A 121896-nucleotide genomic window follows, 5' to 3' on the forward strand; every position below is an offset into this window, starting at 1 on the left:
CTTGGAGCCAGTTGACATCATCTCCCAATGAATCGCAATCGGAGCCGTTGGTGACATGACCTATGACGTCTCCTCAGTCCCCGAAAAATCAGGACCTCTTATTCTAGAAAGCGTCTCGTCCGCCGATAAGATAGAAGAGCTCACTCAGTTCTTTCCTCTCGTGGAGGGCACGGCCTTCGCGTTCTTTTGACCCGAATAGGGCCCGACCACCATAACATGGACTCCAACGGCCTCACTCGCTTCCGCCACCGCCAATCTCCATCCTCCGAGCGCTTTCTTGGCGCCTTCACACACGCGCCGCCTTCTGAATATCCCTCCACCTCCAATACAATCAGCCACGACTTCAACGAGCTCAGCGAGGACGACATATTCTTCAGCCCGGACTTCTCGGTCTCCTCCCACGCCGAGCATCGTAACCACCGTACCCCTGTCTCTTCGCCTTCCCCTTTCCGCCGCCACCATAGCAAGAACTTTCCCCAGCCTGAATCTTTCGGTATTCTTGCTGCCCTAGCGGAACATGAACCGTCCCTGAAGCTCAAGACCTTCCAAAAAGCCTCCATTTCCTCCTCTGTCTCTGCCTCCGCCTCTACCTCCACCTCCGTTTCCTCCTCCTCGACCTCCTCCTCGCGTTTTATTCCTTCCATCCCTAGACCGCCTCAGGACCGCCTTCCTGTCCTCTCTTCTTCGGCGAAATTCCACCAACACCTGTCAGCCCCGTCGAGCGTGCCGGTGCTTGCTCAGGTGATGAGGAAGCAGAAGGAATTTGATGATATTGACGATGTGGAAGAGGAGGAGGAAGGAGAAATGCTGCCGCCACACGAAATTGTAGCGATGGGGTCTGCGCGGTCGCCATTGCTGGCCTGCTCTGTGCTAGAAGGAGCTGGGAGGACATTGAAAGGAAGAGATCTCAGGCAGGTAAGAAATGCAATATGGCGGCAAACGGGTTTTCTTGATTGAATGTGGGGGGTTTTTGTGCTTTTAATTCTTTTGTTATTTCATCTCTTCTTGATGTTGTTGACTATGTATGACATTGTTGAAATATCAAGCTCTTTATCTTTGATGACCAAATTGTGCATATGCTGATTGAAACGAGCCAATTCTCTTTTATGTGATTTGGTCAGTTTGGTTGATGAGAGAATGAAGGGGAAAAAAGGGATAAAATTTTTCGAGAAATTAAAGTATGAAGTTATGTTATCTGGTGATCATGGTTTGTGCGACGAAAGATGTGAATACCACTAATTAATTTTCCACCAGAATTGAGACAACACTGGCATTATGATTTTTGCGATTGTATATTGTCTGGAACATGCTGCAGTAATTGGGGATTTTTCTGGGGAATTAGGACGAATGAGGACTGCTTAACTTTTGTTGATGCTTCTAAATTGCTGCCTTGGGTTATGTAGGTTCAGAACTTTCTCTTAGCTTTTCTTAATAGCATTCCTAGCATGTAAACTTATTATATGATTATCCAAGCTTTTGTCAAGGTAGTTATGTGTTGGTTCTAGGAAAGATGGTGAGTTTTGTAGTTGCTAGTTTTTGTTTGTATTATAACCTACGAGAATTTTTTTCATAAATGATGCAATTGTTCTGAGGAGAGCAATTCTGTTAGATAATGAGCCTAATACAAGATGGTGAGAACTGATCTGAATTAGACTAGTGGAGATTCTGGCAGTCTTCCAGTAATTTGGAGATATGTTTGATTTTGCCCATGTTTGTTGTGAAGAGGACGACAGAGAGGATCTCTGTCATCTGTTTCAACATTGATGTTGATATCTGACTCTTGTAGATGGTGCAACCATAGGCTGCTTTAGAACATTTGGTAACATTTTTCTTGAATATATTGCTGGATCTGCAATTTCTACCGTGTAGTAACTAGAAGCTTGGAGTTGTAGTGTTGTACTCGGAAGTCGTCATGATTGGCATGAATTGAAAAAAGTTGTATTAATACTGTGAAAGGTATTGTGATTGATTGAAAACTTGAATATGCTACATCACTTCATTGTTGATTTGCTATTGAGAATTAGGGGGTCTAAATTTGAAATTATGGAGGAGGGTTCGATGTTTCTGGTTTGATTACTGTATGTACTGGCTGTGATTGAGCTTTGAGGGGCGTGTTCTTGTTGCCGAACAGTGACATTCGAGCGTGATTTGGGATGGGCATGACAAGCTTGTTCGAAACCTATTCTGGGATTTAGAATACAGTTGCATTATATATGTGGAGAGAAGAAGAGCTTAGTTGGGACCTGGAAAGGGATTATTGCACGAAGGTTGTGAACTTGGGATGCGCTTAATGGATTCGACTATTCGTTGCAGACAGGCATTCACGGGGCCAGCGACAATATCGTGCCCAGGATGGATAGGCCCAAAAAGCCCTCTTTTTTTTCTGGGTGGTAATGATTATTGGTTAATGAAGGAGTAAATGGTGGGCCAGAGCAGCCCACCAGTTAGTTAAAAGTGTGGTTGAAACCCAAACTTTTTCTGGGCCGTAGATCTAATCTAAGCCCAACTATATATCTCCAGGTCTCGAGGGCATGATGTGGTTCATCTTATCAGGTCAAACTGGCCCACAACCCTCCTCGTGGTAGCGTAGAATGATAGTCGGGTCTGGCCTTGTTTGTGTTGGTGTATCAGAGACGAAAAAGATGTCATGTCTGTTGGGAGATAAGTGGAGCTTCTTTTAACAAGTAGGGACTATGAAAATGGATGTATGGGATCAACAGCCTTTTTAGCTCCTGACCCACTCCACCGTTTAAATCTCCAACCTTTTTTCTTCTCTATCTCTATCGAACGGTCCAGCACAGTATTTAGCTGGAAACTTTAATACGCACCTCACAAGGCTCACACTCTTTGGTTGTCCTCAAGAAAAAGACAAATTTTGTCTTTGAATTCTTTCTTCATGGGGTCCACGATCGAGCACCACTACTAAGAAGAGTGTGCTGCTCTTAAATTCCTTCCTCTGAATAATCGGTGCCATTTATTAATCCATTTTTGCTGATCTCTTAATACCCAAGGAGCTAGTATTAATCTTTTACGCGAATTGGCGCTAGCTGTATCTCTCTGAATAAATGAATCATCGTTTTTTATTTTTGATTTTCATTTTAATTTTAAAGTAATTTTTCTGGAGGATGGATAAGATCATGACGATCTTCTTTTGAATAGATGATAGTTAATTATAGGCAACAAGGACAAAGGCATTGATGATATGCCGGTGATGTTGCAGGTGCTCTTAAAGCTAGTCTACACAAAAAAATTCAGATTTCATAGCAATAGCATACGTTTGCTTCATCTGCCCATTTAATAACTCTGATTCTTGACTTTCTATGTGACAGGTGGATCCTACAAATCTCCTAAGTTGATTATTGTTTTGTAAAAGTTTCCAAAATTAAGATTTGATATTAAAAAACAAATCTCACTTTTTGCAATTAACTTAATTAAGGTTTATTGGGAAATTCAAATTCATCTAGTTGCATATTACCCAATTACTCCTCACTAATTATATATGGAAATCATTTAATCTTCAACATATGTTTACTGGGAAGCACAATCACAACAATTTCTTGAAAAAAGTTAATATTCCAACATCTGGACTGCCCTATACCTACTCGTAAAGTTAATATCTTCATCAATTCCAACTACCATGGTCAGGCTAAGGGTCCCTTTATTAAATGTAGAATAGCTACTCTGAATAAATTATTACTTGTTTATAAGTTATAACACTCTCATGTTCTTCTCTTCAAACTTTGTTCAGCATCTTCTATGGCTATTCGTATGCTTAACCTTGCAGCACTTCTCTTGGTCCTGATTTCATCAAGGATCCAACTCTCTGCATGTCAAGCTCTCAAGGGCAAGGTGTCTTGCCTTGACTGCAAGAACCATTACGACTTCTCAGGTAATTTGAACTCAAAATCCATATCAACTTTTCCTAAAATATTAATTTGTGATCATAATTGTGTATGGTTTCGCAATGTTACAGGAATCAAGATTTTGGTGAAGTGTGATAAGGTGAAGAAGCTATCTATGGCGAACACGAAGGAAGACGGTTCCTTCGCGGTTGATCTTCCCTCGGAATCCACCAAGACGCCTCTGAATTGCCTTGCGAAGCTTGTTGGAGGCCCTAGTGCCCTTTATGCTTCAAAGAAGGGCGTAGTGTCCCAGATTGTTAGGGCTGATGGTGAGAATAGTGGCTTCTACGCCATCTCTACCCCTCTTGCCTTCTCCACCAAGTGCCCTTCAAAGGTCATGAAATGTGGTGTTGGGTCATCTAAGACCGTCGATCTGCCTCTGCCACCCGAATGGGGACTCGCTCCGTCTAGCTACTATATTCCCTTCGTCCCCATCATAGGTATTCCTTGAATACCAGCAATCTGCATGGCTGGCTATATATAGTTGTATATGTGTGGTTTTCTGTAAGAAAATATGTGCTTCATTATTATGTTTTTGCTGTAATTCTATCAGTGTATTAATTCACAGCTTATGAATTATATATGTTGTATTTCCTGTGACTACTCTCTAAAGTTGTAATATACATTAATGCATCGAATTAATATCTTACTTATCCTGTTTAATCCCCTTAAAGTTGAGGTCTCCAAAGTTCAAACATGCAGTACATGTTTGTATGGGCCCCCAACAATCAATATGGGCAATTTCCTCATGAACCTCTTGGGTCCCAACATCTGTTCTATATCAGGATATATGGTGCCTTGAGTTGGGCTTTTGAATTGATGGGCTATAACAGGGTCAATGCGTGTTTGCTCTATAAGCAAAACAACGCTAATTGATTATCATTTCAAACTTAGGACGAACGGTATTTGAGATCGAGAGTTCGAACCAATCAACTAAGATATTTTCTTGTGAAATCCTAATTCCCGTTGGTTTGTCCAACTTTCGAGTCCCTGACCGCGTGGACTTCAACTAAGTCTTAACTATCCCCATCATGGTACAAGTTGTCCTAAATGTCCAAAATTTACATCTACTCAATTTTTCGAATGATAAATTGGGCTAATTTTCATTTGCCAAGTTAAAAAAGTTGAAGACCAACCCATGGAAAACTAACTCCATGCATACCCCTTGGCCCATAACATAGATTAATATCATTCATCCATATTAACTTAAAAACAAGTAAAAGATAGAAACATGATCATACAAACTAAAAAAAAAGGATAAGAAAATTAACCTCATCACATTTATATACAAACACATTGAAATAGATGTTGAAGATCATAATAGGATAGGAAGCAAAATTGGTTTGGCCAAATAATATCTGATTTCTTTACTCGATAGAACAAGTTTAAGTTAAATAATAGATTTGTCTTATCACAAATTCAACTTGTTAATTATATAAGCCAAACAAAATCGGACTAACACAGAGATGCTGATCATGATCATAGATAGCTAATGAGCTTTTTAAAAGGAAAGTTTCAAGTCGGTTTGTGGATAAGTTTAAATTAACTTGATTAATTACTGTTAAATTAACGCGTACCAGTGCGATAAATACCGCGGTTCTTGCTTGGTCAAAATCAAATCTCGCACTTTCTGCTCGCAATATTGAACCATGCTCGACGGCAGGAACTGGCCGGCCACGGCCGATTCCTCGCCGTGGTCTCGGCTCGAGGACAAGCTCTTCGAGAGGGCACTCGCGGTGTTCTCTGAGAACACGCCGGATCGGTGGGAGAAGATCGCTAGTCAAGTCCCGGGAAAGACATGGACGGAAGTGAGAAGACATTACGAGGATTTGGTTCACGATGTGAGTGAGATCGATTCGGGACGAGTTCAGCTGCCGAATTATTGTGACGACGACGACGACGAAGATTTGGTTGATTTGGTCGGGATGAGCAATTGCGATGGCGATCAGTCCGGGACGAGCGATCAATTGTTGTTTGCCTCGAAAGGCAGCAGAGAGAAGGAGACAGAGAGGAGAAGAGGAGTGCCTTGGACTCAGGAAGAGCACAGGTGAGCACTCATACTCCTCTTTTCGCATCAATTGATTTTCAAGGCTAGGAATTTTTGGAACAATCACCAATCGCATCAATTCAGAATTGTCTATCTTCATCGTTCTTTGTCGTTCAATAAGACGCAATTTGTTTTGCAATTGAGGCTGATTTATGAATTAAATTGTTGAAATTGTATACAAATCGTCAAGAGAATCTCATCGACTGATGCATTAATTTGAATTTATCGTATTCCAGGCTGTTTCTAATTGGACTGGAAAGATATGGAAAGGGAGATTGGAGGAGTATTGCAAGGAATGCAGTTGTCTCCAGAACTCCGGCTCAAGTGGCTAGCCATGCCCAGAAGTACTTTCTTCGTCTTAACTTCCATTAACAAATACAGAAAGAGATCTACCATACATGACATTACAACTACTACTGATCATGGAGCCAATTCATTTCCTCAAAATTGCAACCATTGATGCAGTTTTCGTGGTCTATGGCTGATTGAAATATAGGGAGGATGTAAATATACCACCTTCATGTATGTATGGAATGTAATAACTCATATTCGCACCAATAATGTATATGCGGCTAAGTGTAACATTTTTAAGGCCTTTTACATACAAAACAATGGAACTCAAGACATATTCAATTTCGTAATTTCACACAACACTTGATGGGCCCATTAGAGCGTCCACGGCTTCAAGAGAGGCCTTGAATTGGGTTTAGATTGAATCAATGGGCCTAAAAACTTAATCGGCCCATTAGAGCATCCCTGGCTTCGAGTTGGGTTTATATTGAACGCTGCGGATTTGAATGGGCCCCGCCCAAGTGAACGCTAAGAATCTTCAAATAAAAAAAAAAGAAAAATCTTCGCCCTTGGACAGTTGGACCATGGCAGGTAGCAGTGTAGCACGAGCCTCGCTGAGTCCTCTCGGTCAGCAATATAAAACACTGTACGCTCAAACTACCGTGGACTGGACTCGCCGGTGACATCGCTGGCGGGCTCTCGACTCTCCGTCTCAAATAATAGGAAATCGCCCAATTAAACCCCCACCCCTGAAGAAAGAAATCTCTATGCCACACTCGTCATCCGATCTAAATTATTGTCGACAACGATCAATATATTCTTGTATAGAGAGGGATTTAGGGTTGAGATTTTGGCATGGCTATACTTTACGCTGTGGTGGCTCGGGGAACGGTGGTGCTGGCGGAGTTCAGCGCGGTGACAGGAAACATTGGGGCGGTGGTGCGACGGATCTTGGAGAAGCTCCCGGATGAGGAGGAGTCAAGGCTCTGCTTCTCTCAGGAACGATATATCTTTCATATACTCAGATCCGACGGCCTCACCTTCCTATGCATGGCCAACGACACCTTTGGCAGTGCGTTTCTCTAGTTATCCGTTTCTTTCTTATTGAATTTTTTATCATTGCATATAAATTGATATTTCGTAATTCTAGCTTAGTTTTGTATGAATATTTTCTGTATCGAATAGCAGAAGTTACTGGATAGAAGGAAGAAGGAAGAGTTGAGAACTAAGCTTCAAGAGCAATACACGAACAATACAATAGAGTTGATGATTAGATACCGTCCAAGAATGGAAGGAAGAGAAAAAGGAGGACTTAAAAAATCTGCTATAGATGCTTCTCATGAAATACTTAAGAACCATCCTAACTTCTACTTCTTTGCGATAGTGTTGAGTGGACTAGTGTATTCATTAATCATTACTTGGTTTTCTGCATGATTTTGACCTCCCTAGTCCCTGCTGGCTGTTGATTTTCACTTATTCTTGTTCATGTTCTTTGAGTTATCATATCATTTTTGCCTTGATCCAGGGAGAATTCCATTTTCATACTTGGAGGATATACACATGAGATTCATGAAAAACTATGCCAGAGTGGCCCATTATGTTCCAGCTTATGCAATGAATGACGAGTTCTCTAGAGTCTTGCATCAGCAAATGGAATTTTTCTCGAGTAATCCTAGTGCAGATACTCTAAATCGTGTGAGAGGTGAAGTTGGTGAGGCAAGTGTAATATTTATGCATATGATTATTTAAGTTTCTCTCTTATTCATTTGCCCATTGCCCTAGTGTTTTTTTTTCCCTTCCATTTGGCTGCATGCTGAGGATGTCCTTTTTCCTTACATGGCAAATATAGTGTTTCAGCAAACCTGTAAAAAATTAAGCTTTAATCGTTCAAGAGTTAAGTACCTTCATTTACCATCCAGCCAGTGCCCACTCTTATTGCTGTTAGTGCCTTATGGTTTTCGTTTTGAAGGAAAATGTAGGGGGAGAAGCATATAAATTCCTAGGGATATTTTTACCCTCTTGTGAGAAAATGAATAATTGTTGTCCAAGTCTTATTCTCAAACATTTTGATGGGGTTTCTATCTGAATCCATAATAAAACTTGGTTGAAATCAGCTGTATGGTTTTCCCCTTCAATTATTCTGGTTTAAAGTTTGCAGTTGTGACTGTCTTTCTTTTATCAATTCCATCCATGTCTTTGTTTGCTCGCCCTTTTATTCTTATTATATTGTTAAATTCTCTTGCCTTTCATGCTAGACAATCATTGTTCACGTTGTATACATGCCCAAACCATGTAAAACTATTTTCACAAGCCACTCTTATCTGAAATTAAAAAAAAAATCTCTTTGCATATATCATTCGCTAATTTGTCACACATCTAGCCCAAATTCTCACTTTGGATAAATTAAATTTTGGAGGGTGTTGTTTGTTGGGAAATTAAGAAGATGAAAAAATCGTTTTGACTGCATATATTATCATTCAACATAGACGAATAATGATTTGTCGTGGTGCATATTTTACTTGAGGACGGGTAACAATTTCAAGTGAGGGCTTGTTTACTGGAAACAGTTTTGAGTGATGGCTTGTGGCCCTTGTGGGTTAGAAAGTAGAAGTTTCCTATCATTTGGCCATCTACGTTTATTCATGAGAATGGGTGTGGTTCAGAATTGGGAATGATGTTGTCTCTTTTGTTACAAGGGTTTTTTGCGTGCTTCTATATGTGTGTGTATTTGATCATGTGATCTTTTTTCTTTTTGTTTGGTGCTTACAAGCTGTGTAATCTTAATTCAGATACGCACAATCATGGTGGAAAACATTGAGAAAATATTGGAAAGGGGTGATCGAATTGAGCTTCTTGTCGACAAAACTGCGACAATGCAAGACGGTGCATTTCATTTCAGAAAACAATCTAAGAGGCTTCGTCGAGCTCTTTGGATGAAAAATGCCAAACTCTTGTAAGTGCTGTTTTTTATGCCAAATTTTTTTTTTTAATTTAAGTTGCAAGCTACCATGGTTTGTCTTTTTTACATTAGAAAGCACCAGTTATTCTAATCAGAACTGGTGTAGATGTTCGAGGTTGTGATGCATAACCTTACAAATCAGTTTAGCTAACTAAAATTTGAGACTGGCGAAAAAAGAAAAAGAAATTGATTCTGTGCTAGTTATAACAAGTCTCTTTAAACCCCATATGGGGCTACATTATATTTTACCGTGATTATTTCTTGTTGTCTATTATTCTAAGAAGGTCCAGTCTACTGGAATTTCAAAATCCACTTGTGAACGCTAATGTTATTGTTTGGCAGGGCCATGTTAACATGCTTGATTGTTCTGTTGCTGTACATAATAATTGCTGCCTGCTGTGGCGGCATTACTCTTCCTTCATGTAGATCTTGACTCTCACTCTCGTTTCTAAGGTACGTTGTTATTGGCCATGTCAGGAGGCTTCAGTGAATTCAACCTTTGAATTCATGGTTTGTGTGGAAATTTAGTATCTGAAACTTCTACATGGTTCCAAATAGTACAGTATTACTGGATGTGGGTGGTCTCGCATTGAAATGTGAGTCTGATGAGTTGCTGTCACTTTGTTATTGTTCAATTTTGTATCGTGTAAAAATGTGTGGATTATTATAATTGTTCTCTCAAGATAAATTATTGAGGTTCAAATTTCCTTTATGTGATGTCATAACGTCTTGTGTTTCGTATGTAATTGCCTGGTTGAATGGTTTCACTTTGTGAGCTTTGAAAATTTCTCATGTCTCGTTTGTTTATGGGTTGCATTGTTTGCTGCGTGTTCCTTTCCCCCCTCCCCAAGTTCCTATCTTTAATTTGCAGATTTTTACAGTGCTGAGAGTTAAAACGACATTAGAATTATTTGGCTGGATGGTACGAATCAATGCCAAAAAGGAGAGAGCAGGGTCACTTCAACTTTTGACTGGTGGCGCACAACGGCACAAGTATCCCCAGCTATTAATAATCTGATACGTTACCTAAACGTTTTAGATGATTAGATCTGCGAGACAAACTTCTCCCTTGCTTAGACGAGGCCTTAAAAGTTGAGTTGATGTTTGCGTGCAATAATCTTGGTTTAAAAGACTTATCATCAACCGTGTAGAATTGAATCAGATTTGATGAACAACATGTTACCTGTGGATGCTAGCGTATTTGAATTCATTAAGGGGAAAAGAAAAATTAGAAAGCCATAAGTGAAATAGAATGTTTGCTTTGTCAGCCTCGCGACGAAGTGACTGGCTAACGCCTTCTGAATAGAAAAGCGACCGAAAGCAGCGTGCGGTGCCGGCCCAAAAACAAGTAGACAACGCAGTGGCTAGGTCCCACTTGCCAAACCCATGTTTAAAAAAAATTCATCAAAGCCCAAAGGAGATTGAAGCCGCTACCTTTTGATACCCAACCCAGGCAGTGGGAATATGTCTGCTTGGTGGGTAGTTTAGAGAATTCGTAACTTTTCCTTGCACATTGCCACAGAAATACTTTCAGAAAACAAGTGGTGTCACAGAGATTAGGACTAATAATAATTTTTTATTTGGGTAATTTCCTTATTAACGATGGACTCCGAAAACAGGCGGTAGGCCACAACGAGAATCAATTTCCTGGCATTACTTTGGATTCCTCATTCCTCTGTTCATACCTCCATATGTTTCTCCATTATTATTCCCATTTTCGTCTTAACTTACCTAGATTTTTAATCATCTGTTCCTCTTCTCTCCTTTTCAAGTCTCGCATACATGAGCACTCTTATCAGGCAATTCTCACCATCGCCTCCGATTAGGACTTCTCATTCACACCATTTGCCAACCCCTGTCTTCTCTTCTCCAACCTCCCGTAGTGTACCTTCAAGAAAGGCTCATCGTAGAATCCAGATTTGCAAGTTGGGTAATTTCCTCGACTTGAAACCCGAATCAAAACCCGAGCCTCTACACTTTGATCTCCCATGGATTGATCCTGCTGCACGGTCGCGCTTGGATGTAATCATCATTGGTACTGGCCCGGCTGGCCTGCGTCTTGCAGAGCAAATTTCAAGTTATGGGATAAAGGTATGTTGTGTTGATCCTTCTCCGCTTTCGATGTGGCCTAACAATTATGGAGTATGGGTTGATGAGTTTGAAAGCATGGGGCTTGAGGATTCTTTGGACTATACATGGCCAATGACCAGTGTCCACATAGATGATCACAAGACCAAGTACTTGGACCGTTCTTATGGTCGTGTTAGTAGGAAGAAGCTGAAGACAAAATTGATGGAGAATTGTGTCTCCAATGGAGTTAAATTTCATAAAGCCACTGTTTGGAAAGTAGAACATGAGGAATTTGAGTCTTCAGTTACTTGTAATGATGGGAACAAGCTGAAGGCAAGTCTAGTTGTAGATGCAAGTGGTTTTGCTAGCCCTTTTATCGATTATGATAAGCCAAGAAACCATGGTTATCAGATTGCACATGGTATTTTAGCTGAAGTTGATAATCACCCTTTTGACTTGGATAAAATGCTTCTCATGGATTGGAGAGATTCCCATTTAGGGAATGAACCGTATATGCGAGTAAGCAATTCGAGATTCCCAACCTTTCTGTATGCAATGCCATTTGATTCAAACTTAATATTTTTAGAAGAAACTTCTCTGGTTAGCAGGCCTGTGTTATCTTATCTGGAGATAAAGAGAAGGATGGTTGCAAGGCTAAGGCATCTGGGAATCAGAGTGAAGAGCGTATTGGAAGAGGAGAAGTGTTTGATTCCAATGGGAGGCCCTCTGCCCCAGATTCCTCAGAGTGTTATGGCTATAGGTGGGACTTCTGGTGTGGTGCATCCATCAACCGGGTACATGGTTGCTCGGACAATGGCGTTAGCCCCCATTCTAGCCAAGGCCATAGCAGAGTGTCTTGGCTCAACCAGAATGATTAGAGGAAGGCCACTGCATCATAAGGTTTGGAATGGCTTGTGGCCAATCGAGAAGAGGTGTACAAGGGAATTCTACTCTTTTGGGATGGAGACTTTGTTAAAGCTTGATTTGAGTGGGACTACGAGGTTCTTTGATGCTTTTTTTGATTTGGATCCTTATTATTGGAAAGGCTTTCTCTCCTCAAGGTTATCACTTAGAGAGCTTGCATTGTTGAGCTTGTCTCTGTTTGGACGTGCTTCAAATCCATCCAAATTTGATATAGTCACCAAATGCCCTGCACCCTTGGTTAGAATGATGGGTAATTTAGCTCTTGAAGCCATTTAAACCATTGAATGTTGAAGGGCATGTAGACTCTGATTTATATAGACATGTGAATTTCTTGTTAGTTGGTTAAATCTCCTAATAAAAGGATCCATCATTTGAGTGCTTTGCATTCACTTGTTTATCTTTCTCTTTCAGTACTGCCTTTAGAGGCACATAGTCTGCAGCTTTACGCCAGTCATGTATGCCAGGTAAGAACTTTGCACAAGGATGACAATAAGGCATATATTTGATGACTTTGGTCTCTGGCTACTTGGTGAACACACTCCATATATCTGATCATCCCAATTTCCAAGATAGATATGATAGTGACAAGCAGCACAAACTTAAGATAGACACAAAACATGATTGAAAAAACAAGTTTTAGCAGCTGGCAGTTGATGTGGATTATCGCTGTTGTGGAGGAAACCTTAGTTCTTCATGCATGATGTGGCGGAGGAAATCCATATTTGGGAGGAGGGCTTGCTGGAGGCAATGAAGGCTGTTGGGCTGGAATAGTACATGGCGGACATGGAGGTTTTGACTTTTGAGTATGTAGAAGGTTTGTGCTTCGGTGGAAATGGACGTTGGTGAGGAAGAGGTGATGGTGGTGGAGAAACATTAGGGTCTGCTGGAGGCTGGCTGTGGTAAGGCGATGGTAATGGTGTAACCAACGGGGAAGTATGGAGGAGGACTCAACGGTGGTGATGAATATACCGGAGGTGCTTGAGCCATGGGGACTTGTGGCAGCAGCAAAGGAATATGGCCGTGGCCCATCCAATGGTGGTGGAACCAAAACCAGTTGGTGTCATAGCCCTCGTTGTCATCTGGGTTGGTGATACCGTTGATGTTAATAGTTAAAATGTTGCAGAAAACAAGTATGAGGAACTTTGAGCATGCCTTGGATGTTGAAGTATGCACTGCCATGATTTTCTAGAATCAGAATTCAGAAGATCTTGATCTGGGCCTAATTTATGGTGGAGTCTGGGGGTTGATTTGGGCACGACAGTTACAATGGTAGCATTTCAAACTTAGGTGCCGTTGAATCATAATAAGTACCAGTGACTACAAACAGAAATTACCCTGAGAACACACATCATTACACTTGTAAGAAAGTCAACGGCACGGTTACAAAATCTGTTAGCAACTAATAAATCCTCGGACATCAATGAGTCAAGCCAAATGTTATATAATCAATGGATGAGAACTATTTGCATCCCATATTTGCATCCCAATTTCAGTTTTTTCCAAATTTTACTGTCTGCACCTCATGATGAACAGTAGAACCAGAACAGAAAATCTCTAAAAACAGAGCATACATTTGCAATACATGAAATCAAATCGGAACCATGAACATATATATATAATCATGAGGAATCAACAGAGTCAGGTATATACTAATATGGAGAAAAAAAATAGAATATTTTACTTTAATTCGTCATTGTTGAGTTAACTCAGGACTTGAAATCAACAAGTGCTCAAATACCATGTCAAAAGCACACAAACTTAACTCAATGCATCCTCATAAAGGACAATCCAGTCGAATAACCATTATTAGACTCTAAAACCATATGTACAAGCATATTACCAGCTCTTCATTCAGTTATCACAGGGTTCATCGGGATCATTGGAAGCAACGATCGCATAACCAACCTGCAACACGCAGATTTTTTACTGCAATTTGATCAGCACTCCATCAGTGAGAACAATCTCCAAGAGAAGAAAAACAATTCTGAAAGCATGGTGAAGAATGAAAAATAAAATGGGTTTTGCTTTTAGGGGTTTATCTTGACTGAAACTTTTAGGGTTCACCTTGATTGAAGCTGCTTAAGTAGGCAAAGGGTCAGGCGCACGATTATCCTTCCCCAAAACCATGCCGAGAGCATCGCGGAGGGGCACCGTAACAAAGGGCAAGCGCTGGCCACTAGCAGTACAATCTCCAAAGTCTCTTCCGGCGAGATCATCGCCGCCCATGTGGTACTAGGCTGTAGAACTATGTTGATTTACATGGCGTAAGAAGAAAATGTTGTTTGGACGCCGTTGAACTCTTCGTCTTCCACAGGAGAGTGATGGGTCTGATTTTGTAAGGAGATGGAGAGTGAAGTGAAGAAGGAGAAAGACGGGATGGAGAGAAATGATATGTGTGGTAGGGTCAGTTGGGGTGTTATTAGATTGAGTGTTTTTTGTGATTTTGGGGTGTATTTAATCATCTCTGGGGTGCAAATAGTCATCATCTAATCAATGCTTGTTGATTCGTTCTTTAACAAGCTTCGTAATACTTGGGCCGAAAAGTTGGCCCAATGATAGCTTTGGGCTGTAAAACCAGATGCATTCCCAAATCCCAACAAGGCCCTTACTTAGATCCAATAGTACTTGGCTAGTGGCCACTATCCGGGCCCACAACTTTTCGTTGACAGCTGTGAAGAACTAACAAGATTTTGTTGTGTTAATTTGATGTTTAACTCACGTATGCTTTTCTAACTTGCAACTGAAGTAGTATGAGTATGACCCCAAACGTGTGAAAAGACACGTGCGAATTAGCCACTCGGCGACGAGCCGTCAATATGTGGGTGGAGTACACGTCGGATTGCCGTCTCTCAGCCCCCACTCACCGCTAAAAAGCCACCCACTCCTCAAATCTCTCTTCCCCTATATATCTCTCTAGAGTCTCTTTTGGAAGTTTCTGTTTGTTCTCTCCTGCGAAAACACTCTCATTCGCGACCAAGTTATCTTCTTTTTCTGGTTTCTTCTCTTCATCATATAACCAAAACCCTACAAACAATCCACAGGCATTCGCAGATCTCAACTCCTCTTCTCTATATCTTTCTATCAGGTACGACTTCAAAAACTCAAGCCTACTTAGGGTTTGCATTCTTCTTTCGTTATCGTTCTTTTGATCTTCGATCGATAGTCTTTATACACGTTGATTTGATTATTTCGTATCTTGATCGTCGTCTTGCTTAGTTGTTGAGAGAAGAAAGGAGAATAATGGAAAAGAGAAGTTTGCCACACAAGATCAATCAATCAAATTAGGTTAATTTTTAAGTGAGCTTCTTTTGTTTTACATAAAGAAAATAGTTCTAAAGAAGATAGATTTTCCTAGTTTATAGATAATTGAATGGAGTGATTACGGGATTGACACGGAAAGTGTGTTTTTCTTCTTCTTCTTCATTTTTTCTTTTTTGTTTGATTATTTGTGGAAATGGATGGTGTTGTCTGCAGCTCGGTGCTTGTAAAGGTGAATCTTTGAGGAAAACTTTTTTCGGGTAAAAAACTCGACCACTTAGAGAAGGCTATTATTGTTTAAAAGTAGACGGTCTGGGTCTCATGAGAATTGTTAGGGGAATGCAGAAATTGTTTCGCGAGGAGCAAATCACACTGGGCTTGAAGAAATCCTTCAGCCAAGGGATTGGCATCAACACTCCTAGGGCAAGAACGCGCGACAAACCCATGACTCTCGTCTTATTGTGTCTCTAATTTGTGGGGTCCTTTACCGTTCGTCATCCAGAGTATAATATTATACACCATCGGATTCCAATGACTCGAATTTTAGTTCAGCGAGGTTCTACCGGGAGTAGTTCTTCTTCCTCTTCTTCTTTGAACTCAGCCCGTTCTCCTTCCTTGTCGGGGTCCCCTTCTGGCCGGCCTGAGCAGCAAAGTCTTTCAGCTCCGAAAGATGAGGAAATTGGAGAAGAGCTGCAAGTTGTGAACGAGCTTTTGGATAATTCTGGAAGCACAGAAAATAGGGCAGCAAAAGGTGATGATCTTTTGATTGAAGGTCCTTGTGGTGATAGAATTGAGAGTTCAATTGAGGAGAATGACGGTGGTGAGAAATTAATCATTGATGATATCTTGGATGCTGGGGAGTTGGTGAGAGGACCGGGTGGGTTGAGAACATCAGAGAGAATTATTGTTGAAAATGAAGGCGCCAGTGTCATTTCTTCACAGTCTGGTAGTGGAAGTTCGCATCCACCTCCTCCTCCTGTCCCACCTCCAAAACCGTCAGCCTCAAATCCAAATTCAAGGAGGTTGGTTTCAGGAAGTCCTAATTCTGTGAGAAGAGCAAGTGTCTGGCCTCTTGTGTCTACCAGGTCTTCACCGACTGGGTCTCGACCTTCATCTCCCAGGTCACATGCTGAAAGTGAGGGCTACAATAGTGCTGATGAGCAGAGTCCTTGCTTTGCTTCCTCCTACAATGATTTGGTAAGTTTCTTGTGATGCATTTTACTTGCAGCATGTATATGTTGTATTGATGTATGGAAATTTTTCCTTAAATGGTTGATTTGGTGAGGGATTTTTGTTAACTCACTTGTAATTTTGACGACTCTGATTCAGATTGCTCAAAATCATTCCAGTTGTACCACCAATGCGTTTTTCTCTGCCTTGAGAACATATGCATCCGAGTACCACTTGATAAAGTCATTACAGACATGTTCTCTTCTCTAGTTATCTTCTCATGTGTAATGTACTGGATTTAGATTTTGTTTGGAAGTTGTGACCTAGCCTTCATAATTGATATGGAACCACATTGTTCACATTAGATATTTCACACAAAGCAGCATTTGGTATATGTTGCAGGAAAGAGAGCGCCAGTTTGAAATTGATATTCGGCGGGCGAAAGGGTTGGAAGTCAAGCGTATGTTGGAAGATGGGAACTGTCTCTTCCGTGCTGTTGCAGATCAAGTCTATGGAGATTCTGAGTTGTATGATTTGACCAGGCAAATGTGCATAGACTATATGGTAAGTTTATTTTTATATATAATTTGTTCTTCTTTATGTTTGTTCTTAAGGGATTTTTTGTAGGTGTCTTGTCGTCCTTCTATTGTCAAGAGAGGGTTAAGCGAGAATATCAAAAGAAAGAAAAAGTGAAACTATTTGTAGTATTTTTTATTATATTCATTGCTCTTCTGCAACAATTATTGCACCGAAAAAGATAATTTAAAGATGGAGCTGTCAAATTATTTTTTCAACATTCTGTATACCGTTTATATACTTTTTACTTGGATGAACCGTATGGCAGTGCTCATCAGTTATTGCTTGTTCAGGAACGAGAAAGGGATCACTTTTCACAATTTATAACAGAAGGTTTTACATTGTACTGTAGGAGGAAGAGAAGAGACAAGGTACTAAATGCTCTAATCTGTGTTTTCTGTGCTTCTATCTGCCGATTTGGTACAAATGCATGATATACTTAAGCCATACAATCTTTGCAGTGCTCTTACCTCAATTTGGCTAATTTGGTAGGAATGTGAAGAAATGTATTGTTCTATTAGTAAACCTTGAACCACGTATTCATACCTCTGTGTGTGTGTGTGTGTTTTTTTTTTGTTTCTGCATGTTGATTCATATGTTAATATATACACGTGAGCATGCAAGAATCATAACCTGGATAGGCTGGTGGTTGCCACATAAGAAGATGAAATAAGTCTCTCACTTTCCAAAACTGGTCTTTGTTTGTCTTTAGCTGAAAGTACCTTGTTTATTAGCTGTTTTATCATGTAAAGTCTCCTTTGTATTTTTGAACTATTGAATTGTGGTTGTTTTCTTTCCATTCGAGGAGAAAATTGATTGAGTTGTGATGTTATTGTCGATGACTCGATTCTGATCAGTTACAGGGTCTTCCTGTTTAATTAACTTATTTATCTTTTCTCTGGGTGGCAGGTCTATGGAAACAATGTGGAGATTCAAGCCTTATCTGAAATGTATAATAGGCCTATCCATATCTATGCATATAGCACAGGTGCTGTCCTATTGAGATAATAATGATGGTTTACACATTTATCATATGATTATACCTTTGTATTTGGTCTTAATGAAAATAGTTATCTATACAGAACCTATCAATATTTTCCATGGAAGCTACAATACTGATACCCCACCAATACGGCTAAGTTACCATCATGGGAATCATTACAACTCTCTTGTCGACCCACGTCGATTGGCAATTGGTGCAGGGCTTGGATTCAGCTCTCTTCGGGGGGTATGTTTATGCACCCAGTTTTAGCTTGCATCAAAATCTAAGAATATAATAGTTTATGTTCTATATTTGTGAGATGCTACTGACGTGGACTCAAATCAAATTTAGTTTTTGAGGCATGAATTTAAATGAGATGGACGAGAAGAACTATTAGATTGTTTGAGCAGGCATTAAACTTCCCCTGCGTTCTTAATAAAGACATGGCTTCCAATGAGGAGAATGACAAACAATATTTAGTTAACATTACTTTTCATTATGGTCTATTTTGCAGGTGAGTGTTGATAGGGATCAAGTCAAGGCTGCTATGAAGGCCCAGCAGGATCAACAAATAGACAATGCATGTATCTTATTTTATTAAATGTTGTAATTTTAGTCCATCTTTTATTGTATTGACATTATTCTGTTTTCTTGTTGACAAAATCTTACTCTGCAGGCGCTTTTGGCTGAGGGGCGATTTTACTCTGATCTTGAGGTTACTGAAAAAGAGATTGAACGTATGGTGATGGAAGCTTCTCGTGCTGAGTATCTTGCTGATGACAACTTCAAGGGTCATAAAGAATCATCTACTTCCAGTGCTGAACCATCATCCTCTGGAGCAAGTATGCCTTCTGTTTCCTCTTCCAATTTTTTTAATTGAAAATGTGGCTCTTTGATTAAAGTAGTGTGATAAGATCTTTTAGTGTTTGTAAGTGAACCCAATTTTTTACTTCCCTCCGTTGGTTCTTTGGTTCAAGTCATCATGCTCTTACTCAGGAAGTGTGGGATTTATCTATTAGAGAGAGAGGCTGAGAAAGTAATTTGTTTCTCAAAATGTAATATTCATTTGTAGATGGGAATTTCAGACCATGACACTAACAATACATTAAAATCCATGAGCAGGATCGTCTGGCAGTGAGACCAAGCTGGGAAGTGGGAGAAAACAGGGTTCACAGGACACAGTCCTCAGCAGTAGCATGCAAATGCTATTGTCAATGGGATTCACCTATCTGCAGGCAATAGAGGCTTACCGCATATTTGGAGATGATGTAGATTCTATGGTTTGTTACCTGCTGGAGACCAGTAATAGCAGCCGACGGAAAGGCAAAGCAACTGAATGAGGAACTGGTTGCCATTTGGAAAGAGACCACTGGTCTGGAAATGGTTGCCATTTGGAAAGAGACCAGTATGGTTGAGGAGTAATATTGGCTTGCTCTACTGATAATGAAGCTTTGGTGAAATAAATGAACCGTCCGTGTCAGAGACCTCTTAGATTTGTTACATTACTACGTCTAATTAATAAATGGATCTACTGGGGATGTAATTCATATAGCCGAGCCTGTGGTCAGGTTTTTATATTAGCTCTAGTGAGTTTCGTTTCCTGGCTCCCACTCACACAGTACATTCGTCTCTCATCTGTTCTAGGCAAAATGTTACCATCTCTAGTAAAAGAGGTGCAGCTGGATGCGAATGGTTCAAGGTGCATGTTTGAGGAACGAAGCAGCTTTTAACTTTTAATTTGCTTTGAACTCTCTTTCAAGTTTTAAAATGCTATCAAAATCAAAATGTGGGGATCTTGTTTAGCACCTGAGAATAAAAAAAATAAAACCTCGCGTAGCAATGAGAGATGGCTCATGGCCTGTGAGGGGAGTTGGGATCCTACTATCAGGTCTTGTTGGGCCAAGCCCGGTGTACTTCTCAGATCGTGCATTCACGGTTCATGATTCGGATAATCGCACGCGTGGGTTAGAAAGTTGTCTCGCACTTTTCTGTCCCATGAAAGTCCAAGGCTGGAGGATGATTGCGTAGGGCTTCAAACGGCAGCGTTTTCTTGATTGCTTGACAATCACGCCCGTTAGTTGAGATAGGCTATTTTCAGTGTTTTAGTCCCTTCCCTAAACGGAAATTTTGCCAAACTAACAAAGCTGAGTGGATCTCTCATTCTCTCTGAATCCTCAAAACCCAGTCTTCTAGGGTTTGTGCTTGAGCAACTAACTGATCAAAATCCCTAATTCATGAAAAATAAAATTTTGATGACAGAATGTTGCAGAACGGAAAATTGATGCCGAATCTGGACCAACAGAGCACAAAGCTGCTCAATCTCACAGTTCTTCAACGAATCGATCCTTTCATTGAGGAGATTCTCATTACCGCGGCTCATGTTACCTTCTACGAGTTCAATATCGAGCTCAGCCAATGGGTTTGCCCCTCCCTCCCCCCCCCCCTTCTCTCTCTCCCTCCTTTGCTCTCTCTGATGGGTTTTGGCTCCTCCTCTGCAGAGTCGCAAGGATGTCGAAGGATCCCTTTTCGTCGTTAAGAGGTGAGTTCGTTGACATGTATGTACTTCTGTTTAGTGTATTTCCTCTTTGTAGATTTTTTAGTCGATTGATTTTGATTGAATGACGCATAATGGATTGCATATATACCATTGCATTTTTTATGATGAATCCATGGGGCAATCTCAGGAATGCACAACCTCGGTTTCAGTTTATTGTGATGAACCGGCGTAATACAGGTTCGTCGTTTACCCCACTCATGTCTTTGTTTTGAATTGTGTGATATATTTTCAGGTCCATCATTACCTTTGATTTTCATTGTATTTGTTAGCCTTTTGGTGCTAACTGAGAAAATTAAGCAATACATTGACTTTACCAAGGATTCTGGAATCTCTGGTAGTTAATATTGATCTGGGACGATGCAAACAAAGTAATATGGCTATAGTATTGCCATATGGAGAAATATTTTCAACTAGTTTTTTTGTGTATTCCCTACATATCGAAGGATACTCACAATCTAAATTTTTTTCTCCTTTCTAATTCACTTAATTGATTTTCATCTTAAATGAGGGAGAAGTTCTCAATTTGAACCATGTACTACCTTCAACTTTCCTACCTGTGGACAATGAGATACCTGTTTAAGCCTTTAAGGGATAGGCTCCTGATTCGATAATCCTATTCCTAGTTATGAGTTCAATATCAAGCTTAGCAGTACTCTGTCCTTTAATGCCATTTGCAACTTTCTATTGGATGCGATAGTCACTTGGGTTGCATATGCTTTATTGTTTTTATATGAGGAAATTCTCTTGGCGTCTTAATTTCTTTTGATAAACTTCATTTATCATTCCGAGGAGAAAAAATTTAGAAAAGTTGACGTTTCTAGTTTGGATTATTGTTTGTTGGTGCAGTGTATACGATCCATGGTTTTTGACTTTTGTACTAAGGGACTTTCTTATGTTTGTGAAATCAGATAATTTGGTGGAAAATCTGTTGGGAGATTTTGAATATGAGATCCAGGTTCCATATCTTTTATACCGTAACGCATCTCAAGAAGTTAACGGCATTTGGTTCTACAATGCTCAAGAGTGTGAAGTGGTTGCAAATCTTTTTAGCAGGTACCATATAAACATTATGATAAACAAATAAACAATTAATAAATGTTTCTGGCAAATATCCTTGTAATTTAGAGAAATAACCATACATCGGTCGGTGTTATAAACACAAGGAATTTTCGGTCAAGGTTTCTCTAGGGATTATTCCTTCAAATAAGGTGTTTCGTTGGGTGAGAAATTTCACTAGTAGTGATGTTTTGCCGTGGCTTTATATCAGCACCATTTCTTTTCATGTTTTATGTGCTACATATCGTTTGTTTATATTTTGGCCTTTACATCTATATTGCACAATTCAAAGTACAGTGGTAGAGGTTAATTTGACCTTCATTCCACTTGTTTTCTGTGGTTGCTACTTCCACCTTTGTTGAATCAATGCTTAGCTAGTGGTTCCAAGTGTTTCATGTCTAGCATGTCAATTTATGCACAACTTGCATATATGAATCCTTTATATGTTATACTTGATTTTATTTTTTGTTCGTATGCTAAAGGAAATTATGTTTTTTTTTTTGTGGTAAATACAGCTTCTTAAATGATAAATAACATGAAGCCATTGATATGTTTACATGAATTAACAAAAAGGAATAATGCGGGTCTAGTTTGCATATATTAGTATGACTTATATAGTTATATGACATGATTTTCTAGGATCCATAGCTTGGAGCAGGAATGGAAACAGATTAATTTTTCATTTTTTCTAAACATGTCACTTTTGCTTTTCCATGTGTAGAAGGGTTACATGGAGTAGGTGATTTACCATGCTCCATATTTTGTCCTTATTATGAAGCTGCAGTATAAATCTGATTTGTTCTGTTGAATCTTAGAATAAGGCTTTCGTATTTTGAATGACACTTATTTTCCTTATCAAGATCAAACTAGCTCTGTTTCTTTTCCCCTTATATTGCACTATGAATTCACCAGTTGAATTCCTGTAAACTATGATTGATAATCTTTTCATCATCATTTATTAAATTTCTTTTGTCTTATCTCTCCAGGATATTGAATGCATACTCCAAGGTGCCTCAGAAGTCAAAAGTGTCAACAAATAAAAGGTAATAATCTGCTCGCTGCATTTTTAATTTCTGATGAAATGCGTGGATGAAAACACATTTTCTTTTATTAATTACACTCATCTCTCAATTCTCTGCATTGATAAACTGTTTCTGTTTAGTTGCTTTTCATCTTCTTTCTTTAATCTCAGCTCACCTGTCTAGTGATTGGGGATTTCTTTGCTACTGGTTTTTGGTTGTTGATTTTATGTTTAACCTTTTTTGTGGCCCTGAATGAAGATTCTTTTGTATTCATATTTCAGAAAGAAAATTTCCTGACATTATATTTTTGGCTAATAATCTTTGTCGTTTATAGTATAGGTGAATTACATAAAGAAAATAGTATTCCTAGTACTGGCAAAAAAAATTTGGTGGTAATGGCAATGCTATAGTCCATTTTGAGGATGTTATCCTCGCTGCACACCTGAAGTAATGAATATTTCTTAACACTTAATAATAAAAAGGGACGAAAAACAGGAAAGGAGGACTCTTGTGGACATTGATTCAGGAGAAATTTATAAATTCTATTCCAAGGTGCTTTCATTGATTTAAGGTCCAGAAAGTTGATGGATTTTGGGTTTGAATTTTCATGAAGAAATTTCTTGTTTGGAAATGCAAGCAAGATAATCTGGTTTTCTGTGAGGATTCAAGCTTCAAAGAATAACTGCCGCCGCATCATTAAATCTTAGATATTGCTTTCCAGTATGATTCATGAATGTTAAATTATCAAAATTTTGTGAAATGATATTATAGCTAATTAGCCATACTTCACTGCAGTGAATTTGAGGAACTTGAAGCTGTCCCAGGTATGGCAGTCATGGAAGGTCCTCTGGAGCCACCATCTTCGACTGCCTCCAATGTCACTGATGCCCCTGATGATCCTGCCTTTGTGAACTTCTTTAGCGTAAGTCTCTTCCATACTGAAGATATTTTTGTACGTCCTTGTCAACCACTCAGTGAACTGCAATTTGTTGAATTTTCTGTTTAAACTTTAAACATACCTAAGTATATGCTCTGATGATTTCATATAAAAGATTTCAGAAAAATTATTGAGTTCGTCAGCTAGTTGGTGCAAAATGGTAGATATAAATTTATTTGTAAATTGTAATATATCCAGTCTAAAAACATTGACCACAAACTATTACTTTGTTTATCTGTTGCGTTCGGTGTCTATGCATCGTGTATGATAAACAAACATTTACTGTGGATAAATTTTCAGTTGAACATAAAGAACATTTCTTATGGCTTATCTATCTGTTCAAATAATTTTTGGCAAACATTCTAGCTCCACTCAAAGCCCATTTAAAAGAAATCTTTGTTTTAATTGTAGCCCAACAACACAAAGGAGAAAAGGAGAAAAATTAAGGTAAGAGTAACCCCCAAGGATATCATTTGCTCTCAATCAGGGTTAGCTGTTACCCTGGATTAACAGTTACCTCCATTTGTCAAACACCGTTAAAAGGGTACGAATTATTTCTGAGTAACTTTTCATCCCTTCTATAATTGAAACAAGTGCACCCTAAAAGACCGGAAACATGAATCACTAAACTGAAAATTTAAAGGAATTAAATAACGTAGGTTCATCAGTTCATGTATACATTGTCTTGTCTAATGTAGCGAGTTATATGCCAAAAGAATGTCCTGAGAGGAATGTATTATAAAAGTATAATCACCTATCCCTTTGGTCAGCACCCACTTGGTCCTCTGCAATATTTTTACACACAATTTCAAAGTTTCCTGTCTTTCCCTTTGCAAGTTGAACATGCACTTGTATATCTGTGGTTTAGATTTTAGAATTGACAATAACCAGTTTCCCTTCACTTAAAATAGTAACTTTTGTTTGGACTTCTTCTTTTGAATTAATTATTGCAGGCAGCTATGAATATTGGTAATCCTCCACATGCATCAGTTGCCGGTCAACCTTACCGATCTTCTGCAAAAGTCCGTTCACCTTCCCTTCCTGTTAGTGTGCCCCCTGCCACTGTTCCATCCTTGCAAATGTCATCTCCTTCTCTGCCTCCATCTACTGCTTTAATTCCACTTCTTGATACCATTGAATCCAACAACAACAGCAACCGGACCACTAATCTTGTAAAACCCTCTTCATTTTTTGTTCCTCCTCCTTCTTTGGCTGCCAGGACAATGCCACATGTATCTCCATTACTGCCCACTGCTCCTCCACTCAACCCACCTGCGAATCTGCGGCGTCCATATGGTGCTCCACTGCTTCAGCCTTTTCCACCGCCAACGCCACCTCCATCTCTTACTCCTACATCTTCTGTGCCTACTGCCAACTATGGTCAAGTCCTCAACAGAGACAAAGTTCGAGATGCCCTTTTGGTGCTTGTTCAGGTAAGTCTCTCTAGTTCTTTATTTGCAGAGGTAGATTTACTAATGCGGCATGGTTGGATTTCCAGTAGCTGATACTCAAAACAATCTTTGCGAATAGGTTTTAGCCAATTTGAAATCTACTACGGTCTGTAATGTATGGTTTTAATGGTCCTTATGCACATGTGAGAAATCATGATTGAAACCTCTATGAGCAACATCATACCTGTTTCCTTGTATAACTTTGAATGGTAACTGTTCCGATTATTTATTAATTGGATGTTTGGATACTTTGTTATAGGATGATCAATTCATCGACCTGGTTTACCGAGCGCTGCTAAATGCACATAACTCGTGATTTGTTGGAGGAGGCACCACCACCATGGTGCTGGAGTTTTGTTTATGTGTAGCTTTATTCCTGGACTGTCGCTGTGTAAGAAGGCCCAATTTGTATAGTATTTTGGCTCTTGTCAGTTCCTTTGGCTGTTTTATCCCTAGATATTATCACTATCATATTTGTGCGTGCTAGTAAAGATGTTCCATTGGACGTTGTCCTTATCAAATGCATGGGAAGTATTTTTAAGTTGCAAGTCCTGGAACTCAATTGATGATTTGTGTCATGGCCTTGAATGACGTTAACAATTTTCACTGCATTGTTTGGTACGCAACTTTCCGAACATCCCATCGTGGGTCCTTTTTTTAGAAAATTTTTTTAATGAATTTATCTATTGTTACTTCTGTGCTCTGCCGCAGTAGAATATTTACATCATTTTTCATTTATTGGAATACAAAAGTTAGTTCAAATATGTAATTATAATTATGAAATAAAAAATAAAATAATTTGCCAACAATAAAATTGCGATTTCAATGTTGTCCAATGGTCTTAGATTAAATTTTTTTTTAAAAAAAAACAGCTTATTGGTGATTAAATTAATATGTCAAATTCTTGATTTAAAAAAGTAATTATTTTCCCTCTACGGCAAAATGAGAATCACTCGTCTCTCAGATGGCAGGGTTAGGAGGAGTGTCGCGAAGGTTTCTTAGGAACATCTCTCCTTCAAATTCTACATATCCAGCTTCCCGGCTCTTCTTCTACAGGACCTTCGCTTCGAAGCTTTTCGTCAAAGGTACTCTCTCTCTCTCTCCACATACATGTATTTGAAGATTTGCCTGGATGTTGATGATATGAGATTTCCGAGAATTTCCCGATATTGAGCGCTACCGTAGATTTGATGATGAATACTTTTTTGAAACTCGAAGGCATCTCCTTCATCTGTAGATCTGGATGGAAGTGATTGCTGAGTGTTAACATATAACTTGTTGAATTGAAACTTCGTGTCCCTGGCTTTGGCACGAAAACCTAATCTCCTGCTATTTGGGGGATGATTTTCCGTTGCGAATTTTATGGAGGCTGGAGTAGACTGTTTATCAATTTCATGCTAATCGAATTGCATTTTAACTTCTTTTTTTTACTGAGATCATATATTTTCTTTTGTTGTTCTCTCCATCTGATGAAGTTAAAGCATTCACAATCTCTCCAGTTAGGACTTAGGAGTTGTTTAGCTCCTTTGATGGAGGAGGAAATACAAGACGTAAATGAGGGTTTAAGACAGTTTGGGGATTGAGTTTTTTTAATTATTCAGGAGATCTGAAGAAGCTATGTCTGTTCTACCTCTTATGATACCAAAATTTACATTTGTCTAACACACTGTTTTGATCTCTGTGAACCTGTTGACACTGCTGATCCATTTTCACATCTTGTGAGACTACCTGTTTTAATCCATTGGGAGAGTGATCTTTACTCACCTACCAAAAGAAAACTGAAATTGCAATAAAGAAAGGCCATGTATAGTTTTTTGAAGGTGAGAAGTGCAGAATTCAGTTTTCTGAAGGTGAGAAGTACAGAGCAAATTAGGACTACAGAAAACTGAATTCTGCAAGCTATGGTACAGAGCAAAATACTTGTACTAATTTATATTCTATTTCCGTTTTCTTGACTTGAGAGGCTGCAGCCTATGATTATCCCATCTATTAACAGTTTAACGCTTGGTATTGCCATGAACAATGACTTTGTTGCAGGTGTATCTTTCTTGACCACAGAAGAAAGATTAGCTGGAGCATTTTCACAATTTGGCCATGTTCTTGAAGGTATATCAAACTCGTAAATCCTTGCTTCAACATTATCGCAATATCAAATGTTTGACACCCCTTCCTTTCCAGCTAAAATAATAAGGAATAAAATTACTAATAAGTCAAAAGGTTATGGGTTTGTGACCTTTGCTACAGAGATTGAAGCCGACAAGGCCGTGGAGGCCATGAATGGGAAGGTGAGAAGTGCAGAATTCCCTCGTCTTGTGTATTCCAAATGGTAAATTCGAAGAATAACACCATGATTAACTGCAGGTACTAGATGGGCGTGCCCTTGTGGTACGTAGATGAGGTGCGGTCAGGCTTCCCCGAGCCAGCAGCTGATTGCCTGATATGTAACTTTCTGATCCTCTCATACCTCCCTTTAATTGATCTAGGGATTGCCTTTGATATTGGGGATGAATCGTCTTTTGGCGTAAGATACAAATCTTGGTGTTGATTGGGTTGCTTGGATTTTGCTTGATGTGAGTCAGATATAATCCTAACTCGTTTAATTTCAGTGTCTTAAATGTTACTCATGTTAACAAACACTTGTTTCGACGGTGGCAGAAATAGCATTCGATTTCAAAATGTTTCTGGACTATCGTAATATGAAAATATTCTTAGCCGTGTGAAAAAATAAAAGGCTGATAAGAAAGGTGTATACGTGCGCATATGCTTGCACAAGGGCTGGTCAAATGTTGGGCCGGTCCGGGTTTTATTAAATGTTGAAGCCAGGGTCTTGGGCCTGGTAATGTTTCTTGTCCAGGCCCGGCCCGGCCCGAGCATGAATAATATTTTTAAAGTGCTTTAAAATCCCAGGCCGGGCTCAAATTTAAGGTGAAGAATTCAAATCGGGCCCTAAATTCACATTGGGCCAGTCTCGTGACCACACCTTTGCCGGGCTGGATGGGACGGGCGGTAATCCGCTGTAGCTTGGGTATGCTACGTACATTTATAAGTTCAAAATAATTTTTCAATTTTGAATTATTTATTATATTACATATTAGTTGATTTAAGAACTGGAATTTTATTTTTATATGTAATGGGTGGATTTTTATATGTATCGAGTATCTTATGTGAATTTGATTTTCTAATTTTTTAAATGAATGATCATATAATATTATTATAATATGTATTTTTAATACTAATAAATTTGTATTTTTTTAATTAAACTTACAGTTCAACTGATAATCCACCCTAAACCAGTGACCCAATGACCTAATTTCTCATCCAGATTGATGTTCGACACAGTTTTTATAACATTTACATGTTTATAATTCTTTGCTACTCCTGCCATAAAATATAACAATTTCATTTATTACCTATCTTCCTTAAGATGACCAAAATAGAATAGAGAGAAGGAAAAAAAAATCGTCCACCATTTCCCCATTCTCGATTCAAGAAATATGTTGGTGCTTGCACAAAAAAATGTGTAAGCTATTGCCACGATGAAAGGACGTCCCAAAATTTAAAGCAAAATTGCTGGCACAACTTCATGATTAAAAAAAGACCGAATTTGGCAGAACTTCAGAAAGGCTAAAATCCTAGGACAGACGATGGAAAATAATTGCTCATGGTGCCTAAACATGATAGGAACTACTACATTCCATGACACAACGTTCTAGGCTATGCGAGGTAATGTTCAGTAATGAACAGAGATCTATAGCACATGACCTGCATTGACATCAAGCTGTTTTGATCTTGCGTGATGGAGGTCGCCGGAATAAATTGATCAGATCATCAAGACCCTGTTCAAAGTATCATTGGCAAATGAGCAAAATAATATAACTAATTCTGTTAAATTTTGCACCTGATGACATCAATCATGAAATGTAATTAGGGAGAAGAGGGAGTACCTTAGTTGTAATGACTAAAAAACTAAAAAGCACAATCAAATATGATCCCAACACCAGAAGCAACAACAGATCAAATGTCACGCTCGCAACCTGTAGTAATACGTTTGAGTTGGTGTCATCAATGCAAAAGAAATGTTAGCATAGGTAGGATAGATGGAAATCTGAAGATACCTGATATACGTTAAGCTTTGCCTTGGTTGAATCATAGAAAGTGAACATCCCATCAAGCACCTCATGTTGCACATTCACCTCATCAGTATGGTCAGCTAAGTCCTGCCAACCGTAAGAAAAATATCATAAGATACTTTTCATTGCAACATCTTGAACACTCACAATTCATGCTCCCTTATCTTCTTTGTTTATCCTAGTACTATTTACCCAAAAGAACCTTAATCTCGCAAGTATTCCACTACACTTGTACCAATAAAAAATCTTAAAGCACTTTATAGGAACACTAGATTTCACTAATAGTATCAAAGATTGAGAAGTCCCTAACCTTTTTCAGTGCCATGACGAGTGGATCATTCTTTAAGAGAAATGGAGCCACCCGAGGGGTACGTGACAGAATGTCCAACCATGCATGCACATAAGAAGGGTTGACAGCCAAACTGCTCTCATCTGCAAAGATTTGCACGTTCTTTCCCTGATGACCATAGATATGTCTCTGCAAGCGACAGAGAAACAAAACTACATCAGATAGTGGGGGGCAAAAAAAAAAAGAAGTTGATCTTCCATCGCAGAATCTAAAAATAAAAAATCCAATAGTTGTAATTTTAAGTGCAGATTGAGCTAGAACAGCACATGCTATCACCAGGCACAACCAGATTTTTCATTTCCCCATTAAAATGCCTGTCACAGGAAGAACGAGAATCAATCCACTAGTGGCATTTGCGTCACTCCATGTGAAGTAACTGTCTGTGTCAGTTGGTTCAGACTTCAGACCGGTTTGTTCAACTACCAAGGTATTAGCAGCCCTTCATACTTATAGGGGATGGATAATGGATTTAGTGCATACAAGATAGCCTATAGAAAATTTTAAACTGAGAAATCTGATTGGCAAATTTTTCCGCATAAAGGATTGAATGAATTATGAGGTTTTCCAGTGAACTTAAAATTTTTAGGCATCTGATTATTTTGCACAAAAGGAAGATACTAGTCTTTAATCTATTTCCTGAGTCTAATTAGAGAATCCTAGCAAACCAGCTAAATATCCACAATGCATCAAACCGGTAAACGCATAGAACATTCAGTACTACACGCACAAGGCCCAGATGCAGCTCATACGAATGTCAAATACATTACACCTCATTCATCGAGAAGTATCTTCATCTTTTTTTTCTTTTTTTGATAAGCCTCTCCAGATGTATCTTACATTCTTACTTTAATGTTTCAAAATTTCAATATCATTATCTCAAAGTTTCTTTCCTTAAATCAACAGAAACAACCAAGATACTGCAAAAACTAATGAAGCAAGTTATGCTAAATTCAGTAACCTGAATGAATGTGTGATCACCCAGAAACATCACAATGAAGATAAATTCTCACATAGAAAGAACTTACTGCAATACTCTCAGCAACTAGCTTGATGCTTCTGATGATAGCAATTTCATTCACAAAAGGCCTATGCAGAAGAACCAAGCTCTCAACAACTGGCTACAAAAACAAGGACACTAGAATGAAGATAAAAGGTGCTTGAGTTCAAAAAATGACCTGCTATCAGACAATCCTCCAGCGCTCTCTAACAATTCAGATGCCACAGATAGTTCAGAAAGGGTAGCAGCAGTAACTCTTAGTCTCGAGAATTGTTCATGCTCCCAAGCTACCTACATCAGATTATCAGCTATATCACCTGATCCAAAACAGCATAATATAGGAGGAAAGTAAAAGTAAAGCAACTAATAACATTTAGGAGGAGTATTCCAATCAAACAGGGGGACTGCAAGTTATTGCGTGAAGTAAGATATGTACCAACAGTATTTCATGGTAATAGTAATGATAAGAAAATGAAATGATCAAACAGATTGCTAAAAAGAGACTCAACAAAGGCTAATCAAATGTATAAAATCAAAGACTCGTCATTTCCATTGATGCTAGAAAGGACCCATGCATCCCAATGTTTAATACACTGGCCCCAGGAGAAGAATTAAAGTTGATCACTGATTTTTCTCTGACAAATACTTGAAATTTTCAATAAATTGAACAAATTGTTTCTCAACTACTCAAGCATAGTTCTGAATTTAAGGCAATTTGCTTACTCGAGGGTTTGACATGTTTATTTTCTTGTGCTTCAAATTTACTTCAAAACCCAGCTCTTCTGCCACACTGGAAAAACCCTACAGAAAACTCTGCCGATGAAACTACACATCACAGCAACGGAATTCCAATGTTAAACAATAAATTAAGTCCCTGACATTTTATCAGCTTACTTCAAAGATTTGCTTGATATTTGCATTTTCAGGAGGTTTGGAAACATGAATCCACAGTTTATCGTCCCATGCACCAATGCTATTTAAGCAAACAGCATAATCAATACTCTCACGCAAACGTTGATCTAAGCTTCGCAGCCACTGCAAGTCAAAATTCTGACAATCAAGCAGACTACAATACAGAGCATGAATGGAGGACAGTCAATACAGAAGGAATGCTCCACAGAGAGGGAAAAGAGGAGAAATTAAAGCGACAGGAAAAGGCAAGTCCATCACCGATACGCACCTTATGGGTTCCGTTGTAGTTGTATGGTCCCCCAGATGTTAGCCCAAAAAGTAAATTGTACCTTCCTCTTGTCTTAGGGTTTGAATAGAGAAGAGAGAACAAACGTGCTATTTCAAGAAGTGCCACAATGCCACTACCGTTGCTATCACTTCCAACTGATAATGCCTGCAAATAAAGTATGTTGTCAAATTGTACACAGAGAATCATCTCATTGAGGAAATCATTTGTTATGTTATAGGATCAATTAGTTGTGTACAGGAGCAGCCCCAAATGTGTCATAAGATGCTACTATAGCAATTGTTGGGAGTTGATTTGTATCTCCATCTGCCTTCAACCCTCGCAACCACCCCTGTCAAAAAGACACAATTTCGTATCTTACAGTACAAGAATCAGTTACAGTAAAATACATCTCATAATCAATCAAAACTTTATCAACCTGAGTAACACAGATTATTGAACGTTTACGGTATTTTCTTTTTGGTCCAACAGTTGGGAACTGAATATTAACCATAGAATCATTGATGTACAATATCTATTTCAAAAGATTAAGATTATATCATTTTACAACTTTATAATTAGACGATACAAAGAACTTTCCCACATTCATTTTGAACTAAAAATCCAATTTAATGAAGTTGAACAAGATGTCAGTATTTATGAAAAAAAAAATGTACATCAGACTTAGCTAAGACATGATATAGAATATCTAGATAGCTCAAAATCTACAATACAAACTAGCTTGCTAACTTGTATTCTTATTCCATGCAAATATCAATTTTAACATGACAAGATGTTTCAAATAACACAAAAAAGGGTTGGAAATAAGACCTGAATGTTCATGATGGTCGGAGATGCAACTTTCTTAGGTTCTGGGGCTAATACAATGAGCTTGTATCTGCAATATTTCGCAAAGATGGACATAACTACAACAATTATTTCATGTTTTCTGTTGACATCTACAGCATATAGAACAACACACCAAACTCACTCAGTTACAAACTAACCCGCCAGTAGTTGCAGTAGCCGGCTGTCCAGTGGCGTCATTTTTCTTTAAATCAGCCAATACAGCATCAATATCATCATCCTCAAAAGCAAAGTATACAGGATACTGCAACAAGAACCTAATTGTAAGGGCACTCATCTAAATGAGTAACACTAATTATAGAAAGAGGAGGGCAATCAAGGAAAGATGAGAAGCAACAGAGACGTCATTTCAGCCATGCAATTACAGACATACCAGGATTCCAGCTAAAAAATACAAACAACATTCAAGAGTGCATAGGAAGGAAGGTAGAAAAACCAAGAGATTATAGTTTTAGATCATTGAACAAAAAGAGGAGTACTAGAGCATGAACTAAACTTATATCATGATTCAAAACCAAAGTTTGGTAAAAAAGTTTTTTTTTAACAATTGATCCATCATCATTGCAGGCCCCTCACTTTGTAAGTTGAGCCATGCAATTACCAGGAATAATCTGTAATCAGAAGTAAAATTCATAGGGGAAACAGTTCTAATTATGAATGTGCATTGTAGTCTCTAGAGTGTAAATCAAAGTTGATTCGAGCCAACATTTCATGCAGTATTTTAGGTTCTACAGTTTTGAATCAACATTAGGCTTAATGCAGATATTTTCAGATGGGAATACTCCAGCGATAGTTAAAGGAGTAAAAGGTCTATTATATTTAAGCTGAAGTAAAAGCACCAATCAACATTTTTTTTGTGTGCATGCACAATCATATTATAAGGAGAAGTTAAAATCAGATGAACCACTGGAAAGACTAAATGAAGGCATCCAAGAGAGAACAACCGTGGAAGGTTAAAAGGAAGCAAACTAATCATCTTCATGGCAAAAAGAAAAAGAAAGAAAGGAGAATACAAGATAACATCTCACTCACAGGTATATTGGCATGAACAACTAATCGTTCAAGCTTTGCCAGTACAGTCTTCAAGAGCTCCATTTCATAAATTTGGTAATTACCCGTTTTATTGCCTCTTTTTTCAAAATTAAGCATCTGGGGAAGGAAAAACAGTAAGCCCCCTAGTGGTCGTCTTTGAGCAATGAATTCTGCCATATGATATCCAACAGCATATTAATTTCAATCAAGAGATGGGGAATTCTAAACTCAAGCAATACAACCACCACGCTGCACATTGATCAGAACTCTGGAAATAATAGAACCACTCATAGAGAATATAGAGAAAGGAATTACAGTACCCAGTAACAGAAAGCTCTAACCAATAGTTATTTCTTTTGGCAATTTAGACATTCAAGAAGCTTGAAGTGTACTTCTACCTGATTAAAAAAAAAACTACAGATAAATCATTTAGTTTCTACTTATCTCTGAATTAAAGATTTCCTATTTCTATAAAGTATGAATTATAAAGAATGTCTTAAGAATTGCATAATTCAAAACAATTCAAATGCAGCTCGCTTAAAATGAAGTGAGTAGGCAAGTCAATTGATATTCATATACATTTTGCATTTGAAGTAAAGTTTAATGCAAAACAACTCTTGAGATAAAACTATGCGTTGAGAAGTACTTTTTAACTAATCAGAATGTCATGGTAAACGTAAGACATAGAAGAACAAAATAAAGTAATACAAGTAAACTTTACGCAAAGAGCATGAGAGATCCAACTTAGGAGTTAGGAACTGTCGTGGACTAGCTAGCAATCAGTTACTTAATTATAGTATATGAAATAGAAATCCAAATTCGAAACTCAGAATGAGGAGACGAAAGTACGGAACCTCTCAAAAAGGTGATGTTCAATTCGCGGAGGGGAATCATGAGGACTGTGCGTGAGATATCGGCAGCAGGGGAGAAATTCATGGAGGCCGCCGGGTGGTTAAGTGTAGCGAGGCGAGATCCGAAAGGGACGCCTGAAATATCATACTGGATGAGGCGGTAAACGTCGACGACTGTGGCGGCGTCGCCGAGCTCCACGCAAGCGACGAGTATGAAAATCAACGCGATCATCGAATACATAGACTCCAGCACTTGACACTGGCGACATACGGTTGCTCCCCCCTTGAGATCCATTTTGAGTTTGGACCTAGGGTTTTGCGCTCTTGTGAAGTAGACTGGTTAAACTTTGCTTCTTATCTGAAAACATATTTTAGTTAAAAATAATTGAGCCTGTTTAGACGGAAGAGTGAGACGGCTCTTACCGCGAAGGCGGTGTTTCCTCCAAGGGGAAAGGCCGGTATCATGTGGTGAGTTAAAAAAAAAGAGAAATAAGTAATCTAATCATTTTTACATTCATTTAGGGTATACCATAAATCTGGACAGACTAAAAACTAAAATCAGGTAAAAGATCAGGGGCTGAAGTTGAATGATTCACAATTTTATTATATTAGAATATTGACTTCATTGATTTTTGATGCATTATTGATGAAATTGACCATTGCAGAGACATCTTTGCACTTGAAGCAATGAGGCAACTTTATATGTACATGCAAGTCGCAATAAACGATTTTCGGATGCTAGAGAAAATATGGAGTTATACTTACTAGAGCCTCCTTCAACCTTCATTTTCCGGAGAGATCAAATTCAGGTCCTCATTGTCTCTATAGACTTGAACAAGAGCAGAAGCTTTACACACAAACATCACAAATAACAAGCTGCGAAAAGTAGTAAACTATGCAGTAAATGGAAAGGGAAAAAAATTTATCTGCCATTTTGACACTAATAGGATTATAGGAACAATCCCAAAAACCATAAGCAAAGATAGTGTTTCTCAATCTACCTGAAAATCAAACAAGTCACCATCATACCGATGTGACAGGATCCAGAATCCATATATAGCAGCTGGAATTACAAGCCTTGGGGATGAAAGAGCAATGCTACTGCCTTCTAATTATCTCTCCAATAAATCCTTGAGATCCTCGCTTCTATTACCAATAGAATTCCAATTCTGTTGTAGATGATAGAATGTTAGTCTTGGCAAAAAAGTGCTCATATTAAGCTACAAATAAAAAATGGCAAATATACTGTAGAGCATCAATGGGTTGAGGAAGAGGTTTCAAACCATACTTCTTAGACGACTTCTTCATGAAAATCTGAGGAACCATTTCCTTAGATAGGTTGTCTATATACTGGAATAAGAGCTGGAGGTAAAGGCAGCTGCATGGAAATTGAAGTTGGTTACAGTTTTTATGCAAGATGAAAGGCTGCAGTAATTTGTAAAATCACAATATCCTCCTTTCATCCTGGAGGAGAATAGACAATTAGCGAGCAGCAATCAAGTTAAGCTTGTCGGAGGATTTCCTAATCCAGATTAAGAAAAGATTAAACTATGTCACGAACTTATTTCCATAGGCACAGAGTTTCCAGGAAAAAATAATGCATCTTGGTTGTTATCTACAAAAAGACTAGACTAAAGATGCATGGAATATGTGATATTGCCTCAACTGCTTAGAGAAGAAATATAACCAAATACATATATCCTGCTTTGACCAATAGGCAAGAGGTTCTTCGAGATCAAACAATTGGGCTAGACATAATAAACTGTCATCTACACATAGTAGTAAGTTTATCTGCACATAGTAGTAGATGGACACAACTTTGAGAAGTTTGTTCAAATTGAATGATTCTGGATCTAGTCCTCTCTCATTCAAATTCTTACACTATGGCTTTTTCTTCGTATTAAAAATTAGAATCACAAATCTCAACTGATCATTTTATTTAAGGAAACAATTTAAAAGTAAACTAGTACCTGAAAAGAACTCCAACCATGTAACTGATAGCAGCCTGTAAAATTAACAAGCAGGTCAGTTCTCCTTGCTTATTTACAAGCTTGTTTATTCATCAAATGGTTTCCTATTCTGGCTTTTTCAGTCAAAAGCATGTCTATGTTCCTTTGTATAATATTTTTTTAGTTCAACTAGAGTGCATGAACAGATTCATTCAGGACTCATGAACAAGGTTGTCAAGGATTCTTCAGCAACCTTGATGATGAGCTCGTAATGGAGCTCCCCAAAGAGCTCTTTAGAGGCTCTCTTTTAAGCTACAAATGACTGAATCAGTATCTCCCCAAGAAATCAAACAGTCTAATTTTCTGTGTACATTACTATGAATGAATGAAGTTTCAAATTGCAACTTAAATCACTAGAGAAAAACACAATGGAAACCAAAAATCCATCTCGTTAACGACAACTCAAGAATATTAGTGAATTGTGAAACAAATCAGCTCAACATAGAATATTATAAATGTCTTATTGCCCCCTGATAGAGAAACAATTTCACAGAAATGGTAACAGCAATCAGGGAGAAAAACTGAAAATAATGTAGGGAAATAAAAGGTGAGAAAACACATTTAACTATAACACTAAGACCTAGATCACAAGTTTGCGAAATATACACTAAAATCCCAAAACTACCACACAAAAAAAAGCAGGGAGGCCATGCATCCACCAACAATTTTACCAAATCCACTTATTCTTGCTTCTTTTCGCAGAGCTGCAGATTAAAAGAAACAAATATGTGTATTGTAGACTGAAATAGTAAATTATGCGGACGTCACAAAAATTCATTACACCGTTACAACGGAAAAAGAGTGATTCAGTCAAAATATTTGATCCAGTTATCCACGAATTTTCTCTGAAATCAAGCAACAGCTTCAATTTAGCATAAGCAAATTTAAGTGAGTGAGGTAACCTGGACGACACGAATTTTCTCTGAAACCAAGCAACAGCTTCAATTTCGCATAAGCAAATTTAAGTGAGTGAGGTAACGTGAACGACACGAATTTTCTCTGAAACCAAACAACAGCTTCAATTTCGCATAAGCAAATTTAAGTTAGTGAGGTAACCTGGACGAATGCTAGCTCTGACGAGTGAGAGCCTTCTTCTCGAAACTGATCTCTGAGATCGGAGAATCGGAGAAAAACGTGGAAACAAAGAGTTGGATGCTCGTGTTTGTGTTATAGGGACGCTACAGCGTACGCTACAGAGCAGGGAAACGGATGTCATATTGTTGATTGGTGGGCCCAGGAGAGAGGAGTATGATTTAAAGCCCACAGGCCGGATTTGGCTCCAGGTATGAGATATCTGTCTTTGAATGTTGTGAGTCCAGGCGAAACGGCTCCACCATTTTTAGATTTTGCAGCCCATAAGCCCATTTTAAAAAAGAAGATTATAAAACAATTTTTTAACCAAAACAAAAGAGAATTCTTTTTTGAAAATTCTTTTTTATTAGTAACAATCCAGGTCTTAATTTATATTATTAATGGATAATGTTAATATCTTAATTTTTATTATAGATTGGACCTTCTAAATACCAAGTACAAATTAGAACACCGTCTTAGCTTAATCCGAGATAAATAATCCAATAGTTGGTATCCTAACTTCTGAGTTTGACGCACAATATTCAAGTTAATTAGTGGACTCCACATATCACACATGATACACATTAAATCTTGTTGGGATAACTAAAATACTAACTGCTGGGATTCTTTTCATAACTGGTAAGTAAATAGATAACCTACCATTTATGAAAATATACACTCGGGTCACATTGGTATAAAAAGAAAGTTGGTGATGTTTTTTTCTAAAAGAAAAGTCACAAAGGTATAAAAAGAAAGTTACTAATGTTTTCTCTAAAAAAATAACGTCCAGAAAATGATTAGTTGTAAACCCTGTGTCTCAACACTATAAATTGCATTCTCTAGCAATCCATTCTCACAGCAAAAGCACTAAATTAAAGCAGTGTAATACTATACTACTATTGATCATATACGACCAAATAAGAGTAATGGCCACTATTCGAGTTGCTTCATTCATCCTTTTCATGTTCCTCGTGGCATCTATAGGTCAGTCAGTCATCTTTATACATAATACATATATATATCAAAGCAACTGTTATTATAATTTTATTTTGTTTCAATGTTCTAATACATATTTTCTTATGATTGTTGAAGATGTTATGCAAGTGAATGGTGAAGGTGGTGCGGCGAATGGACATTGTTGCCGTGAACATCCGGAATTTGGTTTGTGTATGCCAGGACAAAGAGATGCCCCGTGCTCGGATTATTGCCAGAGGTTGCAGTGTAGAGGGGGCGAATGCAAGCTAAGGGGCGGCAAGCATGTCTGCCATTGTTATTGTTGATTTGTGTGTTTGGTGTCATTTGAGTGATTATGTTCAAATGATCCCTGCCCGATACATAAATAAATCAATAAAGAGATAATATTTATTTTTCGATTGCTCATGCAATCTCATTGCAGTTTCCAAAGAATCATAGTTTCTTCATTTAAGCAATAATTCTCTAGTATTGAAAAACTAATGGAAACCAAAGAGAGAAATGAAGCCGATAAACCAATTTTATACAACATTTCATATTTCACGTAGAGAAAGGAACTCCTGTAGCAGATGTTTAAGGCTGGCAAAGAGAGGAATTGGAAGGGCTACCGACTTTGCTTATCTACAAAAAAAATAAATAGAGTATTGGTCTCCAGGTCACGAAAAGGAGCCCATTATTTCGTAAGCCCACGGGCCTGTCGACTGCAGTTCTGGTCCGCTGGAATTCTGTCTTGTGAAACTTGCGGGTTCAGCAGAAAGTATTCCATCATATGAAGCCCATGGGCCTGTTTTGGCTGCAGTTCCTTAGATAATAAATCAATTTTCAACCAAAACAAAAACAGATAACTATTTTCGAACATTTAAAAAAAAAAAAAAAAAAGGAAAGATCTTTTTGTTTAGTAAAAATAACCTAAAAAATCTCGAAAATATGTTTCGGATTTCTGTCTTTGTATGTAGAAGAGTGAGTGAATAACCTACTATGTAAATATGCACACGCACATTAGTAGTAAAGGAAAGTTTTTAAAATCCATGATTTTAGGAGATTTGATCATAAGAAGAGATGATCTGGATGCTCTTAACTTACTCTGACATGTAAATATACACTCGCGCGTATAAAAGTCAAGTCACAATCCATCCATTCTTACAGCAAAAGCAGTGTAATACAACTAACTATTGATCATACACAACAAGATAAGAGAGATGGCCTCGAGTTGCTTCATTCATCCTTTTTATTTTCCTTGTCGCATCTATGGGTCAGTCATCTACATATATATGTATATCAAAGTAACTGTTATTATTTTTATTTTGTAATTTCAATGTTCTAATAGTTTTCTTCTTCTTTTTTTTGATGATTGTTGAAGATGTTATGCAAGTGAATGGTGAAGGCGAGGCTGATGGACATTGTTGCCGTGAACATCCGGAATTTGGTGTATGTATGCCAGGACAAAGAGATCGTGCGTGCTCGGATTATTGCCAGAAGTCTCAGTGTAGAGGAGGCGAATGCAAGCTACGGAACCATAAGCATGTCTGCCATTGTTATTGTTGATTTGTGATTTGGCGTTATTCGGGGTGATTCTATTCAAAAGATCCCTGCCAAATAAAATAAATCAATAAAAAAAACAGAATAATATTTCTTTTCGATTGCTCATGCATGCAATCTCATATTCTCATTGCACTTTCCAATGAATAATTGTTTGGGACCTTAGAGTGAGACGACTCTTACTGTGAATACCAAAGAATTAATCATTGTTTGGAGTTTGGACTTTAGAGTGAGACGTCTCTTACTGTAAACTATGAAGGTGGTATACCAAGTCTATGTCTATATTCCACTAGATTTAAAAAAACGAGCCCCTTGGACAACTAATTTCAAGTTTACTCAATACAAGTCTTGATCACACCCCTTGAGAATCTCTCAAGAAATTACACCTTTATTTATTTAAGAATGATCTCATCAAGCTCTCCTCACTTTGTTTTTCGTCTCTCTAAAACCTTAGAAAGAAGCCCAAAAAACAAGTGCTTAAAATAATGAAAAATACGCCCTGAACTCTCAATAACTCAAAAGGGTCCTCACTTTGTTTTTCATCTCTCTAAACCCTAGAAAGAAGCCCAAAAAACAAGTGTTTAAAATAATGAAAAATACGTCCCGAAGGCTCGATAACAACTCAAAAGGGTCTGACTGGGCCTGCTGTCCGACAGATTCGAGAGGGTGTCCTGACAGATTGGGTAAATTTTGACCAAACCAGGGCGCCCTTCCTCTATGAAGGCTGATCTGTATGACAGCATGCTGCAGATAGCATTATATCAGCAACCAACAGCTCCAAAACTACAAATGTAAAACTAATGGAACGAGAGAGAAAGAAACATCTCCCATTTCACGTAGAGAAATTATCACAAGGGAAAATTTATTTGCTCACACTAAAACTACTAAGTTTGCACCATCACTTAAATTTTTTTTTGTTTCCATATATATTCATACTTAGAATGACATATAAACCCTTTACTAGAAATGGATATTTAATAAATATTTACATTTTGAATTTAAAACTTCTAAATCTACACATCAATTCTATAAAAAGATAAAATTTTACATGTCAAGAAACTTTCAAATCAATATCGATTTTAATGGAAAAGTGTTGAAAGTAGAAGATGATGGCTTACAATAGAACATTAAAAAATTATTCATTCTCAGGCATTAGTTGATCTGGATTTTGATGCTCCTAGATAAGATACTCATAGAAGTTGTCCAATCCTTGATGAGATCCTCATAAAAGTCATCCAATTCTTCTTGCGAGTGACCTCGGAAGTCTCATTGACCCTTTACCCCCCTAGTTTCCATCCACTGTATTGGCTTCCATTAAATCTGTAACATCATAGGGTTCAATACCCAATTTTGCACAAGGGGCAAGTTGTTTCTCAGCATCTGCAGTTCAATGACCAATCAATAACCCTAAAAAAAGAAAATTTGGAATAGAAAAGAAATTAAGCAAACAAACATTGTCCATTGAAACCGAAACTCTGAGATTTGTGTTTGTTTTTGCGATTCAATTCTACAACTACCGAGCAAAAGATCGGTCAAGAATTCCCTTCATTTTTTTCAGCAATCGTCTTGATAATGTGTAGATCGGTAAGAGAGGGTGGGGTTGAATTAGGGTATAGAGAGATAATGTGTGTGTAAACTTAACAATAAAAATTTTGATATTTTACAAAATTAAGGGTATATTTGTCTTTTTACTATCCTTTTGTTTTTAAACTTATAATTTTTTGGTGTAAAGTTATCATGTTCAAAACGTGGTGTAAAGATTGTAAATTAGTGGTATGTAGATAAAATTTCCCTTACCACAAATAGGGGTCGCGACAACCTGGATGAGTGCTAGTTCTGAGTATTGAGAGTGAAGCCCATGGGCCCAATTTTAGACTTGGAATTAATTAAAAATACTCTTTCAAACATTTCTGTAGAGGGGGTTCAAAATTTCAAATGCACAAAGTAGAAACAGTTTCTTCCCCAATCTCTGCACTTTTTTATTGAACTAAAGTTCAAATAACTCACTACCAGCTCTACTTGTTCAGGAATGTCAATAAGTTCCCCAGCATCAGCATTTACAAAATTCAGGTTTGCAATAAGGAGATAATGATTGAAGATTAGAATTAATAGCATAAAATACCAAGTACAAATTCGAACGCCAGCTTAGCCTAATCTGAGAGAGTAAATAAATAACCTACCATTTATATAAATATGCACTTCCAAAGGAAAGTCATATTGATATAAAAAGAAGGTTAATTATGTTTTTTCCTTAAAAAAAAAGTTGACTATTAATCATCTTCTAAAAAATAATGTCCAGAAAATGACTAATTAGTTGTAAACCCTCAGTCTCGACACTATAAATTGCACTCTTAACAATCCATTCTTACTCCAAAGAGCAGTACTGTAATACAATTATTGATCATACAAGACCAAATAAGAGTGATGACCACTATTCGAGTTGCTTCATTTATCCTTTTCATGTTCCTTGTGGCATCTATAGGTCAGTCTCAGTCATCTTCATATATATATATATATATATATATATATATCAAAGCAACTCATGTTATTATAATTTTATTTTGTTTCGATTTGTGTTGTAATACATATTTTTCTTATGATGATTGTTGAAGATGTTATGCAAGTGAATGGTGAAGGTGGTGCGGCGAATGGACATTGTTGCCGTGAACATCCGGAATTTGGTTTGTGTATTCCAGGAAAAAGAGATGCCCCGTGCTCGGATTATTGCCAGGGGTTGCAGTGTAGAGGAGGCGAATGCAAACTAAGGAAACATAAGCATGTCTGCCATTGTTATTGTTGATTTGTGTGTTTGGTGTCGTCATTAGGATTTCGGAGTACTGATTCTATTAAAATGATCCCTGCAGCCAAATAAATAAATCAATAAAAAGAATAATATTTATATTTCGATTGCTCATGCATTGCATTTGCATGCAATCTCATTGCACTTTCCAAGGAATCATAGCTTCTTCATTTAAGAAATACTAATTGTCTAGTAACGAAAAAAAAACTAATGGAAACCAGAGAGAAAGAAATGAAGTGGATAAACCAACTATTTACAACGACGTTTCATATTTCACGTAGACAAATTACCACAAAATAAAATTGGGGTCGCGACAAATTAACTGGATGAGTGCTAGGTCCGAGTATTGAGATTTGAGAGTGAAGCCCATGGGCCCATGTTTCATCATTGAATTAGCTATAACCTACCATATATATACATCTAAATATGCAGATTTAAAAAAATAAATTAATACACAATAAAATTTCTCAAACAAATCATCTTTATAGTTTACATCATACTCATAGTAGAATAATAGACAACACAATTAATTTGTAAGATAAATGAGCTCATCAAGCTGTCGATAGATAAATTGGGTCGAGGTCCATCGTATAACGGAATGAGAATATATCCCATTAAGAATTGAACCACGAAAACCGCGCAGATATATGCCTTTTACTCTTTTAGGTACAAATGTGGCAACCGTACGTATACCAACTTAATCGATGAGATTTAATAACTTACTATACATCTAAATATGCACACGCACATTACTATTAAAAGAAAGTTTTTAAAATCCATTATTATTTTAGAAGAAAAATATTAATTCAATAGTGTACCAACCCTCCTGCTGTCTCATCACACTATAAATTACTCAAAACAAATCACTTTCACATCAAACTCATAGCAGAATAATACACAATAGAATTGAGAGAGATGGCCCAAATTCGAGTTGCTTCATTCATCCTTTTCATGCTCGTCGTGGCATCTATAGGTCAGTTTTATTATATCAAAGCAAGTGTTCTTATAGATTTTTAAAAAATTGTTTTGTCGAACATAAACACGTATGTACGTGATGCTGATTTCGTTTGAATTAATATAACGTCCTGACTAACCCTGTTTTCATGGGTTTTTGAAGATGTTGTGAGAGTGAATGGTCGAGTGGCGACTGATGGAAATTGTTGCCAGGAACACCTTGAGTTCGGTAGGTGTTACACAAGGAAAGAAGAAGACGAGTGCACTGAATTTTGCAGGGCTCTTTCTTGTGGATTTGGCTATTGCAAGAGCTTAGCATCAAGTCATACTTGTTTTTGTGGTTGTCCTTGATTTCTGTTTTCGTGGGTGTCATTTCAACATTGATTCCATCAACAAAATAAAGATTAATAATATCATTGTGCAACTTTTTTTAATCATATGTACTGTCACGATTATATCTCATATCGAATTGACATAACTTAATCGAACGATATATAACTAAAATCCTTGCACCTCTCACAATTTTACCGCAATTTCACAATCATATTATTAATTATATATCGTAGCAACGGTTCATTAAGAAGAGGAGGAACGACAATCCGTAGCAATTAATTAGTTTAGAATAAGTTAACTATTCAATACTTCTTCCATGAAGTGATTGATTGTAAACCAACCCTCTGTCTCATTACTATAAATTCTCAAACAAATCATTTTTACATTCTCATAGTCGAATTAATAATATTTCGCAATATCATTGCCCTTTCCAAATCATATCCACAATGTCTTCATTTAAGCATTAATTTTCCAGTGAAGAAAAACTAATGGAAATAAAAGGCAAAAGAAAATGAAGTGGAAACCAGTTATTTAAGGATAGTATTTGTTGAAAATTCCAAGCGTACATTAACGATATTGTCCGCTTTAGGTTTATCGATTCTCGTGAATAAATTAAATCCGTACAACTTTATTTTTTCTGGGTCGCATCACTTACTAAGTTAGACTCACGAAAAGACCTCTTAGAATGGTAGGGACTTTGGCTTTCTTATAAATATCCACATCACTTAGGTTATCCAAGCGATGTGTTAAAAATCTCCCGTTTTACATTGACAATATTGTCTATCTTAGATTTGTCGATTCTCATGGATACATTGGACCCACACAACTTTGTTCTTCATGAGTCGTCTCACTTAACGGTATTTAGGCCCAAGAAAAATGTATTATTAGAGATTGGAGATGGCCCTCTCACACAAAAGTGATGTCCATTTTGGATTTTCGATTCACTGTAGATATATCATATTACTTTGATGGCTTTATCCTTATTATGAGGCGTTGTTGATAGAGAGAGTGAGACTTTTATTATAAACCACATTACTTGACAACGACATTAAAATATTATGGTGATATTTGAATAAAGCGATGCGTATAAGAAACGGAATAAAATGGGTTTGAATGGATTTCCTTGTTGATCAAGCCCACAACACCATAGACAAGCCCAACACTGAAGTGATTGAACTCGGTCCAGTAAGGAGCGATATTAGGCCCAAGAATGCCAGAATGTCATAACTTAAAACTAGGGTTGTTATTGGTAAGGTTACTGTTACCAAACACAGAATACCGTTACCATACCAATTCTTTCGGTAACTCAAAAAATGTTACCGTTTCCGTTACCGGAAGAGTCAGTATACCGATGGTTGGTATACCGATCGATCGGTAATGGTAAGTCGGTAATTGGTAAATTTACCAATTCTTAAAACCTATTTAAAAAAGAGAAGAAAAAAATGCATCAAGTAGCATTGTGCTTAATAGTCATTGTATGAGACTACAACACTTTCATCTTGCCTACAATACCGATAATAAAAATGCTATATTACTGAGAAGGATCATAGTGCTACATGTGAATAAGAGAAAATACCTATCAATCGAAGAAAAAAAGAAAGGAGAATTCACATAACATTATTCTAACAATCTATAACGGAAAATCTTTCATTTCATTAATTTCCAATATTTTTAGCATCCGAAGTGTTTTAAACTCCATAGCAGGAAAACTAAAAGAAACAAGATAAATAAAGATAAAATACCATAATGGAAATAGAGAAGAAAAGCATGTAATCAATACCAACAAAGCATTTTGTTATGTAACAAACACTGCTTTAAAGTTAATGAAATTGCTACTAGTGATATATAAATGATAACCCTAAAAATAATCAATGGTCTAGATTAAATTAGATCAATCTAATGGTCATAATTAAATAAAACTAAAACTAAAAATAATATTAATATATATTTAATATATATGTCAGTAATCGGGAAATTTACCGATTTTGAACTTTGCTTACCGTTACCATTACCGAAATCATCAGTAAATTTACCGTACCGAACAATTGGTAACGGTATACCAATCTTTTGTTATTTTCGGTAACCAATTCGTCGATAATGGTATACCAATGGATAATTTACCATACCAGTAACAGCCCTACTTAAAACAGCCCTTGCTAGTGCACTGAGAAGTGAGAAAGGACCAAAGGCAAGCGGAAGCTTCGAGAGATCACAAAATAAATATACTCCCTCCGTCCCATTTTAGTTGTTCCCTTCAATTTTACACATAGTTTAAGAAATTACATTACTTCCCTTCAATTTGACATTTATACCCTCATTTATAGAGGACAATTAAGATGTCAATGACTTCTTGGGAATTCACTTCATCAACTTTTTAATTTAAAAGTAAATAAGGGTAAGATGGGAAAAATAGATGAAATTAGTTTTAATTAATTAAAATGGGCATGCATTTTGGGACATCCCAAAAAAGAAATAAAGAATAATTAAAATGGAACGGAGAGAGTATTTATTTTGATTAAAATAATACAAGTATAAAAAATCTCGAAAACACGTTTCGGATTTATGTCTTTTTAGTGCATGTTTGAAATGCAGTAAAAATGGCAATTTAATCAATTGTTAATTCGTACCATTTTTTTTTTGTTTGAAAAGGCAACCGTACCAACTTAATCCAAGAGATTGAATAACTTACTATACATGTAATATGCACACGCACAATACCATTAAAGGAAAGTCTTTAATATCAATTATTTTATAAAAAAATTATTAATTCAATAATACAAACCCTCCCTCTCTAATATCACACTATAAATTACTAAAACAAAACACTTTCACATCAAACTCACAGCAAAGTAATACACAATAGAATTAAGAGAAAATGACCCAAATTCGAGTTGCTTCATTCATCCTTTTCATGCTTGTCGTGGCATCTATGGGTCAGTTTTATTATAGCAAAGCAAGTTGTTTGTTTTTTTTAATAAATTTTGTTTTGTCAAACACGTACATGTCTGATGGTTTTGTTTGAATTAATAATGTTATGACTAAACTGTTTTCATGGATTTTTGAAGATGCTGTGAGAGTGAATGGTCAAGTGGCGACTGATGGAAATTGTTGCCATGAGCACGAGGAGTTTGGTAGGTGTTTGACAAGTGAAGAAGAAGACGGGTGCTTTGCTTTTTGCAAGACTCTTGATTGCGGATTTGGCTATTGCAATCACGAAGGGGGAGTTCATGCATGTTTCTGTGGTTGTCCTTGATTGCGGATTTGGCTATTGCAATCACGAAGGGGCAATGATACCATCAAATGATTACTATCAATAAAATAAAAAAATAATATTTTGCACATTCTCACAATATCTTTGCGCATTTTTTTAATTATATATTGTCACGATTATATCTCATATCATATTGACATAACTCAATGGAATGATATATAATTAAAATCCTAGCACCTCTGACATAAGTGACGCATTTTCTGAGGCTAAGAACCAATGACGATGTGTCATGAATAATAAATCTATGCAGATGTGCGACTTGATGTGTTTGAAACTTGGATTTTCGGGTTTCAACAAATACTTGATGTTTTCATTGAAGCATTAACTTTCCAACGGACAAAAACTAATGGAAACAGAAGGCAGTAGAGAATGGAGCGGAAACCAATGATTTACAAAGATATTCATGGATTTTTAAAAGAAAAACTAAAAATTGGGGTCGCTGGTCCAAGAAATAGGAGTCCATGTATGATTTGAAGCCCATGGAGTCGCTGGTCCCAGAAAAAGGAATAGAAGAATGTATGATTTGAAGCCCATGGGCCCGTTTCCGGTTTTGGGCTACAACTTTTGGACTCTGTTTATTTAAAAGTAACTATCAAGAATATCTCAATCTATGTTATGACATGATTCTTTCATTCGTTTGTAAAGCCTCTTCTGTGGCTGTGTAAGAAACAAAAAATGCCTCAATACACATGGTGGGAGAGTGGATTAAAACTCCAAAAAAACCCACCATCAAGGAGGCCTTGAACATGTGTGTCCAATACCGCTGGATCAATCATTCAATTGTACATCTTTGAAAAATACAAGGCAGTACCATAAGAAACTCAACTGTCTCAACAAAACAAAAAAATCAAAGGTATCCCGGTAGATTGCTACAAAACAGGATAACAGAAGAAGAGGTTTCAAAATGATTTCTTGGAAGCATCGGCATCAACACAAACCAACTGCAAAACTTAGTTACTAATCATCCCAAGTAGAAAGCCCACCCATTCCAATTTCAACTGTCGGGGTAAAGTCGAGTTTAGGTTCGATGCCCTTGCTTTTACTTTTCTTTTTCTTTGCAGGGTAGGCAGCTAAGCCATCCGCATCTTTCAGATTGTGAACGACTTTGTCAACTTTTTTCTCCACACCACCGTACTTTGTATTTTCTGTAGAATTTGCAGCAAAAAGATCTGCAAAAGAAGCTTCACCATCATCTATAATATCAAGTTCACCTTGTACCTTCTTCAATTTCTTTCTCAATTTATTTTTGACCTCTCCGTTATTCTGCTCGATAACCCGAACTTCTTTCTTAGAGAGATTTTCTTTCTTCATTTTCTTCTTGGGTTTCATTTCTACGTCAACACCACTATTCTCAAAGTTCACTTCTTCATTCGCTGAGATTTCATCATTCGACTTTTTCCTTTTCCGCTTCAATACCTCCTCTGTATCATGGTCAGTAGTCTCCTTGTGGACTAGCCCTTCTTTCTTAAATGTTTTCTCTTCAGCTTTCTTTTTCTTCTGCTTCAATTGCTCATCCACATTAAGTATGCTGGCATTGTCTATCTCATTACCAGCTATAAGTGAAGAGCTATCAACTCTTCCAACATTCACATCTTTCCTATCATTAATAAATTTATTTATTGGTTTAGCGTTAAATACATGCAAGTTTGGCAATGAATTTTGGACCTGCAGTATTCATGTTCAAGGTCAAAAGGTATTCATATACAGCAGTCCAAAGGAGACCTGTATTGACAGAGAAAATAATGATAAGAAAATATACAGCCAATAAAATTACCTTTTTAGCTAATTCATCCTTCTCCGCAATAGGATTTCCTTGTAGGTTGAGGTTTTTCAGGTTAACCAGTGAATTAAGCACCTGCCAGTTTATTATATATATAATGCTCATTGACTGCCCCACATACTTAAAGTAAAACTTCCAACGACACAAATAACCTCCACTTATCTCACCTTAAGATCTGACCATCTAGTGATCAAGTTATTTCCCAAGTCCAAATTCTGAAGCTTTCTATTAGAAGCCAACTCTGGTGGGACAACCTGAGCGGTTTGGGCAGGGGGAGAATGAAAGGCAAACGTATTAGTAGCTCAATAAGCAAAAAAAGGCATAAGAAGAAATTGTGGAACTGAGCAATAGCAAAAGAGGGCAAGCACACCCCAGGATAGATGCCAACAAAAAACAATGAACCAGTAAATGGAAACCATGCCTTGATGTCATTGTGAGCAAGTCGGAGCTCCTTCAACTCGGTGCAGGACTTTAGAGATGATTCGATAGCTTCCAGTTGGCAATGAGAAAGAGAAACCTGAAATCAAAACTAACATGAAAGCTTTAGCATGACTCCTGTAAAATTGCTGCTGAACACATACACCGAACAAAAAACTGCTTACCTTCCTGATAGATTTCACATTGGCCAGAGAACCACCAATTTTACGAATTGGATTTTTGGAAAGCACTGCAGATCATACAGCACAAGAGCCTGATTAAAGTTTCAATGACACAGTAGAACACTAGAGGTGCCATAATGATTTTGTGTGCCCTTACTTATTCAGAAGTTAATTACCATATTAATCAAAACAGAAATAAACCCAACACGGAAAAGTTTATGCCAATAAGTAGGTCGCGGAGAAGACCAAACAACAAAGAGTGGACATAAAATGTCAAGGTCAGTGAGTTCAGTCAGACATAACTGATTAAAATATCATTTAGCTTTTGCCCACCATTGGGTGGACAGAGCCTATGGTAGAATTGCAGCAGCCAAAGAATAAAAAAAGGTACAAAAGTTCATGATAAAAAGAACAAAAGAACCCAAAGAATTTCCAGTTCAACAGCTAAACATGGAAGGAAACAAAAGAAAATGGTAAGCCAACTCTGTTATATATTTTAAGGCCACGGTACTTTGACTTCCTTCCCAGACCTACAAGCCTCATTGGAATTAATAAGAATATTTGGGGAAAGGGACTGAAAATAATTGTTTGGATTTTGGAACACCATCCAAATTGACTAAGGCACACACGTCAATGTGAAATTTAGAACTCATACCTAGAGTGTTCAAGTCTTTCATTTGATCAAGCTTGCATATGGAAGCTATCTCATTATCTGCAAGCCCAGAAAGAATTAAAGTAAACAAGAAAAAACAACAAAGAAAAAAGGTCAGAAAATCCTAATCAGAGCCAAACATGAACTCTCCAAGTAAAGCAGATTTATTTGAATACTGCAGCATTTCACATTACTCACCATTCAAAATGACTGCACGCAAGCTCACAAGAGATTTTACTTCTTCCATTGACTTAAGCTTATTTTTGCCAGCATTTAATACCTGATTTACAAAAATGAAGCGAAAAAACCAAAGTAATCACTAAAATTCATCAAAAGTTAGAACCAACGAATTAGAAAACAAAGAAGTGGTCAGACGGACTGCATATTCATCATTCCCATGATAAAAATAATAATAATAATCAAGTAGTTATATGTTAAAAAAATGATATGGACAGAATTTAGTAGGCATGGCTTAATCGGTAGAGATTATGCTAGAAAAATAATACTAAAATTGAAGATCATGCAAGCAATGATACAATTCTACATAAAATGAATGTTCATTAGTTTATTGACTAATTCCTCTTTGCGCTGTCGGGATGCAGAGCTTATTATGTTCCAGATTGGGTTGATGCGACCAGTAACAAAAAGTTGATCAGGCAAAAAATGAAGGATTGATGGCGGAGTGGATGAAAGTTAAAGCTATCATTGATGAAATGGAAAGGTTGATAGAAAGAGAAATTGAGAAAAGAAGCAAAGTATAATCTACAATAAGAAGAAAAATTATGTTCCAACAGAACAAGTATAGAGTGAAAATATAGTTAATGAGACCCACATTAGCCACTGTTGGATCCCAAATATTCTCTGCCTGAACTCGTGAAATGCAGTAACAGCCCAAAACAGCTTGACTGCGGAAGTGGAAACTCATAGACAGAATTTCAGTGGACAAGTAGTGCATTGGTGTATCCTAAACAATGTTTCACGTACTGTTGTTTGCAAGCGAGGTATTTTATAGGTAGAGAACAAGGAGTCAGCATAAAGCATACCAAAGCATAGAAAAATCAGAAACCAAATACAACTTACAGTAAGCTTAGAAAGGCCTTCGATTCCTTTCAAACTCTGCAAGTTGTTTTGAACAACTGACAACCACTTCAAATTGACGCACGACCGCAAGCCCTCAAGTGAAGTGAGATTGTTGGATCCAAGGTCGAGTTTCTCCAAGTTCTTGAACTCGCTCAAGCACGAAACCTGCATTATCAATTGCACGTTTTATCGGAAAATTCACGTCTGTTAAAAAAGAGAGCTACGAGGAAACGAGGGTGAAGAACTATCGTACATCAGAGAGAGCTTTCCAATTCAGATCGAGAACAGTAACGGCGTTACGATCACCGGTCTGTTTCTCCTTCAACACCTGCTCGATGGTTAGGCAAGTCATGGTCCCGCCGAAACCCTAGTTCTGTGCTTCTGTCTTCTTCGATATTCTGTTTTCGGTTGAAGGGGCAGCAGCAAACGGAAACCAAGTTGGTTTTATTCTACCGTTTAATGTTTTCTGAAAGCTAAAATTACTTGTTTATCCTTGGCCTTCTAAACGGGCCTGCTGGGCCAATCATGATATGTTTATGTGCAAAAAAATAATTGTCCTGATCAAGCCCAGTCCATCCCGAAAGTCAAGGCTCCGACAATTCAAGTGTGGCCCAACCTAAAATATTTAAATTTTAAATGAGATAAATTTTTTTTATTGAAATGAGACAAGTTTATAATGCCCATCCCATCTCAAAATACAAATATGTATTCAATGGCATCAAAGCCAACCTTCCGATTTATTTTTTAAAAAATACATTGAGAATTTGTTTCTCATTGAAATTGAACTCTGGACACAAATATATCTAATTCAATCGATTGTCAACAAAATCATCTCTGATTAGTGCCAACCTTTCGACTTAGTGATCAAGTGGTACAATCTACAGAGGTACATATCCTATGTTATAAATCGGATAAGAGTGGCGCATAAATCTAATTCAAACAATCATATTATCCGCTATGTGTTGTCCTTAAAAGGGTATTATTAGTTGAGAATGATTAAACATTTATTTATAAATTATATTGATGATTTACACCTAATCGATATAGTAATATACAAAGTCTCACAACCTACGAATTGATTCTTAAAAAATGTCGTGTATTAAGTTATTGGTGTGAGTTTGCAATGATGAAGGATATACATTTGGACAGCTCACTTACAATAGATCAATACTGTTTAGGCTAATACCAAGCTAGGTGGGATAGACTTGGAGAGTCTAGCTAAGCATGAACTTTCAATACTACTATTGAAAAGTGCAAATAATATTTTACTTAATACTCTACGTCATTGGTACAAAAATGTGACGGTCGCTTTGGGACATCTGATTAAAATATTAAACAATGGCGGTAATTCCGTAATTGTACTTACCATTTATAAATTAAAATAATATTAAGGCCGCCCACTAATTTGACCAGAAATTAATACTAGTATTTTATTAGTGTCAATTATCAAAAGAAGAAAGCAACTGCCAACTAGGAACGAGTCTGACACATAAATGATTTGTGTGATGTACATTCCTTTTAAATAGTGTGTGTGTATCTGTTGTGGAAAAAGTCCAGAGGCGGCACAGATTCAAATCAGCACAATGGAACAAGAAGAACAACACAAAAGATAGTCGTTAACATGTATCTTTAAGTAGATAATTAAGTGTGTTGCATGTATAATCACATCTTGTTTGATTGATTTAATCTCTAAGATAAATGCAGCTCCAGTATTACATGTTCTTTTTTTTACGAGACAACCCATCAAAAACACAATTCACCAAATCTTACCCTATTCACAAAAAAGTGGATCGATTAAGTCCTGATCCAAAATCTAGCTCAAAAATAATGTCAAATCGTGTTAGAACATGTGACCTCCTACACACATATCCTAAGATATTCAAGTAGATGTAAATCAATAATTTTTAGTTGCCAATATTACATGTCGTTATTGACCAAATACATGGGGTATACTAAAACCCAACCGGTCTTTATTCCAGGAACGACTGCGTCGTTACGACAAAAAACCAGTTCATCTGTCTCCTATATATATACACCATATATATCCGGAATCAACAAAACAGCCTGACCCTGAACTACAAAGTATTCATTCATTCATAAACACACAGTATATTATTCACATTGCAATGTCTGCTTCTTTCTCTACTCTGCTTCCCGATATTATCCAGAACCATATCCTGACCCGGCTCGATGGCCCGGCCCTGGCTTCCCTGGCATGCGTTTCATCCGAATTGCACGCCCTGTCCACGGAAGAAAAACTGTGGCAGGAAATTTGTCTTGCCACGTGGAATTCAGTTAACACTCCACGTGTCGGTCATGTCATCTCGACATTCCCTTCTGGTCATCGCTCATTCTTCTCCGATTCCTTTCCCCTCCTAAACCACTCGCAACCATCGAGCGGCAATCCTGGTCGTTCACCGCCAACTTCACCATTAATCTTGGCCGTTGACATTTACTACAAGAACGAGCTCATATTCTCGAGGGTTCGGGAAACAAAGACAGCAACAGAAAAGTTTCTACGTTCTCCTTACCGGGTCGATTTACTTGACCCGAAGGAGGCCGTTTTGACTCCGGTACAACATGAGGGAGAAATAGACACGTGGCTTAAGCACCTTGAAGAGAACGTGAGTTTGAGTTGGATCGTAATAGATCCGACAAAGAAGCGGGCGGCGAATTTGTCTACTAGGAGGCCTGTTCGGGTGAGATGGCCATGCGAGCAAGGAGAGGCGCAGCTGCATTACGCGACAATCATGGCAGGAGATGGACGGTCAGGATCGAATGAGGAGTTAGTGAAGTGTGGGTTGGTGGTGTCGTGCAGTGGGGTGGGGGAAGGGGAGGTGCATGTGGAGGAGGTGAGTATGGAGATGGAGGACATGGAGGGGAGGATTTTAAATGGGAGGGATAGCTTGGTCATTTTAACGGATGCTATAGAGAATGGGAGGAGATGCAAGAAGGGTAAGGGAAATGAAGGGAAAAAGAGGTACCAGGAATTTGAAGTAAGAAAAAGAGAGAGAAAGCAAAGAAGAGAGAAGGTTAAGGACATGGTTCGGAATATTGGTCCAATGGTGTTGGTGATGGTACTGGCCTTTTGGTGTTTTCTCTTTATGGGTTCATATAAGGTAGCATCGACGTATATAACAAGAAAACAACTTCAATTGCATTGAAGTATGTATATGGTTTTCTAGCTCATGCTATAACAGCATGCACCAGCTTCATTTGATCCGTTAAATGATTGTTTAACTGATCATCATATATGAATAAAGTTTAAACTGTGTTTATATAAGTAGGTTAATGGGAGCTACCGTGATGATCATATTCACATGTGTGCAAGTCTCCTTTAGTGGAATAATAAGTAGGATGTGGAAACTTATTCTGATTTTGTATTGCATCTTCATAAGAATAACTTACGGATTCAAACATTTTAAGCATACGATGATCATTTGGTTATGTAAATAGATCTACTGAGGTACTTGAAAGTCGGTTCCTAGAGATGTCAAACGGGCCACAGGCCCATGGGCCCTGTGCAGCCCGGCCCGTTTGAGATCTATATCAGTTCCTATGTCTCACAACCAGTTCATGGCAGGGCTAGCCGTAATTAAGAAATAATTTGCTATATATTGCAGTTCCATGATTCCATCCAATGTTCTATATATATATATATATATATATATATATATATATATTATTACTGACAGCCGTCAAACCGTAATTATCCTGATCGTACTTCACGACGAATGTCATCATTAATCTCAGCCGTTGATATGTACCACAAGAATGATGTCATATTCTCCAGGGTTCAGGAAACAGACACAGGAACTGAAAAGTATTTATGTTATTATTTTCGGGTCGAATTGCTTGATTCGAGGGGAACGGTTCAAATTCCAATACAACATAATGGTGAGATGGACTCGTGGCTTAAACACATGGAAGAGAATTTGAGTTTGAGCTGGATCGTGATCGACCCGAGTGGTAAACGGGCTGCCAACGTGTCAACAAGGAGACCGGTTTGGGTGGAATGGCCGTGCACAGCTGGAGATGTTCACTGCATTACACGACTATCGTGGCAGGTAATGGAAAGAGTGGATCGGGAGTGGAGTACGTGGAATGCGGGTTGGTGGCCACGTGCAGTGGTGTGGAGGAAGAGAAAGTGTAGGTGGAGGTGGTCAGCATTTATATGAAGGACATGGAGGGTAGGATTTTGAATGGCAGGGATAGTTTGGACCTTTTATAGATGGCTTTGACGAATGGCAATAGAAATAAAGGTAAGAGTGATGAAGGGAAACAGAAGTAAAAAGAATTTCTGAAGAGGAAGGAAGAGGTGATAGAGAAGGAGCACAGGAGAGAGAGGACTTTGGACCAAGTTCACTTTGGTCTCACAGTTTGCATTGTTTTCTGGATTTGTTTAGTTATTGCTGTGTGGTTTATGAAGCTGTTGAGCTAACAAGATAAATGTTGTCATAGATTCATACTCATTCACATTATTCTTTAAGGAAAATGATAATGTGTGCCCAAGACACATGTTATCAATGAAAAATATGTATTGGAATATAAAAAAGTTACGTATTTTAAGTTTAAAAAATTAGGTGAGAGAATGTTCATCGCACATGACACACTCTGATAGGTTACAGTGGATCCTTAATATGTGTCTTTGGGAACATGTTATCAATACTCATTTTTTAATGACAGCACTACATATCCCTAACAAATTCATCCATAATCGACCATAACATAAAATTAGACAGTTAGCTTAATAACAAAAATCAATGTAATTAGACAACGTAATATTATTATGATCGTTTATGAAAGAAATTGTTAGGAGTATATAAAATTTTCAATTTTTTAATGCCTCGAATATATGTACAACGTTATTGTTGAGACTATATAGTCTCGGCAATACTATATTCTGCATCTTTTTTTTCCAAAAAAAAAGAAGAAGAAAGCACTTCATGTATAATTGATCTCTCTTAGAATTTAATTAGAGTCTTGCTCCCCTGCAACTCTTGCATGTCTGCGTCCTATTGAATGGTCAATTTGGTAAGGCTGTGCTGCAGCCATCGGAGCTCCATCTCAAGGCATGATGTTCCATTACAAAATGTGAAAATAGAGGCGCACTTGGTGATAATGGCAGCCAGCCAGCCAGACCCACACATTTTAGTGATGCTGAATTCAATTGGTTGCAACCACTACTGTAGTTGACTCATATGATGAATCATGATTAGGTATTTAGGTCTTTCAAAATTTAAAAGCGTAAAAGCAAACGTGTTTTCCGTGATATATCTGGATTGTCTTGTCTATATATTCTGCAAATGAACCAGCTTTTCTCAAACAAATTCCGTAAAGAGTTTTCATTACATGTTCATATGGGAGGATTTGGTAGAGTTTCGAAATTTACAATGAATAATAATAATGATAATGAAATAGACCGTGACCGTGTCTTTAATAAGTCTTAATTAGGTTCCGTTTTTTAGCCTAATAAGTATGTTCTGAGGTGAGCCCAAGACTCTTAATGACCAAATGTTTACAAGGCCCAATGTTTGAAGAAACAAAAACCCGGACCCGCAGAAGCCCCATTACACGTTCAAGTTGTTGCATTCTACTTTTCACCGCATCTGAATCTCTCTTTTGTTTTCTTCCACTGGCATTATCTCAAGTTGCAGAAGCCCCATTAGACGTTCAAGTTGTTGCATTCTACTTTTCTCGGCATCTGAATCTCTCTTTTGCTTTCTTCGACTGGCATTATCTCAAGTTGCAGAAGGTTTTGCTGACTATTCTACCACCTCTGATGGCCGTTCAACTCCGACGTCTAGAGCCACCAACTCCCAAGTCCTAATATTCTAAGGAGTAATAATCAAACCCTTTAATTTGCAAGTGACAGTTAGTGATCACCTACTCCACCCTGTGCATAAACCAAAAGTGACTATCAATCTATACTGTTGTCAAACAAAAATGTTACGACCCAGTATTTTTTTTTTGGTCACAATTAATTTAAATATCGAGATAGACGTACAAGATTCATGTGAAATCATAAATCTCACACAATTAATATAAAATGATGAGCATTCATCATTGACATTTGGGATAATTGAGAAAAAATATTAAAATCTGTACGACAGTTGATTGTCAAAATATGTTAGGATGTATGCATCCATTACCTACTATATATCATTTTTCATGATCTAAGCTAGTGGCACATATAAGCTAAGCTTTAAAGTCAGACATATTTGAAGAATTTTTCATCGATTGAGCATGCTTTAAATATTTTTTAATTCAACCCATTGTGTGAGTGGACCCGTAAGTCTCAAGATGCCTTGGTACAGAAATTAAGACTTGATGCGATGAATTAATAGATGTTAGTTATCAAATAGTGCAAATAGACATTTGAATTATCAATTAAGTGATGTCATGCATTAATAGTTTAATCATATAATTACTAGCGAAAGATAAATATAGTTTCTAACTACTAATAAATGAGGCAGTTGGTACAACCGACTATAAACGCTTCAATATTCACAATGGGAAGGTCAAAGGAAGCCGGTAATTAATTAACTAATTCAAAGAAAAGCGAGAGAAGTATACAAACATTAAATTACTATATAACCCCTTTTCTAAATACTTCATAATGGATCTCTCTTTGAATTTAATTAGAGTCTTGTTCCCCTGTAATTCATTTATTTATTTAATTAATTTAGTTGTTGCATGTCTGCGTCCTATTGAATGGTCAATTTGGTAAAGCTGAGCTGCAGCCATCGGAGTTCCATCTCAAGGCATGATGTTCCATCAAATGCGAAAATATGCGCGTACTTGGTGATATGCTAGCCAGCTAGACCCACACACTTTAGTGATGCTCAATTCAATTGGTTGCAGACACTATTATCCCCCCATCCATATAATGAATCATGATTAGGTCTTTGAAGATTTAAAAGCGTAAAAAGAAAACGTGTTTTCCGTGATAACTCTGCCTTGTCTTGTCTATATTCTGTAAACGAACCGGCGTAGTTGTTGTTGTGTGTGTCAATATGTCCAATACCTAAACATCCAAACTTGATGAAACAGTCGAGAGAAAGGAGTTCATTGATCGGCGATAGACGGCTCCTATTGGGCTACTACATACACAGATTGGTAATTTAGTTTGGCAGGAAATATTTGACGTGATTAGTCGCCGGATTTGTAGAATTTTGATGGTTATAAATGGCACTACTGAGGCGGATGGGTCAATAAAGTGGAATTGGTAAAGATATTGGCGTCAATAAAGACACATATCAACTTGTGCAAATTGGTTTATTCATTAGTTTTTACTCACTCATGCCACCACGTTCAAATATAAGTATTGAAATTATTTTTTTCAACAATTATGGATTCTGGAAAAGAAAATTGTTTCGATCCTGACGGCGCCGTTTCAACGGTGGCTCCCTGATGGGCCTGATCACTCCAAGACAACAGTCAGCAGAACTTTTTACCATAACTTTGGAGTACGTGTCATCATCAGAACCATTAGATTTCAAAACTATCCCGATAAGATACGGATATGTATGAACTATATATGAAGTCATAAAAAAAATAAAAAATACTCCGTGTCTCTGACTCAATCTACATGCCAGTGTTGACTCTTACCATGGGTAATCCCACACTTTCCTTGTATAAAAACACCAACAACGGCCTTCCACATTCCATCGTTACCATCACAACTCTATAACTGAACAACTTAAGCCAAACGTCTTGCCTTTGTGATAGCTATGGACTCTTCTTGCAGCTCTGCAACAAACTTCGATCAAGGCGGAGGAACCACCATCTCCACCGTCCATCCCGACATCATCCAGACCCACATACTCACCAGACTTGATGGCCCCACGCTCGCTTCAGCCGCTTGTGTCTCCTCCCAATTACACGCTCTCTCCACCCAAGACAAACTTTGGCGACATATTTGCTCTTCCACTTGGCCATCCGTCGACGACCCACGTGTCAGTAACTTAATTTCCGCCTTTCCCGCCGGTCACCGGTCATTCTACAACGATTCTTTCACGATCCTCGATCATAATCAACAACTTCTCAAGCGCAATCCCGAAAGCTTGGTTCCTACATCAAAATTGGTATCAGCCGTTGATATTTTTTATAAAGAGAAGCTTATTTTCTCCAGAGTACAGGAGATGGAGACCGTATCGGGTTGGTTTTTGTGTTCTCCGTTTCGGGTCGATTTACTTGACCCGAAGGAAACGGTTTCAACACCGGTTACAAAGGTTGGGGAAAACGAGGCCTGGCTCAAACATATGGAAGATAACTTGAAATTGAGTTGGATAGTAATTGACCCGACCCGGAGAAGGGCGGCCAACATATCGACCGGGAAGCCGGTGTTTGTTCAAAGGCACTGGTTGACAGGGGAGGTGCAGGTCCGGTTCGGGTCAATCATGGTAGGCGAGGGACGGCGGGGATCGGAGACGGAGTTTGTGGATTGTGGGGTGGTGGTGACGTGGGGAGGAAAGGAGGGAGGGGAGCTACATGTGAGCGAGGTGAGTATGGTGGTGGAGGACATGGAAGGAAGGAATCTGAATGGGAGGGATAGTTTGGTAATTTTGCAAGATGCCTTGGATGCTGGGAAGCGGAGGAAGGTAAGGAGCGGAAAAGAAGGGAAAGAAAGGTATGAAGAATACGTGGAGAGGAAGAGAGAGAGGAATGGAGGAAAGCAGAGGAGGGAGAGGGCTTTGGACATGGCTTGCATTGCGACAGGGGTTACTGTTTTCCTGTCTTTTTGGACGTTCATTTTGTTCAGATGAAAGAGACTCACACTTAATTTGCCCTCATAAATTTAGTAAACAGAAAACAGGTAAATAGGGAAAATATGGTTATTTGTCATTTTGTTGTATACATAATACTACATTCTTTTTAATGTTTATTTCAAGAAAAAGAAAAGGAAAGGCAGATGTTGTAAACTGCTATATTGTTTGGTATTTCGACGGCTATGCGATGCTGCAAGTCAAAGTTTGTTAAGATATCAAATGAAGCGAATGATTGAAAGAACATGCTTCGTTTAATCCTCATTTTATTTTATTTTTTAAATATCGTTAAAAAATATATTTGACATTGAAACGAACTTTGAACATAGATATGTTTAACTCAATTGATTGTCAATTGAATCACCTCTAGTTTAATCAACATTTCATTTTTTATGACCTTAATTTTATACCCATCTGAATACCGATTCCTGTAATTTCCACAACGCGCAAGGGAGAGGATTTTAGTCTGTTTTGTAAGGCTTTCGAATTGGAGTACAATTGATACATACTATATAATGTACATAGATATAGACCATGTAATCCCAAAAATAGCCCTTGTAAGTCGTGAGTGGTGATGATTGATGATGAAGGATAAGATTTAGCTGGTATGAAACTATGAATCGGCAGAGAAGCCCCAATCTATCCATGCCAACACCACGTGGCACAGAATCATTGAATAAGAAACGAACGATGCAATCTTTCTCTTCCACAGAATCTCCAAATAATTCTAACCATCAAACAGAACTCATTGCGCCTCAGAATCCTCTTAGATTCAGTTTGAGGACAACGATTGGAAAAAAAAAGACAAAATGGCATCAACATTAGCAGCATCATCAACCGTGGTAGGCGTGGGCACTTCCTCTCTATCATCTGCTTTCCATGTCATCTGCCGCCGCCAAACAGGCGCATCCCGCCAAATAGGCTATCACCGTCAAGCATTCCAGCAATCGATGGAAAGAGCTTGACAGGGCTCTTCTTTGAGAGTGTTGGACAAGAACTCGCTCACTTCCCTACTCCTCAGTTTTGGTAAGTTCACCATCCATGCTTGATTACCAAATAACATCCACACACACAAATGGGAGTGTGAGATATCCATTTGTTCTCAGTTCTCCCGATGTATTGGGCTTGCTGTGTTTACTTGATCAAAGAAGGCCCAAAAAATATATTTGGCCTTGCGGTGCTCACTGGGACAAAAAAAAAGGCCCATAAAAAAAGAACAAATCAATAGAAAAAAAAGGTCCCACCGAGATTTGAACTCGGGTTACTGGATTCAGAGTCCAATGTCCTGACCACTAGACCATGGGACCGTTGATGCTCGTATATTTCAAACTTATATACTAATCGTAAATATATTAATCAATGTTCACCATGTGATCCTCCTTACTGCCGTGTATCGTTACAGGTTATGGGTGATCACATGGCACTCTTGGGCCTGTTCCTGTGCCTTACTTTCGGATAAATTGGGTTGAAGGGAAGGACTGAGGATTACTTGTGAATTACTATCTTTTCATAATCTATAACCTAAAGTATATTATCTTCTTTTCTTTTTTGAACTTTTCTCTTGTACTCTTCAAAGTAATTAATTATTCCTCATTGTGATGAACAATATGTACTCCCTTCTCCTACTCATCATGATTAATATAATGTATAATGTGTATATATATATACACTTTCATTTAGAATATGCATAATCCTCCACAGGTAATTGGCTGTAAGCTTTAGAATAAAGCGAATGGCACATGAGCCATACACGTTAGTTGGTTTAGCATACAAAGATTTTGATTACTGACATGGATTCCCATTCCCTGTTGTAATCCATCGGTAGACTACGAAGCACGTCAAGTAATTGATTTAGTCAAGAATTATATATATATAACCTGTTGACCGGCCAATTACTAATTAACACGTCTTGCTTTGCCTACATTTGCACATTCTCCTCCAATGATTTGAAGAAGAAGAAAAGGTAGACAATCATTATTATTATAGCGACCAATTACTTTCTTTAAGCGAACTGTGGACGTGGCTGAATCATTAGCCACCTTTGCCACAATTCTATATGCAGGTTAATAAATTTCTCTCTATTTTCTGATACTCTACAGCTACTCAACTAACAATGATTATCTACATGTGAAGATATTCTACCGTATTTTTTCTTTTCCAGTCAGGACTTCTGAAAAATTAGACCAAAACCAGATCGACTCATGATCTATCATGTTTATTCAAGAATCCAATCTTATTGTTGCTCCGCCGGTGACCCTACACTGCTATATGTTATTGTACTAATCCCAAGGTTTGTTATATGAACATAACTAATTTTAGTCGTGAGTCTAGCTGGTATTTTTGACCCAATGTTGCTCATCAATATCCTAACAGAGACCCAGGGATCTGTACTTGGTGCCGAACATGGGACCATGCAGGAGACTGTGATGGAGTATGCATGTGTCATTTTCCCCTATTAAATTATCTGAATATTATTATGTATCGATTCATTAAATACAGCTACAAAAATACGACGAATCGGTCCAAAAATAAAGAGCCGTTATTTGAGGCCCCACCTCGTGGCTTGTTAACCAGACCTGACCCTCCAAAAATTTATCTTCGTTTGGCGTGATTGATTGATTTTACTCACTTTCTGTGTGTGGGCTGCACTCTCACTATTTTTAAGATCATAGCCCCCCACAATTATTGCCCCATACTTTTTCTTACTTCTCATATTTGCTTGAACCCCCTTAATTTTCTCCCTTATTACTTTTCCTCTCCTACTATTCTCTTACATTTACTTTTCATGGTTCAAATTCCAAGTTCCAATCTCGAAAAAATCATTTGAAGAATCGGCATCAATGCAATATGACGGGTGATTAAATAAATAAAATTGGAGGATAAGGGTGGATGTGCTAATAAGAACATTCAAGTTCAGACAAATTAAAGAGCAGAATAATACACAGAACCTAGTCGTCAAGATTGATTTTACACATGCAAGTCCCTGACTGAGTGCATTTCTGCTCAAGTGTACGCCACGACCTCTTTCTCGTCCTTCAATAAAACTCAACTCATTATAATGTCTGTATTAGTCCCCCGTATTATTCTTATTCTTATTCACTGCCCTTTTTTATTTTCAAGATTTCTGAATCAAGAGGAGGGTAGAGAAATCTCAAATCTTCAACAGTTTCTTACTCTCCTTGACAGTTGGACTTGCCCTTGCTTTCCACTTCTATTTTAGATTTTGCCTTGCCTTCTTTATTTTTTAGACTGCTGGGTGAACCCAGAAGAAGAATCTCTGATTCTGTCACTCTCTATCTTTTGAGGAAATCAAGGCAACAAGTCTCAAAGAAACAAATACCACCCAGCATCATTTTAGCAAATCTTGAAACCACAAAATTGGACCACCAAGATCTCTCTGCTAAAAGTCAGTCAGTCTCTAATGATCATCATATCTTTTTGTTTACTTCTGTGAACTTTGGACCCCAAACCCTCATCCTCTCAATCTCTCATTCTATTTACTGCAAATCCTGCAAAATCCAATTAATTGTTGGGGTTTTGATGCGGAGTATTAGCAATGGGTATAAACTAAGGAGATTTTCAGGAATCTTCAAAATTCAGTGAGGATTTACAGATGGAAGGCAAACAACATAGAGGGCATTCAAAGATTCGAAAGAGAGGTTGTTCTTCATCTTCATCATCCTCAATTGTTAAAAGATACAGAATCAAGCGTGCAATTCTTGTTGGATTAAAAGGTGGTTCTAGCACTCCAGTCCCAACTTGGAAGACAAGCGCACAGTCACCTTCTTTCGAGATGCCAAACGTTGAATTCACACCCTCTCAAGGCAAGGAAGTCCCTGTTTCTGCAAGAAAACTCGCTGCCACTTTGTGGGAGATCAATAAAATCCCTTCACCAAAAAAAGATTTGGAGAAGATTGAGTTGAAAAACAAAGAAAAACTGCCACCACATTTGTCAGATCCGTCTTATAGTCCTGATTCGGAGGTGGGTTTTCGTTATTTTCCTTTTTTTTTCTTCGTTGCATTTATATTTTGAAATTGGATACTGAAAAAGTAGGTGTTCAATAAAGTATTGTACTTTTACACTGATCTTGAAGTGTTTGATATATGGTCTATGCAGAGAATGGATCGATCCAGATGCCAGGTTCATAAGAAAAGAACATCAATTGTTACTAAGAAACTTCAGATGACTGACTATAAGTTTGAAGGTGGGGACTCTTTCAGCAATACCAGTTTGATGGAGGTAAGTAGTGGTGACTGATTGTTGAGTGGGTGTTTGGGTCTTTTTTTTCAAACAAAGCTTGATGCTTGTAGAATGTTTTGCTTGTTTGGATGAAACAGTAAGCAGTCTCCCTGTGCATATTTTAATGTTTGTTCCTGAAAGTTTCTGTTTAAAAATGTCCCCTTCAATCTGTATCAAACATGGCCTAAGCTGTCCAATGTCCAAACTGAGAACTCTGGGGCCAAATTTTTCAATGTGTATTTTGCGTGCCTTAACCCCCACAAGGTAAGGACAGGGGATTTGCTTACAAACCTAGATTTTGATATTGACAATCTAACAGCACAGATTTTTCTCTATGTTTGGTATGTTCTTATGTAGATAGCGATGTGTGACGAGAGCTTTTTCCATAGATAATAGTTTTGTTTCATTTTATTTTTGGAATAACTTTTCTTGGAAAGTAAGTTGGACCACAGGGATTTTGTTGTGGTAGTGTGAAGAAAACTGATCTCATCCTGCAAAATGCAGATTGAAACTCATTCCAAACACAAATCGCACAATGGCTGCATCGTTGGGATTAAGACCCGCCTGAAGGATGTTAGTAACGGCCTAAAGACATCTAGGGAGCTTCTTAAAGTTCTGAATCATATCTGGGGTCTTGAAGAGCATCAGTCAGCAGGTAAATCTCTTGTAGCAGCCCTGCGTGCTGAAATTGGCCGAGCCCGCAGCCAAGTTGATCTATTGATAAAAGAACAAAGATCTTACCACAATGAGGCTGAGGAACTTGTGCAGCGTTTTGCAGAAGAAAAGGCGCAATGGAAAATCAAGGAGCGATACAAGATTCGCAATGGCATTGCATCTATAGCAGCACAACTTGAAGTAGAAAAGAAACTAAGATTACAGACAGAGAGATTGAACAAGAAGCTTGGGAAAGAACTGGTAGATACGAAGGCATCTCTGTCCAAGGCAATCAAAGAGCTAGAGAGCGAGAAGAGGGCAAAAGAGATATTGGAGCAAATATGTGATGAGTTAGCGGGAGGTATTGGAGAAGATAGAGCTGAGGTAGAACAACTGAAGAGAGAATCTGCAAAAGCTCGGGAGGAAGTCGAAAAAGAGAGGGAAATGCTTCAGTTAGCCGATGTACTGCGTGAAGAAAGAGTCCAAATGAAACTTTCTGAGGCTAAATATCATTTTGAGGAGAAAAGTGCAGCTGTAGACAATCTAAAAAATGAACTTGAGGATTACTTGAGAACCAAAATAGTCGAAGAGAATGGTAATGGTTCTCCAAGTTTTGAACGAATTAAGGAGCTTGAGGCTTATTTGAAGAAAGTTCAGTTTGGAGCTTATCAGAATGCAGATAAAGAGGAAGATGAAGTTAGAATGGCCAACTTTGAAAACCATGAAAGAGATGATTCGGGGGACAGTGATCTTCATTCCATAGAATTGAGCATGGACAACAACTGTAGGAGCTACAAGTGGAGTTATACTGGCGACGGAGATGCTGGAGATGATACAAAGAGGATTTCAGTAAATAAAGAAACCAAGGGAAGTCTGTCTGTCAAAGAAAACACAAAGTGGGGAGGAATTTCATTAAATGGCATTGATTGGGACTTCATAACTGGAAGTCAGGAAAATTCAGACAGAGTTGATCAAGAAAGGTTATCTGAGATGGTTTCACATTCACATGCGCTGGATTATGAAGAAGAAATTAAGAGATATAAGTCTGTCCAGAGTCTTAGAGATCACATATTATCAGGTCCTAATGCAGCAGCATCAATGCAAAGCTTTGCTAGTCCAACCCGACAGTGGGGTCAATTGTTGGTTATGGAAGAGTCTGGCAGTCCAGTTTCGGAGAACTCACCAGTGCTGCTGGGGGATAGTTGAAACATAGAATCAATATGATGGTGGGAACAGAAGATGAGCGTCGGAGTTCAACGAGAAGTTCAGGACATTAGAAGCTTTTTTGCCAGTTTTCTTCTTGTGTTGTGGCTAATGCGCTTTCCTTGCATTTCCCTTGAGATGTTCAATCTTTCCACTCACTTGTTTTTATTTAATTGATTATGAGGTTTTGAAGGCGAGATTGTACGTAAAATGTCATACAAGCTGTATGAATCTGAGATAATTTATACAAAGCATGCTACAAGAACTGGAGTTGCTGTACATTGTCTTAGAAAGCAGAACAAAAATTAGTCTGCTCTGAAGAACTGTGGAATTCTGATGAAATGCAAATTCACTATAGCAACAGACCTCTAAGCACATTTGCAAGTAGATTGTTCTGAAAAAACATATGATAAGATGATCAGTCTAATAATGAATTTCAAAGTCTGAAAATTGGTTCAATAATAAGGTGCAATTATTGAGGTTCTTGGAAGCTGAGAGAGGGCCCAAAAATGATGCATCAGTTGAATGAAATGATGCATTTGACATGTCAACTGTTGGGATTACATAGACTTCAATTCTAATACCTTATCCTCTATGTCCTTGTATTTGACAACAAGACACTAATAAATGTCTAAATGGTTTTGGTTTGACATGTTGGAAATATAGCAAGGAAAGTTCTTCCTCCTGCATGATATGCAAGCTTGGTTGGCCCACATCCAGCACTTGTTGAAGAGAGTACATGCATGCATGACCATGGTATTTTTTGGAAGAAAATACTGGATCATGACTGGGCGATATAGAGCAGTCATACTGTGTAAGGTCTGGATCAGAATTTCATGGCAGAAGCATACTCCTATCATCCATCAATTTCAACAATTAAAACAGAACATATTAACATATGAGATTGATATCTGGCAGGAAATTGCGTCTGCTAGGCAGGAGATGAAATAAATATTTCGCAAATCACTTGTTTATACCATACATATAATGGAGGTCATATGATTGACCATGGAAATGAAAATGAATTTAGACATGCTTCCCATCCCGAAGCAGCCATTTTATTTCTTGAACTTCAATAGCGAGCGGGAGAAGAATATATCTATTTGTGCTTGGTTTCAGTTTCCTCAGAAGTTGATGTGAAAGTAACAGGCTTTGCTGGATGATCCCGCACAGTCAAGCTGAGCACTTCAGGCTTCGCATAATGCCCAACCACATCAAAGTCGAATTTTGCCCGAGCTATATCTCCAAGGTCTGGGAATAATTAGATAATCAGAAAGTTAGAAATCTGGCTATCAAACAACACAACGGAATTTTTCTAGACATGGCAACCTATGCTTAGATACAAGAATGCTAAGAAAGCTTGCTTGATTTCACAAGTAATCTTTCATTAAGATTAAAACCACTAACCACTTATCAATCCACCTCTAAGGAGTAACTTACGTGAATTTTATAAATTCTAGATTGTGAAATGTTAAGCCTACAGAAACACAATGGATACAAGTACTTTGGATCTGAAAGAGTCTCAGAAATCAGGATACAGCGAGTACATCCATCCAGAATTACGGCATCCGGAGTCTCCATGCAGAACTCAGAAGTAGTACTTGGTTTAGACTATAGATTCCGACATTTTGTTCACACGTTCACACCTTAAAAAATCTTTTAGACGGACAACCTAAAGAATATGTCTCTCACTTTTTCTTCAGACGGAAACAGAAAGTAATCAGGCTCACCGAACATTCTACACAATATGACATGGAAGTATGGGAGCAACTCAAATTGCAGACTTAAGTTGACATACCTAGATCAGCTGAGATCAGTGCCTCCCCATCAAAATTAGGTCCTGCTAATACAGTTCCTGACGGAGATATAATCACACTGCCTCCAGCGCAGACAACAGAATCAGGTGTGAGGTCTTCTTCTGTGCCAGAAAATACATACTCTGGAGGAGGTGGGTAATCTTTTCTTTGACAGAATTGGTTGGCCCCCAATACAAAACATCCACCCTCAAGAGCAATGTGAGTCATTGATGCTTGCCACACATCCCTGGAATCAGCGGTTGGTGCACAATATATTTGAATACCTAAAAAAGATAGCTTTCATTAATCAAGATGATAAGAAGTCTTAAAATTAGTTATATGGAAATGGTAGAGATAGTTCTCATCCCTGGCACAAGCACTTGAATGAATCTTGGTGACCACCTTCTTTTTCAAAAATCATTTTTTTCTTCTATATAATGCAACCCAATACATTTCCTATAGTAGCTTATACAAGAAGCTTTTATAAACTACTTCTAAAAGCTTACTTCTAAGCAGCAATACCAAAGTAGATCAAAATGGGGCAAAAAAAAAGAATGACATATAGACTGATGAGAAGAAGAGCAACAAGCGATATTTACAAGCCAAAAAAGCTAGGAGAAAAATCATATAAGTTTTCCAGAAAAAACTTGTTAAACAGTATGTTAGGTGATTCGATTATGATCTCGGTAGAAGTAACTGACCTTTAGCGTACATTGCTGTCCTTAAAAGTGGCATTCTATTTTCCCAACATATGGCAGCACCTATTTTTCCAATTGGAGTTTCAAAAACTGGAATCGTTGATCCATCTCCAAATCCCCAGATTATACGTTCCACTGCTGTTGGCATCATTTTTCTATGCTTTCCCAGGTAAAGACCTTGAGGATCAAAAAACAGCACTGTACAATAAAGTGTATATCCTTCCCTTTCTATCACACCGATCACTAAAAATACCTTATATTTTCCAGCCATTGCTGCTAATCGATCAACCTCAGGACCTGCATTTCAGTTAAACCATACATATTAGATGTCCTATGAGAAGAGAGAAGATTATATTACACATATGTATGCACCATTGCACTCGTGCGTATGTACTCCACAAAACCATATTGTGAAAGTTTTGAGCATAATACAGAAGAATTCGAAGGTTTAGTGCTCTTTACTCGAAGGTTTAGTGCTCTTTACAAGCACTCATATCGGAGAAAAGAAAATCCATAACTACCCTCAAGTCGAAAAGAAGAAATATGAAATCCAGACATACCAGGTACATCAATGGCTGCAGCATGATACTTGCGAAACTCCTCTCTACCCTTTGCAGTTCGGTTGCCAATAGCAGCACCAAAATTTGACCCACGTGGATAACCACCCACAAATGCTTCTGGAAACACAACTAGCTGGGATCCCTGCCCTGCTGCTTCAGCCAATAGTCTCTCTGCCTTGTCTGTACATATAATAACCAGAGCCATTTCACCACCAATGCTACTGCAAAATGAAACTTCCTATACAACGCAACTTTAGAATTACCCTTTAATTCATTGTCTGAGACAAAGACAATAGAAAACCAGCTGACTTGAAAAAGAACGAAATTGAAACTGTGTCTGGTGCATTGCAGAAATACAAAAGTAGGGCATGTAGCGGCAGTCATTGATGAAATGAGAAGAGACGAAAGTTTCTGGCTTTCATCCAACAGAACATTTGTAATTCAATTTTGTAAGAGTACTTCTATTCGATATGCTCCAACTAACCAAACAAAGCTCTGAAAGAGCTAAACAAGGATAAACAGAAAGTTCTAATATCCGTTTTGAAACTACCCCACTCCAAAAGCTCAAACAACTCAAAAAATCTATACTTATAAACCAGGCTAAGCAAAACAGAACATCAATAAGATCACAATCATGAAAGATGGAGCCAAGAGTAACCTAGAGTGGCGGGAGTATCATAAAATACGGTGGAAGCCTGGACGACAGTTACTCGGACAGTCGGGGCTGAGGAATCGCCACCCATATCCACCTCCGGGATATCATTGCTGGTAGTAGGAGCAAGCGCCATGGGCTTGGGGTCCGAGAGCAGTCGCTGCTGCTCTGCCTCCAGTGTCGTGGTTTGCATTATTCTCCTCCCGGATGATTCTAGATTTTTTCAAAATTGAGGGTCCGTTTGCTACAGAGTAATACGCTACCCTCTTGAGTATATATGCTATTCATTTATGCTGAGTATACCTGTAGTATACCTGTAGAATGATATGTGATTAGTGAAATTGAATCTAGACATATATGCAGTAAAATACAGTATTTGTTGTTGGGTGAAACTGGAATTTAGAAATGTCACCAATAAAGACATATGGAGCTTTCCTTTACGGTCCTAAAGTACCTTATTTTGTCTTTTTTGATTGATGTATTTATATCACTGTATAATTAGAGATGGCAAACAGGCCGGAGTCTCGTGAGCCCAACACGGCTTGGCCTGTTGACAAGTATCAACGAGCCGTATTATACTCGACCCATATAGTCTATACTCACTGGGCTGCGATATTCACCCCACCAGGCCCGGCCTGGCCCATGAGGCGGGTCTACCCTGCCTGGCAATCCAACGGATTGTTGTTTTTGCTTGCTTGGCGTCTTGTCTGTTACACAATTTTAAATAACGATAATATTAGTTATATATAGATGGAGAGTTCTGATGGAGACACGTAGGTAGACTCATCGGGTGCTGTTGAAGAAGAAAGCCAAATGCAAATCAACGGCGGCGCGACACCTACTAACCGCCTTCACGTGCCCATCACTCCTGCAACGCAGCCCAGCAGGCACAGAATGCAAGCGACGAAAGTAAAGGTGGGTGACAAAACAAAGCCATGTCCAGCGAAAGCAAGGCACCCTAGACAGATCGAACAAGTAAGCAGAGAGTCACAAGAATTGAAGCTACCTTCTCTCGACATCACTCAATGGATCGCACTTTCCCTCCCCAAAGCAACCGAAAGATGGAAAAGGAGGAAATTAATTCTCCTTCGACCAGTTCTCCTTCTGCTTCAAATCTCGCTCATCAAGTAATGCGGGCGGAGAGTGATAGAAGGGAGGAGATGATGGAGGGCGTGTCGAGGGAGACGCAGATGTCGATAGCTGCGTCGTCGATTTTCCCGGGCTTTAGGTTTTCGCCGACAGATGTGGAACTGATTTCGTTTTACCTCCAGAAGAAGCTCGACGGCTACGAGAAGTGTGTGGAGGTCATTTGCGAGATCGATATTTGCAGATTCGAACCTTGGGACTTGCCAGGTATTGTCTTCTATATATATATATATATATAGTTGCCCGGTATTGCCTTATGCACAATTGTTTGCTCCTGAAAGGAAGTTTTTATGCACAATTGTTTGAATTCGTATCTGTCTGGTTAGTAAGGATAAGTTCCGTGGACGAGCTCCATCAAGAGGATTTGTCAGCGATATGATTCATGGTTGATTTTTCTGTAATTTGAATCTCACACCTTGGTTGCGATCATGAAACTATTTTTATACTGCGCCAGGTTTGGCCCTTATAAGAAGACTATATAATTCCAATAGGATAAACCCTAATGAATCCAGCTGAGAATTCTATGATGTTAGTTATAATAGACAATTTTTTAAAAAAAAACACAAAAAACCTAATAAAATCACTAGTTACTTCAAATATAAAGAACTGATGAATAACCCACATCCAACACCTTTTTCTTTCTCTCTTTTTTCTGATTCTCTCTTTCCAAGAAAATTGTGTTAAGTTCCTTCTATAAAAATTTCTTCCAAGTTTATGTGAAATGAAGATCTCTGAGGACTTTAGGCAAGGTAAGGGATGGGGTGGGAAATAATTTAAACCCCCTTGCTTGGAAGGAGCTTTCATAATGGGAAGGCAACCCAATACTTACAATGCATTCTTATACATAACATTTTCTTAATTTTATTGAGTAGCATTTTAGGGAATAAAGTTGAGAATGTTGAAGTCTTAAGAACTATCCGACAATTGGTGGGAATTTGATGGAGGGAAGGGGAATGAAGGGAGTTGAGGCACCCCATTAAAAAATCTACCAAGCATGGGATTTTAATTCCCCGTGCTTTTCCTTTTTCCTGCCTGCCATTAATATTGTTAAGGTTGATAGCCCTCCCCCGCACGTCCTCTCTGTGTGTGTTGTGCTGGTGTGGGGGCTTTTATTTTTCTTCATATCAACTGCTTATTTTTACCTGGTTTGGCAAACTGATTAGTGCTGGATTCTTTTTAAGCAGCCAAATCCATCATTCAATCAGACAATGAGTGGTTCTTTTTTAATGCACGAGGGAGAAAATACCCAAATGGCTCACAAAGTAAGAGGGCAACAGAGCTTGGTTATTGGAAAGCTACAGGGAAGGAGCGGAATGTGAAGTCAGGTTCGCTTGTGATTGGCACGAAGAGGACTCTTGTGTTTCATATAGGGCGCGCACCAAAAGGAGAAAGGACAGAATGGATCATGCATGAGTATTGCATGAATGGGAAACCTCAGGTAGTTCACTAATACGCGCTGTTACCAGCTGGATTGTTTTATTGGTTTTCATTCGGCAAAACTATATTACAAGTGAGATTTGGTTGGATTCCTCTCTCTCATTTTCCCCTATTCAGTGACAAAGATTTCTTTATTGATTGCAGAAGTGAGATTTGCTTGGATGGAAAGAGTAATTCTTATTGTCACTGATGCTAAAATGGTTGTTCGCATGAAAAAACAGTGTCGTGGATGGATATTAAATAGGAATATAGGTTGTAATGTTGAATAGTGCTATCTATAGTGGTGGGAGTCCATAGCTTTTCACCGAGATAGGCAATTAAAATTGTTTTTCTTTTTCTTTTTGTATAATTTCCAGATTTAACAATACTAATTCCTTGAGTGACTATCATTTTATCAAATAACTATTAACAGGGTTTGTCGGTTTGATACACTTACTATTTTTAGAGGAAGTTAATGAAGTATTTGCTGCGTTCTGCTACACCAATATGCAGGATTCTTTGGTTGTTTGCCGCCTCCGTAGGAACAATGACTTCCATCTGACTGACAATTCAAACAATGCTTCTCCAAGTCAAGGACATTTGCCGGCCACATGTAACAGTAATCTTACTTTCGTGGATGCTGATGCTGCATTTGACCAGACTGGAGTGACAGAAGTTGATAAAGCAGGGGAATCCTGTTCAAGGAAGTGTAGTAGTAGTAGCTACGACTCTCATTCCATCGAGCAATTTGATTCAGCATCTGAATCTGAACAGAAGCTATCAAATGAGGTGACTCTGGCGGAATCTTCTAGCCGCCAAAAGGTTTGGGTTACCTAATTTTTTTTACCTTGCATCTAATTGTGTTCTGTCACATGTTTTCTATATAAATTCTGCATTCTCTCTCTCTTACACGTACATGGTCTGATGCAAGTCTAAAGTGCCAGATGAAATGCTACTTTTCTTATGATTCTGATGCATCTAGTTCTTGAACTTTAGGAATCTGATGATGAAGATTTTTACGCCGACATACTGAAAGATGATATTGTTGAGCTGGATGAAATCTTATTTTCAGCCACTCCCAAGCTCCACCACACAGTGGTTACTACTAAGCCTGAGGATGAGAGAATTTCCCGACAGCCAGCACAAGCAACTTTGTCGCGGACGCATACTTCGCAAGGCACAGCTAACCGGAGAATCAAATTGAGAAAGATAAAACTTAAAAGTGGCCGTTCACACGATTTGGAAAAAATTCGCAGCGGGAAGTCTAAAAATCTAAATTATGAACAGATGCCAAAATCTTTGTTGGGGGTGTTGTCAACTAACACAGTTAATCGCAAGCTTGTGTCTGTACTTTTTATCACCATGTCTTTACTGGTTTTGTTACTTCCTTTATGGGGAGGATCAAAGCAAATCCAGAGGTTCACTAAAGCCGCCTTGAACAGTGACTTGTGGCCCCAAATGTAATATATGTATGTATGCATCACTTGATGTTGGATTGCAAGGGTGGATAAGATTGAAACTTGAAGGTTAGAAATAGTTCCAAAGAATATTAATTATAGTATTTGGTCAAACCAAGTGATTAATATATGGCCTCTTTCATTGAACAGAGTCTATTTGAAATGAAGGCTACAACAGAAATAACTGGACAAGTCAAACAAAGTGGGTATACATTGAAGCAAGTTTTCAATGAAAAATATGCATGTGATGGTGGCTTATCAACAAAACAACCATGTACATGAAAAGAATGAGTGATTCATATTAACTTTTGCCTACCCAAAAGGGAAAAAGTCAAGTTTATTTGCTTGAGGAGCATATATGGTCAAATGCTCCTATAAAGTTGATTACCCCACAATACATCCATGGGAATAAGAAATATCCACGTCCTTTTCAATTAGTTTAGTTCTTAAATCTCCAAAGAAAATTCCACAAACAATTAATGAGATCAGGATATACTCCATCTGTCCCAATTTGTTTGTGCTCCTTTGAAAATCCAATTTTTAAGGGGATATCATTTAATGTAATTCAACTACACAAAATAACCATGTTATTCCAAATTTACCTTTATTTATGGTGATACTTTTTTCTCTTGAAATTAGGATAATTAAAGTAATAAGGATAATTTTAAAATACAATAATAAAATTATTAATTAATGAAGAAATGTGATACTAGTTTTGAGACATTCCAAAATAACAATAAATTAGCTTTCTAGAAAACCCCACCTCATCCCTCTCAAAGAATCACTACACGCACATGCATGTAATGCCTCTGTTTATATATACCATCGATAGCTCATAGAGGTAACAGTCTTATAATAATATTGCCTCTTCAACTTTCACACACATCTTTGTGGTTTTCACTCAAGTTTCTCTGATCTATTTGAAGAAATCAATCATCATATCCTCTACTTAGTTTTTCTTTTCATACTCTGTATCGAACTGTTACAAGTAACTAAAGATGAGTAGTGGTGGAAGAGGCAACAATAGTCCAGAGCTTGATTTGAAGCTGAACCTGTCCCCGCCGCTTGTTCTTAACCAAGAAATTGATCAGTCAACAAACGAGATCAAGGCTTCTTCGTGGAGAACGTCACCGGAGAGCTCGTGTTTGGCGTCGGAGATGGAAGATGCAGTGAACCACTTGAGCAGCTGCCCGGAAGAGGCAAGTTCAATGGTGTTGGTGGGATGTCGTCGGTGTCTAATATATGTCATGTTGTCCGAGGTAGATCCCAAGTGCCCCAGATGCCAGAGCTCTGTTTTGCTTCACCTTTTTAATTCCCATGAAAACCAGACCAACAAGACGAGAAGAAACCCAATAAATTTGTAGAGTTTATGTATGTTTTCATGGAGTCTCAAGCATATACAGGCCTCCTATATTAATATGATAAGCTTTGACTAACATTGAAGGGCTTTGGAAAATTGTTTTTTTGTTCAATAAAGTTCTTGTTTTTACGGGCCCTTACACTTACATCAATTAATGGTCAAGATTGATTAGCATTGATTTAGGTAGATATATTAAGGAAAATTAATTCATAACTTTCTCATATTTGCTGGTGAAATAATCAAACCTATGAATTCAAAGAAAACAGAAAATGGTATCTAATAAATGTATTAGAAATAAAAATGCATTATTCATTTTTAACCATTTCTAGACGTTTGTTGTCTGAGAGTTGTTTGCCTTCGTTACTTATATGTCATTTGGTTGAGTTATGTCAATCCGATGTGGAATAATAAGTGTTGATAGCACACTCCCTATGCATATGCATAAGTAACTAACAAAATCTGCTACAAAAATGACAGTAGGTAGTAAGGTAGGCCAGTGTAATTGTTTCCAGTCAGCTCATATAAAAGACTTTAGTATGTGAACAACGACAACTGCCCATACATATATGAGTTAGTTAAAACATTTTTGCATCAGAATCAATGCCCTCCAACGATTCTCTTGGTGATTGAACTAACTTCTACTTGTACATGGACAGACTGAACAACCACAGAGAGATCCTAGATTAGGTTACGTGACCTGAAAACAAAGGCTTTCTATTGGGTTTCCGTCAAATTGGTGGGTTTTTCTTCCGAATTCAGATGAACCGGGCTTTCCGATAGGGCTGATCATAGTTATACTCTTTTTGGGCCTAATTTTAATGACACTGTGGTGGGTTGATATCAAAACTAAAAAGGCTCATGTTCTGGCCCAATAGATTTGTGTATTGTCGCGTCAACGCCAACGCCACGACTTCTCATTCTTTCCAAGAAATTTATTTACTCTTGTTCTTCACTTGTCTAGAAATTGAAAACCAGAGGTATGCCGATTTTGAGAAACTTCTTAAGTCAATTAGATGCATAGAAAACGCTATGTCTTTGAGGGAGTTTGAATCTTTGACTAGTTTATCACAGCATGCATTTGTTCTCGAGCACAAACTTTACCAAGTGAGCTTGTGAGTACTTGTCCCAGTCCAAAGTACTTGACATCGTCAAAGTTCCAACCCCTCCAATCATCATGTTTGAAAAGTCAAAGACGGGATAAGAAATCCACGGCAGACATGCATCAAATAAAGCCATATTTTTATTTATTTATGACACGGTAAACATGCATCAAATAAATAAAAAAAAAACGGAGGCGGCTGGACCAAGTCTCAGTATCTCGCACACTTGTCCTATAGTCAAATGCGAACGCGTTGAACCCTAACTTACACTGAACGCCCCCTGCTTTTCTCACCACGTTCCCATCATCCCCCTCTTTCCAAGCAACAGCCCCGCCTCCCCCCACCATATCTTCCATATATACACTTCCTTGGTACTCCTCACTCTCTCATCTCAAGCCACGACAAACAAGATCAAGCGAGACTAAAATTGTTCACGCGCTTGCTCTAATATTAGATTTGGATTAGATCTACGAGTGTGCCGCCATGTTTGGGGAAAAATTAACAGATGAGATTTCAAAGCCGGTCGTGATCCGGGAAGTCTGGTCGCATAATTTGGAATCGGAATTTGAGTTGATTAGTCAGGTCATCGACACTTATCATTACATTTCCATGGACACTGAATTCCCTGGCGTTGTTTTTCGTTCTCCTGAGCCCTACTTCCGCCATCGCCGGCCGTCCGATCACTACAAGCTCCTCAAGTCAAACGTTGACGCGTTGAATCTGATCCAGGTGGGTCTAACCCTCACCGATTCGGACGGGAACCTTCCGGATCTAGGATCGGGTAACCGTTACATCTGGGAATTCAATTTTAGGGACTTCGATGTGGAGCGTGACTCATACGCTCCGGACTCCATCGATCTGTTGAGGCGTCAGGGGATCGACTTTGAAAAGAACAGAGATGAGGGAGTTGACTCGTCTCAGTTCGCTGAGCTGATGATGTCGTCGGGACTCGTGTGTAATGACTCGGTGAGTTGGGTCACGTTTCACAGCGCGTACGATTTCGGTTACCTGGTCAAGATCTTGACGAGCCGGAACTTGCCCGGTGGTCTAGAGGAGTTTTTGAGCTTGTTGAGGGTGTTTTTCGGAAACAATGTGTATGATGTCAAGCACATGATGAGATTCTGCAACAGTTTGTTTGGTGGGTTGGATCGGGTTGCACGGACACTTGAGGTGGACCGGGCTGTAGGGAAGTGCCACCAGGCCGGGTCAGATAGCTTGTTGACGTGGCACGCATTTCAGAAGATGAGGGATTTGTACTTCTTGAAAGATGGGCCGGAAAAACACGCCGGCGTATTGTATGGATTAGAAGTGTGTTAACTTTTAAGACCTCAGATTAATTAATTCAATTAATTTGTTTAAAGTGAATAATTTTGTATATTACCAATTACGTCTCCTACGCTAACATTAACGTGCTCTTGACTAATGGGCTGGGTATTAATCATAACGCAATTGTCCAGAATAAAGCTTTGTTTGGGCCTAAGCTCAAGAATTAAAACAATTTAAAGCCTCTCTAAGTGGGACCTTAACCGGCCCATTTAGTTTACCATGGTACTATAATACTATAATAATTGGAAGGGAAAATCCGGCCCATTCAGTTTACCAACAAGTCATCAACCCTGTTATTAGAGGCCCATGGGCCAATTGAGTTTTCATAATCCATCCATATTTTTCACAAATAAATTGCACTCGGAGAGGTAGTGGTGGGAGGGTTTTTCAGTTATTTTGGTCGATTTCAAGTAATTTTTTTTTTTTAAACTACCAATCAATCAATTTATTTGGTGACCAATTCAGTTTCTACGATTTTTTAACACTCGTACGAAGATTAATATATCGCCAACTACTACTGTTATTAAAAGCAACATAAATGCCAATGTTGAATATTCTCCGTGCATATGATACATAAAATATATAAAATCACACTCTTTGTCAGTTGTCATTACGGAATGTTGTATCAAATATTATTCACAAGAGCAAAGAAATAAAAAGCTTATTATTAATATCGATCCAGAGCTCCCCAACAGTCCCGTGAAGCTTCTCACGTGTGAATTCAATGTTCGCGAATGCCCACCACGTGTAAAGTAGCTAGGACTCACATGGGGAGTTAACTTCCCAAAAACACCGGACTCTTGGAGACGATGTCGTTCCAGATCTCCTTGAAAGCTTTAACAATAACATCGTGAAAACAAGGCGAATTCAGCTCCAAAAAGCACTTCAACAGCTCCTGCAGATCATCTTTACAATAAATTTCCTTCTCAAATATCATCTGTAACATCGAATGTCGAAAATCCTGATATGGGTTACTCGAATCCTTCTCTACCGCAATGCTGTCGGTGATTTTGGGGCACGGGCTTGGCATATTCTTTGATGGTCTCGGATCGATCTCGTATTCAGAGTTGCGTGTTGATGTGTTGTCCACATTGAATGAGATTGTAGTAGACGTGTAGTTCTCCTTCTCGTCAATTGAAATTCCTCCATTGCTTGAAGAGGAACACTGGTTCATAATCTTTGGGTTTTTGGAGGTTTTGGGGATTGTTATGGGTTCATATACGTCTGCGGGTTTTGGTCTGCCACAACCACACCCTGCACTGGCCGTGAATATTGCTCTAAGTAGCTTTTGCTTCTTGGAAGACATTGCCGATACACAGAGAGGGAGATAGGGAGAGGGGTTGGTGATGAGTTGGAATTGGTTTTTAAATTAAGTAGTCGTGAGTATTGGTGGGGGTGGGTGTGGATATGGGTGTTTTTCAGTTTTGATTGTAATTGAAATTGAGAGATGGGGTCTGTGAGAAGTGAGAAGTTGTGTTTGGGTAGGAGTCATTTTCTGCATTTGTTGTTGAGAGGAAGCGATTTTTGACTTAACGTAGGAGGTTATGAGGATTGTTAAAGTAGCATCATGCGAGCTTCTTATGATAAGATTCTTTCATTCAAGTTGGGTTAATCTACTTTCTGATTTGATAGATGTGGATGGTAGTACTTGATCTAACCAATTATATAAAAAGATTCTTGTTTGGATTGCTAAAACTGAACCATTTGTGATCCCCATATTGCCGACCTTACAACTTCCGAGCTATGCGAAACTCCGGAGTTGATACTCTATACCCCAAATTCAGCAAAAATGTATGTGGAATTATATTCGACACTTTTTATAAACTTGGATTGTCAACCTAGCATGCCTAGATGTTTAAGTTGAACTAAAACTCATTTCGTGGTGATTAGGGTATTATTACTGGTGGGAATAAACTCAATACTTTCCGGATCCATACGTTTTGCTACAAAAAGATTCATTACTAGACTATCACTCAATTGATTAATTATAGACGGCTGATAATTATATATTATTATTGCACGCCAAATGCCATAATATATATTTTAAAATTTACTCTATAACGAGATGATAATAGTCTTGTGTATTTGCGAGATAGTTTTGGACTTTTTGGTTATTTTGTGCACCCAACTTGGAAATGGCTGGTGAGTGGCGTCATATAGGGGGGAGAGAAAAAAAGTCGCGTGGATTTATATGATGCTGTATAACTGTACTACTTTTCATACATCGCAAAGGCCGTTATCGATTTCTGCCAAGAACGGCATGGGTCACAATTGTAAATTGGGCTTTATACAGAAAGAGAAGAGGCCCAATAAATTTTTGGGCTTTGTCTTGATGATGAATTATCCAAGTATATAATAAAACCCAAATGAGAGAGAAACTTGACAATTGAAATAAATGGAAAATAAGGTCAAAAGCAAGTCTTATTAAACTTTAGTAAGTCAGAACAAACAAAGACGACAATTAGCAGCATAATAAGCATCTAAAATCTAAAGGGGAGGGAAGCAGCCATCAAGATGATGGGCCTGGGATCATGTAACCCGTCTTCAACCTGACTCACTCAAACTCAAATTAACAAGTCAGTAAATTAAGAAATTAATCATGAGCGGATCAGCAGTGCACCAAGAACCAGATCAAAGGCCCGAGTAATCTTCACGATGATGTACTTGTTAATGAATTGGAGACAGGCATTAGCAGGTGACTTCAAATCATCCAAAATTCGACCAAGAATATGCTTACTTTCCCAGTCGTTACAGGTCCTCATGCTACAGGGCTCAAGCATGGGCTGAAGATAGGCCCATGCTGCCTTCTTCACGAGAAAGTTGCTTATTGGGATTTCATGAGCCGATTTTACACTCCTCATCCGTACTCTGTTGGACGGCATCAAGTCTTTCAATGAAGTGTAGGTAGGAGTAGTAGTTGAAGATAAGTAGAGTCTCTTCTCGAGAGCGGTTTGTGGGAAGCTATGAAGTTTGGCCAAGTGAAGAGCAGGCGTCTGAAGGAGAGAATCAAACCCCATAAGTTTTTGTGATTGCTCTTCATGAGAATTATGAAGGAAGGGTGTCTATCTGATTATTTATTTTGTTTGAGTTTCAATTCAATTATTTTTGAAATTACAGGATTGGGATACCATTTTTGCTTTGAAAATGAAGATGGTATATTTATTATGATTTTAAATGTGATTTTGTTTATCCTTTAATGAAATGAAAAGGACTCATGTTTAATTGGAAATAAAATATATTTATCCACTCGCCGTGAGTGCTTGTGCTGCAACTTGGCCTTTCTTCTCTGGCAACAGTAGGTAGCAAAAAGACAAAGATAACCCCAACCCGTGCACATAATTTACATATGCAAGTCCTCATCAAAATATCTCATTACAAACTGATCAAACAGCACAGAAGCTGGGATCTGTAATCCTAGCTCAATCTGCATCAGCGACTTACATTACTTTACTGACTACTTGTATAAGTCACCTAACCAGTTTTGAAGGTAGTGTTACAACAATGCAACAAAATAAAAATAATACACAGGGATGTACTGAAAACAAAAATTTTATGGTAACCTCTATTTACTACTAGATGGCTCGTGTATGTCTCTTGACTGTACAACCAACGGATTCTTCAGGTCCTCATTCATTGAGCATTTAGCAGGCAGCTTCCGAGAATCCTTCAATCCTACCTTTATAAGCAGCAACAACAGCGGGAGGTTGGATGCTGTAAGTTCTCAAACAAGAACATGCAATGCATCTTTGATTTGATTCATCACTGTACTTTCATCTCCCACTGGAGTTAGCAGCAGCAGTAGGGACTTCAGGTTGAGTGATTGGTGGCGTCCCAGGTTGTGTTGTGACAATATTAGCCATGGCATAGTCTTCATGAAGAGAAGCCAATTCATTCCATTCAACACCAGCTACAAATGGTTAGGGAATCCAGAATTTACTGCTCAAGCTATTAGGAGCAAGAAAAAGACAATTAGTGAAATGAAAATGCAACGTCTTATACATAGGATACGTTCTGTCTGCCACATGTCTGTGATGCTAGCATCAGTATCGGTTAAAAGCCAGTAATCTGCATCGCTCTGCAAAAGGATACAAGAAAATGCAATACTCACAATCGAGATAATTTGTTTAGTGCTTCCATGATGAAATTCAAATTCAGAAAATGGCTGGAAGCACTTATTAAAATAATCTTTGTGTGGAAAAACTGCTGTAAATGGTTCAGGCCAAAGCAATGGCTTTGGTATATCCTAGCATTCTTCATATATATCCAATGTAAGTTTTAGGGAAAAGGCATATATTACGAGCTTAAGGATGCAGAGAATGATCTCCGTGTGTTACCACCACATCTAATGAACATAAAACAATACATTTCTGCATGTGGATAATGGATTGCAGCTCAGAATCCAAACTTACATCGACATCTGTGGGAACAATTTTCATGATTCCACTGACAAAGTCCTGTGACAAATTAGGATCTGAGCACATTGGATGACTATCTTGCTGTTGCAGTCCTATCTCCTCTTCACTCTCCTCTGTGGCCTTTGCAGTTACCGAGTTCTCATTAAAGCCATAACTTGAGGGGATATTTGAAGTTGGCTCAACGCCATTAATCTCCTCAATTTTCTCTTCAAATTGACTAGAACAGTTGGAGAGATGAGAAAAGTATCAGGTATCAAAATTTTACCAGCATGGACGATTGATCCATCAGAAGAAGATGAAAAAGATGACCACATTATATTTTCCTTTTCAGTTTACAATCGAAAGCACAAGTACCTGACAAGATAAACGTCTATGGGTCCCATCGTACTTCTGAGAACAATTCTGTACCTCCTCTGTGTGTAGTCAACCACCTAATACAGAAAATAAAAACCAGAATGATAATATGCATGTATAAAACATGAAATGAACTTTTGCTCTATTTTGTCTGCCTGGCAAATTACCTCATCAGGGTCTGGGACTTCAAGAGTGGTCCCATGCGGAGCTTTAATAGCTATCAAAGTTTCATTCTGAGAGAAATAAAAACTATTTGCTCACTTAACAGCAACGATGAAAATTGTAACTTCGAAAGTAAATAATACCATAAAACCATCAAATCAAAAGTATACATGATATCCCTGTAACTTGCAAGAAGCAACTAACCTGGAAGCATGGTAAGCTTTTGATGTCATCTTCAGTGACAAAAAGCCACCTAACACGATGAAAGATAAATATAACATCAGTTCATAAATCAAAGGTTCAAAGAGTGTACCAGCAACTTTAGTCATGAAGCAGGAGAGAGGAGAAAACTTTACTTTTGATTATTTTCATCTTCACTCAGGTCCCTCAATCTGTCTTGCATTTCTCTGCAAACAAATTATAAGTATCAGCATACTGGAGAACTTGTAAATAAACAATACAAAGAGGATTGCGTTGTAGCCATAACACGACCTTATTTGTTCATTTAATCTGCACTCCTCAATGGAAAGGTTTTCAACTTCTGCCTGGAAAATGAGGATTGTCAAAGAAGCCATAATTAGTATATCTCCCAACAACTATTTAGTTACAATGACTCCTGGTAATGTGGGTAGGCGAGAATTTTATAATCCATCAACTCTCTTGAATATTGTGGATGGAGAGTTGGAGACACTAATTAATTAATAGTGATCCAGATCCAGAAAAACCTCAGCACTTCTTTTTGAATACGACAATTTGATTCATTCTATTTTCCAGGATTCAATTTAAGGCACAAGGAAGACGTGAAGAAGCAAAACAAGAGATGACCAGGGTAGTGTGTAGAAACCATCTGTAATGACAGGAGGATGTAGGATCAATATAGCTAAAATATGGGCATAAGAAACATATACAACCCCAACAAGTTTGATGAAGAAGGCCTTGCTCATTTTCGCTTTGAATATTAAAATGATCTGTTGTAAGGCACGGAGGACATGAGGAAGAAGAACGAGCACATATGAGGGTGGTAACATGGAAATAATCCCAATGACATCAGGTCATGAAACAAAAAAGCTCAAATAGTAACATAAGCACATAGAAGATCCCAATAGTTCGATACATAAATAAAAATGCTCTAGATGAGATTCCTTTATTGTATTAAAAATGGGTCACTGTGAAACTATTGTTGGCTCTCCATAAAAATAAAAATAAAAATGCATTGTCTGTATATACTAGGACCAACTATGCTACACTCTAGAGAAAAGAAGCGGGACACATATGCACATATTTTAAGAACCTCTAGAAAGTCTCATTGAGTCAAACAGCACATGCCAATTAACTGTCCCTTTCTAAGTACCTGTAAAGTAGAAACATTTTCATCAGCCTCCCCGGGCCTTGACACGTCAAGTCCCCTGTAAATTGATATCATTCCATGTTCAGATATCAAAACAGTTTTAACAACAGAACGAATATCACAAGAGGAGAAATGAGAAAACATCCATACTTCCACTGAATTCTGTTCTTTAATTTCTTCTCTATTAAACCAATTCCTTCAAGGACATTGGTTATGTCATATATCCGCCTCTTTTGCACCTGTAGCAAAGAAGAACTGGTTACACTAGAACCTTATGATGAGAAAGTTAGTACTAAATTACAAAATAGTCACCTCCAAAGTGTCAGCAGCTTTGTTTAGATCAAGAATGCCATCTTCAGCATGTTTAATCAAATTGATGAACTTTTTTGTTAAGAGACCTGAATAAGATAGTCAGGAATGTCACATTTACTGTACTTCTCCGTTCATATGCTATAAGGAGACCAAAAAGATCCCAACTAGGCTAAACTTGAACATTAATTGAAAGAATAAAATCATTGAACTATATATTTACCCAAGGAGCTATCATAGCGACAAGGGCCAGCAGGAGTAAGATTATTGCCAGGAGATCCTGCCAATTTAAAGAAACTTTCTCATCAAATGCATATACAGCTGAATTACATAGACATAAGGGAAAAAATGCATGCAGATCAAGCGATTTCTGATTGTAACCATTTATTACTTATGACTGACCACTAACCAGGACTAAAATGCTGAGCAGCATCACATAATATGGGTCCCTGACATGCAAAGTCATATGGAAATGCTCACCAAGATTCGATATGTCTTGTTGAGGTCCAAATTTATTTGACTTTGTAAGCCTTGAGGTCTTCGGTGTCTTTGCCCCTTTTCCTGATATGGGGGTCTGGATGTGGCTGTTCGCTATTTCTGTGTATCCGGAACCAACAGCACATTCACTTGACTTGCCATCATGATCTGCTGCATCATTCTTTCGCTTCAATGGCTATAAGACCGATTCAATTCATGTTAATCACAATCAAAAAAGTGGAAAACAAATTAAATAACAGTAAATGAAAACATGAGAAGGGTATGGTCTCGTTCAGTAGTTAGAAAGAACAAACATAAAAAAAGTATGTGCAAAATCTATTCGCCCACCATACATACATATATATAATTGTGTGTAGTTGTCTTGCATTAACTTCCTAATTTAAAAGTGGCTGGACAACAGAACTAGGAATAAAGTAAAGAAAGTCGTTCATCTAATCAGATGAAAGGATAAACTACTGGGGCAAAATCCAAATGTATAAGCATTACCAGCTAAAGAATAACAAAAATGGAAGTATAACAAGAAGTCAAGAACAAGACAAAGAAGTAGACGACATTACAAGCATCTTCTTTATGTAAAACAAAAAGTATAAGGCTGGTGTGGTTGTAGTGTAGTGTAATTAGCCAAAAACATGAGCAGCAGCTAGCGTGGCCTAAAAGAAAGACCCAGGTAGGAAAAACCCAGTAAGCAATAATGCCCAGTCAACTCCTAGCATTCCTGTAGGTCTCCTGATCATTTTAGTGTACATGAAGAAAATACAAAGGGGAGAGGGATTAAAAACAAAAGAAACACATGTGCACAACAAATCATATATCATTCGACCATGAATAAATGAACTGAAAGTCCAAGAAAGAAAAAAAGAATCATAGGGAATAATAGTTTTATATCTTGAGGCAATATGAGTTAGATGTTATATGATTGTGGAAGTAGATGTCATAATGAAATTTTAATTATAAAATTCATGATTTCAAACAAATAATTCAAATAAAATTTGGAGAAGAAGGCTTCACTGACCTCTGTTAGAATCATATGTGGTTTATATATGAACACGTGAAACACACAATTTTAAGCACATTTACAAGCTCAAGCACACAACTATGAAGTAAATCTCATGAATGATGAAACGATGCCACATTCATCAATTAGGCTATAATTGTGCTAAAAAACAGAACTATTTATTTCATTAACCACATAATTCCTTAGATATCAGCAAAAAAAAAACTCTAACAAAACCAACCTAGAATATAAGGTAGACTAAACCCGAGAATTCACTCCAATTACTAATCCTATAATAATTGAAATTCAAACTAAAAAAATGAAATCATGAAGAAGACGGATCCTCACATAATTGTACAATCAGAAAATCCGGAACCACAAACAGAAAAAGGCACAAAATTCTAAAAGAAAAAACCCACAAACCCCAGAACACAAACGTCCCCCCCCCCCCCCGCCAAAATACAAAAGAAGAAATAAATAAAAAAAGATTTATGAAGAAAATTTCGAAACTTACTGAAGATTTGACCACGATCCCCTCCGGTTCTTGATCGAGGCGGCGGGGGTCTGAGCCGAACCTGTGATAGTCCCCGGGAGCTACAAACGGCGGCTTCATAGAAGAGAAAGGGAACTGGCGCTTCAAGGTCTGCTGCTGCTGAGTCTGCTTAGGCGGGTTAGACGGCTGCGAATCCGACATCGAGGAATCAATATGCCCCCTACGATGGGCTTCTCTGATGCTTGGATAACTCCGAGGAAAATAGAACTTTATAGAATCCGGAGGGAATCTAGGTGGTAGGAAACCATAGATGTGAGATCTGATGTTCGACGAGAAAGAAAAATTAAAAAAAGCGGGAGAAAATGAAGAAAACGAGGGAAGGGCAGGCAAGGAGGGAATTTGGTTCGGATACAGATGTGGAGGGAAGCAGTGAGCACAAACACTTATTAAATAATTACATTTTTAGCCAATAAAATAATACAAAAACCATGTGATTGTGAAGCCAGATAAAATTATAATTTATATCCGCTGGATTGGAGTGAAAAATTCATCATCGAGAAAAGTTCTCCAGTTGCATTAGTTTCTTCTAAGGGAATATTAAATCAAAACCACAATGGACGGTAAATGCGATTGCTGGCTTTTCATCTGAAATTATGGAGGTGGTGTTGATACGACTCCGATTTCTTTCACCAACCGTGATTCGATTGGTCGGGTTTTGTTGATATGGACGAGAAAATGGCTTCGAATCGGCGACGTGTGCCGTTTGGGAAGAGTAGATAGTGCCGATTATTTGGCGCGCATTTGCTTTCCCCACTACCAACCAAACTCCAAACCCTAATCTGCCTCCTAGCGCTTAGCAGCTTACCCACCAAGCCCACTTACCACGGCTCATTCTTTTATGGGCCGGGTCGTTAGAGATAAATTTAGATGTCCAAGAATTGGAGTCAGCCCAGCCCAGAAAACAGGTTCCAAACATGGCCTAAGGTTACATGTGGCGGTTTTGCTTTTTTATTTTTATTTTTATTATATTGGGAGTTGATTTTTGTTTTTAGGGTTTAGGCTTTTTAAGGGCCCAACTGAAATAAAATTTATGGAGAGCCCAAAATGGACTTGGCCTACATGGACGATCCAGATCTGAGAGGAATAAGGCCCTGTAATTGGACCAAACTAATCGAAACCCATTATCCAGATCTGGACTTGGCCCACATGGACGATCCAGATCAAAGAGGAATGAGGCCCCGTAATTTGGACCAAACTAATCGAAGCCCATACAGAGCCTTTCTCGATCTCCCGCATACGCGTCACCTTCTTTCCCCTCTTTATAGTTCCGGCGTTTATCGATTCTCCTTCGACTGCTCCGGCGATCTCCTTATATCGGTCACTCGGGCGTCCTCTCTTTCTATCTAATTTGGGTACGTGTTTTTCATTCTCAGTCGGCTTTGCTTGGATCTTCTGTTTAAATTTTTGCGTTATTTTGAACGAAAATTTATCGAGCCTTGGTGACGATTCAAATGTGGTAGATATAGGTGACGCACGGTCGGTAGTAGGGTAAAAGGAAACCCTCGCTGATTTACTCAATCTATTAATCTTTCAATATCAGGTTTAGCTAGTTTACAGACTCAGTTTTTGATAAGAATAACGGTTAGTACAACTAGAGAAAAGGGCTTTTGTAAATAAAATTTGTACTTTAGCATGAATACAGAACTTTGTTTTAAAGGCTTCCTCTCTGATTTTTTTTCATTATGAAATTACTGCTGCAATCTTTTTTGGGGGTCAATTAAGATCAGTAGATCACAATTCATGCTGTTCTGTGGTTTGGTTCTCTCTTTTTTAAGTACGACTATGGTGGGGTTTCCTTGAGATGGTTCAGGCAATGGGAGCAACCTGAAAATTTCAAAATTCATAGGGCTTTTTGGAATACCAAATAGTCAGATCGTATGTTTATGCTACCTTAGGTCTTAGGTGTTTGTTGTATTTTTTTTATTAATTTTAGATGGACACTAACTTTTTTATGATTTATGGTTGGATTTTTTCTTGCAAGATGGCTTAGGTTGCGTTTGGTTTGTTTATTTTTCATGTGTTTTCTTTTTCCAGAAAACAGAAAATAATCTGAAAACGCGTTTGGCATATCCAAAATATCGAAATAGAAAATACTGAAAATGAAAAATGACTTGAAAATAAAAAATGAAAGTCGTTTTCTAAATTTTGAAAACACGGACTCTCTAATCTCTATCGTTTCGTTGTTCCGTCTTCGTCTCCGAGCTTCGATTTCCTCTGTCTCGATGGATCGGATCTTTGAAGGCCACGACCACAACAAGTGAAAGAATGTGGAGACCCTTTCACTAATCTCCCTCGAGTCTTCTCAGCCCTCTTCACACCCCCGCTGCTTGGTTCTTCACTTTTGTTTACCTCTTCAGGTACTCTTTTTGTTATTGTTCTTCATATTTTGCCTGATTAGCTTCTCATTCTCGTTTCCTCTCATTTTTTCTTTTGTAGATTCCTTTGCTTCACTTGTAGATCACAATTTATGCTGTTTTGTGGTTTGGTTCTCTCTTTTTTAAGTATGACTATGGTGGTGTTTCCTTGAGAGTTGAAATGGTTCAGGCATTGGGAGCAACCTGGAAATTTCAAAATTCACAGGGCTTTCTGGAATACCAAATAATCAGATTGTATGTTTATGCTACCTTATAAGAAATTACTTTCAAAGGTGTTTGTTGCCTTTTTTTTATTAATTTTGGATGGACACTAACTCTTTTATGATTTATGGTTGGATTTTTCTTCCAAGATGGCTTAGTTTTCCCTAGCACCATTAAATCTTTTTTATATCTTCTATTCTGCAAAGCAGAGTTCCTTCTCTATTATGTATCCTTCCATTCCTGCTAATGGTAACAATAGACATTGTGGTTTTTAGAAGTTGTACAAAGGCATAGTTGCATGTATCCTACTCCAAAAATTTGGATTTGGAGGCATAGTGGAAATTGGATTATGTGTGCCTGAACTTTATTGTGCCATTATGCATTAGATTACTGACATGATTGGTAGAATGAGATTAAAATTATGCCTTAGCTTTCTTAATTTTTTTGGGTTTTTCTCTTTAGAATTAAATGAAGGGTTACGGGCTACAGTTGCGGGCGAAACCATCACACCAGCAGAAAAAGCAGTCAGGGAGGCCTCCTCTACCAACGCCACTTGGATTTCGTGATGATGATGATGATAATATTGAGTCAGAGATTTCGCGACAGGCCAGCAAGAACAAGTCTCTCAAGGATGTATGCTTTTCCCTACATGAGTATCCTCCTTTCGTGTTTCATTTCTTCTTGTATTTTTAATATGCATTTTGGTTTTTTATTTATTTACTTGTCAATTTTCATTTTGAAGATTGAGGAGCAGCATAAGAAAGCGTTGGAAGAAGATCCATCGGTGTTTGACTATGATGGAGTTTATGATGAGATGAAAGGAAAAGTTGCTAGACCACGTGCACAAGATCGTGAAGAGAGAAAAGTACTCTCCTGTTCTTTTGTGCTTATTTTAGAGCTAATGGTTAATAACTTAATATTAACTTGATGGCTGCTTGGTAAGTTTTGGATGGGGTTTAAAGACAACAGTACTCAATCAAGGCTAGACCAAATGGCTTGTTGTTGGAAGTTCTTGTTATCCATTAAGTCTTACCATGTTTTGTTAGCACTCATGTAATATTTTAACATATGAATAATGAAGTGCTAATAAGAAAAGAGTATGTCTATGGCATTATTTGCGTGTGCTGCCCAATTGTAACTTTATGATGAAAAAAATCTTAATGCTTTGAGCATGATAAGCTACTCTGTTGGACAATTTTTATATGCTTATTACTCTGTGAGAGGATAAATGTTTAAATTTGTGAAGTTTTTTCGTGGTTAATAGTAAAACTGATTATAATGTATCATAATGCTATTTGCTCTTTCAGCCAAAGTACATTCAAAATTTGATCAAGAAAGCAGAAGAACGGAAGCAGTCGCAGGAGATAGTATATGAAAGAAAGCTTGCTAAAGAGAGAAGTGAAGAGGACCATCTCTATGCAGACAAGGACAAATTTGTGACTAGTGCTTACAAGAAGAAGCTCGCAGAGCAGGCGAAATGGATGGAGGAAGAGCGCTTGCGTGAAATTCGTGAGGAGAAAGAAGATGTATATGTGACTTTTGCCTTTACTTGGTTTGATCTTTCTTCACTTGTCATTGAGTTAATTGCTCGCTAGACCCTTTTGTGCTATGCTCGCCTATTTCTTTGCTTTTCAAAAAAAATAATCTGAAAGTATTCTGTGTGCTTTAATGAAGATTTGCATCTGTTTCTATCCCTGTGCCCTGTCCCTTAGCCTACTGAAGTCAAGCCATGGTTCGTGAGTAAAAGGTAGCAACAGGAAAGTTTTTATCACTACTTGCAACTATAATTTAGTCCTACAACACAAGTCTTTTGGATCTTGGCTGGATTGATGGTCCAAGTTAGTTGTCATTGAATTAGACATCCAATAATTTTTAGAGGAATGTTAATGTAAATATGCAGGATGTAGGCCTTTAATATTCGAGGAGCATTTAAGAGATGAATGCCACTTCGGGTGTGAGAGGTTGCAATTTGATTCCCGCAACATAGAGGGGTTTGCAAAATTCTGGTTCCCCTCCAGGTTGGAATATTAGGGTTGCGTAAGGAAGCAGGATTGCTGTGTGCTGACTGCTGAAGCTTTGATTGGTGATTACAGTCAACTGTATCGGAAGTCCCTTATCTGATCGACTGTTTGTTAATAGAATTTTAAATGTGTGTTATCTGGTGGAACCATGCGTAAACCCTCATAGAAATTTATTTGATTAGGCATTTGTCTTGTATGATTTTATTTACTTACGTAGAAAGCAGAAACTTGCCATGCACTTGAATGATAACTCTCTGATATACTGATAAATCCCTTACAGATATGTCATATACTATTTGATTTTGATTTCTTTCCAGGTTACCAAGAAGACGGACTTGAGTGATTTTTACTTCAATCTGGAAAAGAATGTTGCATTTGGTTCACATAAGGCCTTGTCTAGGAAGCCTCAAGAGCAGGCTGAATTAAGTAAACCAGGGGATGAAGGCGATAAAGTTCCTGCTGATACATCGGCAAGAAGTCATCCACTCAAAGACACGAATCTGCCACCGGATTCTTCCCCGTTGAAAGAAAGGAATGCAGATGAAACATTGTCTGTTTCTAAGAGCATTTCCGAGTCAAATCCTGTTCCAGACAAGCAAATTTCTGACGCTTCTGTACAAGATGGAACTTCTGTTGAACAACCTAGTGCAGATCAACAAATGCGTGACCGCCATAAAAGGAATGAAGATGCAGTTGCTTCTGCCAAGGAACGCTTTTTGGCACGGAAGAGGGCCAAGGAACAGTAAATTACTATCACCCCCTTTCTTTGAGCATGTCATAGGGGTTTAGAGTTGAGCAATAATGTATATTTTCATGCAACTGTTTGAGGTCGACTTCCCGATGCTTGTTTTTCTTTTCCATTTGGAAAAACATTTGAAATAGGGAGGATAGTAACCATTTGCATGCTTTCCACTGTATAAAAAATGCAGTCCCGGGTGACAGGGATGATGTTTGTTCAGATTACTAAGGTTTGATTAAATTGTCAGATTATCTCTTTATCTATCATAGACATCCCATCTAATCTTAGAATCCTTTCTTCCCCGAAATTATAGCACATGTGTACATGAAACTCAAAATCATTGAAGGAGTTGCCACTTGCTTATAAAAGGTAAACCTTAGCCTTCGTGGATGCAAACGTTGCCATAGAATTATGGGCCGGATACGAAACTCGCTGCTTGGGCCAATGAACCGTCATTGAGTTTTGAGCGGGCTAAACTAAGGGTAATTTTAGTCACACCCCGGTTTTTTCTCAAGACACCCCAATCTAAGTTGACCATCCCTTATAAAAATCAGTTGACGGGGTGTCATTAGAAAATATCGGGGTGTGACTAAAGCTACCCCTAAGCTAATCAATAAGATTGGTCCACGACCACTGGTTGGGTTGGGGCAGTGGTGGGACTCTCAAAATTCACTTAATATGTTTTTTTTTTTTTTTTGGAAACGGAGAGAGGAGATTCGAAGCCTGATTATGAAAGTGATACACATCATTTTTATCACTACAACTAATGACTCGAGTATGTTTTTCTTTGTTTCTTTTCTACTCATGTTGATTTTATTTTCATTAAGTATAACTTTGTCTTGAAAAAAGGAAGGAGAAAACGAATAAAACCCAACTAATTGAAGAGAGCAACCACATGGCATGTAGAAAGTTGTTGGACAACATCAAAATTCTCTCGGAAAATGCAATCCAAGACCTTCCCATAAAGTTCAAGTAAAAAGTTATCATATCTTTTCACTGCAGACCCAAAAACTGAACTTTCTGTTATATTGTGTCAGCTATGTTTCACCTAACATGACATTCTGATCTCATACTCCCAAATTAACCTGGTTTGGCTTCTACTTTTTGGTGATATAGATGATTTTATGGCAGATTTTGTTGCTTTAAACACGAGGCATGAGCAGGTAGAAGAGGTGGAAGCAAAAATAGAATGTGAGCCAAATCTGAAAGGAAATCAAAGGATCTTGTGTTGCTCTGATGAAATATTGCTTATCAGATTAAACTACTAGCATAATTAAATAGGGTGTTGAAATCTAAAACCTAGGAAACCTAAACGACTGTAATCTGATGTCCTGCATCTATGAAACAGGATCCACAAACTACGTAGAAGAGAGTCCCTAGACGATAATACTTTTGGGTATTGGTTAAAACAAATTGAAATAGATGAATGCAATTCCTCATTTGAGAAGATGACCATCTACTCATGTTTACCTGCTCAAAATTATGAAATTGAAAAGCAGAAAACAAGCTTAGAAGCTGAATTAATTTGTTGTAAAAACAACCCAAAAAACAGAGAATGCCAGGGTTGATGGTACCAACCACAAATTAGATTTTGGATTCAAATAATATTCAATGCAATTGAGAAGACTATTTCGCACTTTTTTGGCAGTAAGAAGCCATTAATTTGATCATATCATAAAATAATCGCCAAGAAAAAGAAAGAAACTATATAATAAGAAAAGAAAACATAGAAAATTTGCTAACTCGCGGCAGCCATTTTTGATTGCTCAAACATCGACATGACAAACTTGAACAAACTGATACTTGATTGAAGGCCCAATCTCAATACCCTTGTTTCTTTCACCAGAAGAGATATACCCTGGACAATTAACATTCAATCGGTACTTCCCAGAAATCCAAGTGCCAACCTTCCATCTGATCTTCCCCTGAATCTTGATATTCACAAGCAGCAGCCCTGCATTTTGGTCCTCAGTCAGAGCAGTAGACAAGTAAGGAGAGACAGGCACAGACTCTCCATTCAAAAATGGAGACCAAACAGTGATCTCCTTGTGACCCTGAGTAGTGCTTGGGATGGTAGTAGGCAGAGTTATCTGTTGATTCCGATAAGAAGCATAGATGTCCAGTTTTTCATAGGATATGGAGATCCTCTCATTTGGGTTTCGAGAGGAGACGGTGACTTGCATAGTTGTGGTCAGCATATTTGGTTCCGAAAGGTTGACACTGTAAAGGGTGGCATCCTGGAGGACGAAGCGGGGCTTTGTGGGGCGTAGGATGATCCAGACGAGGAATATTATGAAGAGAATGATGATGATGAGGGCTAGCAGAGCTGCGAAGATCCGGCGGTAGAGCCGTTGTCGCTTGTCTTCATGGTGGCTACAGTCCTTCTCAGTCATGGTGATTTTGGCACAAGTTGTGTGAATGTGTGTTTGTTTGACGAGGAACCGTGTGGTATATATGGTGTTTGGCTGGTGGAGAAAGGAAACAAATTAGGTCTGTTTGGCTTCCACCTTATCCCAAACTACAGGATACGACAGAGTCTAGTTAGGGGCAACAATATTAACTAGTCACCGACCACCAACCAGGCTCTGTAAATTCTTTCTTGGTGTCTGGTGGGGTAAGATTCAAGCAATTAATCAATCAATTGGGATAATTGGGATACCAACGTTGAACTCACTATCAGAAATGACCACTTATTTTACTTGGTAATTTATGAAAGTTGCCGTACATTGACCAAGACTAGTGTCAGCGTGTATTTAATCATGCATGTGGCTTGTATTATAGGTGTTGCTAAATCACATTCTATGCTGAAGTAGTAATGCATGTGATTTGCACAATCATTTAGAATTTCTAGTAGACAGTTTTGATCAATACGATTATTGAATGATCGATGAAACCTTTGAAAATGCAAATCAAAGAGTTGAAGCTTGAAGGGTCAAATCAAATGAGATTTTCGAATCGGGCAAGGCAATAAAGAAAAGAAAAGACCACAGTCAATGGGCATCTAATTTGCTTACAAACGACGTCGCCTTTGTCAATATTAGATTAAATTCAATTGAGAATTAATAACAATGGGCCAGGTTTCTATGGGCAGTCGTAACGGATTTATTTTCATGATTCCATGGCACGCAATGGATGTGCGACCATTTGTTGGCAGTTGGCACCAAACGACACATCATCGATAACGAACGCCATATACACGACATTGACAGCTCAATCACTCTCAAAACATACTACGATCAACCGTGCATTCATGAAGGATTGACAACTCAGTCATGAAACTCATATATTTTTTTGCTTCAAGATTGGTTTAGCTAGGAGTTTAGCATTGAGGCTGATTGTGGGCCCTCAAAGCCCAATACACAATATCGAATCAATGGTTGGTTGTGAGTGGGTGATCGAAAACTACTGCCTTGGCTTTCAAGGGTTTATCTAATATTTGCATTGATGTCGACAAAAGTCTCTGTAATTTCTGATATAGTCCATCAGCTCCATCATTTCCTTATTTTGTCACGCTTTCATTTTCTTTGTTACTTTCCTCTCACTATTTCATTAATTACCTGCACCCCTCTCATTCCTTTCCTACCAATCTAATCAGGACTTAATAAAGCACATAAACCCTAAATTAAACCCAAACTGGTTTTTTGGCTAAGAATAACCTTTTGGGTTTAATTTGAAACATCAGACTTGGGTAGATAGCAGTCGCCTTTGTTTGCGTCGTCTAGCAGCATTTTACCATACTTTTTCTTTCAATTGTCTTGTACTTCTTTCCTAAAGGAGAGAATAGGGCGGTTTGAGAAGGCCTCAAGTTAGCGAAGGATATTAGATACCTATTGAGCCAATGGCTTCTCAATCTCGACTGTGTAGTAGCGTCGTATTCTTCATTTTTTTGGGGTGGGATAGTGAAAAGGATTGGGAATAAAGCAAAAAACATAAAAAAATAAAACCCACACCCCACTCGTATGTGTGGGAGATTCTAAAGGTAGAAGATCTCAAAGTATAGAAAAGGGAAAAATGAAAAGAGAAAAAGGAAAGGAATGTTGGATTTTGTATAGCAATAAGAAAGTCTCACATTGGACAAGTATAGAAAGAAAGAGTAGTTTATAAGTGTGGACTTAACACACTTACTAAATTGGATAAACATTCATAGATGGGCTTGGGCTATATCATAGATGGTATTTCTCATCGACTTAAGAAATATTCTTTATTTTTTATTTTTATCAAATTACAGTTTATTTTAACAGTTGTGTTTGTCTGAGAAGAGTTGTATCTGATCAACACAACTTCTCTACAAAAACTGCTTATCCAATTACAGTTTATTTTAACAGTTGTGTTTGTCTGAGAAGAGTTGTGTCTGATCAACACAACTTCTCTACAAAAACTGCTTGTCAACTGCTTCTGTCTTATTCTATAAATTCCAGAAATAACATGGTTTTGAGAGATCAGAGTTTCTGACATTCAAACCTTCATCACAAACTTTTGATTTGAGAGAAAAAGCACCCAGTAAATTCGCCAGGACCAAGAATCAAGTGCACGATTCTTGGCTACAGATTGTTGAATCCTGGTGGCAGACGCTCATTGAACTACAAGCACAAGAGTAGGGGCGAATTTCTGCTATAGGACATAGCATTGCGCTATCCTCAATCTCAATTCAAGTCAGTATTGTAATTGTATATTTATTGTATTTAGTTTGTTTTAATAAATTCTTTAAATTTCAATATTCTATGCACTGTCATTCCTGATTGTTTTCTAACAAGGAATATCTTGGAACCCAATTGTTATCATGCACACAGTTTGGTGCCCCACAAGGAATGATCTCTTTCTGTGCAATTTTCACGAAATTGAGTAATGTTTATTAGCTGCTTTGATTTAGCCTGCCTAAAGAAAATTCTTTTTCTAGGAAAATCCAAGCTTAATGAATTCCTAACACCACAAATCAATGACCTAAGCTAAATTCACAAGATTAGAGCTAAAAAGCCTAAAACAATAACTGGGTCTGGGCTTTGTGCTCTGCACCTCACAGTTCTACTTCTACAGTCTCAGTCCAAGCGAGCTGTAATAAATTGCCCGGAGACATTCTCTGCCCACCCGGTGGATCAATTGGGCTTTGCATAGCCCAATCATAACTCAACCACTTATGGGCTTTGCACGCATCGACCCTCATTTGCTGTTGATAACACAAATACAATGGATCTATAACAGTTAGCACTTAACTCAATTCATACGATGAAAAGGCCAGGAATACCTCTCCTCCTAAATTTCCTTCCACAGAAGTATTTGCAGACCAAGGGAAAACAAACCAATGGACAAGGCTGGGAAGGACATGAGTAGTGCTCCATACTACATGAATTCTGTTCTGTTTTGATGGTATGAACTAGGGACACAACAGCTTGATTACAATGACATAGTCAACTTTCCGACACTAAGCAACAGGCAGTCCAATAATCAAATAACAGGCCACTAGGCCAACCATAAGCAATTTTTTAACAACTAAAAACATAATTTGACATACAAGAAGTCCAAAACTCTCCATTTATCCGGTACCAATATTGAACACTTGCAAATGTTAAAGGAAAGAGTGATTTACACATACCCTTGTACATTCTATTGGTACTATGGGTCAGTTCAGCCAGATCACAAAGAAAGTTCGTGAAACACCAACCGTATCATATCCTCCCAGCAACAACCCTAGTGTCATAAGTCATAACTCATATCAGTAATATCCATGAACTGACCATCTTCAGTGAAAGCCGACAGCATGTGTACATCCAGAGTGTCAGATGTGTCACCTACAGCCATATCATTTTCCTCTGCATCATAATCTTTGATAGCTCAACCATATTCAAATGCCTTGATAAGATGACTGAAAGCTGTTTCAGCCATGTCAATGTAAATAGAGAAGAAATGGGCAGCAGGAGCATAAATTGCTTGGATTTTGGTAAAAAAATTATGTTTTGGATCATCAATACTCATAAAAACTCATCAAGTTAGAGAGAGAGTGCACCAATTTGCGAGAGGACACACAACTTCATTGTGACCTCAGTTTCATAAGCCCAAATCACGAAAACCACTGTGGTGCTTTTGGCACTGTTACTAATGACCATCTAGCACACTATTCATCAATACTCATTCGAACAAAACATACCATAACGATTTAACGAGCCAATGAACTGATTCTCGTCTGTCCAATGCCATAGGTGTAACCACTTGCCCAAAAAAATCATCACTAAATTGTTTCCTTAATACTAAGGACCATCAAAACTAGAGAAAAACATAAGATGCTATGTTCTTTCCCTAGCAAATATTTGAAATGATAGCAATCAAATCACAGGGAAAAAAAAAAGTAGTTAACAATCACTGTGCAACACTGCAACAATGCAATCACCTAAGTATCTGAGATTTATTAACTTGAACACCAAAAGGGCATGCCATACTTATGCTTCAATAATTTGACCTGCTCAAGAAATGAGAAGAATTGCTACAATTTATAAAATTAGCTCAATGAAAGTTTTACCAGTCGGCTGCTATGTTAGGCTATTTGCACGTTCTCCACTTGATTAGTATTGACTCAGCCAGGTGCACCTGAGAAACAATACACCAAACTCTATACTCACCTAGTCTTGGAATAACGCCACAGGGTTTGCTAAACTCCATTTGTTTAGCAGTAAGAAATATCCATTGACAAGTTGATAATGGTGGTTCTACGTAGCAGTGCATAAAAACCTAGCTAGCCCAAAATGTTAATAATCTCCCAAGTCTTTTTTCATGATCAGATGGTCTGCACAGCTTACCCAAGGTATTCTCCAAAGAGTCTCAATGTGTTAATCGAAAGGCTAAAGAGCATCTGGTTTTCACTATTACCTTCCAAATCTGATGAAGCTTGTAGCCGCATAAGCTTTGGATACACATATATTAATAACAATGTGGGTACCATTACCTGCAATATTTACTTACTAACACAATTAACCTAGATCATAAAGTCATGATGCTACTCAAATAGTATTATCAGAGAAGTGGGACTGTGGGAGACGCTTGAGAAATATAAACTGCACGATCAGAGTACCAGGAGAGGAGAAGACAAAGGTACTAGGCATGTAAGTAAGATATGCATAAAATAGTCACCCTATTACGCCAAACATTCCCCTGTTTGGTAGCCCAAGGGTTCTTTCCTTCCACAGTTCCCTACCATCTTAACCGTCACGCAATTAGACAACACAATTTGATTGTCTTGAATTATCCAGCTTGAATGCAAACCACCACTAACCCCACCCCACCCTGCCGAAAAGAAAAGAGTAAAACAAGCCAAGAGAAAGAAATGTCATAGCTAAATGATCCAAATCAACTGAATCATACAGAATACAAATCTCAAAAATCAAAGTTAGCATCATCTCTATAATAACCTGAGAAAGACAATTATATAGTCATGAATACCTAGCAATACTCAAAAATCTAGATTAATATACAATCACACCGCAATAATTCAATTAGATATAGGAAAAGTACTAACCTAATAGTTCAAACAATTTCATGTTGAAGAAAAAAGTACTAACCTAAGAGTCCAAAGAAAGGAAACCTAGAATTGTTCACACACCGACCCTGCATTCCCGTGCTCCACCAACCAATTTCCCCGATCTACTGCTTGCCGTGATCCCCACTGGCACATCGCGGCAATAAACCCTAAGCACTCGCGCCCTGGCCCTCCACGCACCGGTCCTAAAATTAACCACTGCCACAACCTTCACATTGAAGCTTACATTGCCACGAGCCCTGTCCGCACTGATTCCATCCACCACCCAACGATCAACGTAAGAATTCGTTGCCGAGAAACTCGCATCCACAAACGTCTGGTTCTTCTTCCCTTGCTGGAACGGCGGGATTCTGGTCTCGACAAGGGACTCCGTCTCGTAAAAGATCGAGGGCCTGACATCATCGTAGGAGACAGTCATTCTCCGGTTGGTATTATAGACCTGCAACCGCAGGTACCAGCTGCCGGTGACGGTCTGAGAGGATGAAGTGACATTGAAATTGGAGACAGAAAGCGAGTCGACTCGGAACTCGGGGACGGTGGGGCGGATGATAAGCCAGTAGATGAAGAGTACTGTTGCGAATATAACGGTGAGAGCGACGATAATCAAGCAGAATCGGCGGAAGAAGGCGCTACGGGGATCGGGAGGCGGCGGGGCATTGTAATAGTAGGCATGTGACGGATTTTGCGGTGGAGGAGCTTGGTACGGGTAGACGCTTCCTGGTGGGGGAGCGGGGTATCCGTTGGCGGTTGGGTAGCCAGTGACTGGTCTAGAAGGATCAGCCATGCTCGACCGAAACCGAACGAGAGAGGGCTTTTCTTACTTGCGAAGAAAATAGAAAGACCAAGACTAGAATTGGTTCCGATTAAGACGAAACGAATCATTTTAGTTTGTCTAATTACCGACAAATGGGAGGATTCATCTTAATTTTGGCTTTGATGACCCACTTAACTGATATTTTTTGACATATATATACTTAACCTGATTATCAACCGTCACCTCACATTGATATGGCCACTCAAGTGATTTAAAGTGGCGATGTTATTAATTTTCATGATATTAATAAAGTGTCATGACATTATAGATGATGGTGATTGGTGAAGCTTTTTTGCAGATTTTTTTTGTAATTATCAAATTATCAATTGAAGGAAATTCAGTTGACTATTAAGAAAGAAATTGAAGGAATTTTGGTTTGGAAAAAACAATAAATATTATTGTTTTATTTATTTGATTGATAGTGATAATTTGTTCGATGGAATCAATATTCAAATGACACCCACGAAAACACAAACTAAGCACAACCACAATAACATGCATTTTGCTTGCAATACCCTCCTCCGCAACCATGAGCCCGGCAAAAAGCAGTGCACCCGTCGGCTTCTTTACTTGTCAAACACTTACCGAACTCCGGGTGTCCATGGCAACAATTTCCATCAGTCGCCTCCCCACCATTCACTCGCACAACATCTTCAAAAAATCCATGAAAATACGTTACGTTACTCAAAACATTCAAACAAAATGATCACAATTGTCCAAGTTGTTATGATATATATATATATATAACTGACCTATAGATGCCACAAGGAGCATGAAAATGATGAATGAAGCAACTCGAATTCGGGCCATCTCTCTTAATACAATTGTGTATTATTATTCACACGCGCCTCGGCCACCAAGTCCCCGTCGTGGAGCACCCAAACATATAAAGGATCCTAGGTGATGTTGTAATTGAGGTTAGGGTTTTCAATCGAGAAACTAATGTCCTAGAGAATAGGTGGATGTTTTGGATAAAGTGATACCCAGTTTATGGAAAACTTGGGATTTTGGACTACATAATCTATTTCTCGTAAAAGCCACAGAATAAGAAAACTTAGAAAATGAATGAAGTGGATAAGGACAAGGACAACATCTGGATTTGGGGTCAATAAATGGTGTTGTTTTAGGGTCTGCCGTAGACGAGGACTCAGTGACGACCGCCATTGGTCTTTCTGTTTGGTTCGGGGGGAAAAAGAGAGGGCAAGAGAGCTAATTCAGACAATAAAATGGCAATACTGGTATCGGAGAATCTGTTTTAGGCATTATTGGAGTTCTAGGTTACGAATACTTCTCTACATGATAAAACTCTTGCTGGCACAAGTTACCTTGGATTTCAGTCTTCAGATGGTGATGTCTAAAGAGCCGGGAGACCGCTTGAAATCTAAGGTTAGAAGAATCGTGATGGGCTAATAACTTGATATTGGGCATAGGAACAGAAAGCCCAAAAATGTATATGGGCTATGGCCTATGAGTTTATTATCCGAAAGCCCAAATTTGCAGATGCAGAGATACTTTCGTACTTATGGACGTAGTCATATATGGGCTACGGCCTACGATACTCATCAGGCCCCAGAAAGCAGGCCTGTTATCTTCTTCGACGGATAAAATCAGCATACAAAAAACTCCGACCGAGAATCAATCAAGCCCTTACAACAGATCATATTTTGAAAGAGGGGATCAATGAGGTAGCACAGAAGGCTATATATATATTGTTCATATGTACAGCAACAAAATGCGTCGAAAGAATTACAAAAATGAGGCAGGAGGACTGGTCATTCTCCTCATCACTGTAAATGATATACTTACATGGTAAGTGTAACAAAAAATAAACCGTTACTGGAACCAATAAGAAAATCTAGCGGAAACTTACCAAAGATGTAAGACGTCATGAATTGCGTCCACCCTCTTCAATCATCATTCCCTTAAGACTCTTTGCTAACCAGATAGCTGTCTCCCTTGGGGAGACCTTGTATTTTCCAAAAGGCTTCAAAACAACTGAAAGTTCTTCCAATCTATTCTGCTGCAGGAGTTCTGCAGACAACTCTAGAAGCCCTTCAAGGGCCTCTGCCCTCTGCCTAAAAGACTTCACATCCAAAGTTTCTTTTGCTGGTTCTATCACGGGAGGGCTAGGTTTTGCTGTCTCATAGTTGTCAGCTTTTAAAACTACAGGAGTTGGTTCTTTCGTATCCATTTCTGGAACACCATAATGATCGGCCACACTTGATTTTAAATCCACATCAGAGCAACTTGAAGTCTTCAGAGTCACTGGAGTCGTCAAGTTTCTCATCTCCAGTTCGTCCCTCACTACATTCAATAACTTCCCAACATCCACATTTTGAACCCCCGTCTCAACTGTCTCCATTACCGGCTGCTCACTCCCAACACGAAAACTACTATGCCGTATAACATGTATGACATCATCATAAACTGGAGGATGATGGGCAGTATTAGGCCTTTCAATCGTAGGATTCTGCAAAATGGTACCTTTATTTTGCTGTACGTTCTTTTGGCCACATGATACGGGTGAGAAGATGGCAGGGGAAACTTCTGCAAAAGATGAGAGAAGTTCTCTTACAGTGAATTTGTCATCGCCACTGGATGAAGATGTAATATTTGATTGAATCAGTTGATCAGACCTGCTTTCTGGGGCATCAACAGGCCTTGCAGCATTCATATCTGCAGGCATTTCATCTCTAGAGATAAGTATTACCTCAGAACTTCTTACTGGGAGATCTGAAGCTGCACTTGAACTTGCTTGCCCATCACCGGCAGTGGTAGCATGAGGATCTAGGATAGCCTCAGTTGTCTCGACCAAGCAAGGAACAGATGTAGGATCACATACACGTGTTTGTCCAGAAATACGTTCAGTGGTCCCAGAATGTGCAAAGGGAGCAGGAGAGCAAATGGGTGGCTGTGATTCGAAACTTTCACCGCTTGTGAGAAAATCATGTTTTGGAAGTGTCTGCTCCATCATGTCAACAAATGGAGTTGCAACATCAGAATGCTCAAATGCTTGCATTGAGACCGACGATGAGACAGAATTGCTGCTGTCTGTTTGCATTCCTTTTGAAGAACAAATAGAAATCTTCTGAGACTCGAGTGTGACCTCCTTAGAAACACGTGCAACACAACCATCAGACACATGAAAAGAATCGTGTTTAGGCTCCCGGGTTCTTTCAGTGCAGCCTAACTTTGTGGGATTGCTCAAAGCATTTGGAGCGGCAACTCCCACTTCCCTCGTTCGTCCTGAAAAAGGTTTTCTAGCAAAATTGGATGGAGGTGTTCTTTGCCTTGGTTTTACAGATTGCTCATCTTCAAGAGGTTTTACAGGACCTGATGGAGGAAACCCCTCATGTCTGGGTTTTGTCTTCGGGGTGGAGTCAACTACCGGTAACTGGTAAAGATAAATTTTGAAAGATAAGTAACTGATACATTTTAAGAAAGTAGGGAAAATAGTGTATGACTATACCTGATGCTTCAACGAGTGTGAGCCCTGAATACGTTTCACACAATTACTCACAACCTTTGCTGGGACAAGAGGTGGTACGACAGCATTCAACTTCAAACCAGGGGCAGTGCCATTCGGTTTAAGAACCTTGGGAGATGGTTCAGTGTTATTTCTTTGTGAACATACACCTCCAGCCTTCATACGGTTGCCTCTCATTGGGGAACCATTTTCTCTACCTTTCCCCTCTTTTAGGGTGAGTAAAATGCTTTTGATAAGCTTTGGTTGCCTTGATTCAAAATTGGATCCTTGTCCATCATGAGAAGGTTTTGTCACGCCTTTTTCATCCATTTGGGCAGTGCAACGTTTGGAGGCAGTTCCTTTGCTCGAAAGAGAATGCTGCGAGTCATCTTCACCATCAACAGAAGCTAAATCTGTGTCAGTACCTTTATTTTCACTACTTGACATCATTGCATGGAGGTTTCTATCGGTTGAAAGCAAACTATCTTTATCACTACAAGAACTACTACTGTTCTGACTTTCCGCCAAATTTCTCCTAGAATTACGAGGATCAGATATAGGCTTTTCCGGGGAACAAGCAGCTGGAGGACTGAAGGATAGGCGGTATTGATCAACATAAGTTTGCAAATAAGGGTGCTTCAAAAGCTCGGATGCCTGAAAATAAGAAATCAAATTTTCGGAGGTCAGGCTCGATGAAAATTCTGATTTAGAAATTCAAACTCGACACAAGATATATATATATATTTCAGAGATGCTTACACTTGGCCGATGCTCAGGATTTTTTCTCAGCATACCTTTGATAAGCTTTTTTCTGCATTAGAGATATCAAAACAACAAAGTATCACAAACAGAATGAAGAAGTGTCCAAGGGAAACCCACACATTTAGCATGTAGTTCAAATCTCTCTCCCTTTCCCACACACAACAATACAAAGCCCACGCAAGTGGGATATATGTCTGTAACACCATTGGAACTCCCTAGTGCAACCCCATCAGAGCCCCCCTTAAATCATCAAAATGGAACCTCGAGTATAAACTGTTGTCTATTTCTTGCAGGGGATTGGAGAGATTAAGATAACTAAGTTGCAAGCTCCCCCATAAAATGAAAAACCAGGAACGACATGGCAGACAGCAAACAAATTTAATAGTACAACCGGAATGACGATTGATATATGCTGATATATGCATCATCAATTTCCTGGAGCTGAAGCAACTGAACTTTTAACCATAAATGAAATAAACATTAGTTGGATATCTTAGAAATAGGGTTGTTATGGGTACGGTTACCGTTACCAAACACGGAATACTGTTACCATACCGATTCTTTCGATAACTCAAAAAATATTACCATTACCGTTACCGTTACCGTTACCGTTACCGGAAGAGTCCGTATACCGATCGGTCGGTAATGGTAAGTCGATAATTGGTAAATTTACCAATTCTTAAAACCTATTTAAAAAGGAGAAGAAAAAAATGCATCAAGTAGCATTGTGCTTAATAGTCATTGTATGAGACTACAACACTTTCATCTTGCCTACAATATCAATAATAAAATTGATAGATTAATGAGAAGGATCATTGTGCTACATGTGAATCAGAGAAAAGACCTATCAATCGGAGAAAAAAAGAAAGGAGAATTCACATAACATTATTCCAACAATCTATAACGGAAAATATTTCATTTCCTTAATTTTTAATATTTTTAGTATCCGAAGTGTTTTAAACTCCACAGCAGGAAAGTTAGAAGAAACAAGATAAATAAAAGATAAAAGACCATAATGGAAAGGGAGAAGAAAAGCCAGTAATCAAAACCAACAAAGCATTTTATTATGTAACAAACATTGCTTTAAAGTTAATGAAATTGCTACGAGTGATATATAAATGATAACCCTAAAAATAATCAATGGTCTAGATTAAATTAAATCAATCTAATGGTCATAATTAAATAAAACTAAAAATAATATTAATATATATTTAATATATATATCGGTAATCGGGAAATTTACCCGTTTTGAACTTTGTTTACCGTTACCGTTACCGAAGTCATCGGTAAATTTACCGTACCGAACAATTGGTAACGGTATACCAGTCTTCTGCTATTTTTGGTAACCAATACGTCGGTAATGGTATACCAATGGATAATTTACCATACCGATAACAGCCTTACTTAGAAACTTTTTCACAATCTGTCGGTCATCAAGAAAGAATTTTTTTTAAAAAAAGAAATAGAAAAAACCTAGCTTTTTAGTGAAAAGAAGAAGGGTAGTAGTTAAAATTCGGCACAAATACGAAGCAGGTGCACAGACATTCACAGAAACCCAAATAGAGAACAACGATGGAGACTTACAAGGAGGGGGGATAGCAGGAAGGTAAAGGGCCAATAGAGGAACGATTTATCTTGCTTATCAGCCCTGCCATATCCTGAATTTAAAAATATTAAAAAATTGAATTAAACCAAAAGAAAGGAGCGAAATTCAGAAGATTAGTTATTGGAAAAGGCGCTCATTGATAGCTGTCACAAAATGCTTTAGATAACATCATGAGGCCAAAGAAGGTTGGTACTCTCAAGATCTACACTCAAGATTTACAGTTGAGCAGGAATTATGCACAACAGAAACTATGTTCCACATACCACAGTTCTGATGATTCTGCTCCACAACAAAGGTAGTCGAATGTTCGAGATTTGTCACATATACAAATTGATGTCATATAGAATGCCCCGACACTTTATTAGCACCAATAGAAAATGAATGCCAAGGCTCAAGCCTTCAAATAAGAAGTTTACATTGGTTCTAATAGAATTGGTTACTCAAATTACCAATGATGTAACTGCTATCTTTAATGTTACAGAAACCTTAATATGCATTACTTAAACAAATAGTTTGGACCGAGATGTAGAACTCTGATGGACTATTAGAGAATATCAAAATGGAATTTGAGAGAGCAAAAGAACCATTCTGAGACTTACAAAAGCTTTAAAAGCAGGACGATAAGCTGCCATCTCGTACATACAGCACCCTGGTCAACAATGAATATATTAGGCAATTTATATACTATCTTTCCATAATTTATTTTTTTTGAATGGAAAATTTTTATTAAGGCACCAAGGAGGTGCAACGCAGGAGAGCCCATAAAAAAATTAAAGCTTTCAATATCAATTTTTTTTTTTCAACTCCCGTGCACAAGGCTCTAGTAGTGGACGTGGGACGGGGTTGGGGATACGCAAGATTTACATAGACCTTGGCCCTAGATAATATGTAGACACGTTATTTCCAGGAATTGAACCTATGACCTCTAGGTTTCAATATCAAATACAAAATCCAAAATTACAAACCTAGCGACCATATATCAGATTTGAAACCATAAGGAATGTCTGTGAGCAGTTCAGGACACATATAGTTCGGAGTTCCAACCACCTGTGGAGAAAAGGTACAAAATGACTAAGTTTCATAATGAGCATGCAAATGGGCAGAACACACCTCATATTTTCCAATACGCCATCCTAACAAAAAAATAAGCTAGCTCATCAATATAGGTCTGCAATTTACCACGTATTTCTGTAATTTTAGGGCTTACTATTCTTCAATTCTACAACTCCAACGGTTTTTGAAAATCCTAAATCTAGCTGAGTTCACACTTATATTCTGTTAATGCTACGGCTTATGCAGTAGCTGTCTTATATTGAAAAATCAATTTGACAGTTGGAAAAACAATTCAAAAAGGATCTAACATGTAATCATTAGAATAACCTTACTTGAAATGACATATATGTATATATAATTTATGTTAGTTAGCACTTTCCAATTTTCAATTATAAAGAACACTTCTCAATTTTGAACTTCTTTTTTTGTTGGATAAAATATTTTGTTTGTAAGACTAAAAATTTGATTACATTTTCGCTTCTGCATTGAGTAGGAAAAAAAGTCAAGCCTTGTATACTGTATAAATTGTTTCAGCATACTGTAGTAATTTCACTTTGGTTAGGTAAAATTAATTAATTTCAATATACAGCAGATACCGAGGAAGCCAAGTCATCAGCTTTCAGAGTTTTAGCAAGTCCGAAATCCCCTAAATACAAACCAGACAAGAAAAAAATACAGCATCAGAATAATAACAAAAGAAGCTAATGAAGTACTTTTAAGGTTTTGAATTGATAACCACAAAGAGGGACTCACCAAGACGAACATCCTGATCTTTGGTAAGAAATATATTGGAACACTGAAATGAGAATGCTTCAGATATCAGTCTTTAAAATCTTTTAGTGAACTAATAGTCTAATACTCAAAAAACAATCTAAGAAGCTGTAGACATACTTTTAGGTCACGATGCAGAACAAAATTTGAATGCAAATATTCAACAGCCAATAGTAGTTGTGTAAACCACTTGCAAAGTTTCTAAGCAATGCCAAAAATAAACAACCATTAGTAAGTGACAGCCAAATCAAGATAAGAAAAGAAAAGGCAAATAAAATGGACAACAAAGATGAATGAGAGAATCCGAATACCTCCTCTGGAAAATACACTCCATTTGATTTCTTCATTAACTCAGCCCTGTCAAATCAGTTACAAACAAAGAACTAGCCAAGTAAGGGGAGATCCAACAAGAAACAATTATCATAGGTAATATGAATTCAAATGATATAAGTACACAGTACACACAAATGTTACTTCATAACTCACATGTCTCCGCCTTCACAGTATCCAGTGACAATGCAAACATAGCAGCCCTACATTTTACATAGGTGAGTTTAACTCCATACAATCATGGTAACCGAAAGGGATATATTACGAGAAAATAGGATTTGAGGCATCACCTTCTCAACCCATGCTTCCTTAAATTCGACAATATACGGATGTTGAATTCGAGCAATCAGAGCCATCTATAATTTCATCATAAAAGAACGCCCTAAATATGTAATTCAATATCTAACGAATTGGGGACTAGAAAAACAAATCAGAAAAAGACAGCGAAATCAGCATCTGTAACAGGATACCTCTTGATGAGCAGATCTCCTGCATCGTTCGGTTTGCCGAGCCAGCCTAATCTTCTTCAATACATACCTAAAAATTCGAAAAGAAAAATCACAATATTCTCCGCCCACGAACTTTTGCATACAAATAGACCGACATAACTTAACAAACATGTGACTATACTAATAGAAATGCAGATAAATCACAACCACTCGAACACGCACACACAGAGGGGAAGCATACTTTTTCTTCTCGGCTTTATGATGGACGAGAATGGCGGCACCAAAGGCGCCGCGACCGATCTGCTCCATCATTTCGTACTGATCCATTCGAGATTCCATAGTTCTCAATTCACTTCCGCAATAAACCAAATCTTCCAATTTTAAAAAATGATCTGATAATCGATCTTCACAACCGCGTTCACGCCATTTTGTTGCTGTAGTTCTGCAACAGCAAATGCTTCAATTCCCAAACCTCAAGGACGACTCCTCATAGATCCAACGCATTAATCAGATTCTACTTCAATATCTACTGTGCTTTGAACTCATTAACCAACAATGTAACCGAACTGAAAGCGAATTTCGGTGACCGAATCGTCTGACTTTTCGGAGTCAATAAAGAGAGAGTCAGCGAGAACTCCCCCGTTCTCGTCCGTTCATGGCGTATTTTCTGCTGCTTTTCCTTCGCTTTCTTTCAATATGCTTCTCACACTCACTGGGGTTGACACTGAGAAGCGGAACAAGAGAATTGGAAAAGAAAACAGTTTTTGCAAAATTCGTGGAGGCAGATTAATTCGGTAAACAAGGTTAATGGGCAATGTGGTTAGTAGGTTAAACGGAGCGTTAAACTAATCAAGTACAGGTAAGCGCGCACACTCTATCTATCCTTTATATTCCAAATCCTGTGCCAGCCTGTCACACTCCCATCGGTCCAGCTTTGTGGAAGGTGGGTCCAGTCTCACGTGCTGACGTGGCATTTGTTGGCATAATTAGCATGAGAGAAAACTGGGTGATTAGTAATAGTGGATTAGGTGAGGAGGAGAAAAAAAATGTCGCTTTCAGTGTTGCTGATACATTTTGCTTTGATTGTGTTTAAAGCCTAATTACGCTGCAATTTGTCGACATCATCATAAAACAAACCAACTAAATTTCATTTCAGAAAACAAGCCAACTAAAGGGCTTCAATCATTGGCAAATCACCTTATGTGAAAGTAGGGGTGAAAATGAAAAGAACAAGAAAAAGAAAGGTTAAGTGCATCCTCCTTATTATTTTATTAACTCTGGCCTGCTAGAATTATCCTCAATTTATTTTTTAAAATAGAAAGAAAATCTTAATGGAGCCTACCCGAATATATCAGTAACTCTCAGTGTGCAATTTCATGTAAAAAGCAGCATTGGTTTGATCCAATCCAATACTGTAGTTCCTCGACAATAACAAAAAGAAGAGTTGGGCCCTGAATTGAAAACTAGGAAAATCATTATATGCTAATATGAAATTACTCAAAATAATTGGGCGTTGGTAGTGTAACTGTGTATGTGTGCAGAAGGAATATTCTATCATCTATGCATCCACATGGCTTCTTCATATAGGTGTCAAATGGGCCTAAAACAATTAAACTCACAATCTCGCATTCAACATGAGACATAGTGGCCCAAACTAATTACAACGCACATATTTCTTGAGACTGCTTAAGGCCCAGAGTTGATCATGTGGATGTTGAGTGTTGACGCATTAATGCCGGCCCTTATAGTAAAACGTCAGGTTGACTGACTGGTAAATCCGTAAATGTAAATATCCTTTTTTTTAAAAAAAAATTGTTAATATCTATTTCACATATTTGAATTTTTGTTTAGAAACAGGCGACTAGGTGAGGAATCATTTATTAATAAATAAAATATAATTTACATTTTCTTTAATAAAGCAAATATATCATAATTTAACAATATTTTTGTGTACATATCCAAAACTTCATTAAGAAAGTTTTCTGCGTATTTTTTGCAGGAGGAAACTAAGGCAAATGACTAATAAATGAGGAAATACATTAATGGAGCCTCTAAGTTTTATTATCGAGGTGGCATGTATAGATTGGTTTATTTTTCATGAAACTTATGGTCAACAGTAAAACCATCCAGAAGCAATGTTATAGTATTAGTCAAAACTTCTCAGGTCACCAAACACTGCCAAACCCTTCACCAAAACTAAAGGAATCTTGTTCTTCATTCAATCAACTTGGTTTGGTCCAACTCCCCAACTTTTTTTTTGCCCCTTCAAAGCCTCTCTTCACCATGCCATTCCTGCAGAAAAATCTAAAACAAATGGCTTCCTGCATCGAAGATGATTCGATGATACTTTTCTCGACTTCCAATTCCCCTGAAGAATCCACCAGCGCTTCCTCTTCTTTTCACCTTTCACCGCTGCCAGCATTAGCACAACAACATTTCAAGACATCTTGCAAAGAAGTCACTGTAAGAAATCTCTCTTACTCTATAAATCCTGAAAGGTCACTCTGTTCTTCGTTCTGTTACTTGATGAAGCAAGAGCCTAAGCCTATTAACATACTCAAATCAGTCTCATTTGTTGCAAGAAGCTCAGAAATTCTTGCGATTGTCGGTCCGAGCGGCACTGGAAAGTCTACTCTGCTTCAAATAATATCCGGAAGGGTGAAAGATAAAGATTTTGATCAAAATTGTATCTCTATAAATGATCATCGAATAACAAGTCCTGCTCAGTTGCGGAAAACGTGTGGATTTGTTGCGCAAGAAGACGATTTGCTCCCTCTACTCACTGTGAAAGAAACGCTCATGTATAGTGCCAAATTCAGGCTAAAAGAAGCCAGTGCAAGGGAGAAAGAAGAGAGGGTTCATAGTTTGATGCATGAGCTTGGCCTTGTCCATGTTGCGGATAGTTTTGTCGGGGACGAAGAGCATAGAGGGATATCTGGTGGAGAAAGGAAAAGGGTATCAATTGGTGTTGACATGATTCATGACCCACCGATTCTACTTCTTGATGAGCCAACTTCAGGCCTAGACAGCACTTCAGCTTTACAAGTGATTGAGCTCCTCTCATCAATGGCCAGAGCAAAGCAGAGGACTCTGCTCCTATCTATACACCAACCAGGTTATAGGATTCTTCAATACATTCCCAACTTCTTGATCCTGGCTCGTGGTTCTGTTGCTTATTATGGTTCTCTTGACTCACTGGAGGAAACCATAATCAATCTGGGATTTCAAATTCCTATGCAGCTAAATGCTCTTGAATTCGCCATGGAAATCATCTCTCCTCTGGTAGAGTCAAATTCTAACCGTCGCCTCTCCAATGAAACATGTAACTTCTCAATCTGGTTAGAAGAAGAAATTGGCAGTGCTCAACAACATAGTCATAACAGAAGCACTGAAAATTCTCTGTTCCTTAATTTTTACGAAATCATGCATCTCTGCTCAAGGTTTTGGAAAGTTATCTACAGAACAAAGCAGTTGTTCCTGGCAAGGACAATGCAAGCAGTTGTTGGGGGATTCGGATTGGGGAGTGTTTATGTGAAGGTGAGGAATGATGAAGGAGGAGTCACAGAGCGATTGGGTCTGTTCGCATTCAGTCTAAGTTTTCTTCTTTCTTCCACAGTCGAAGCGCTACCAATATACCTTCAAGAACGACGAGTACTAATGAAGGAAGCATCAAGAGGAGCCTACAAAATATCCTCATACATAATTGCCAACACCATTGTCTTCCTTCCCTTCTTGTTCGCGGTCGCAGTCCTTTTCGCCGTTCCCGTCTACTGGATCGTAGGACTGAATCCTTCAATTCAAGCATTCTCATTCTTTGTCTTCACAGTTTGGCTCATTGTGTTGATGGCCAGTTCATTAGTACTCTTTCTCAGCGCAGTCTCTCCAGATTTCATATCAGGGAACACGCTCATATGCACTGTTCTTGGGGCATTCTTTCTCTTCTCAGGCTACTTCATTCCCAAAGAGAACATCCCAAAATATTGGATTTTTGTGTATTATGTGTCCTTATACAGGTATCCATTGGATTCGCTTCTGATAAATGAATATTGGAGTGTAAGAAGTAAGTGCTTTTCTTGGCAAGGTGAAGAAGAACTTTCAAAGTGTCTGGTAACAGGATATGATGTGTTGAAGAGCAGAGGACTAGACAAGGACACTAGGTGGATTAATGCAGGGATCATGCTTGGTTTCTTTGTGTTGTATCGTGTGATTTGTTGGATCATTCTTGCTCAAAGGGCTAAAAGAACTACCATATAAAAGATGTATTAGTGCTTTTCTTCAGTTATTTCCATGTTGGATGATTGTATGAATTTATATATTTCTTTATTTCTCTAGGCTTGGTGTTACATGATCACTTACTCTTGATTTGATTCACGAATTTGGATATGAGAAAGGAAAGATAATGCCAAGAACATCTATTTTCCTGACATCCTCATTCTTTGCCAATGTTTTAGATGACATTGTTATATTACTTTCTTGATATCACTAATTTTGGTTAGAGTAAAAACAACAATTATTTCACATTATGTGACATATTTAAATTTAAAAATGGTAAAAATTTTAAAAAATATTTTTGTTTTTTTATATTTATGTGATCAAATTTAATCAATGACAAATGAAAATGTAAACAATTACATATATAATTATTCTCAAAAAACTAGATTCCAAGAACTAAATCACACTTCAATAATTTTATGATTAGACACAATACACCTCAATATTTTTATGATTGGACAAAATATTTTTTAAAAAATATCACAGATAAATATATTTTTTCTGAAAAGACACAACACACATTAATATTTTTATGGTTAGACACAATATATCTTTTTTTAAATATCGCAGGGAATATATGTTTGTAGTCAGGGGTGGAGCCAATATTAGCCCACCCTAAATTTTTTAAAGAAAATAACTAGTATACTATGACATATCCATATCTAAGAATAAGTCCATTTAAATTTAACACAACATAAGCCCTAATTGGCCCAATCCTTTCCTCTAAACCAGCCCATACGAAGTAACAAATATACCGTATCTCGTAGAGAGAAGAAACCAGTTCTTCGCCTCTCCCCCAATTCTCCTAAACCTTATACGACAAAGAGTTGAATCGGAAGAACTTGCGGCATCTAATCTAGTAATCTCCATTTGAATTTCATGATCTCTATTTTCATTCAGGTAATTTGTTTCTATTGTTACATTCTTTTAATAAATTATAAATTTCTTTCATTCTGACTTCGTCGAATCTCTATTGTGTAGTTGAAGTCTTAGAGACGTGGTCTCTTGGAGTTGAAAATTAAATTGTAAGATTTCATCCTCATATTAATAAATGAATTTCTTTTGACTATTTTTTGTTGTCATATCAATATTAAGCGCTAAAAAAAATTTCGGGGGCAACGAACCCCTGTCAATTTCCCCCCCTTCTATTAATTTGTCACTCCATCACTAACCAAGCCCCCCTCAAATCATTTTCTAGATCCGCCCCTGTTTGTAGTTGGAATCGAATCTTGAACACAAGGATGTGTGACTCATATGATTGTCAATCGAACCAACTCTCGTTGGTTATTAGTCACAATATTTTGTTCTTAAAATAAGTGGAATTTTCTTTAAACTACTTTTTTATGTTTCTCGAATATATTAATTTCGAATCAATGCAAAAATTAATTTTTGTAGTAATATTTTTGAAGTAGAATTTTCGTCGTTGCCTTTGTTCTTGACAGCCACAGGGTGAGCAAGCAAAGAGAGGTGCTTTTGAAGATGCTAGTCTATTTCTACAATGAAAATTCCTGTCGAAAAATCAAGACAGTAATGGGTAGGAAAACCAAATTTCGTATTGAGTTTGTAATTTGCTCATTCTTTCTGGACAGGGTGTGGGTGAAAGGCATGCCAATTTGGACCAGGAGGAAACCTGAACTTTCTTACTTCCATGAACCTAATTGGCTGCTTTAGAGATGTTTCGTTGAGGTGGTGGCCTGTGTGCCATTTCATCTTTACTTTGCAATATTTGTCTTTACCTGGGTGAAGTCATTGCCACCAAATCTTATTGCAGTTAGTTCATCACAATTTATTTGCTGATAAAACAGTGATGATCATTGCATTTACAGCTATCCTGCTTTGATTATTGCTGTTGTTTGATTCGATTAATGGGCAGTGGAGGTGAGCACACTGAGCAGCCAGATTCGAAGGCTTGAAAGTCTTTCCTTTTTGCTGCAACAGCATCTTCCTACTTTTTGATACAAAGCAGAGGATATTGGAAGGAGACCAAATCAATCAGTCTCTCTTCAATCTTCATGATACAAATTAAACCCCGTTTAAGAACCCATCATAAATTTTTACAATTATGATTCCCAGCTGTTCATATTTTCTTACGATATACACACTCTGTCTCTCTCTGTATCTCCTCCTTGTCAACTTTCTGTCTCTCTCTCCAAACCTGCCTAGTAGCAGCTACTGGCAGTGAGGCTGTCACCTGTCTCATAAACATCATCATCATTACTTAATACAGACGGTTGAAACTTCTATCTTCCTCAGTAAGTGTAAAAGGAATCTCTGATTTGTGTCAGAATATCTATCTTATGTACTGATAGAAAACAGATGAGAGTCATACAGAACAGAATGACAGATACAGAGGGAGCCGAGAAAGGGTTAGTATTGTCAATATTCCACATCAAAAGAACCAAAAGGAAGAATAACGGAGCCTATGATGGTATCTAGCAATACGACGTCATTTTGTTGGTATAAATAAACGAAAATGAGAAATTCAAGCTCAGATGAGGGAATTAAAATGAATGTACAGGTTGACAAGGCAGTGGCTGTCCACTCAAGACGTCGCCGTAGTAAACATCCCTTTATTATTATTATTATCCACACAGATAGATACATAATAAAAAGTCCTTAAATCATTTCTCAAGAAAATGGCTGCACAGGCAATCATGTGCATGAGCTCCAACTGCCTCTATAAATTGGAAGCCTTCTTGCACTAATTTTGCTCATCACTGTCGTCTCCTTCTAAATTTACTTGCTTAAGATGGCTTTCAAAACCAAGTTTTCCTTCGTCGTATTATTCTCCATGGTTGCCTTGTCCTTCATGGTCATGAAAGATACTTATGGTTTGTGCAACCTCGATCTGTTTTGCTAAATTACTTGTTATATTTGATGGTTTTGCGAGTTAATTTTGCCTCTGTTCGTATTTTTAGGCTGTAATGTTGTGTCTGGGTGCTTCTATGCTCGAAGAGCTCCCATGAAAATTGAAAGCAGAAAGGTTTATTTTGCATATAATTAATTTTTTGGGTTATCTGAACCGCCACAACAACTTACTCTCGTCTCTTTCATGCATGCAGTTGCTAGCCGGCTTCAAGATACCAGTGAATGGATTGAATAGCACTAAGAATAGTGATCAGGATCTGTTGAATAGGGAGTTGAGGATGGTGCCCACTGGTCCAGACCCATTGCACCACAATGGTAGCAGCCCCAAGAAACCTCGAACTACTCCATGAAATATATATCTACTCCATCTACTAAAAAAGCTTTCTTTTACAATGTTTTAGTTTGATGAAACACTAACCTAGCCAGCTAGCCAGCTTGTTCCATCTCTCCTTAATTGAAGATATGGTTTTAAGTCTTTTGTTCTGTTTGGGAGGCTAGCCAAGAACCTAAGATGTGTTCTATTTTTGTACGGTTTGTGATATAGAAATGCAGATATATAATATATGTTTTCATATATATACAATCAGGCTTATCGCAATTGCTTACTATCAGAAGCTGCATTATTGGACCTTTTTGAGCAAGTACAACCAGCCTGAACTAACTTTGTATCGTATCATGATTCATGATACGCTTGCCAACGTCATTGTGAAGCAGGGAAGTGATACTACTACTGTGTATAAAGGACGAAACAATGTCAGAGTCAGGGGATGTCTATTTGTGGGTCACGGTCTACTTGAGGATTGGAATAGAATCAACTCATTACACCAAAAGAGATATATGTCCAGTCAAGAGATTCAATAAATTAACCTTGAGCTGCCATGCCATATGAGTATATAACATCAGTGGTCATATACATATTATCCTTTGTAACACTATCAGTAGTAAGTATAACCACATAATTTCAAGTCAAATGGTAGAAGCTCAACTGTTGCATAATTATTCAGAGTCTCAATATGAGATTAATCGCTAGATATAAATTCATGAATGTTGTAACCAACCTCAATTGAACTTAATCCAAGCTGCTTCTGTATACCAATGGCCTTCATCGTCATCCTAACGTCGCTTGCTTTATCCCACCTACCAACTGTTGCATAGGAATTTGAGAGGAGCACATAGCAAGGTCCAACTCAACTAGATACTTCGAGCCCGTTTGGTAAAGTTTTTTTACAAACATTTATACTATTTGCTAGTATAAATGTTAGCACCTATCCAAACAACATTTTTCGTACACAAAGTCCGAGACAATATCTCGAGCATTTTAAAGCCTTTTCAAAATGCTCCTATTTTGAACAATTTTTTCAGCATTTTGTGTTATATTCCCATTCTGTCCTCAATATTTATTGTTATCCCCATTTTACCCATTATCACATGTCTCTCATAGAAATCGCAAATTCTTTTAGCGTTGCCTTTTCTTCTACCAGCGCCATACCTATGCGAGTCCAATCTCCAGCGAACCTTCATGAGTCCGCCTATGCAGCGCCATCTTCACCAGCGGAGGCCTCCTGCTTGTCATCATCTTCTACATAAAATAAACCCATCCGAAGAGTGGACTTGAGCTTAAACCTCACTTGGTCATTGATTTGAACATAAGCCCTAACCCTGATCGTCTTCCGCTTGGTTTTAAACCAAATCATGATCTTAAACAGGGTTGCAAACAAAGGGGTGGCTTCCCACTGTGAAACCACTTTTCATCGTCCTCATAATATTTTTTGTTTTTTTATTTATTCAAAATTTTGAAAATATCAAAACTGTTAATTTTAATCATTTATACTTATTTTATAAATTATTTATTATTTATTTTACTATTTATTTGTATTTGTTACAATTAAAATGCATAATATCCCTACACATAATTTGTCACATAATATTACACAACATGTATGTTACCATCAAATGTTGAACCAAACACTAATAAGCATTAAGACAATACATCTGCTACTAAAATTGTACAGCATTTCTTCTACCACCGTTTCTACTAGTATATCTGCTACTTTCAATATGTTTTACCAAACTGGGCCTTCGTCAACCTTTCAGCGAGCCCAACATTCCTACAATTACTACAAGCAGCTAATCACAACCTCATTTGGCTTCATGGGCATGCCTTCTATCCCACTGAATGCATCTTCTAAACTCCCAGCGCGAGTGCGCGACTTTGAAGATCCACCATGCACCCCGTAATGCTCAATCCTAGACGAGATTCTGTGAAGTACTATTTTCATCATATCAAAGAAAAATGTGTTTCCAGTCAGATGCATGTACTCGGGCATGTGTCGTTTTGCATTAAAAGCGTGTGATGAGCTCTGAAAACTCAGAGATTGCCTTTTGTGTATCATTTATAGGGGCTGATGGATTAAAATTTACAATAGGCATGCTATTTATCATCGTTTCTAAACATAACTAGTGGAACTGCAAGCTTCTTGCCCAACGAAAAATCAGAAAAAGCTCAACAAGTCATAATATAGTTCTTGTCTATCTAACGAAATCATCTCAATAAGGCATTCATACAAGCATATAATGCCGTAAATAGAATGTGTTTGTTCGTCAGCAACTGTTAGACTGTTAGAAAATAGAGGTATGAGGCTTTCGAGTATCATTTGAAACACAATGGCCCAGTTACTGCTAAATAGAATGTGTTTGCTGGAAAACAGACATAGCATAGCCATTAATTAGTTCAGCTTAAACTTCATATCCAAGTACTACCACCAAAAAAGAGAAAATAAACTCTAAAAGAACCCTTCAACTGACGCAATAATCTTTCTATGATCACAGTAAGCTATTTCATTAATTCTATTAACATTAAGAATACATAGAGAAACTCAAAATGAACATCAAAGCAAATACCTGTGAGTTAAGCTTCTTTCAGAAATGGAACAGTGTCCTTTTGATACCTCTTGATGGATTCAATAACTTCCACCGCAAAGGCCTCATCCTCTGGGTAATAGGCAATGGGGTCAGATAACATAGGAAGTGGAAGGTTGAGTACGCCTTCCAGAGTTGCATGAAGACAATATGCTGAGTATGTAATATGGTATCCGCCTTCTTGAACAATGAGAAGGCGGCCCCCACTGTGCCTATTTGCCAGACCACGTACCACCCGCCCAATGTTTCTATAACCATCCATTGTCAAGCATTGTCTTCCATTTGGATCAAACTAAAGCACGAGAAAGTTTAAATCAGCAACTCACATTAGTCATAGCACACATCAGAATCCCAGTTTTTTATGTTTATATAAGCAAATAATCCTCATATCACCTCATTCTCATCCAATGAAAATCTCCAATATCATGAAGTTATAAAAATAAACTTACCGCACTGGAATCTTGGCCAACAACCAAAACTATCATATGAGGTTCGAACTTTTGAACAGCTGGGACAACCAGCTCGGCCATGGCATATGCATAACATTTGTCACCAGATCCATTAGGCAGAGGTATATTTAAATTATAGCCAAGCCCCTCATTTTCACCGAGCTCATCAATAGATCCACTTTGTGGATGGGATGGACCCCAAGAACCATGATTCATGTGAAGGGAGATGGTAAGAACTTTGTTGGAATGATAGAACCCTTCAGCAGTCCCATTTCCATAATGAACATCAATGTCAATAATCACTGCTTTTTGGCACCCAGAATCTAAAGCTAACTGAACAGCTAGTCCTGCATTGTTAAGGAAGCAGTATCCATCCGCTTGAGTAGGTTGAGCATGGTGACCAGGAGGCCTGACCAATGCATAGGCGATCTTTCCATCTCCATCAAGTATATGCTTCATTGCAGATAGTGTGGTACCGGCGGCAAGAAGCGCAGCAACCAATGAGCCAGGATTCAAGAAAGTTCCTAAACAAACCTTTTTACCCCCTTCCTTATCTGCTTCCATTAGTTCATTTATGTATTCTGGAGATGGGGAAATTTGAAATGATATCAGAAATTCAGAATAACGTAACACTTCCAAATACAATTAATGTCTTTCTCAGTTTAATTCTGCTTGACTGCTGAGAAATTGATATCAGAATGCTAGTAGTTGCTACGACTCCAACCAAATATATTTGTCCAAATTCCCGGTATTCTACCATCAATTCTCAGCAACCAACAGAACAGCAAGGCTTCAATTATATCATCCTAATCCGGGTAAATTCCAATTTTGACAGCATTCAAGGGCAATTTCTACAGTGGATTTGCCATTCTCCGTGTTCAATTAATTTTTAATGCTGAGTGTACAACTCAAACTAGAAACCCTAACCAGTAAATCAAATGACGGTTTGAAATTCTATCTCCAACCCGCGATTACATGTCTCCAATCATATCATCCCCAATCAAACCCTAATTTCAGGTGTATGAGCTAAATACTGATAGGAATCTGAATAAGTGTAGTTACTTAGTACTATAATTAGTAATTACACGTATTTCTCTGTTATTGGCCAATTAGACTTAAGTCGGTTAATCAGGTGGTTAAATAGGATTTGGGCAGCCATTTTGTACTCAGCTTGATATTGATACGAAAATGAAGTCTCTGCCTTATTTGTTGTTTTCTGTAATTTTTCTTATTTGTTCCACCACCTCCATTGTTAGGTTAAGGTTTGAAAGGGGTTCATATCACATACTGCCATTGTTAGGTTAAGGTTTGAAAGGGGTTCATATCACATACTGTGTCAATGAACTGAGTAGATAGAAAAATAGTAGTACCTGGTGTATGGAAGGAGTGAAGTTCAGATATAAGAGCAAGTCTGCCGCTATGCCATGAGATGTGGGAAGAGAGGGGGCCTCGTCTGAGGATGGATACCATGTTCCTGATTCTATCCGAGTTCTCAGGGTGCTTTTCTAGCACATCGAGAAATCCGGGGTCGTGTCCAGTGTCAAACACTCCGGAGCCCGCGTCGTGATTGAGCATCCCCTCGTGCCAGAATACACTGATGCCGTCATCCGAGAGAGCTGGAGGAGAAGCCATGGACAATTTGACAAATGCAATTCGTTAAATCGTCAGGAACCCTTGTGGAATTGTTGATCAGTGAAATGCAAAATGGGCCGTTAAATACAAAGTTCAGCAATATTCCTTAATAGGTTGCCAAATTATCCAAAGGATTCTACTTGGGCCTGATGGGCTACTTCAAACGGGGTTTAGGTTCAAATGTTCAACAGTCAAAGGCAGTGGCCCATTTTAGAATTCAGAAAACAATTTTGGGCCCTTTTCTTTTATCACGATGAACTATTGGTCAAAGCGTCAAAAGTATTTTATTACTGCCTAAAAGGCTAAAATAAAAAAGTGCGGAGCCTTTTCGGCTTTTCCTGGCGAGTTCAAAATTTCAACATACTCGCGCGTATTTAACTTCATGAATTACTACAAATTTGCCATGCAGACACATCAAATGTTTTTTGAAACAGAAGTGATATGGATCTCAGTAAAAAATATCTCAGTTATTTCAGTAGTGGACGTGTCACTCTCTGGTTCAATTATCAGGTTTTGTGGGCCCTTACATTTACATCAATCAAGGGACAATATCCACTAATGGGATGACTGAGATGTTTTTTACTGGGATCCCTAACATTTTTATTTTTGGTAATGGAGAAGGACAACATATAATCTTGTCATTTAGATATTCGATATGAACCTAAATTAGAGCAGTTAGGATGGCATGCACAAAATTTTATTACCAGACGATGGGATATGTTGGGTCCAGCACGTGATCACAAGGGTATTGCTCTCAATGAGAATCAAACTCAAAACCTCCCGAGTCCATACGGTTTAGTCCCAAAGAACAGACACATCAATTTATATACTAAAGATAGTAAAATGTTGTAATTGACTGTCAATATTATCATGAAAATTTAGTATAATAAAATGTTGTAATTGACGGTCAATAGTATCATCAAATTTTAGCATCATAAAATGTTGTAATTGACGGTCAATATTATCATCA

At 38.1% G+C, this 121896-nt stretch overlaps 25 protein-coding genes, 1 long non-coding RNA gene, 1 other non-coding gene and 2 pseudogenes across 44 annotated transcripts; 18 read left to right on the forward strand and 11 right to left on the reverse strand.

Moving 5' to 3' along the window:
* Positions 1-95: 95 nt before the first annotated feature.
* Positions 96-1112, forward strand: LOC120001785 (ubiquitin-like-specific protease 1). Its single transcript, XM_038850246.1, has one exon. The coding sequence runs from the start codon at positions 217-219 to the stop codon at positions 955-957; it is 741 nt and encodes a 246-aa protein (XP_038706174.1). The 5' UTR covers positions 96-216; the 3' UTR covers positions 958-1112.
* Positions 1113-3202: 2090 nt separating this feature from the next.
* On the forward strand, positions 3203-4492 carry LOC120002457. The gene is made up of 4 exons (XM_038851235.1): positions 3203-3220; positions 3330-3351; positions 3749-3889; positions 3974-4492. The coding sequence occupies exons 1-4, from the start codon at positions 3203-3205 to the stop codon at positions 4351-4353; spliced, it is 561 nt and encodes a 186-aa protein (XP_038707163.1). The 3' UTR covers positions 4354-4492.
* Positions 4493-5469: 977 nt separating this feature from the next.
* LOC120001787 lies at positions 5470-6585 on the forward strand (annotated as a pseudogene).
* A 255-nt stretch (positions 6586-6840) lies between these two features.
* On the forward strand, positions 6841-9916 carry LOC120002221 (vesicle-associated membrane protein 714-like). Its single transcript, XM_038850894.1, has 4 exons — positions 6841-7312; positions 7766-7956; positions 9030-9193; positions 9542-9916. The coding sequence occupies exons 1-4, from the start codon at positions 7096-7098 to the stop codon at positions 9630-9632; spliced, it is 663 nt and encodes a 220-aa protein (XP_038706822.1). The 5' UTR covers positions 6841-7095; the 3' UTR covers positions 9633-9916.
* A 229-nt stretch (positions 9917-10145) lies between these two features.
* Positions 10146-12582, forward strand: LOC120002220 (capsanthin/capsorubin synthase, chromoplastic-like). Its single transcript, XM_038850893.1, has one exon. It carries the CDS (start codon positions 10982-10984, stop codon positions 12467-12469), a length of 1488 nt encoding a protein of 495 aa, XP_038706821.1. The 5' UTR covers positions 10146-10981; the 3' UTR covers positions 12470-12582.
* Positions 12583-15100: 2518 nt separating this feature from the next.
* Positions 15101-19780, forward strand: LOC120002359 (OVARIAN TUMOR DOMAIN-containing deubiquitinating enzyme 6-like). Of its 3 annotated transcripts, XM_038851089.1 has the most exons (10): positions 15101-15278; positions 15668-15711; positions 15797-16648; positions 17024-17185; positions 17491-17568; positions 18107-18185; positions 18280-18425; positions 18694-18759; positions 18856-19021; positions 19302-19780. In XM_038851089.1, exons 3-10 carry the CDS (start codon positions 15983-15985, stop codon positions 19517-19519), a joined length of 1581 nt encoding a protein of 526 aa, XP_038707017.1. In that variant the 5' UTR covers positions 15101-15278; positions 15668-15711; positions 15797-15982; the 3' UTR covers positions 19520-19780. The 3 variants fall into 3 exon arrangements, with proteins under 3 accessions (XP_038707017.1, XP_038707015.1, XP_038707018.1); XM_038851087.1 differs by having other exon boundaries at positions 15668-16648; XM_038851090.1 differs by lacking the exon at positions 15668-15711.
* Positions 19781-20051: 271 nt separating this feature from the next.
* LOC120002360 (mRNA-decapping enzyme-like protein) lies at positions 20052-25998 on the forward strand. 2 transcript variants are annotated; one of them, XM_038851092.1, is made up of 8 exons: positions 20052-20598; positions 20678-20734; positions 20864-20913; positions 21645-21789; positions 22779-22835; positions 23610-23736; positions 24705-25184; positions 25462-25998. In XM_038851092.1, exons 1-8 carry the CDS (start codon positions 20558-20560, stop codon positions 25516-25518), a joined length of 1014 nt encoding a protein of 337 aa, XP_038707020.1. In that variant the 5' UTR covers positions 20052-20557; the 3' UTR covers positions 25519-25998. The 2 variants fall into 2 exon arrangements, with proteins under 2 accessions (XP_038707020.1, XP_038707019.1); XM_038851091.1 differs by having other exon boundaries at positions 20678-20718.
* Positions 25999-26130: 132 nt separating this feature from the next.
* On the forward strand, positions 26131-27951 carry LOC120002361 (small RNA-binding protein 11, chloroplastic-like). Of its 3 annotated transcripts, none has more exons than XM_038851094.1 (4): positions 26131-26287; positions 27240-27308; positions 27420-27487; positions 27564-27951. In XM_038851094.1, exons 1-4 carry the CDS (start codon positions 26167-26169, stop codon positions 27597-27599), a joined length of 294 nt encoding a protein of 97 aa, XP_038707022.1. In that variant the 5' UTR covers positions 26131-26166; the 3' UTR covers positions 27600-27951. The 3 variants fall into 3 exon arrangements, with proteins under 3 accessions (XP_038707022.1, XP_038707023.1, XP_038707021.1); XM_038851095.1 differs by having other exon boundaries at positions 27447-27487; XM_038851093.1 differs by having other exon boundaries at positions 27381-27487; positions 27564-27878.
* Positions 27952-28652: 701 nt separating this feature from the next.
* LOC120002358 (nicalin-1-like) lies at positions 28653-35952 on the reverse strand. Of its 2 annotated transcripts, XM_038851086.1 has the most exons (16): positions 35894-35952; positions 35371-35774; positions 34609-34963; positions 33755-33924; positions 32863-32966; positions 32687-32753; positions 32115-32207; positions 31859-32023; positions 31573-31713; positions 31402-31479; positions 30857-30969; positions 30707-30767; positions 29643-29810; positions 29318-29419; positions 29147-29236; positions 28653-29038 (listed from the first exon to the last, which is right to left on the reverse strand). In XM_038851086.1, exons 3-16 carry the CDS (start codon positions 34898-34900, stop codon positions 28976-28978), a joined length of 1707 nt encoding a protein of 568 aa, XP_038707014.1. In that variant the 5' UTR covers positions 34901-34963; positions 35371-35774; positions 35894-35952; the 3' UTR covers positions 28653-28975. The 2 variants fall into 2 exon arrangements, with proteins under 2 accessions (XP_038707014.1, XP_038707013.1); XM_038851085.1 differs by having other exon boundaries at positions 34609-35774.
* Positions 35953-36020: 68 nt separating this feature from the next.
* Positions 36021-37797, reverse strand: LOC120002362. 2 transcript variants are annotated; one of them, XR_005469160.1, is made up of 4 exons: positions 37671-37795; positions 37517-37613; positions 36576-36610; positions 36021-36069 (listed from the first exon to the last, which is right to left on the reverse strand). It is a non-coding gene; the product is annotated as an uncharacterized LOC120002362 (long non-coding RNA). The 2 variants fall into 2 exon arrangements; XR_005469161.1 differs by lacking the exon at positions 37517-37613 and having other exon boundaries at positions 36022-36069; positions 37671-37797.
* Positions 37798-47099: 9302 nt separating this feature from the next.
* LOC120001259 (defensin-like protein 21) lies at positions 47100-47622 on the forward strand. The gene is made up of 2 exons (XM_038849496.1): positions 47100-47216; positions 47349-47622. Exons 1-2 carry the CDS (start codon positions 47159-47161, stop codon positions 47534-47536), a joined length of 246 nt encoding a protein of 81 aa, XP_038705424.1. The 5' UTR covers positions 47100-47158; the 3' UTR covers positions 47537-47622.
* Positions 47623-48266: 644 nt separating this feature from the next.
* Positions 48267-52104, reverse strand: LOC120001323 (leucine-rich repeat-containing protein 9). Its single transcript, XM_038849584.1, has 9 exons — positions 51919-52104; positions 51666-51830; positions 50784-50865; positions 50589-50645; positions 49937-50001; positions 49756-49851; positions 49502-49588; positions 49329-49409; positions 48267-49219 (listed from the first exon to the last, which is right to left on the reverse strand). Exons 1-9 carry the CDS (start codon positions 52015-52017, stop codon positions 48512-48514), a joined length of 1440 nt encoding a protein of 479 aa, XP_038705512.1. The 5' UTR covers positions 52018-52104; the 3' UTR covers positions 48267-48511.
* Positions 52105-53735: 1631 nt separating this feature from the next.
* LOC120003090 (F-box protein At2g27310-like) lies at positions 53736-55112 on the forward strand. Its single transcript, XM_038851997.1, has one exon. The coding sequence runs from the start codon at positions 53792-53794 to the stop codon at positions 54827-54829; it is 1038 nt and encodes a 345-aa protein (XP_038707925.1). The 5' UTR covers positions 53736-53791; the 3' UTR covers positions 54830-55112.
* Positions 55113-59322: 4210 nt separating this feature from the next.
* Positions 59323-60691, forward strand: LOC120001228 (F-box protein At2g27310-like). Its single transcript, XM_038849450.1, has one exon. The coding sequence runs from the start codon at positions 59399-59401 to the stop codon at positions 60431-60433; it is 1035 nt and encodes a 344-aa protein (XP_038705378.1). The 5' UTR covers positions 59323-59398; the 3' UTR covers positions 60434-60691.
* A 257-nt stretch (positions 60692-60948) lies between these two features.
* On the forward strand, positions 60949-62044 carry LOC120002458 (annotated as a pseudogene).
* TRNAQ-CUG lies at positions 61669-61740 on the reverse strand. The gene has a single exon. It is a non-coding gene; the product is annotated as a tRNA-Gln (tRNA).
* Positions 62045-63462: 1418 nt separating the features above from the next.
* On the forward strand, positions 63463-66795 carry LOC120002125 (uncharacterized protein At5g41620-like). Its single transcript, XM_038850727.1, has 3 exons — positions 63463-64415; positions 64551-64673; positions 65178-66795. Exons 1-3 carry the CDS (start codon positions 64047-64049, stop codon positions 66531-66533), a joined length of 1848 nt encoding a protein of 615 aa, XP_038706655.1. The 5' UTR covers positions 63463-64046; the 3' UTR covers positions 66534-66795.
* A 615-nt stretch (positions 66796-67410) lies between these two features.
* Positions 67411-70478, reverse strand: LOC120002126 (bifunctional nitrilase/nitrile hydratase NIT4A-like). The gene is made up of 5 exons (XM_038850729.1): positions 70243-70478; positions 69585-69764; positions 69028-69321; positions 68329-68610; positions 67411-67781 (listed from the first exon to the last, which is right to left on the reverse strand). Exons 1-5 carry the CDS (start codon positions 70427-70429, stop codon positions 67630-67632), a joined length of 1095 nt encoding a protein of 364 aa, XP_038706657.1. The 5' UTR covers positions 70430-70478; the 3' UTR covers positions 67411-67629.
* A 539-nt stretch (positions 70479-71017) lies between these two features.
* Positions 71018-74393, forward strand: LOC120001430 (NAC domain-containing protein 60-like). Its single transcript, XM_038849760.1, has 4 exons — positions 71018-71589; positions 72567-72820; positions 73312-73620; positions 73795-74393. The coding sequence occupies exons 1-4, from the start codon at positions 71262-71264 to the stop codon at positions 74260-74262; spliced, it is 1359 nt and encodes a 452-aa protein (XP_038705688.1). The 5' UTR covers positions 71018-71261; the 3' UTR covers positions 74263-74393.
* A 619-nt stretch (positions 74394-75012) lies between these two features.
* LOC120002841 lies at positions 75013-75760 on the forward strand. The gene has a single exon (XM_038851684.1). It carries the CDS (start codon positions 75254-75256, stop codon positions 75617-75619), a length of 366 nt encoding a protein of 121 aa, XP_038707612.1. The 5' UTR covers positions 75013-75253; the 3' UTR covers positions 75620-75760.
* Positions 75761-77030: 1270 nt separating this feature from the next.
* LOC120003049 (probable CCR4-associated factor 1 homolog 11) lies at positions 77031-78099 on the forward strand. Its single transcript, XM_038851944.1, has one exon. It carries the CDS (start codon positions 77199-77201, stop codon positions 78030-78032), a length of 834 nt encoding a protein of 277 aa, XP_038707872.1. The 5' UTR covers positions 77031-77198; the 3' UTR covers positions 78033-78099.
* Positions 78100-78245: 146 nt separating this feature from the next.
* On the reverse strand, positions 78246-79629 carry LOC120003050 (transcription repressor OFP2-like). The gene has a single exon (XM_038851946.1). The coding sequence runs from the start codon at positions 79345-79347 to the stop codon at positions 78817-78819; it is 531 nt and encodes a 176-aa protein (XP_038707874.1). The 5' UTR covers positions 79348-79629; the 3' UTR covers positions 78246-78816.
* A 1729-nt stretch (positions 79630-81358) lies between these two features.
* On the reverse strand, positions 81359-87429 carry LOC120001383 (transcription factor E2FB-like). The gene is made up of 14 exons (XM_038849690.1): positions 86636-87429; positions 85110-85302; positions 84853-84909; positions 84633-84718; positions 84471-84559; positions 84324-84378; positions 83465-83517; positions 83329-83379; positions 83177-83225; positions 82978-83043; positions 82811-82887; positions 82451-82673; positions 82050-82116; positions 81359-81948 (listed from the first exon to the last, which is right to left on the reverse strand). Exons 1-14 carry the CDS (start codon positions 86813-86815, stop codon positions 81812-81814), a joined length of 1383 nt encoding a protein of 460 aa, XP_038705618.1. The 5' UTR covers positions 86816-87429; the 3' UTR covers positions 81359-81811.
* Positions 87430-87950: 521 nt separating this feature from the next.
* LOC120001319 (nuclear speckle splicing regulatory protein 1-like) lies at positions 87951-92276 on the forward strand. 3 transcript variants are annotated; one of them, XM_038849579.1, is made up of 6 exons: positions 88057-89031; positions 89111-89283; positions 89713-89883; positions 89993-90115; positions 90558-90776; positions 91589-92276. In XM_038849579.1, exons 3-6 carry the CDS (start codon positions 89719-89721, stop codon positions 92015-92017), a joined length of 936 nt encoding a protein of 311 aa, XP_038705507.1. In that variant the 5' UTR covers positions 88057-89031; positions 89111-89283; positions 89713-89718; the 3' UTR covers positions 92018-92276. The 3 variants fall into 3 exon arrangements, with proteins under 3 accessions (XP_038705509.1, XP_038705507.1, XP_038705508.1); XM_038849581.1 differs by lacking the exons at positions 88057-89031; positions 89111-89283 and adding an exon at positions 87951-88026; XM_038849580.1 differs by lacking the exon at positions 89111-89283.
* Positions 92277-93574: 1298 nt separating this feature from the next.
* Positions 93575-94440, reverse strand: LOC120001477 (NDR1/HIN1-like protein 1). Its single transcript, XM_038849834.1, has one exon. The coding sequence runs from the start codon at positions 94401-94403 to the stop codon at positions 93777-93779; it is 627 nt and encodes a 208-aa protein (XP_038705762.1). The 5' UTR covers positions 94404-94440; the 3' UTR covers positions 93575-93776.
* Positions 94441-97478: 3038 nt separating this feature from the next.
* On the reverse strand, positions 97479-100467 carry LOC120001476 (uncharacterized protein At1g08160-like). Of its 5 annotated transcripts, none has more exons than XM_038849831.1 (2): positions 99558-100467; positions 97479-97695 (listed from the first exon to the last, which is right to left on the reverse strand). In XM_038849831.1, the coding sequence occupies exon 1, from the start codon at positions 100317-100319 to the stop codon at positions 99591-99593; it is 729 nt and encodes a 242-aa protein (XP_038705759.1). In that variant the 5' UTR covers positions 100320-100467; the 3' UTR covers positions 97479-97695; positions 99558-99590. The 5 variants fall into 5 exon arrangements, with proteins under 5 accessions (XP_038705759.1, XP_038705757.1, XP_038705756.1 ...); XM_038849829.1 differs by having other exon boundaries at positions 97479-97796; XM_038849828.1 differs by having other exon boundaries at positions 97479-97817.
* Positions 100468-102011: 1544 nt separating this feature from the next.
* On the reverse strand, positions 102012-109630 carry LOC120001475 (serine/threonine-protein kinase Nek5-like). 4 transcript variants are annotated; one of them, XM_038849823.1, is made up of 14 exons: positions 109028-109125; positions 108808-108874; positions 108628-108693; positions 108494-108540; positions 108319-108364; positions 108128-108208; positions 107990-108032; positions 107833-107882; positions 107149-107230; positions 106783-106832; positions 106162-106235; positions 104575-104626; positions 103819-104469; positions 102012-103743 (listed from the first exon to the last, which is right to left on the reverse strand). In XM_038849823.1, the coding sequence occupies exons 1-14, from the start codon at positions 109123-109125 to the stop codon at positions 102235-102237; spliced, it is 2916 nt and encodes a 971-aa protein (XP_038705751.1). In that variant the 3' UTR covers positions 102012-102234. The 4 variants fall into 4 exon arrangements, with proteins under 4 accessions (XP_038705751.1, XP_038705752.1, XP_038705753.1 ...); XM_038849824.1 differs by lacking the exons at positions 106162-106235; positions 107149-107230 and having other exon boundaries at positions 109028-109630; XM_038849825.1 differs by lacking the exons at positions 108808-108874; positions 109028-109125 and having other exon boundaries at positions 108473-108540; positions 108628-108685.
* Positions 109631-111029: 1399 nt separating this feature from the next.
* LOC120001887 (ABC transporter G family member 23) lies at positions 111030-113210 on the forward strand. Its single transcript, XM_038850396.1, has one exon. It carries the CDS (start codon positions 111070-111072, stop codon positions 113038-113040), a length of 1971 nt encoding a protein of 656 aa, XP_038706324.1. The 5' UTR covers positions 111030-111069; the 3' UTR covers positions 113041-113210.
* A 4616-nt stretch (positions 113211-117826) lies between these two features.
* LOC120001268 (histone deacetylase 8) lies at positions 117827-120987 on the reverse strand. 2 transcript variants are annotated; one of them, XM_038849510.1, is made up of 4 exons: positions 120665-120987; positions 119295-119875; positions 118828-119137; positions 117827-118185 (listed from the first exon to the last, which is right to left on the reverse strand). In XM_038849510.1, exons 1-3 carry the CDS (start codon positions 120924-120926, stop codon positions 118835-118837), a joined length of 1146 nt encoding a protein of 381 aa, XP_038705438.1. In that variant the 5' UTR covers positions 120927-120987; the 3' UTR covers positions 117827-118185; positions 118828-118834. The 2 variants fall into 2 exon arrangements, with proteins under 2 accessions (XP_038705438.1, XP_038705437.1); XM_038849509.1 differs by having other exon boundaries at positions 117827-118195.
* Positions 120988-121896: the final 909 nt, after the last annotated feature.

Source organism: Tripterygium wilfordii, chromosome 7 (genome assembly GCF_013401445.1).
Source record: "Tripterygium wilfordii isolate XIE 37 chromosome 7, ASM1340144v1, whole genome shotgun sequence".
Lineage (NCBI taxonomy): Eukaryota > Viridiplantae > Streptophyta > Magnoliopsida > Celastrales > Celastraceae > Tripterygium > Tripterygium wilfordii.

What these genes read in the sequence shown, in the direction of transcription:
- LOC120001785 (XM_038850246.1), top strand. Translation starts at nt 217, where the DNA reads ATGGACTCCAACGGCCTCACTCGCTTCCGCCACCGCCAATCTCCATCC.
- LOC120002457 (XM_038851235.1), top strand. An exon ending in GGATCCTACAAATCTCCTAA is followed by an intron (nt 3,352 to 3,748) that starts GTTGATTATTGT and finishes AACTTTGTTCAG; the next exon opens with CATCTTCTATGGCTATTCGT. An exon ending in GAACCATTACGACTTCTCAG is followed by an intron (nt 3,890 to 3,973) that starts GTAATTTGAACT and finishes GCAATGTTACAG; the next exon opens with GAATCAAGATTTTGGTGAAG.
- LOC120002221 (XM_038850894.1), top strand. Translation starts at nt 7,096, where the DNA reads ATGGCTATACTTTACGCTGTGGTGGCTCGGGGAACGGTGGTGCTGGCG. An exon ending in GGCCAACGACACCTTTGGCA is followed by an intron (nt 7,313 to 7,765) that starts GTGCGTTTCTCT and finishes GCCTTGATCCAG; the next exon opens with GGAGAATTCCATTTTCATAC. An exon ending in TGAGAGGTGAAGTTGGTGAG is followed by an intron (nt 7,957 to 9,029) that starts GCAAGTGTAATA and finishes ATCTTAATTCAG; the next exon opens with ATACGCACAATCATGGTGGA.
- LOC120002220 (XM_038850893.1), top strand. Translation starts at nt 10,982, where the DNA reads ATGAGCACTCTTATCAGGCAATTCTCACCATCGCCTCCGATTAGGACT.
- LOC120002359 (XM_038851087.1), top strand. Translation starts at nt 15,983, where the DNA reads ATGACTCGAATTTTAGTTCAGCGAGGTTCTACCGGGAGTAGTTCTTCT. An exon ending in AAATGTGCATAGACTATATG is followed by an intron (nt 17,186 to 17,490) that starts GTAAGTTTATTT and finishes TTGCTTGTTCAG; the next exon opens with GAACGAGAAAGGGATCACTT. An exon ending in ACCATCATCCTCTGGAGCAA is followed by an intron (nt 19,022 to 19,301) that starts GTATGCCTTCTG and finishes ATCCATGAGCAG; the next exon opens with GATCGTCTGGCAGTGAGACC.
- LOC120002360 (XM_038851091.1), top strand. Translation starts at nt 20,440, where the DNA reads ATGTTGCAGAACGGAAAATTGATGCCGAATCTGGACCAACAGAGCACA. An exon ending in ATATCGAGCTCAGCCAATGG is followed by an intron (nt 20,599 to 20,677) that starts GTTTGCCCCTCC and finishes CCTCCTCTGCAG; the next exon opens with AGTCGCAAGGATGTCGAAGG. An exon ending in GATGAACCGGCGTAATACAG is followed by an intron (nt 20,914 to 21,644) that starts GTTCGTCGTTTA and finishes TTGTGAAATCAG; the next exon opens with ATAATTTGGTGGAAAATCTG.
- LOC120002361 (XM_038851093.1), top strand. Translation starts at nt 26,167, where the DNA reads ATGGCAGGGTTAGGAGGAGTGTCGCGAAGGTTTCTTAGGAACATCTCT. An exon ending in TTCGAAGCTTTTCGTCAAAG is followed by an intron (nt 26,288 to 27,239) that starts GTACTCTCTCTC and finishes ACTTTGTTGCAG; the next exon opens with GTGTATCTTTCTTGACCACA. An exon ending in ATTTGGCCATGTTCTTGAAG is followed by an intron (nt 27,309 to 27,380) that starts GTATATCAAACT and finishes CTTCCTTTCCAG; the next exon opens with CTAAAATAATAAGGAATAAA.
- LOC120002358 (XM_038851086.1), bottom strand. Translation starts at nt 34,900, where the DNA reads ATGGATCTCAAGGGGGGAGCAACCGTATGTCGCCAGTGTCAAGTGCTG. An exon ending in TTGTTCATGCCAATATACCT is followed by an intron (nt 32,967 to 33,754) that starts GTGAGTGAGATG and finishes TTCTTGTTGCAG; the next exon opens with TATCCTGTATACTTTGCTTT. An exon ending in GGAGGATTGTCTGATAGCAG is followed by an intron (nt 30,768 to 30,856) that starts GTCATTTTTTGA and finishes TCTTCTGCATAG; the next exon opens with GCCTTTTGTGAATGAAATTG.
- LOC120001259 (XM_038849496.1), top strand. Translation starts at nt 47,159, where the DNA reads ATGACCCAAATTCGAGTTGCTTCATTCATCCTTTTCATGCTTGTCGTG. An exon ending in GCTTGTCGTGGCATCTATGG is followed by an intron (nt 47,217 to 47,348) that starts GTCAGTTTTATT and finishes GGATTTTTGAAG; the next exon opens with ATGCTGTGAGAGTGAATGGT.
- LOC120001323 (XM_038849584.1), bottom strand. Translation starts at nt 52,017, where the DNA reads ATGACTTGCCTAACCATCGAGCAGGTGTTGAAGGAGAAACAGACCGGT. An exon ending in ATTGGAAAGCTCTCTCTGAT is followed by an intron (nt 51,831 to 51,918) that starts GTACGATAGTTC and finishes TTGATAATGCAG; the next exon opens with GTTTCGTGCTTGAGCGAGTT. An exon ending in ATGTGAAATCTATCAGGAAG is followed by an intron (nt 49,852 to 49,936) that starts GTAAGCAGTTTT and finishes TTTTGATTTCAG; the next exon opens with GTTTCTCTTTCTCATTGCCA.
- LOC120003090 (XM_038851997.1), top strand. Translation starts at nt 53,792, where the DNA reads ATGTCTGCTTCTTTCTCTACTCTGCTTCCCGATATTATCCAGAACCAT.
- LOC120001228 (XM_038849450.1), top strand. Translation starts at nt 59,399, where the DNA reads ATGGACTCTTCTTGCAGCTCTGCAACAAACTTCGATCAAGGCGGAGGA.
- LOC120002125 (XM_038850727.1), top strand. Translation starts at nt 64,047, where the DNA reads ATGGAAGGCAAACAACATAGAGGGCATTCAAAGATTCGAAAGAGAGGT. An exon ending in CTTATAGTCCTGATTCGGAG is followed by an intron (nt 64,416 to 64,550) that starts GTGGGTTTTCGT and finishes TGGTCTATGCAG; the next exon opens with AGAATGGATCGATCCAGATG. An exon ending in GCAATACCAGTTTGATGGAG is followed by an intron (nt 64,674 to 65,177) that starts GTAAGTAGTGGT and finishes TGCAAAATGCAG; the next exon opens with ATTGAAACTCATTCCAAACA.
- LOC120002126 (XM_038850729.1), bottom strand. Translation starts at nt 70,429, where the DNA reads ATGCAAACCACGACACTGGAGGCAGAGCAGCAGCGACTGCTCTCGGAC. An exon ending in GACAGCAATGTACGCTAAAG is followed by an intron (nt 68,611 to 69,027) that starts GTCAGTTACTTC and finishes TATCTTTTTTAG; the next exon opens with GTATTCAAATATATTGTGCA. An exon ending in ACTGATCTCAGCTGATCTAG is followed by an intron (nt 67,782 to 68,328) that starts GTATGTCAACTT and finishes AATTATTCCCAG; the next exon opens with ACCTTGGAGATATAGCTCGG.
- LOC120001430 (XM_038849760.1), top strand. Translation starts at nt 71,262, where the DNA reads ATGGATCGCACTTTCCCTCCCCAAAGCAACCGAAAGATGGAAAAGGAG. An exon ending in CGAACCTTGGGACTTGCCAG is followed by an intron (nt 71,590 to 72,566) that starts GTATTGTCTTCT and finishes CTTTTTAAGCAG; the next exon opens with CCAAATCCATCATTCAATCA. An exon ending in GCATGAATGGGAAACCTCAG is followed by an intron (nt 72,821 to 73,311) that starts GTAGTTCACTAA and finishes ACCAATATGCAG; the next exon opens with GATTCTTTGGTTGTTTGCCG.
- LOC120002841 (XM_038851684.1), top strand. Translation starts at nt 75,254, where the DNA reads ATGAGTAGTGGTGGAAGAGGCAACAATAGTCCAGAGCTTGATTTGAAG.
- LOC120003049 (XM_038851944.1), top strand. Translation starts at nt 77,199, where the DNA reads ATGTTTGGGGAAAAATTAACAGATGAGATTTCAAAGCCGGTCGTGATC.
- LOC120003050 (XM_038851946.1), bottom strand. Translation starts at nt 79,347, where the DNA reads ATGTCTTCCAAGAAGCAAAAGCTACTTAGAGCAATATTCACGGCCAGT.
- LOC120001383 (XM_038849690.1), bottom strand. Translation starts at nt 86,815, where the DNA reads ATGTCGGATTCGCAGCCGTCTAACCCGCCTAAGCAGACTCAGCAGCAG. An exon ending in TCGCTATGATAGCTCCTTGG is followed by an intron (nt 84,719 to 84,852) that starts GTAAATATATAG and finishes TATCTTATTCAG; the next exon opens with GTCTCTTAACAAAAAAGTTC. An exon ending in AAAGCTTACCATGCTTCCAG is followed by an intron (nt 83,044 to 83,176) that starts GTTAGTTGCTTC and finishes TATTTCTCTCAG; the next exon opens with AATGAAACTTTGATAGCTAT.
- LOC120001319 (XM_038849581.1), top strand. Translation starts at nt 89,719, where the DNA reads ATGAAGGGTTACGGGCTACAGTTGCGGGCGAAACCATCACACCAGCAG. An exon ending in AGAACAAGTCTCTCAAGGAT is followed by an intron (nt 89,884 to 89,992) that starts GTATGCTTTTCC and finishes TTCATTTTGAAG; the next exon opens with ATTGAGGAGCAGCATAAGAA. An exon ending in TTCGTGAGGAGAAAGAAGAT is followed by an intron (nt 90,777 to 91,588) that starts GTATATGTGACT and finishes ATTTCTTTCCAG; the next exon opens with GTTACCAAGAAGACGGACTT.
- LOC120001477 (XM_038849834.1), bottom strand. Translation starts at nt 94,403, where the DNA reads ATGACTGAGAAGGACTGTAGCCACCATGAAGACAAGCGACAACGGCTC.
- LOC120001476 (XM_038849831.1), bottom strand. Translation starts at nt 100,319, where the DNA reads ATGGCTGATCCTTCTAGACCAGTCACTGGCTACCCAACCGCCAACGGA.
- LOC120001475 (XM_038849823.1), bottom strand. Translation starts at nt 109,125, where the DNA reads ATGGAATCTCGAATGGATCAGTACGAAATGATGGAGCAGATCGGTCGC. An exon ending in AGGAAGCATGGGTTGAGAAG is followed by an intron (nt 108,541 to 108,627) that starts GTGATGCCTCAA and finishes TGTAAAATGTAG; the next exon opens with GGCTGCTATGTTTGCATTGT. An exon ending in GAGTGTATTTTCCAGAGGAG is followed by an intron (nt 108,209 to 108,318) that starts GTATTCGGATTC and finishes GGCATTGCTTAG; the next exon opens with AAACTTTGCAAGTGGTTTAC.
- LOC120001887 (XM_038850396.1), top strand. Translation starts at nt 111,070, where the DNA reads ATGCCATTCCTGCAGAAAAATCTAAAACAAATGGCTTCCTGCATCGAA.
- LOC120001268 (XM_038849510.1), bottom strand. Translation starts at nt 120,926, where the DNA reads ATGGCTTCTCCTCCAGCTCTCTCGGATGACGGCATCAGTGTATTCTGG. An exon ending in TCACTCCTTCCATACACCAG is followed by an intron (nt 119,876 to 120,664) that starts GTACTACTATTT and finishes CCCCATCTCCAG; the next exon opens with AATACATAAATGAACTAATG. An exon ending in TTGGCCAAGATTCCAGTGCG is followed by an intron (nt 119,138 to 119,294) that starts GTAAGTTTATTT and finishes CTCGTGCTTTAG; the next exon opens with TTTGATCCAAATGGAAGACA.